Raw genomic sequence first — 144,179 nt, forward strand, 5'->3', positions numbered from 1 at the left:
AGGCAGCGTACACCCTGGACAGGTTGCCAGTCCATCACAGGGCCCAAATGACTTCAATAGGACAAAAAGGAAATGCCTTACCTAGTACACAACATGATATTATATACAAAATTATAAAAGCTTAATGGTCACTGACAGGTTTTGCAAGCCGCAACTAATCAGCACATGGCAGTCACTAAGTGTGACATTTTTAGACACAGCCCTTGGAGAACTGCCAACACATCCACGATGTTTCACAGAACCCAACCTCATTTTCCCCATGCTGGAAATTTGACCAGAGTCTGCAATAACTCCAATCAGAACCCAGTACAGAACAGAAACACAACAGCAGCATCAAAGAGAACGTAAGTTATTTTAAAGACATATTTCTTATCTCATCTGCAGGGCCTTTTATAGATAAATGTTTCCAAACATGCACTGTCATATGTCCTCTGCAGTAAATGAAAACTATGCATCACTTCAATCCTTGTCACACAAGGACCAGCTCATCAAAACATGATTTACAGCACCAGTAGTCAAAAACCTCCACATTAAAATATCAAAAATCTAAATCAAACTCTGTACTTGTGATCATTTTTGAGTTATCTTGCTGCTTTATTGCACAAAATGTGCATTATAATTTAATTGCTACATTCTGGAACTGTGTCTGGAATTTAAATGCTGAGAAATGTGGAATCTAATGTGATTAACAGTTGTGATCTCTCCGTCTGTCTGTTCTTCGCACTTCAATCTGTCTGCTAACAGTGGGGCTTAACTGCCGGGTCTACTACACTTGCTTTTCATTAGAGAAGCAACAATTAAGTTGAAGTAGTGACCTTGAAAAGCCATTAATTTTTTTTTTTTTTTTTATCAAGCGATAACAGGATAATTAAGTCACGATCTCGAGATTAGAGCAAACCAATGGAACAAAGACATGTGCACAAGGTCATACTGTAGACAGATATGAGACTCAACTTTTTGCTAGCTGTGTGTTTAATAGTCAGCCAAAAAACACTTTCAAAAACAGTCACTTGGTGAGAAAATGACTTTCTTCACACAATAATACCTCCACACTCTGGTACTGCACGGTAAAAAAATCTCCACATTTATCTGATGGTCTCATCCGCTTAAACAAATGACTGCTATATATAAGAAGCTATAGTGTAGGCATTTGTGGGGCCACACCCTGCGTAGTCCCTTTACCAGTGCTGGTAAATGCAGCTGATTCATCCTCTGACATAAAGTTTGGCATTTGCCCGCCTACAGCTCGGTCTTGCAGCTCTGCAAGACTGTCAGTTGTAATCAGTAATAAACAGACCTCCTGTTGTTGTCACAAAAGGGAGGAGGCGCAAGGTTGTTCTGTGTTGGTTTCCGAAAAGTGCCTCAAATTGTTCTGGGACCATTTCAGGATCCAGGGAGCCCTTGGTTCTGTACTAACATGCCTGCTTTGTGTCTGTCTGATGAGCTGCTCTCTGACCGGCTAAAGCGCCAGAAGCTATTTTTAGATTAATTCCCATGAAACAAGAACAAGTCCTTGAGGTGCCTGGCCTATAGGAGGAGGAGATGTCTTGTTTGTTAAAGTAAACCACATTCACTCACTTTTACTTTTCAAAGGACAGTGCCCTTGGCTATGTGCTTTTATTGTTTTAGTGCAGCATGATTGGTTTCACCGAAATCAGACACACAAACACCCACACCACTGTGTGACTGTTCTTTCTGACATGTTGGGATTTGGAGGACGACTATAAAAGCACAGAAAAGGCTCAGTGGGAAGCACCTCCCTCACCATAGCACAGAGACTGTATATGAAGGCACAGCATATATACGTACATATTTATGTTTGTTTTCAACTCTGTTAGTTCCCTCCCCATAAAGAACAAGGGCTGACTGAGCGCCTGTTACAAATTCCTAGTGAATTTACTGGGAATGGTTGGGCCACAGATGCAATTCCATAGATGGTTGTGTTATAAGGATCTCAAATTTAACAGCTTTTCATGCTGCCCCCTCTGTGGCTGAATGAATCTGCATTAAATTAAACTGGCATTCGAACAAGACAACTTTTTGCTGCGAGTCACCTTAATTGATAATGAGTATGAGAGATACAGCGTCCCATTTAATAACCTAAATACAACATTACCATTGAAAGTAAGAGGAAAATAAATGGGCCCTTTAACGTACGAAGCAAAATCAGCAAATCCTCAAACTCAATATTCCCATCACAAATGCCCTCCCTTACATTTAGAGTGAAGAACACAGGACTGTTGTTTTCCTTTTTTGGGGGGGTCTGTATGGTTTCACTTTAAGCCTTGTCCTCACTTAATCAAAGAAATCAGTCAATATATCATTAGGCAGTAACCTACAGCTGAGTCGGCTCAGCCTGAGGTCAATGTGGATATTAACTGTCTGATTTCGTTCTGTTTTCATTGCTCAGCCACTCATGAAAGCCAATAGATGCACAGAGCTGCCAACAGCGGGACTGTGTAACACCTGACCACTGTCAAATAATCATAATCGACATGTGTGTACATTCATCATGTGACTGACGAAGGAGATGATGGAGCCACATAATCTGTCCGTGAGTCGTCTGCATGCACATAAATGGTCTCACTCACAATTTCACTTTCATACCGGCACAGCCGTCAGGAGCAGTGTGGGGTTAAGTGTCTTGCCCAAGGACACATCGGCATGTAGACTAGGGGACCCGGGAATCAAATGCACAAACCACAGAGACCAGAAGAGATAAAAGTTAAATGTTAATTCAATGCTAAGCCTCCATGCTGTCGAGAGCAAAGACTTTAAAGTCTTACAATCACAATCAGCACCTTCTCCAAGCAACGACAGGCGCCAGTGCAAGCTTTTATGACGGGTCCTTTACTACTCTGTAAAGTTGAGGCTACACTGAGCACAAAGAATTTCACTACTAGTAATAATGTTGCATTGTTACAGAGTACATGACAATAAAAGAATCTTGAATCTTGTAAATGGGAGTTACTATTAGCAAACACACACACACAGTATATACTGTATTATTACATTAAACAACAATGTGGATTTTACTTTGGCTACTGTTGGAAAAATAGAGAGGAGAGGTCAAAGAGGAAGTGATCAGAACAATGGACAGCGACAGTGCTGAGCGGTGAAAACACTGAGCCACAGCAGAGGAGCTGTCCAATATCACCATAGTGCTGAAATGACCACTGATTGTGACAAAAAGCTATTAAATGCTGTAACTATACAGTGGAATATTGCACAAAAAAATGTGTACAATATTCCACCGTATAGTTGTTGCTCCATCGTTTGTCTCCAAAAGAACGCAGCTTTACGTACGTCCTTCTCCAGCTGCGCATCAATGGTGCCATGGAGTTTCCACTGTTGATGCACTACACAGGCTAACTGAGACAATTCATGGAGTTCAATTTTCATTGACAGGTGACCCCAATGTGGAAAACAAACTCTTTAGCACAGCATAAACTATAAATCCCAGGTCCACCTCTCCACACAGGCCCCCGGTGCAGCTGCACCTGCAGCACTGCCTATAGTTACGCCATCGGGCAGGGTCATCATTCACACACTTTGTGTGTTTCAGTGTGTACCTGTGCGTCAGTCCAGCATTTGAGAGCGCAAATCTTAAGATTTTGCGAATCAACACTTGACGCGGTAAAGCCGAGTGTAAACGGTCAATCCAACTGTATGTGTTCATCATTTGCTCGTTTGCTCTTGTGTAAAAAGAAATATAAGTAGAAGGCTCAGACTTAGATTGCAAATTAGAGTGGAGACATTTTGTATTTACGGAGTATGAATAAAATGAAATGAAAGGATCAAGAGACAATTTCAATGTCCATTCATAATATCCATGCTATTAAAATGATTACATGCACCAAGTTTACTCATGCAAAGAGAAAAAAAGCCATTATATTACATAATATTTACTGATCTCAATTTGATGTTGACTTTCATTTTCTAAGCTTGTACTGCTTACGTACGTACTAGTGCACACGATCTCTCAGTCAAACTTAGGAAATACAGCTGACTGTAAACACTGCAATAGCACAAGAATACACTGAAACAGGATTGAAAGAGTGTGACAGTGAATGGAATGAAATGCAATCATTGTAATGGAATGGTCGCATTGGACAGTGAACTGCAGAAAAGCTATTAAATTGGAAGGCAACAGATCATATTAACTAAAGGACAATAACGTTTTACTTCTTTCTTTTACTTTTGATGAGTGTATTTGTCTGTTCACCCCAAATGTATTCAAATCCAATAATATACTGTACATGTTTTATCTTCACATTTAGACAACTTCCAGATTTACGCAACTTCATCCTGCAGTTCTAAACCATAATGTCTCTATAGAAGCTGCAGGAAGAGATGATGGCGACATGCTTAGATGCAGCAACTTCTGGCTCTTTGTTACAGCGCCTATTGTTGGTATGTGTGTTAGTGCCCGTATTGTGTGTGTGTGTGTGTGTGTGAACGTTCAAAACAAACCTACATCATGATAGAGATGTCGCCCTGTCGCTGACACACTGCATCTCAGTGTGGTTTTCTGGCTGTGAAGCCACTGACAGCGTGATAAAAATGGCAGAGAAAACCATCGACTATGCTCTTCTTTCACGGGAGGAAGTCTCCAGCTCTCTCTGTGTCTAAACAGAGCCAGGAGAATTATCAAAGATCACTCGCTGTTCTCCCTCCTGCCCTCTGGCAGGAGACACATGAGCATAAGGTTTAGGTCAATCGGACTCTTCTATCCATGGGGCCTCAGGCTGCTAAATTTACAATCGTGTTAGAGATGTGGAAATTGATTTATTCATGTGCAACATTCATTGATTTGTCAATTTACTAATCTTTTAATTACTTTAGCTGGGTTATCTTCATCTTATGATTGTTTGTGTTGCCTGTTCTGTGGCTTGTTCTGTTGTTGTCAGTTTGTGTTGGTGTATTGCCTTGACACTCGGTTCCAGCTCCAACACACTAATTTTCATTATATATTCTGTACAAGGACAATACAGGCTTTCTAATTTCAATTCTAATTCTGTACAACCAGCACTGCTCTCAATAGACCACATGAAACCACATGTACAGTATGTGTGTGTTAGTGCCTTGACATCGCAGCTGAGAGAAAGCATAGCTCAGTGAAGCTTTTCTCTCTTTACAAATCTAAGATTTATCAGATGCAGACCTGCAGTATTTGGGTCCAGTATTGCTGGGGTGAAGGAGGCCATCACCTTCATCTGGTTCGGGATGATTTTCATCATCTATGACGGGCTGTGGATCATCATTCCAGATCCACTGCTGGCGTCTGTTCATTGAAACTTTGCAGAAGTTCACTTTACCTTCACTAACAATCCCCTATTTGTCCTGGGGAATTCAGAAACCTGGGACTTCTCTTTATGATCCCATACCTTGTAAGCATCAGATGGTGCAGCTATAACTTTCTCCAACTAAAGATAGACACAGTAAGTAAACCCAAACAACTATCCAGATATGCCCTTTTTGGACACTATAGTGAAGTATAGTGTATATGACATGAGTTAAGGAGGAGGTCCTGGTCTCCTTTGTGCAGTGCAATGATGTCAGACTGTGCACAGAGACTCACAACCAGTGGTGGGCTGTCAGGGCCAGCAGGGCCTTCTCTGCTGGCCCTGACAATATCAAAAAAGTATTTTTTATTATTGTTATTATTATTCTTTTTTAATAATCAAATGAATATGGTTATTTTTTGTGAAGCTGAGCTGGATTTTCCTGGATGTCATTAAACGCATCATAGCTCCGTGGACCTGCTCTAGTAGTATTGCTGGCCTTTTCTATTTGGTTCTAACTTTGACTGACGTGTGTCGTCAGCCAATCAAAATGTGATATCATAGTGACAGAGCGCCCCAGGCCCAGCGATGTGTCCGGCGCTAGCCCCCGCTGTTGTCATCAACGACGTTTGAACCTATGGCGGGTTTTGAAGTAAACTGTGATCACTGCATTAACACCACTGATCCATCATGTTTCTGATCTCATTTGTGTGCACTTTTCACGGCGATCGTTTGGAGAAAAGAAGGAAATTATTTCAAGAGGAAGACCTACACTGAAGAGGTACATCATTTACGGTAGTTGGAGTGTTAATGATGAATTTATAACATTTTTTGTTATTTGGTGAGGACAAAAGTGTTGATCATAAATAGTTCCCCGCGTAGCTGACGCCTATGCTTATGTGGAAGCTTGTTTTTGTGTCATATAGTGGTTTGTGAAATTGCGTTTGCTGAGTGACTTAACGGAAGATGTGGTGCTAATGATGCAGTAGCCTATAGATGCGCAGTGGTGTGCGTGCACGCTATGGTTGTTGCAGATCAACTGTCTCGTGAATATAGTCGGTGTTTGTGCGTGTTTTTTTGCTGAAGGCCCTGACTGAAACCCCACGGTTATGCTACTGCTCACAACTGTATGTGCAAGCAACCATTTGGTTTGAAGCCAATATCAGGTGCTGCTGCATGGAGATGAAGAAAAAGTATTGTTAGGCACCGAGGGCCTAAAATCCCACAAAGAGGAGAAAGGGTCTCAACAACAAGACAATTATCCTGATCATGGCCAATTTCCAACTCAAGTGGGCTACCAGTCACATGCCTCCCATCAACAGCTGGGATAATTTCTCATCTCCATGCAACCACATCTCCCAGGAAGATCCTGAGTGTCAGGTGGCATTTCCAGTCAGAGCAGCATTGTGTGTTCACAGTGACAGCAGCAAGACACTGACAATCACTGACAACCAATCCGAGAGAAATTCATAAGACCTAAACCTCAGCATCTCTGTCCAAGGTTAGCTGGCAGCATAACATTTGGGATAACACTTTAGCACAGGAGGCTCTCACATAATAGGCCCGATTTTAATTGTGCAAGTGCAGAGTGGAAGGTTTTAGGTGAATGGATGGCGTGGTTGACTCCAAATGAATCATGTGCGGACATAATATATCTGCTTCGGCCATAACTCTACTGTGTCTCATTTTGACATTGAAATATGACAACAGCAACAGGGTGTAAATAATAAAACCTTTACGTGTCATTTTTGCTAAAAAGCAAAAAAGGCAATGGCAAAACAGATTTATGAGCTCTGTTTGTCTGATATCTCCCACCGACAGAGACTGATAACCCAAGTTATAGCCCACAACTGGTTTGAGTTGAGGTTTGTGGTTATAGAAGTCTGTTGACATTTTGCATTTTATTACTGTATGTGTGTGGTGGCACTATAGTGACACTTTTTTTTAAATCAGAATGAAGGCCTGATGGCTGCAGGGAATCAACTGCATAGTCATTATTTATATTCATTACATTCAATAAGCTTTTCCTATTGTCTTAAACAGCTTTGGACATGGATACTTAAGGATTTGAATACACACAGATGATTGTAGACTGCTCTGCCACCATTACTGTTTCAACTGTGTTGTACAGAGATTGCTGATGCTGCATTTGCTTATTTTGTTCGATGGATCAGACTAATATATCTGCATTTAATTAATATTTGTCAATAGTATTTCGTTATTGCTGCACAAGTGCTTAGTTTTATGTTGACAGTAGGCGATTATACTTGCATTACTTCTTTCTTCTGAAGGTGCAAGGCTGGCAGATTATAACATGCAAAGGGAGGTAGAGCCTGAACACTTACTTTGACTTTTTCTATGCCAGATAAAACTGTGTAGAGGACACAAGGTTTCGATCTGGTGTGGATCTTCCTCTGGTCAGAATGAAGTCATTTTGCACAGTATTTAGTTTTATACAGTCCCAAAGTCTGAGATCCAACTGAGATCTCAGCTCTCAGACTGCCTCAGGGTAAAGTTTTGGAAGTAAGTGTTCACCGTCTTCATTTTTTTTTTTACTTCCCTATAGTCCATCTAGCTTGCATGATCCTGATTTATCAGTGTATGTTCCTGTTGGAGCTGCATTGTCAACCGTTGCACAGCAGCCCATTAAAGCCAGGGTTTATTCAGTGCTGTAGCATATTTGTACGACTGAGAGAAGGTGATGTGCTGGTTCCAGTGCATTTTGGAATTTAGAGGTCTTCCAGGAATGCAGAAGCGGGAGGGAATTACCATCTGTTAGTTCATCGCCAACATCCAACGCAGCACTAAGTGTCTTCCTCATGCATAATTACCCACACACACACTTCATGAGGCTGTCTCTCCTCTCTCTGAGATTGCCGTGGTCACTGCCTTGGCTCACTCCTGATTTAGCAGCAGATTACAGAGTTAGATTAACACGGCGGAGCATCAGGCATTTCATTTAAAAACAGATGCCAGGTCATTAGAAATCTGTTTCCCTGAGGGATTAGGTCTGGATTCAGAAAGGCTACACTAAACTTTGCTGTGAGATACATTACAATCCATTCATTCACCTTCACCTGCTTTGTCCTCTAGAGAGTCACAGGCCGGAGCTAATCACAGCTAACATTGTGGCATGTCACCAGACAACAGGGCCAACATACAGAGATTAACAACACCTCACATGCGTTTTCACTTATCCTAATCCTCAATCTGCATGTTTTTGGACAGTGGGAGGAGGAAACCAAAACTCCACATAGAAAGGCCATTGGTCGAAACACTTACAATGTGAGACACAGTGTAGCCCACACACATTGAAATTAAAACTTGGTCTTCAGGTTTTGAGTCCTTTCCAGAATTTGTATTTTTGCAACTGCAGGTTCAAAAAAATGCAGTCTTTTTGAGCTGCGATTGGTCATGACTGGTATATGAGATTAGAATTTATTTTATGTGACAGAGTTCAGTATGTAGAACACAGAAGGAGACTCGGTATGTGCTCTACAGCAGCAGTACAGTCTCTTTGGACAGTCCTCTCATTCCAGTCACATAATGCTGCAAGCACGGCTGCTGTCTGCAGGCCTGAGCATCCTGCCAAACAAGAAAGTCTTTTCACTGTATGTGTGTCTAGACATTTTTACTTTGGCTGGGCCAGGAAACTGTTGATCACCTTCTCTGTCACATTGATGGGGAACCTCTGCTTTTTATTTTTATGCTATTTCTACATGCATCCCAGTTTCAAGCTGAACAGAGGGCTTTGTTTAAATCATTGCCAGCGGAGAGGAAATACAGTATTCCACCCAAGACAAAGGTATACAGAGGAAGCAAAGATAAGGAAAGACTTTTCTAGCGTAGAAAAAAAGAACAAAGGACAAGATGAGGAGGGTTGTTTAGTATGCTCTCCTTGTGCTTTGTAAATGTCCCTGGTTTTTTATCTGATGGAAAAATTCTTAGTGCCAACAGTTCTCTCTATTTTTTCTTCACTCTGCTTCTTCCACCCGTCAATTTCGCAATCCCTTCCTCCTGTCCGCTCCCCTTTATTCCTCTCTATTCTAACCATTTCTGCCTCGCTCTCTTCTTTCCGTCTTGAGGCAGTGAAAGCTGAACAGACAGACAGCTCGTGGAACAAAACACTGTCAGTGAAAGTCAGCCTCAACATTTCACCCCTTGTCTTTCTCCCTTTTTCGTCTCGGGTTTATTTCTCTCCGTTTAGCTCCTTTAGGACGGGCGTTCCATTGCGGGGGCCTTTAAATTCACTCTCCTCTCCAGTGGATCCTCTGCAGTGACAAGGATGTGCATTCCCCACAGACATCCAGCGAGGCAGTTGACTGTCAATTCTGGTTCCAGGTTCCCGTGGGGGTTTTGATACATTGATAAAAGAAGAGAACCTGCTATATAACACGGTGTTCCTCTCTGTGTATGTCAGACTGCATGTGAATTCATGCTGCACACATCTCAGGCAGATTGTTAGGAATATAGGTTTACACTGTAAACATGCACACACACACACACACACACACACACTGGTACTGATCAGAGGGAAATCATTCCTACACCCTCCCGTGCCATTCTTCTCTCCCTGCTTCACACACACACACCTCTCTCTCTCTCTCCCCCTCCCTCTCTCACACTGCCTCAGCATCTCAGTGCCACTGGCAGCAGTAACAGCCGGAGAAGAGAGCGAGTATCCTCAAACAGTGCAGAGTGGAGCCAGCACTGATGAGCAAGCACACACAAAACAACGCACACACACTCAGACACACACATCCACAGGACGAAAATGGGAGGCGCGCAGAGGCTCCAGCTGTAGTAGGTTCACTGGCTGCAGTCAGACATGTAGGAGGAGGTGCTATGCTTGCCGTTCCATGTCCGCTCCAGTCTTCTAAGTACCTCCCATCCCCCCTGAACGATCGCTCCCTGACTCTGCAGTTGCTGAGGGGCAGGCTGGAATGACCCGGGAGAGCAGGAGACACAAGGAGATGTGCTTGATGGGGTAGCCTGTTGGGAGGACTCTCTGATCCTTCATCCCTCTTTTTCTCTGGGCTGACTGATAGAAGACAGACCTCTGATCTGCCCCACAGATACATGCCCATTTAGGAGGGCATAGCTGTGTAGACCGAGGGTCTTCATGAAACACAGCCACAGTGAAAAGGACCACCACAGAGACGCACAGGTAAGAGGCAACAAAGCTGTTCTGTTTTATTTTCATCCATACCAATCTGTGCAGACGTGAAAGAATCATCTGTGTAATGCCTAACATACAAATGACTTTGTACCTGTCATTCTCATCGGCGCTCATCTGTTGTCTTGATTATTTAATGAAGGTTTTGCAATATGCGTGTTGTTTATGCTTGTCCGCTGTGCTGCATGGCTATTGATTAGAAGATAGACGGGTCTGTGGATGTGCTCTGTGGCAGAATGATAATGGAACATGTCTCTTGGAAGACATGGTCCAATATCTTGGGAATGGCAGTGGGAATGAAGAGCGATGGAGCAGTAGAAGGCAAAAAAGAAAGCATTTCATATGATTTACATGAGAGCCATATTCTTGGATTCTGTTGAGGAGTGACCATTTGCCTTTGTATTTTCTTCAGTATGTTTTTTTTTTATGATTAATTTATGATTCATATATTCACTTTGGTAAGGAAGTGGTTGAAAAAAATGCCAACAAGGACTTTGTTGAAGGGGTGCTTACCTGAGCTGGAGAGCAGGATGGGTGCTGGTGGGGAGCTACGCCAAGCCAAGCCAAGCCAAGCCAGTGTCTATGTCTATCCAGCTAAAAGCCTGGGGACAGAGAGGAAAATGGCATGAGAACCTTCGCACACTGAGAACGCACACAATGCAGCATTGAAAAGTTCATACAGATGAAAGTGAAAAAACTGGCTATGATGTAATGTCATTTTGCCATTGCAGCACTGAGACTTTCCTGTGACTGTCCCTGCAATAAAGGGGAATGGTCAGTTTACATCTTGCCAATGGAAGCTTTCTCCCCATAATCCACCACAAATATTGTTAAGTCTCATCACGTGACACTGAAATGGTTGTAGTGCTTCACTTGTTCTGTGGGTATCTATGACAAGGACACAGGAAGCCCCAGAGTGCATTTCTGAGATTGGTCCAGGGTGGATGTGCTTATTCAGAGGTGCCTGTGGCTGAGAGATGAACTGTCCAGTGCTGTTGCATGGAGCATACATCACCGAATACAGGGCCATGGACCCAGGAGGAATCAACAAAAAGAAAGACATTACTTAGATGACTATGCTTCTCTGATCCCATTATGTGGCTGAGTAAGTTAAAGAGACACTGAACAGAGGCAAATGGAGAGAACGAAGCAGGACGGGCACAGAGGCAGAGCGGCAGTTAGATGATGAGAGAGCACATTCTTCAGTGCTGTAATGAATTCTTCTACAGGTGGAGCGTTCAGCATGTGCCACAGATATCAATATTTCCCATTACAAAGGGTGTTTCAGAGTGGATGGTGGCTGATTTGAACGGCATCTATAGATGCCACTCAGACTGACTGACTGACTCAGTTTGGCTGGCGTTGATTGACAGGCTGTCTGAGGCTGATTGGGTGTTCTTCAGAAGGAAATTCATACTGGTACATATACACACACATATATATATATGTATATATATATATGTATATATATATATATATATATATATATATAGATAGTATATATAAAAAAGTATGATCAAAAACACATTACAGTAATGACATTTTTTTCTATGATCATAATGTACACGGTACATCCATGAACAGCTGCTGATTTATCTTCCCTCTCACTTCTGCTTAGTCATTAGAGAGGACAGAACAGGCCCAAGGTTGTTGGATTCAACAAAATAACACAACTTGTTGTGATACACCAGTCTCTCGTAACATGGTTCATCGAGAGACACCCTGCATAACAGGACGACTATACTGACAAATCCCAGTCCTGGATGCTTTCAAAATCCAATCAGCATCAGAGCAGCAATGACTGATGCACACAAGGACAGGCAGTTGGCAGAGGCTGACAACTCTGTAGAGTCACGTACTCTAAATGCACATTATGAAATCAGACCGTGTAGGGTACAACCCCCCGATTATTCTACTTAGCTTCCTGAACATGTGAGCATTATTTGTACATGTAGCTCCACACAATGTATTGTACAGATTTCCCCTGAGATCCGCTAACATCCACCTTTGCTTTCATTTGGCTCAATGATTATTGTACAGCTTCTTAAACGTAAGCAGGATGTATGCAATCATTATGTGCACAGGCCTGTGGCTTTTTGTTTCACTTAATATGTTTACCAATGAATCTCATGAAGAGATTGTATTGTATGTTTGTATGTGCAACTATGGGATGGGATGCAGCTTATGCCTCCATGAACTCCATTGCTGTGTTTGGATGACGCATGTTATATTATATTGAGCATGGGTGATGCAGTTTATCTCTCTCTGGCCAGAGTAAAATAAGATCACATTACAGTGCACATATTAAATGATGTCAGTCCATCACCAAGCAGAGACACTGAGATAAAAAAAAAAAAGCAGCCATGTAATTATTTCAGGATAATCTACTTTGGGCATTTGTCACAGCTTGTCAGTCAAAGTAATGGTATTTTAACAGTATACAGTAAAAAGATTCATAACTAAACAAGTTCAGTTTTTGTTGACACTGTCAAAATAGAAAGACAGATTGGATCTGGACATTTGGCAGGACCTCACACACCATGAGCAAAAGCAGTAGCCACTTAGAGAACTGTAAAAGACTTTTCCCTGTCTCAAATTCGCTCACTCTCTTCTTCTCCTGACAACCAGCTGTTTTTGCTGCTGTATCCAAGGGCCCATCTGGCCAAGCTGGAGCCCACACCTTAGACACACACGAAGACGATTTAAAACAAAAAACAATAGAGCCACCACAGTAATGAAGTGACAGTGTTACTGGGGCGATAAATATCTGAGTAACAACATGCATATTAATTGGCATTTTGTGCCAGCACATTTCTGAGAGTCACGCTTGGTCTCCGCAGATGAGCAATGCAGTGTGACACTGTTACCTTACTTGGCGCGGATCCCAAACAATGAATTGGGGGAGAGAGAAAAAAAACCGAAAACACTACACTTTCGACACTGGATCGTTCAGTATGTTGTGTGTGTGGCTGCTTTCAGACACACACTGACCTCTGGAGATACCTCTGGAGATTGTTCAGAGCAGTCCTTGTCCTTTTTACGCCCCTCTACCCCTCCATTTCACACGTCCATGTGTAGAAGTATGGAGGTAAATGGGTGATGTGAAACAAATGTTACCGTCATAAAGCTAACCACAGAAAGCTGATTTGCAGTCTCTTGTACATTCCATAAAATTGGTCCATTTGTATTCCCAGGTGTTGAAGACAATGTTTGAAGTGTCTCCACTTTGATTCAGACAAGTGAGTATTGTAATCTCTAGCAAAATCCCGCTGCGTCCCCTTATGGGATTTTGGAGGGGTAAGTTCGAAACCACTACCACTTGAAACTAGATTCCAAGTGGCAAAGAACAGGAGTGAAAATGGAGGACCACGGTGTGAATGCAAATGTACACAGAGGATGATCCAGAGATTCTCATGCCAGCTCCCGTAATCTATAAACTCTGGTGAAAATCCCTGTGAGCTCGTGTGAGAAACTCCTGCTGTTGTGAACAAATCTCATCCAATGTCCTGCTGCATTCGTCATTATGTGAACAGCAAACACTGGGGACACAAAGTTGTGTGAAAATGGCGTGTGGTGATGTGTGAGTGCGCTTTTTAAACGTGTGCTTGTTGGGTAGTCAGTTACTCAGTCAGTCCAACAGCTGACAGGCAAATTGCCATGGAAACACACATCCATGCTCTCTTAGGGATGCAATATCCTGTTTGTTTGTTTTTTGTTTTTTTTTTATCAAGTATCACCTCAAGGACAGAATTTGGTTTAATAATAAGTACCTGCAAAAATGATAACGCTCCCAGAGAGGATGTTTGTTAGAACTACTGTTGGCTCTTAACGTTTAGAAACACTTCAGGGGCCTGTTGCCTCAGGAACTAGTGAGACATGAATTATCATTCAGGAAGTTTGGTCCCGCTTGATTATCACATGAGGGTAAAAGCTTTTCACATAGAAAGTTATTACGAGGCTAAGAATTGTATCTGAAAATTCACATGAGACGCCTATCAGGAATTTGTGGTCACATAAGATCAATGTCTTGATGGATGACGTATCTAACGCTGCCAAGTTCAACTTTTGTGCCAGTTTGTGCTAGAGCACCTTTTGTATTAGCATTTACATTGGGATTGCATTGTCATGCAGGAATAAAGTCACTGTGTCATTCAATCTCATTCAAATTAAACAACAGAAGTATGAAGCTTGCTTGTGCCAGAATTTATGAGCACGATTTCCAAAACGAATCATAATGAATAATGCCTTTTATCCATAGGACACCTAAGGTCAACAGTGCGCATTATACAGCTGAACAATAAAATTAGCCATAAAAGCCATAGGGTGTTTTGAGGAAGCTGCTGAAACAACGGATGCTGTCGCGCGTCTTCAGACGACAGTCTCTCTGAACACAGCCCAGGTCCGATAACAACACATCCAGTAACACTCCATTTTAACTGTTAATGCACAGAGCAGGGAATGCTTGAATGAATTAACATAAAAAATCATGGAACAAAATCCCACTCCAGCTTCAAAAGCACTCAGGCCAAAAATGGAGGCTTCACATCCACAGTACAGTCACATCCAGAGCTGAAAATGCTCAGGGTCATGAATCATTTGGAGAGATGTGTGCAATCTTTGGAGAATATTTGCATCCGCTCTCATCTACACAACTACGCTTTTGCAGGCTTTACACACAAACACACACTTGCACGCAAAATAAAAGCCCAATCTCTAATGCTTGGATCACATTGGTGACTTTTCTGTTTTTGTTTTACCGGGTACAAACATAGCTGAGGGCTGTAAAGCTTATTACATTATTAACTGCTTTTTATTATTATTTCCTCCTCTGTCACAGTTTCCAAAGGCTGTTTCCAAAGAATCTGTGCCATTTCATGGTTGGGAATGACAAAAATGCACCTTCGTCTTTCTGTAACCACGTAAACAACAGATGACTGCACCGCGTTCTGCAGGTTCAGCTCACACCCCAACACTCTTAATTCTGAGGATACTATCTCATTAGGTTTGCCTTCAAGCACTTTCCACTGTCAATGGCAAAAAAAACACACATTTTAAATGTGCTATGGAGGAAAAAAAAATCCCATTTACATTTTATATGTGAGACAGTTTTAGAAAAATAGCCAGAGGGCTAAGCTGCACACAGAAGGAGAAGTAGTGGGCAGAGATAGTGCTACTATTGGACATGACTGTAGGACACAAGAGCCATCAGTGGCCTTTCCCTCTCCCTCGCTCTGTCCACACTTGTGGAAATGAATCCAGAATGAACTGCATTTTTCAGCACAGTGGAACTTCTACTTTGCAAGTGGTGAAAAAATTTTAAAACAGACATATTTACTTAATATTTCAAAATAATTGAATGGATTTCTCCCTCTCTGTCTCTTGTACTATCCACCACGCTGATCCCCTCACTCTGTTCTGTTGCGTTACATTATTCTTTTGTGTCCTCTTCCCACGCCGTATGCATGCACCGTTGAAACAACATATGGTCTTTCGTTTTCTTTGCATCAAAATGGTTTGTACACGAACCCGCCATGACAACTATACTGATTCTATTTTTAGATCATACAGCCATCCTTGGTCTAATATATACAGATAGCTGTGCAACAGCTTACCACTCTGAAATAGACTAGACCTCCTGTGCTGAATGCAAAGAAGACAGAAGAAGGCCAAGCGTAACCTTGGGCTGCAGGTTATATACAATTGCCGCTTTCCACCATACAGTTCTAGCATGACTCAGCACGGCATAGTTTGGGTATCAGGCACATCATTTTCATTTTATATGCGACACAAACACAATCATTTCATTAGAAAAGATTAGTTCAGTACTTCCTGCATGACCGGAGCACAGTCACTGAACGGGTTGCGATTTGGCTCGCGATCATCGGCTAAATACACCAGAGTCCGCTGTTAAATGTTGAGATTTTAGACATTTCCTTGCTAAATGTTGAAAATGAACGCAAGTTTTCAGGATTGTTAAGTCTTTTTTTAACTGATCCACAGTTCGCCATTGTTCCGTTCAATTGCTGTATCGGAGGTCGCGCTCGTGACTCTTCCAGTGACGGCACTCTCTGACCAATCAGTGGCCGGCGGTCTATCGACATACTATTTTAGTATCAGCGGCTCAGCTCACTTGTGCCAGAGCAGGTACTAAAAAAAACACCAGGTACTATCGCTAATGGAAAAGCAGAGTAAACCGAGTAGAGTCGTGTTAGAACTGTCTAGTGGAAAAATGTGTCCTCTGATCAGGTCACTCCATTAAGTGCCTCAGTGTTCATACTGATAAGTCACTCATGTGGATGCATTTTGTTATGTAGATGTGGAGTCAGTGGAGTTGAGCAGAGGTTCATTTTACCACACAGTATTATTACATAATAGAACAACAGCCTGGCAGGGTAACTGGACAGAGGAAAAACAATATTCATGTTGATATATCTTCCATATGACAGACGGTGTTGTTAACTTAATAATGTGACTGTGTGCTCATCCAGCTCAGTGAGACAGAGAGGCTACACTGTCAAAAGGAAGTTGGATTTACAGCAGACACACTGCTGTCTTCAAGCGATGCAATCATTAGAAAGTCCTTTGGACGCCTTAGCAGTACACATTTTCTTCCTGGCCACTCAAATCTAGCGATGCAGCGTAATCATGAACACACTGACAACAGGGCAATAGACTGCACCAAGCCAGGGATATAAAAACTATGACTGTAAACGATGGGCTATCACATGGTGAAGGGTAAAAGAACATGACGGCAACACAATTCGGTTGATATTTGGACACATTTCAAATTGTCTTTTCGCAAGAGGAGCCCTGAGGCTACAAAACCACCGAGACCAAAACCAAAAACCTGAAGAGACACCAAAGAGGGAATTGATGTAAAATAAAAAAATCTAGGCAGTAAATCTATACTCATCTCAAAACTAAAGCACAAGGCATCACTAGCAGAGTCAGACTGAGTCAGGTTATTCATTTTGGTGAATCAAACATTTTCAGGTCATTTAAAATAAGTTTATTTGTGACATTCTGGACGTTAAATCAGTCGTTTGCTGCAAATGATCATTATAAAAAATATATTTAAATGGTAATTTATAATTTTAAAAAGGGGAGGCTCTGTAATCATATCCTGAAGGAGAATTAGAAGTAGAATATCTTTAATATAACACACGTCGTCGAACAGTCAGAGCACACTTTGACTATTCAAGATAGACCTACCTACGACAAACACACACAGGCGCACACACACGTCCTCTTTCGGAAGACTCACAAGTGTCTCACAGGTGGAAGTTCTGAGGACACACTCACTAATAATGATCATCATTGAAAGAGGGGCATTTGCTAACAGGCTGTCCCAAACTGAATTGCTTCTCTCTTAAAGCAGATACAGCTCCGTGAAGTGGAACCACCGCATTAGCTCGTACGGATTCCTCCACATCACAGCCTCCAGTGGCCCCCGCTGCTTGACTCACATGACATCACCGTTTTATTTTAGAAGACTGGGATAAAAGACGATTTTCCGTCTGGCGCAAGTCTTTGAGTCGTTCATAATAGAGGGATCTTTGTTCAGAAGATCAAACAGACTCACAAGCTGTGATATAAATTGCAACAAGAGCGGTCATGAACTGAGGAATTTCACAGCAGATTGTCTATTTTTAATCATACAAAGCATTTTCTTCTGGACACAGCTGAACCGTTCATGTTTAAAAAAGTGTTCTATTTCATTTATAATACAATCTTTCAGTCTTGGGTTGCCTTTCATTAATCTTAGGGAAATATGGTCAACTTTGCTAATAATCTCCCAACAATCAAAAGTTCAACTTTATTAAATGTATGACTGTTGTCTCAAAATGGAGGCCACAGCCACTGTGGGATGACATCAGCTGCAGCTTCATCTATCATGCACAACTAAAGAGCAAATAAAAGAGAGAAGAAAAGAGAACAAAAGAAAAGAAATGAAACCTATGAGTGACCACCAACAACACAAATGTGCTCTGATTATTTTCAGTTACATCACTGTTTCTGTGTCTCTGCTCTTAGTACAGAAATACGCTCAAATTCAATTTAATTTAATTTAAGGGTTTTGTTGGGAGAGTGTTCCACGGTCAGCCACCTCTCCTGAATACACAGCAGTGATTATAAATGCAAAGCATAGACAGTTTGTTCTGGTATTGCTGTAATTTGTGTCAAAATAAAATGATAAAACTTCATTAATTCAAGCTTGTTACCTCTGTAGTTGGCTAAACGACGGAGCAATTGTCGTCACGTTTCGATTTTTAAGAGTGACAATAAAGCAATACGAGGAGGAATTCTCTCCTGGGTGGAGAAAAATATAATAAATTGTAGATTTAATCTCTCAGTCTCCTGCTTTGTTTTGGTGGAGATTTGGGAGCAATCTGATGTGTGTGCTGCTGCTCACACATCACCTCTTATTACAGAGAACTTCACTTCAAAGGTGTGCAATCTAAACACTTTGACACACTGTCAGTGTTTACAGGTGTGTGTGTGTGTGTGTGTGTGTGTGTGTGTGTGTGTGTGTGTGTGGATGTAACCACAGTAGGTTTTCCCAATAACTGAAAGAAAGAAAATAAAAATAACGCAAATTAGATGAAAGCCTCAGGGTCTCGTACTTCAACGTTTCAAAATGAATCACTATTATAAACCTTACGGCTCTGGACACAAAGTATACAACACTTATGAGGATCCTCATTAGTGCAAGTATTATCATTATTATTATAATATGCCATTTGAGGTACAATACAATATTATAAGCGAAACAATGCACCTATGTCTCCCCAACACACGTCTTATAAAATACAGAAAATAAAAACCATTGTAGTTAACAGGGTTAGTGTGTTAGCAGTGTCATGTTATCACACACACACACACACACACACACAGGGAGACATAGACACACATACTCTTATTTTATCACACCATATCATTTAATAATAAGGACATAATTGAGTCAAATGCACTGGCATATTCCTGTGAATTTTGTTTATATCACGCTGTGTTTTGCACCAAGGAAAATATGAACTGGTTTCACTGAATATGCTTTAATATCTTTATAATGAAAGTAGCAGCGGGGTGGAGGAAGAAGAGCTACGAATAAACTGTGACAGTCCATGACAAAAATAAATTGCGATACTACACAAGGGAATTGTTTTGTTTTATTTATTTATTTTGTCCCATTTGTGTACTTTTCCTCATAAGTTGAAAGTGGGTGGTGCTTTAGCAAAACACTGACATAAAACAGGCTTTGGTTGGTTGTTGGCGATGTTATTATTCTGCCTTTGTTTGGTCTCGATGAACAGAGAATTCACCTGGAAAACCTTTTTTGATTTATGTCGTCGGTGATGCTGGAAACCTGTTCGTAGCTCAATGCTGCTACTGCCGCTGTCTGATTGTGTGACAATGGTGTGAATGTATCCGACATATGTTTGTATGTAATGCTCTGTCCACAGTTCACACGTAGACATGGATCATATTCACCCACAGACAGTTCCAGTGATTGTAGCGTTCAGCCCACAGCCCACTGTTAGCCTTCGTAGGTTCACACACACACACACACACACACCGTGATTGTGTGGGGGTACATTCATTCTCGTCTAATTTGAATTTTTAATGGATTCAGTCTCTCGGAGGAAAATAGAGAAGTGGCTTCTGTGAATGCTCATAACCCCCTCATCCACATCCCACCTTTTAAATTTCTAAAACCCCCAGGGAAGGGTGCAGCTCAATATGAACATTTAATGTAATTGGACGTACTAAAAGTGGTATTATGCAGAACATGTCCCCATATAAATAGCACTCTGTCGAGCATGAATGGCTGATATAATGAGAAACCTACCTGTTCTTTTTGGGTTTTGCCTACACTTACTTTAAAGTTCTAATGACAACTGGCCCGTGTAAAAATATTTTTTAGAATAATACATTACATTATTAATTATGTACAAGCTTGTCTAGTGTTTTAATTACAATTGTCTACATGTCATTTATTTTATTTCTGTCAGTTTCTTGTGATGATTTTGCATCATTGCCATGCTCTTTTATTGTGAACTATATGTCAAAACAAACACTTTACTTTGAAATTGTGCACACTTATATTATCGTGACTATTTTCAATTTGCAACATGTCATTTCAAATCACTGAACAGTTCATTTTTCCAAAACCGTTTTTCACGTGACCTCCTGACCAGACTAGAAGTTCATTGGCCCCAGGTCATTTTGAGAGTTTTAAACCCCTGGTCTCATAATCGATATGTCAATAAAAAAAAATACTGCCCGTCGTACTAAAATAATTGCAATTCATTTTCAAATATACAGCTTGGTAGATTAAAGAAATTCAATAAACGGGTACAGAAATAATCACACATTTGTTGTGCAATAGTGATTATTTGGGGTGGGGACACATTAAGGTCAACCTTGTCTGTTTTCTTCTCCGTGCTGACATTAGCTGGTGGTCCCTGCCTAGCTGGATGCCTTTTAGTTTGACTTACTGTATACATAAACACAGGCGTCATCGATCCTGTCCAGGAATTTTACAGCCTTTAACTCAAAGGGGCTTTCACAGCTGAGGGCCACTGCTGAGATGAAGCTCTCATCTGGTTAATTAATGGTCTGCAGGTAATGTGGGCATCTTCAACAGCAGCGGAGCACACTCTCTGGAGAAGCATCAGCCCGTAATGAAGGGCACTTAGACCACCTGCCAGGAGAGCACAGCCATGATTAAAAGTCACCGAGTTCCGTCAGAGTAAAACAGATTGTTCTCAGATGGTTTACTGAAACGCCGCGCTGCAGCGAAGCCACAGGTCGTCGCATATCCGTGCTGTTTCCAAGTAGAGCGCAAACACGAGAATTGGCAGCAAAACGAGTAAAGGGTAACGCTGCCCATAATCTCGGTGTTGATGAAGAAGCGTGCTTCAGTGAGGAGTGCAAACACAGATGAATTTGCTTTGCGCAGCACGTTTCATTCAGACATGGTCTCCGAGGTCTGCAAAGTCTGGATGCAGACAAATCCTCTGCTAATGGTCTGCCCATCCTTTTGGGGATACAGTGAACACTGGTTTTGTAAATTACATTGTCGAGTGTATATCTTCCTGACAAAAAATGCTGACAGCGCGCTGCACAACAACTGCACAGCATGAATAATGCATTTACTAATGAAGAGGAAAAGACAAAATAAGACAATCTTCATGCAAAAGCCTGCCGGGATATGTGCATATAAAGGCTCAATTTGAATGAGTTAAGTGTAATCAGTTTTTAGAATTTGCTGTAGCATCACAGAGAAGGATGTTGCATCTAATTCTGGGACAACGATTCTCTCAGCAGTGTTGTTTCTCTTTTTTTTTTCTTTTCAATCACCGCTGCTGAACTGGAGGTTTCTGGGTTTTTTTTAAGGATATGAAGCCAAAGAGACGGTGTGAGCGTTTTAACAAATGAATTACCTCTGCCAAGGAAGTTATGCTTTTGGCCATGCTTGGCTTTCTGTCTATGAGCAACATAACTCAAAATGTAAAAGACAGATTTGGATGAAATATCCCAAGGATTTTTTTTCCCCCTGATCTATCAGCAACACTGTTTGGTTGAATTCTCATTAAACCTTTAGAACCATGATCTTAATACCCTCATTCCATCAAGCTATTGCAAATGCCCGCGATTGGTGAGTTAATGATCCATGCTGATGCTGTTTTAAATACTGACTAGTCAGACGGTGATGATCAGACACACTCCAGGCTTTATGTGTTGAGGGTTTCATGATATAACATCACAAATAACTAGCAACTACATCCAGGTGATGTAACTCAAACTCAAATTCAGACGATAGGAGGTGGATGGAAAAGTCACTCTTGACCTTTTGTCAGTTGATCAGCACTGGTGCAAACAGAAGTCAAATGTTTTCTCGTGGATAGTGATGTTTTTCCCAATTCAAGATTAAGTGCATAAATAAACTGTAAAAGATGCTTTTCTATGCCAAAGAAAGGTGACTCTAATCTTCTAAAGCACAGCCGCTGCAGGGATTTGCTCTCTAACTATTACTGAATTGAAGCTTTTTATTAATAGGCCTATAAAACATCCAAATTGTTCTCCGATGTAGTTCATTAATGGCAACAATAATAAGATAGAGGAGCGGTTTGGTCTCACTGTGCCACAGGCTTAGCAACACAAATAGAATAGAATAGCGGTTGAAGAGTTGCTTTGACCAGTGGGTTTTAGACCAAGTGTTGGGGAAGATTCAAGGTTCAATTCAAAAACAAGAGAATAGGGCTGAACAATTGCTTACTGCGGTGTTCAAATCGCAAGAGGAGCGATGTTTATCCAAGATAAAATGCGTATCGTTGGTAGACTATCTATTGTCCTGACCTTACACATCATAGTCACAAGACAGACACAAGAAAACATCGTTGTTTTTTGCCTTTTTTCAAATTAAATGAGAACAAGAGAATATCGGATTATTAGATGAGTTGTCAGTGAGTTGACATCTTATTGTGCATTTGATTTATTTTTCTACGGTTTCCTTCTGGAGTGACACCAGAGGTGACCATCAATAGGGGGGCGCTTGAGGAACCCGTCTCACATGAAGAAGAATCACTGACACAGACTTTCTGTGATCGCTGAGATGTGACATATACTTCAGGTCCAAGTTCTTGGACGCTCTTTATAAAATGTACAGCGCAGTGCAAGATTTCCTGCTCCCAGACCACATTTATGTCCAAAGTCACACGAGACATGGGCGGGCGAAAGACAGTTAGAGTAGTCATGCTGTGAGAGAGGGGCAGAGAACAGCATCTAGATGGAGAGAGAAAACTCCATTAAGTCTGTAACAAAAACACCGTTTGTGGGGAGAACACTGCAGGGAAAGGTACAAGTGTCACAGCTATATTTTGTACATTGTTGTTTGAGAAGATAATAATATAATATATCATGTTTAAACACACCTTTCCATTCAGAATTTGACAGAGTAGTTTGTGATTAGATGAATCTTACCTGGCAGATGAACATGTTTCCAGTGTCTATTCTTGCGCTCGGCTAAAAGAAAATCTGTAACGTCTCTCACATATGGGTAATGTGGCCGAGGCCAGTAACTGCTCGCCTCTCAGGCTCATCAGTCTGGCAGACAGTAAATCAGCGCGGAGCTCTTTATACCTAATGCCATCCTGCAGGTCTTCGCCTCTGCCTGAGATTTTCATTGCTTTGTGAAAATACGTGTGCGGATGAAGACAGTTGGGCATATTCTCCAAAAAAAATACACAGTGCTTCGCAAAAAGCCCAAATTGGCAATTTATAATGTGGGGACAGATTAGAAGCACACCTTCCATCCGAAGGGAGCACTGCTTCACTGAAAACAGTAATTACTTTGAATGCAGCTCCTCTGTTAGTCTTTGTCAGAGCATAAGTGTTTCCGCCGGTGCTCGATTCTGATGTATATTTGTTATCAGATTGTGCCGACATACAGCGTGTGTCCATGTGTGCTTTCCGAGGCGGATGCTGGAGCCCGTCTCGACAAAAAAAACTGACAGCTCCGCACAGACAGATGTTCCTCTTCAGATAACGATCTCGGCATAGAACATGGCTGCGAGAACAAAAGCTGTCTCCTGTGATTATGCTCCCACTACAGCGTGTACCTAGGGAGTACTTTATGCACAGTGCAGTCGAGACCTAGCTGATTGGAGTCACACAGAGTTAAATGATTAATGCATTCATGACAGTTTCTATTTTTGTTTCTGTCACTGAGGCTGTTTGAAGTTTATGCAGGGGAAAAATCCGAGAAGACCAACCAAATTATTTTCTCTGTTTCTCCTGCAATTCTCAAAGCCCACTGAGATAAGAGAGAGGGGGATAAGGCTGCTGGCAGAGAGGAGGCTATTTTTTTTGAAAAGGAGAAACTTCAGAGGAACGTTTAATCTCCACCTTCCTACCTAAATCCTCCACAGCAGTTGGGCGTGGATAACTTGAGCAGGTGATTACCTAAAGCAGGGGCCAAGGTGAACCTGAATTACACAGGAGGAAACAAGGCCCAGTTGTCCCAAAATCCAACTAATGTGACACAGGTTTGAAAAGAGTACACAGAGCAGTCAGCATTCATCACATCGACTCATTCACTGTGTGACAGTTTCAGGGGTTCGGTTAGTGAGTGCTGATATCTTGAGGGGGGGAAAAGGTGAGGGCTATAACACCTTTTCAGGTTCTGGCTGATGAGATGGCTGCCACAGAGTGATGCATGGAGCAGGCAGCCTTAATGTGACTAACTGCCTACAGTCTTGGCTTTCAGAGGAGGCCACAAGGCTATACGGTGATGGGAATGCCTTGAAAACAGTACATTTTTGAGTTTATGAGTGAGTGCGTGTGTTAAACCTTTTCTGGTATAAACCCTGATCCATGTCAGGACCAGTAGTCTTTGCGGGGACTAAATTCTGGTCTTGATAAAGGAGAAACCCATCATGTCTGAGGTTAAGGATAAGGCTTTGGTTAGGCTGTCTACATGAATTAAAGTCAATGCAGTGTTCAAATAGCAAGTGCAGTAATTGTGCAGTGCAGATTGTTTTTTTTTTAAATGATGGTTTTTGTATGGAGTGATTACAGCCAGTCCTAAAATGCATCTTAGAGGAGAGCTGCATGTGCAGCCTCGTCCATCTCCACCACAGACCAATACGCCACAGTCGTTAGTCGAGTTAAGAAATGTTTATAATTCAGAAAAAGGTCACAGCACTGCAGAAGGAAATGTTGGATTTCTTAATGGTACACACCTTTTGGCAAAACAGCAAAATAAATCAGAGCATTCACTGCATTTTGTGGAGCAGAACAGAAGGAATTGTTTTGAAAATGAACTACTTCCTATACTTCCAATACTGCTTAACTGTCCTCATTACCAATCACTTTGAAAAAGAGTACTACAATTATGTAAAGCTTATAGGTTTAGGCTTTCTTTCCATTGTCTTTTCAGAGTAAATGTATTTGAATCATAAATTATGAAACTTACTTACAGTATTCCTAACTAATGTCTTGTGACCGATGATGTGATTTAAGAAAGAATGATTTCTCTCAATATCTGGTCCATTATAACTGACAACAGCTACCATCAGCTATTAAAAGACATGTTTTCATTCTTGAGTGGCTCCAAATCAAACCTTGCATGTTTTGATCTCATTCTTCCTGTTTTCCTGTTTTTGCAATAATACAAACTCTCCATTCCAAGCTGCCATTTCCTGGGGTGTCAACTGTGTCATCAGTAGTGCTGCAATATACTGTGCCTGACCCGTTAGCCAATCATCTTGTTGCATTCTTTTTAAACATGCTTTCTCTCTCTGCCTTAGTTCCCTCACGCTTCTGTCATGCGCACCCTCCACCTCCCCATTGCCACCAAGTCTTCGCAGTCTCAGCTAAACCATCATTCTCCATCCACCATCAGTCTCACAAGTTCAACAACCACCACCATCACCAACCAGTGACTGGACCCTAGTGGTGGCACAGAAGCAGATGCTCTCCGCTTGGACATCTCCCCCCATGAAGCAACAAAAGACTATCACCACATCATTCTGTTCTAAATAAAGTATTTTGTTTCATTTATTAGCGTCTACTGATTAAAATGCTGTATATACGCTCATGCAGTTTCCAATGCGCCGTCAAATACTAATCAATAGTATTTTGCCCACATGTAAGGATCATACAGATGTCTGTATATAGTATTTCATCCATTAGTGCCATACAGTATAAGGTCAAGTATTTCATCACTGAAAACATACACATACCTGACAGACGCAGATTTGCAGTCACAACTGGAACTGCGCAGAGGAAAAGGGCAACTCTGATGTATTGATGCAGAGTGGGGGCATAACCTGGTCCGCTGCCATTGATTAATGCTCATCGCAACCTTCAATATTTCCAGAGTGGTGCAGAATGTTTGTGTGCTCGTGTGTTTTGGGACCGCACTGTCTTTTGTTCAAATGAGAGGTGAGCGTTACAGATCCAATGCAGGTGCTTTTTAATGGTCTTGGTTTTTACGGTGCTACGTAGAGCGTGAGGTTTAAGATGCGTGATAAGAATGCTGAGGAGGCAAAAGGACATGGTGTGCAGCATCACAGCGCCACCACACCACCTCCCTTCCTAATCACAGCCCTCGTGAGCTTTGCCCAGCAAATGTATGGCTCCTGCAGAATAGAGGTCAAGCTATTTTGCATTTATGACCCCTTGGGACGACGGCATAGATCATGGATTTGTTCAATGGCGTGTGACTGGATGAACTACAGGTACAAACCAGAGAAGAATCATGCTTTCATTTTAATTATGGTTTCTCTATAGCTGAATGAGTGAGGAGATGAGTCTGTTTTAAACAGGATTTAATAAATCTGTGTGAACACACAGATATATATATATATATATATATATATATATATACATACATACTTTATGAAATCATAATGATCATGAATTACATTTTGGCTTCCTCAATACAAATATGGAGCAAATCATAATTGCGTTGTTTTTGTTTGTCCTTAGCATCCACCTGATCTGCTTCAGCCAGCTTTACAGCTACATATTTTCTGTAGTCAAGAGGGTGTGGCGACACTGTTTAATCATCTGATGAGGGGGAACGGCCAGTCATTAAAGTCAAACAAACCGAGCTAATTTTCCGATTAAAAAAAGAAAAATCTTAACCGACACTACATACAACGACAGCCACAAGATAGACAATGGTTACACTTCCTCCTGTACATCCTGTACATTATCTCTTACTGACTAGACTCTCTCAGCACAAAATGTTTTATTTTAAATTGAGCACAGCATTGTTTGAGTCATCGAGTCCTCACAGTGCATAAGCATATCAAGATCTCTCCAGAGTGAACAAGCGATACATCATCTCATTGAATTGGGAACAATTTCCTGAAATGGAAAGCAAGGGCTTCATATTTTTATTACAGTGTTGTAACAGTTTTGTACCTTATTTACATAAGTCTCTTTATAGATGTGCTCACTGTACTGCATTTGTAGGTAAATGTAAATTTACGATTATAGCAGGATACACTCTAGGAACAGTTCTCAGAAACCCCACACTGTTTCTTGTTTTACATGATTAAGGCACTATCCAAATGGAAAAGGAATTAAATGATTCCATTTTTTTATCGTCTTGAAAAAGCTCTCCATAAACACAGTTCTTCAATGTATACGATCACAGAAACTGAATGAACCAAGCCAGGGGAAAGGAAGGAAAGGAAAGACAATATTCAGCTATTGCACTCCGATGACAGAATAAAGAGCAGTAAATCTGTTGGACTTTTGAAGAGAGTGGATTTATGTGCTGTTAACTTAAAGAATTCAATAATTAAATAAAAGTTGCTAGGACTTTTTTTCCAAAATGCTAAAAACTAGCCACCAGCTAACCCAGAAACCACCTATTACTAACAAGCTGAAACCGGGATATATCGCCACCTAGTGTCGCAGAGGTGAACACACTTCATTTAATAAACAGATTAAATCAAGTGTTGTTAGCGGTTGTATTTTGGGACAAGGACAGTAGTCCTGTTATGTACTTACTGTGTTTCTGTGACCCGCTCTGTGTAATAGCTTTCTCGGGGACAAGCAGCAGACTGTGTGGCCTCAAGCTCTGCAAGGCCAAAGCTGTTGTAGTGCAATGCTTTTACTGCTTTCCCCTGAGATTTGACTGTTAAAGAGTTCAAGGTAGGGCCTCTGATAGTCTATGTTAGAGCTGTAATTGTCTGCTCAGGACAACAAAATACAGAATTCCAGCAGATAGTGTGCTGTGGGCCTTCTAAAGCTCTCTATATTCTACGTGCATGTACTGTATATGAGACTCCAGGCGCAGTAAACGTCTTGTCCTTCAAGGGATGAATAACGACCAGCCATTGTGGACCTTTGCCATTAGACGGACAGTGAACTTTTTATAACGGCAGCCAATTGTGGATGCAAATCAAAACATTGAACAGGCAGTGTTTCCCACAGATACATCACTTTAGAGCTGGATATATAGATGTAAAGGAAAGCATGGACATTTTTCCTATTCACTTAGTTTCATTTCTGCCGGACAGCGAAGGATAAGCTGCTGAGAGAATGTTGTTGTCACTTCCCTGTGATGCCACCGATCACATGAGGCTGATCCCTTGTTTAAATGTACATAACATCCATCACTTCATGAGGGACACCTGTGCAAATGCTGGTTCCCACACATACAGTATCTAATCAGCCATCCGCATGGCAACAACGCACTGCTTTTAGACATGATAAAGGTAACCTGAGAGCACGGCGACACACTTTCATGCACAAACCTCTCTAGTGTTGACAGAAAATGGTCCAAAAAGGGAAGTTCTCTGGACTGAAAAATGTGGCCAGACGGGTTTAAGACTGTAGAGAGGAAATCAATTAGTTAATAGTTACAACCAAGGTATGAAGACCATTCCTGAACATACAACACGTCGAACCCTGAAGCAGAAGAGCTACAGCAGCAGAAGACCACACAGGGTGCCACTATTTGCTTAAGTTTAAGCAAATAGTCAGTTGGAATAAACAAAACCCTGTACCTGTGTAACTGACTCTTTGAAATGACGTGTTTTTGTCCTGCCATTATCACGGCTCTGCCTTCTTTACTGTATCTAAGTGGTGGAAACGTAGGTGGGTGTTTTGGGTATTTTGGCCAGTGTTTGACATTGGGTTCAGTGACAAAGACAGTTAGTCATAGACACTGACGTAAACCCCTGAGCACATTCATGTAATACAGGACAGGTGTCAGTGCTGAGGTGAGTGGGCTGAAAAATATACTACTCACTGAGATCCAAATGAACAGGTGCGGGATATTATTATTAGTTATGCTTGAATTTATCATTTCACAGAGGATGCTTCTGGCCATTGTATTTAAGTTCATGTGAAAAAGAATTCATCTTTCCTTCTACATTTAACTACTGTTGTTTGCTCTGTATGAAACGGCAGATCAATGTAACAGAATTCTGGCTGCTGGGCAAAGGCTGCTTTTAAAAGCAAAACAAACTTTTAGAAATCAATAAAAGCAATAACCCTACATTTGTTTTTTTATGGGCCGATGATTGATTACGCACTATCCTAAAAGAAAAGCTATTTAATGATGTAATGGCTTTTGTAAGTGCACTAAAAAAATGACTGTGAATTATGAACAAGTAGTGACATGAAATGTTCTGATCAAGGGTTCGTCTGAAAAGCTTAGAACGAGATGTGTTTAAAGTCATAATCAGCCTGAAGGTTCCTTTTTTATCCAATATTTGCCCCCATTGAAGGTTAAAGGACCAAAAGCTTAGTCTTCTTACTCAAAATAATTTAGTTTTCACTGACGTGAAGTTTAAAGGCCAGATTTAAAAAGGGCATCTTTCATATAGTTTAGCCTTTTAGCTAAAGTTCCAAAACAACAGGAACCTTAAAAAACACATCGCTCATTAAAACGTTCCCCGCCTGTGAAACACACATTTGAAGTCAGCCCTTTTAAATCTGTGAAACTTTGCATAATTACAATATACAAACTGTGCTGAAGTGAACCGTACAATCAGTGATAATATTATGATTGGTATATTGATATAGTAATGTAGTATAATTATTTTTGTGTGAGTGCGAAAGTGTACAATATTATTTCAGATCTGGTCGTAAAATACTAATTCTCACAGTGCTTACGGTGCAGTAAATGTATTGATTTGACTTTAGGCTTAACATATTTGACATATTTTACATTACAAGATGCAAGGCACTTAAAGCTGACCGCATCTGCAGCGCTTTGTTTCAGATAAGCATGTTGTGATACATTTTAAATATACATCAAGATAGTGAAAGTGTATGTGGGAACAGATGTTTTCATTCAGATATTCAGTTTGAAACGTTATTGCTTAAACATTAGGTTGTTTTTGCGTTTGCCCTGGATCTTTTAAAATGTCTTTTTTTAATTCAAGTGTTCTTAGATATTGTCATTTTGCTCTTTTCAGTTCATTTTGGTCTCTATTCCCTGGTAATATGCCACAGCTGCTTCACTTCCATTAATCCACATTACGAATTGTGTTTGTCTGATTCACTGTGCACACGTGAAACCACTGCTGTTAAAAGATTATCTTAGTATTTTGGATAATTCCAAAAACAAGCAAGTATTCGGTGTCCTGAACATGCAACCCATTTGACCGCATCTCTGAGATGTGCAGGGAATTAAAAACCGGTGATCATCCGACAAATCCCCATAAGCACCGCCGCACACTCTCAAGACTAAATCATAATTCTGAGAAAGAAGTACATTCATCTGTTCCCCGCCCGCCTATTCACTTATCTCTTTGGGCTCATTTTGGTTCTGTGTTCAGTGGGAAATCGTATACGGTGATCCTGGGGTGTAAACATAAAACTGCAAAGTAAATCATCATTATGAGCTTATTAAGGTCTGTGCAAGTGGCTCTTTGGAGGAAAATCTCAGTATAGCTCCTGGAAAGTAAAGTCAGTGTTCCACATAAGTCCTGAGTCCTAAGTTCCAAGTCCTAAAATGTGAGTTTTGAATCCCAAACAAGTCATAATATAATAATTCACCAGAGTGAGATTTGCATGGCTTCAGCATATACTAAGGTTATGGGACTATGTGGATGTTGTTGTTTTGCACTTGCTCCTTAAGAATCCGTGGTAACCACGGTGACGGCAGTGCTGTGAGGAATTAAGAGCAGATGTTATGGTGACACGACGATGTGAGATGTCAGCTGAGCAGTGAGCGAAATTTCAATAAATGGCCAAAGGAGACTGCACACATTAGTTCAGTGCAGGCTTTGCAGCGACTTCTAAAATACTACTTTGAAACCAACTAGTAATATTTTGGAGGTCGTAAAAGTTCTTGTCATGTGACTGGATTCCACACCTGGGCATTATTCATATTATTCCTCAGTACAGGGTATATAAAGGGCAAACAGTCCATATTGTAAGAAGAGATAATGCCACAGGGGCTGTAACTGTCAATGCATCTTCTGAAAGAGACAGCTGTGGTCTTTATCTGATTTGTGATGAGAGAAAAAAGGATATTAACTTCTGTCAGGCCAACTTTGTGAGCTGAGGGAATGTTTGACATTTCACTTTCAAGCCGTAAATGGGAATTACATGTTAATGTTTTGACATTGTTTAGTTGCTTAAAGCACTGGTGAGTGCAGTAGACTAACGTCTGCACCACTGCTGCAGCAAAGGAGGAGAGGACACTGACGACATTAAGTTTATCTTGTTTATACTGTTCCGTCTCTTGGCAAGCAGGGCTTTATTTTAAGAACTACTTTATCAGATCTTGTAATAAGCATTTTGTCCATTTGTAAATTGCTTAATGTTTTGGCTCATATCTCTTGGAGCAATAGAGTCCGATCGAGTAAATCTGCATTAGTGACCTCAAATGGTGAGACTATAGGACTCCACTCGTCCCTGCCTTCTCCATGTGTCAAGGAACCATGGTGGCCATCACGTACCAGAAAGGATGTTGTTGTTCTTTGTCTGCATAGTCTCTGGGAGGTGTGTCTCTTTGCAGATAAAGGGCTCATTCTAAGGCTGTGAAATCTTAACAGGTTTTATTTTAATGCTATACAAACATATATATGGGGTAGTATATTGAATTTCTGTCAATAAACCCTTCCTGCACGTTTCACACCGGCCCCTTAAAGACAACATAACACCTGTTTCCAGTACTAATAAATACTTTTATTACACCAATGTAATCATCTCCCCCAAATGTGAATCAATTTAGTTTTCTAAAGATGTCTAACAATAAAAATCTGTGTGGCATATTAAATATAGAAATTGATATGAGTGGCTTTTTGTTCTTTTTATTACTCCTCCATTATATTTGCTTCAGCTGCTGCAAAAGTGAATGCAAATACACAACTGTACCTTGATTTCTTACTTGGTGAATATTTCTTTATCCACAGTGAAAAATGCCTTTGCAGAGGCCACAGAGGGAAAAGACCAACACGCCGCTCTCCATTACAAGCTTAGCAACCAGCATGAGCATCTAACGGTGGACTGATCGAAGGCACAGCACGCAGATCAATATGCACTTTGTACATTTACGAACGCACACACACACACACTTTTGGCACAAGCGCGTGTGCTAGTGTAGGCCGGCGGACACACGTAGTACAAACTCATAGATTTGAATCAAACAGGAACCATTTACATAAACAGCTGAGCCACTGGGATGCTACTAAGCCTGGACACTGCAGCAGCTTTGTGGGTATCCACATTCGAATAACTCCCAATGTCTTTGTTCAAATGCAGGAGCTACATTTGCTTCTTCAGTCGTCACCATGAGTTATCTTGTAGGAGAGCAAAGCAGCATGCTCTTATAATTACAGAGCTTTGGGGGGTTACATATTGACAACACACGTGCAATTAAATGCCTTATCTTCCCGAACAGACAAACAGTCTGCTTCATTATGGGCTTTTAGCTGACACCTTCGCTCAGCCGTGCCAATTGAGTCACTACTCTTAATGCAGAAAATGAAATGGCTAAGAGGTTTGTTAAATATGTCTGCATTGTTTAACCATCATTTTCCTCTTCGATAGTCCATTTAATGCTTCCATTAGTGAGCAGATCCAGTGAACTACAGTTTAAGAAAGGCCACTGGGAAACGTAGGTGAGGCGGAAGAACTCGGAGGAATGTGCTAACTTCTAAAAGAAAGCAGGATGCCAGATGGTTCGAATTTCTTTCTAAATTACAATTACAAGAAATATACTGGGTACTTTTTCCAGTCTAATTGTATCAGAAATGAAAACCAATAATGGAAATGTGTTGATTTAGTTGCCATTTAGTTTGTGCATACAAAGTACATCGAGCAGATTCCACAGGGAATGGCCTCAGCAGCAGTAGAAATCAAAACACCTCATCTTTGGTCTCGCTTCTTTTTATTGTACTACATAGTCTGCATTTGGCAGGGACAAACCTGTACTCAAAAAAAGGGGTTAAACGTAAGTTCCAAACAGTTCATCATGACGACACATTTGGCCAGAACTGAAGTGCAGCCTCATCGCTATGCTTGCACTTATGGGGGATCACGACGGTCACAAGTATACGTGCATATGTATACTGCTTTTTTTTTTTTTTTATCACAAGATGCACACTGATGAGGTAGCTCTCAGTGTTTGGCCAACTGATGTCTTTTGCTTTTTATTCTTTTGGGGAGTTTCTACTGGAGTCAGTGTTGTGCTGGGAGTCGGCTCTTTGTTGATATGAGCAGACTCCATTCCTATTCACACCACAATTCACTACTGCTTTGAGAACAGTGGGTGGAAGTCAGCCACTGATATTAACCTGAGGCATATGGGCGCATGCATAACGTCAAATCCTTCTTATTTTTGTGGAAAAACTTTGAATACGTCAGTCTACAGGTCGTTAAAACATAATACTTTTGTTAAACAGTTGCTGTCCATGGTGCTGAAATCTTTCCAGGTCCCTGTCTTCTTCACACCCCCTTCACCAAAGTGATTTTTTTATGTTCCTTTGTTTAAATGTGTCATGATGGTACAATAGTAACACAGCAAGTGCCAGTCTTGTACATGTAGTATTGTTTTAGGGATTTTACATAGAATGTGCTATACACTACAGTGCCTATATTATGCTCTTCAGTTTAGTTTTGTTAGCGTGTTTATTGCTCTTTTGTTCATGTCTGCTTTACTACAAAAACAAACAAAAAAAAGAAAAATAATAATATGTGATGTGTGTATTTGTCTCTTGGCCAGGACGATCTTGGAAAAGAGATTTGTAATCTCGGTGGGATTATCCTGGTAAAATAAAGGTTAAATTAAAAATAATAATAATAATAATGATAATACAACATGCCTACTGACTGGCTAGTTCATATCTGTATGGTAAAACAGACATCATTAGTTAGTTATTAGTTGACCATTCACAGATGTGTGGGCCAGCTGACCAATCATGGAGCACAGATTGTGCTTTTTGAGAAGTGAGGAGCGAGCTAAAGATGGTAAAATAAAAAAAATGGCTGTGTGTAAAGTATATATATGGCGTGCTTGTCCTGACCATATAGAAATATGTGAAGGATAAGGAGGCAAAGAAGAGACGGTACAGACATATGTTGTTCACCAAAAACCCATGAGAATCTTGACAATAGGTGTGTAGAGACAGGGGATGAGCTATGAGGGAGTTTTCTGCAAGAAAATAGCCTGGATGTGATTGGCAAAGGTGGTAAACAGGGTCAGGTTCTGTTTGGTGAATACAGTTGGGTGATGAATAGAGTGCAGAAGGACAGGGAGAGGAGTGAGGAGCGAGAAATACACATCATTTACTTGAATTGAAGAAACCGGTAAGAAAGGAACGAGAGGAAGGGAAAGTAAGTGAAAGGACATGATGATATAAACTCATGGCACCAAGTGGTGAAAGGTACTAACTATCTGGTGGCAAATCTACCACGGCAAGACATTCAACCATCCGTGGTTTAAACCTGCAGAGACTCAGGTTCAGTTCACTCGACGGAAACAAATCTGTTCTTAGAAGATAAATAAACAAAACAGAGATAACATCACTTATGAAAAGTATCAACCTCCTTTCTGTAAAAAGTTGATTTCCTCTTCAGTAACTTGACCAAAGTACATCACATAGTTGCACTGAATGGACGATCCACCTCACCACTCACATTTAATGTGATATTTGGCAAAACGTTGATGCAACAGGTTTTTCTGTTGTACAGTTGGTATCTTCCGTGCCTTTGTCATCTCATGAACTACGTAATTTGTTTCCATTTTTTAAGGAAACTGCTCATGAAAATGTAATTACTTACTGTTTAAAATATATTACGGGTGTTTGCAGACAAATAAAAGTCTCACTCTTAGTCTTACATTAAGCCCGGCTGGATGGGCTGCTTGTTTATAAGAGGCTCTGAGAAGTCAGTCTTGATTTAGATAGAGGAGAGTTTTGTGAAAACAAAATGGATAGCTGAGTTTGCTGAGGAACACACTCTGGTGATGCAATGAACTGATTTTTTAATAGGCCTTCTCTTCAAAGTCTTTTTGTTTTTCTTACAATCAATTTTTTATGTACCTGTGGTTTCCACCGCTCCACTACACCTCCGGAAGCAGGCATATACTGTATAAATCAGGGTTTTCATCTTTTTTGTTTGTTGTTGTTGTTTTGATTTTTTTTGTTTGTACATTTTTGAGGCATTTGAAACCCTGTGACATTTACACACACGTACACACCAGACAAAGCTTACTGGGCTTGGGCTTTTTTAAAGCCCAAGTACAAGCTTAAACCTGTTGTTGACATTTGTCACCGGATAAACAATTAACAACAACCAAACAGGAATCAATAATAATCCACTAATACCTCAGAGTTTGTATGCTGAATTTCCATATTTCTGAGAGAATGTCAAAGGTAAACTTACTGAAAACATCTACATCCCAGCATCAACTGAAGTTGTTGCCTTATTGTTAGCTTGACAGAGCTTTATAGCAAGTTTCAATACTTTGTGCAAAAACTGTTTTGGCTTTTACTCTTTACTTTTTGCCATCACATCCCACTTCTGCAATTTAAAGTGCTTATTTTATACTTATTTTACTCCTCCGCTCAAGCAAGTATAGGCTCATTCAAGATTTGTGACTTCAGCTAAAGATGTAAATTGTAAATTGTATGATGTGTTGAAATGATGTCAGATCTGGGACTGAACCATGTGTCATTTTTTAATCAAAATCTTAATCTGAAACATTATCAAATAGCAAAGGCTGCAGTTCAACCAATCTAGTTTTGACTGTATGTATGATTCTATGTACTATACCGCTTCAAAATGCAAATAACAGTGTGTATCTTCAACTTCAAGCTCTTGCATTAGGGTTAGAGTAGTTCATATTTTGATGGTGTCTCATTAGGTTCTAAGAGTTACATTGCAACACAAATCCCATTCTAAATATATGTCAAATAAATTAGAAATTGTACCCAAATTGTTCAGCCCTCACTGTGAAATAACTGTCGTCTTCACACAATTTCCATTCAGTCTTTCCACGCTTTTGTCTTCGTCGCTGTTTTGTGCGAGTGTTCATTTGAATTTTGCAGATAAAAAAAAAAGCCTCAGTGTGTGTCGACAAGCACATCAGCTTCCGAGTCCGCAGCTGTTTAGAGAGTCCACCATGGCGCCAGTGCACGAGCAGCTGGTCCCTGCTATGTGCAAGCTAACGAAACATTTATCCTTATTATTACAGAAAATACCACTGGGCTTTGTTGGTGCTAATTAATATCCTCCCACTTTTATGTCAGATCAAATTCTTATCACGAATTCTACATTCATGCTGTGAAAAATGGAGCAGTGGGAGACAGTTATGTTTGAGTTCTCAGGTTCCAGTGAATCTTCGGCTCTTATTTCCTCCTGTGATCAAAGCTGCAGGCAGCCTCTTTTTGAAACGTGTCATTAGAGCAATTATGAATGAATGTGGATGTTATTGAGCCAATTAAAACAGGAACACTACGCTCATCAGGAGCAGGGTGTTTCCGTGTGCCTGTTTGTGGAAAAGTGTGAATAAATATTAAATTACAGCACTGACTGGAGTGTGCTTGGTTTGTTCAATAGTGTGCCAAGAGATCTATACATAAAATCAGCCTGCATGACCAAATCAACACATGAGGATGGAGACACTGTGGAAGAGTCATCAAACAAGCAATATGTGCTGAGAGTGGGTAAACAACAATTAATATACAGACAAGCAGAAGTAATTAAAATGCATATTTTTACACAGTGGCACTTACTGTATAGAACCCACGCAGGGATATCACTGTCACTCAGTGTCACCTAAGGCATTAAATCAACATCATTATGTGTCAAACTCAAATGACACTATTGCTGCTCTTGTGCAGCCAAACCTGAAAGGAAGTTTGACCTACACTTGTTCATTACGCTGGTGTCAGACGACAAGATAGTTGTGCTAATTAGGGGGAGGTCCCTGCATCAGATTAGGTAAGTCAAAAATGATGTCATGCTGTGGTTTTAGCATTAGATAAATAGAATCAAGGCTATTGCTTAGTATAGTAAGCAATAGCTATTGCGTAGTATAGTAGTATAGTATAGTTTCAGGTGCATTAAATCCTTTGCCTCCCATGAATGATCGGGGGGAGTGAATTTGTATGACGGTTCAATAGTTGAGTTCAACACAAATTCAAGACATTCACGCTAACAAAAGTTGTTGGATGGATAATGACTTAATTAGAGTCATTGTGTTAGTTTTGTTATGCAACAGTTTGGTTTTAATGATGGGAAGAACCTTCAGTGTGTTTGTAATGAAACAGCTTGGGGAGGATATTTTCAGGTCACCCAGTCTCTGTTGATCTAAAGTGATACATTTAAAGGTCCAGTGTGTAAGTGTTAGACTGGCATACAGTAGTTAACACCAGTGTGACTGTCGGTAATGTCATTCGATAAATGGTCTGTATTTATACAATATTTATTGTATGTACTTATTTTTCTAGTCTTGATGACAACTCAAAGCTGCTTTATGCTACAGTTTTGCCCATTCACCCATTCACTCACACTTTCATACAGTGAATCTACTGTATGGGCAGCATGTTTTCTATCACACTCATTCACACGCTGCCCACACAGCCGTCAGCAATAATTGGTGTCTTACCCAAAGACACACTAGCATGTAGACTAGGGAGCCAGGAATCAAACCCACAACCTTCCGACTGAAAGACAACTCGCTCTACCAATGAGCTACATTACTGTGATTCCGGAAGCTTCAAAACAAGGGTTCAGATTCTCATGGAAGACGTCATTACCAGTTACCACTTGACTCCCCCGCACACCCTTCCTTTTTCCCAAGTGTGTCAGGAACCATGGTGGCCTCCATTAGGCAGCAAGGCCCTCACCTTAAGTACATATACATACACTTCTTAAAAAAATAAAATGTTTTTAAAGTGAACAGAAACATACCTATGGGTAGTACATTTTATTTCTGTCAATAAATACTCCTTTAATACCTTAGAGAAGATGCAGAGTAAATTTTCTTTCTTTCTCTTTTTTTTGCTATATAACTATTAAGTATGATTCATGAAAACAAACTCCAGCCAAAACTTGGTATAGATATAAGTATAGATATAGATATAGACATAGGTATTGATATAGGTATTGGTATTGGTATTGGTACAGGTATAGATATAGGTGTAGGTATAGAAACATAGGTTTAGGTTTAGGTTTAGGTATTGGTATCGGTATAGATACATGTGTACAGATATAGATATATATATATATATACATACATATAGGTACAGGTATAGGTATAGATATTGGTATAGGTACAGGTATAGAGATATAGATATAGGTATAGATATTGGTATAGGTACAGATATAGATATAGGTGTAAATATTGGTATAGGTACAGGTATAGATATATAGATATAGATATGGTACAGGTATAGGTATAGATATTGGTATAGGTACAGGTATAGATATATAGATATAGGTAGAGGTATAGGTATAGATATCGGTATAGGTACAGGTATAGATATAGATATAGGTGTAGATATTGGTATAGGTACAGGTATAGAGATATAGATATAGGTGTAGATATTGCTATAGGTACAGGTATAGGTGTAGATATTGCTATAGGTACAGGTATAGGTAAAGCAAAATGTCAACTGCAACAATGGCAGCAATATACAATATAAGAGGGATACAATAGCGTCTAACAAAGAGGGGTTCCAGGTGCCTGTTCACATGGGTAAATGTGAGACGGTCAGTAACAATAAAGGCATCTTGATTTAATGCATATGTTTAACGACATGTTTTTCTTTTAACTTGGGTTATTTTCCTTAGCTTACTGCCTAAGACTTGAAAGGGTGAACCGCGATACAAAGTAAAGAAAACAAAAATCAGAAAATAAATAGTCTTATAGGGTAAACAAGAAATGAAAAAATCTGCTTATACACTGATGCCCTGACACCAATCAGTGTCCAGAGTGTAAAAGCTTTGCAAACACGTCAGGTTTCAAGCACAAAGTGTGGTTGTTTTTCATGTTTGACACTAATGCAAAAGAAATGGCTTTGAAGCAGAAATCAGTAATTAGACAGGCCCATACATGAGGAAATATAAAGTGGCCGGCTAGACAGCTGAGCGTGCACACATATAATTTGCCCTTTAGTTTATTAGACTCTCATGCAAAACAGAAAATGTCACTCAGACATCACTTACACTCAAGATATCAGGGTTGTCAGTTTAAAGAACAGAGTGCAAAACCAGGTGGAAGCCGAAGCACGATGTGAATATGAATTCCGGTAAAACTGCTGTGTCATAGTCGTGAAGTTAATGAAAATAATCAAATGTTCCCTTAAACACATGATTTAGAAATATGTCTATGCCACCAGCAGTTCTCTGTGCTGCTGTATGACAGTAACAAGTTAAAGTAGATAGATACAGTAAACATGCTGAAAATGGATTTCTGTGTTGTTGCTGATTTGTGTCTTAAAGAAGAACATCACACCTGTCATTCATCGCTGTTTAATAACACAAACCACTTTACATGTTTCAACTGCTCTGTGGTCCATGACTTAGGTGACGTCATAAACAGAATTCCATTTATCCATATCAAGATTTGGACTGAGCATCAGTGAAATTGGTGACAAAAGCTCTAACTTTGCCCTTTTGTGTCTCTTTACAGGTACACACTCCACCACCCTGGCCCCTGCATGTGTGTGTGAGTGAATGTTTGTGGGAGATCCGCGCTTAGAAAAGGAAGCTCCTGTCCACCAGTCAGCATTCAAAGATCGTGAGTACATTTCCTTATTCCCTTTGCCTTTCCTCAACCTAAGCAACGCAGGAATCCTGCATAACATCCCACACTGTGAGGCTGTTTAAATAAAAGGAAACCCAGTTCAAAGCTAAATTAACAACTATACAAGACATGAATCATATGTATAATGCTTTCAAACGACTCCGCTTTCAGTTTGATCTAATAAACGCACATTAAACCTAATCTTAAAAGGACTGAATGCTAAATTCGTTATCACAGTGAGCCACTGGCAAAAGTTATAAAGACACATTTTGCTTAAATACATAACCTCTTCCTTGTAAACGGATGATTTTGCCTTAATGAGCTATTAAAAATGATTCATGTATATTTGTTCTCAGTGCCGTACCCTCTAAACATGTCTTTCTCTTTATCAAACATAACTTAATACCATCCGAGGTTATGTTCTTGTGTCGAGCCTATTAGGATATTGCAGCAAAAAAAGGTGGTCGCACACGCAGCTGCGCTTTGTAAGTATCTGTCCACTGCAGCTTTTTGCTCACATCTGCAATCCCGCATTGATTCCATGCCAGTGAGCAAAGCGCCGGTATAGAGTGGTGGGTTGTCTATTAGAGTCAGGTAAATCAGCCAGCTGCTAATGTCATAACAGGATATATGTGAGGGAGTTTTATAACGCTGCAGAGTAAATCTGCAGTCAGTACAGTAATCACATTTGCTGCAGTCATTACGGATTGTGTGGAAAAGTACTGTCTATGCTGTAATATGCTATCATGACTATTTCTGTGTGCGTACGAGAAACGATTAACACACCAAAGCATTCACTCTTCATTATGTGTTGCGTAATAGTGCAATTTTGTATTTTTATTAAAAAGAAACTACACTAATCGGACGATTTTGCTTATGAAACATATTGTCATGTAGCCCCACTTATGCTAATAAGGCCTTACCATGTGTCAAATGTTGTGTTTACATTCAACCTACAAAAATGTGTTTTATTTAAATTTTAAAGTTTATAATTTATTATGGTAAAATACTGTAAAATGTCAAGCATCTTTGTTCTGATTAAGGCATTTGAGAATATATACATACATATGTATATATATACATATATGTATTTATATAAATATATATATACACTACACACAAAGTGCAGCTGTGATAAAATATAAATAAATAAATAAAAAATATTAAATATTAAATAATATGTATCCAGATTTTAGTTTGGAAAGGGTTAGTGAAAATATTAGACTAAAATGTCTATTTTTTTACCTGCATCACATTTCATGTAGTACATACTGTACGTACTGTATAGTATTTTTTTTTGGAAGTTTCTCTTGTATCCATCGCTCAGCCTTTAATAATGTCTGAGTTCATAGCCGTGGTGATTACCTCAGACTGATACTTCAGATACTTTAGAGTGCAGAACGTACACATAAGTCAGTGTTACATAATCAGTAGCTAAAGTACCTGAGTGGACTTTATTTCCAAATGATTCATGAACTGATGCTGATTCTGGAATAAATGTGGGATTTATCAGGAAATCATAGGGACACTGAAGGCCTTCAGTGATCTGATCACACGTGAACAGACCAACATGTGCAAGTACACCTGTTCACAAGTCTGAACAGCGGTCAACAAGTCTGAATGTACAAGATATAAAATACAAGAAGCTTATTGTCATATGCACAGTTAAGAAAACCTGAAGTTTTGACTATTGCAGTGACATTTGTATTTTGCCAGTCTCACACTTACACAAAACAATTAAAGAAAAAAAAAAACGCAGAAGAAAAAAAACAGTATTTCATGCACAACACTGTGGGGACTTGTCGTCCTTATGGGGACAAACAGCAAGGCTGTGTGTGTGTGTGTGCATGTTTATGCAAGTGACAAGATTAGAGACAAAAATAAAGGAGAAATTGAGTGAATCAAAGCACTACTCGTGCTGCTCTAACATGAAATAAGATGTAAACCATTAGAAAAAGGGTAAAGTTACAGACTTTCCTTTACAAGGGATTGATTGCTGAGTCTCGGGCCCCAAATAGCAATCCCTCTGATTAAGAGATCTACATTCCCTTGCGTGCAACAGACATGCAAGCTGACCTGGTTAAGTAGTTACATTGATCAAATTGATTCAATTAAAGTCTGTTGTTTGACTTTACACTGTGGAGATCTGTCTGTCTGACCGGAGCTCTACTGCATGACCCTCAGTGCATTTCATCTTTGCACCAACTCCCGACAACCGGTTTGAAGCTGCTAGAGTCAACATCAGCCTAAACCAGGCTGAAATAAAGCATCGGTGCATGTTGTTGTGCCACGTCGGCAACAGTTCGTTTGGGGTTCTTTATCATTATCCGGAAAACCTTGAGGGAATTTCTTTGTCTTTGACTCAAAAGTGTACTTTTCATGGACTTTTTTGGATTTAGGGTGATATAGAGAACATGCTTTTGGCTCGAAATCATAAATATGACAACATTCAACAGATGTCTAATACGATAAAACAATGAAGTGATGACCTTTTATATCTACATGGTCCAAGGTCACGGTGATATTATCTTCTACAAACTCCCTAACTCAAGAACATACGGGAGATTGTGATCATTATTCTTAACTTGATTAGTTGACTGAGACAAATAGCTGTGAATCTGTGACAATTTTTTTCTATTTTTTCCTGATTCTCACACATTATTTTAGTGACCTCTTGACCCAGAACACCAGTATTACTTTCAGCAGCTGGTTCTGATGTAGTTTTTGTACGTCTTTCGACAAAAAAAATGTGTTACACAATCACTTTGTGTCTTTGTGTATTACCATGGTTACAAGTGTTTCCACATGTATTCTCTGTTGATGGCTCTGCAGTAGTACAGAGTGACTCACCTGAAGAGACCCACTGAGCATTTCCAAACTATCCCTTTGAGCAGAATCACTGTAAAAAATCTAGCAGGCTTTAGTTGTTAAGTTGCGGCAGATACCTGAGCTTTTCACTCACCTGTTCAATACAGTTTTTTTCAGTCTCTTTGTTTAGTGAACATCTAGATTCTAGAGGATGAACAAGATGTAGTACATCTATTATGGTTGTAGTGGTTGTATCTCCACTACGAAAAAAAGGACCCACTCAACGTGGGCGGAGTCATCACTGCACGGTTGCGGGAAACTGCGGTGGCTTCGTTTTACACGCGACACACAAACGCGTGACTAGTGACTTGTAAAGCAGTTGTTTTCAGTGTAACTGGATCAAATCAGGAGAATCAGTACATTCAAAATATTTGTTCAGTACTTCCTCCATGACCAGAGCACAGGCTCCGTCTGAAATATTGAGATTTTAGACATTTCACTGGTAGTTGTTGGGAGATTAACCCACGTTTTTAGGATTGTTAAGTAGTTCTAACTGATCTACAGTTTGGCACTGTTTGTTTGATTTCTGTTTCGGACGTCTCTTCCTGTGACGGCACTCAGTCTAGCGCTGCCACACATAGTAGTACCTACCCAGCGTGCTTGGTACTAAAAAAAGTACCTGGTACCAGGTAATATGCTAGTGGACTATGCAACTTAACTGTGCCGTGACACTCCTCGTGACAGCAACATTAAAGATATCCACCTGAAAGCAATATTTATGTTACCTGCACAACCACAGCACTTAGCATAGCACAGTTCTAAATGATGCTGTACTGCTTGTGTGTGTTCATAAATGTGCCTCAGCTCTTTGGTAGCCACCTCTTCTGTATTTCTCAGTGGACTGATAATTTAGTCCAAGAATATAAAAAGTAATTCATAGACACAATCAATCTGCAAGGTGTTCTCTGATTAATGGCGGTGGAAGAGGTGAAATACCTTAAATCGTATTTTAACCACGAAAAAGGCAGAGATATAGTGTGTCTACTTCCATGCCGGTTAAAAATTTACATAACTTTTAGAATAGGTTTCACAATAGAGTTCACTGTGAAAGCAAACATTGTTCACTGTTGTTTTCAGTAAGATGCGGTGGTTACTCCTGCCGCAACAATAATAATGCTGTTGTTTAGGAATCTCAGTTCAGTGGGTTGCTTTCTGTGTGGAGTTGTGGAGCACGTTCTCCCCAAGTACTCTGGATTATCTCGGTTAACTGGATGCTCCATAATGACTGTAGGTGTCTACAGTGTCTGCTGAGATTGACTCAGTTTATCTGGACCAGTGCCAACTTTAATATATCAAAACACTATAGCAAAATTCAGTGCTTCACTGGCACTCTGTCCTTTTTCACATTTACTGAATTAAGGTCAAGTCCTGTTCTGTCCTATTCTTTTTTATCATATTTGGAGGGTTAGAGGAGTATAATTGTGTGTAATTTCAGTTGTTTCGTGTCTGCGTGTGTCACAATCTTCACTCTCATAAGCAGTACTTGTCTCCTGTCACAATACTGTCTGCAATGAGTAGCTCTGCCACACTGGGTGACATGGCACTCTAATTAATGACAAAGAAGGACCACTAATGAAGTCATTATGTATTCTGAAAGTTTCACCGCCACATCCATGTTCCCACTGAAGATTGATACAGAAGTGCAGGACAAGTAAGGTTTAAGGGCGGTGTGATACGGTTAGATTAGATTAGATTAGCAAAAGTGAAATATGGCCTCTCAATCAGAGGGAAAGCAGTCAATTTTCTGGAAGTATTTATGTCATTTCCCTCCTTTTCATCTCTTAAATTCAGTCCATCCATCATCTATACCACTTCTCCTTTAAGGGTCATGGGGAGAGCTTGAGCCAATCTCAGCTGACAATGGACGAGGCAGGGGAAACTCTGGACCGTTCACCCTCACATTCACACACAGAGGAAATTTAGTCTCAAGTTAACCTAACCCCAACGTAACAGAACATGCAAACTCCACAAAGGAAGGCCAAGAACACTATATATCTACCTATATATATATCTACATATATATATATATATATATATATATATATATATATATATATATATATATATACATGTACATATATATACATATATTAGTCCACTAGAAGCACAACAGTAGAATTAATATATAGCAAATCAATTTTTAGCATGCCATATGTGACAGATACTGATAATAATTTTGTTGAGATTATTACATCACATGTTTTATTGTGATGTATGATGTAATATAATATACTGCCGGGGAGATTACAGTATACTGTCCAAGTATTTCACTGTGTGATTTAAGAGTTGGGTTCATGAAGTCACTTTTAACATTTACATTTAGGCCTAAAGCTCTATAATTGCATAATGAATTATGGCCCATCCCAAGTATAAGAGCTCTGTCTCTTTGCTTCTTGTCTGACTTTTATACGATTGAATGTTGCACATTCCTGTAAAACAACCAGTACAACGTGCAGCATTCTCAACAGAGGACCAGTAATTAAAACACAATTATATTCTAATCGCTATGAACGATCTCAGTGGTGCAGTAATAGACTGCCTGTTCATTTGCATGTAGTTCACGAGATGGAACGAGCATTTTTCAAACGGTATCTTGTGTAACTCTTGATCTAATAAATATCAGCGTTAAAAAAAGAAAACAATCAACATGTATTTATTCCTAATTCAACATCTTGTGAAAATCATAAGTCAACGTGTAGCTAAAACTAGTCATTATAAAACTCAGCTGAGCCACAGTTGCCATGACACTCTGACCTGCCATATGTGAATTTTCAGGCTTTTATTCATCTTTTCTTCAACTGCTTTGATATGTGCTTGTGCAAACAGAGTTTGGATAGTATCATAAGGTACAGTATGTGTGTGAGGAAGTTGCATATATAATCATAATCATATTTATTATACTGAATACATTTCTGAAATGTTATAAATTAAATATTATATATATTGATTAAAAGGGTCACTTAATAACACTTTTTAGACCTAACTATTTATGTTACAGCCAAATTTGACCATAATTATATATAATTTTCATTTGGTCAGAGATGTCTGCTAAATCTGCTAAATGACATGTTATGTAATGTCGCCCCGGCTTTACCTTTAAACTTAACAAAAATATTTATCTGATTTACATATACGTCAAATGATGTAAAAAGTATATTGTGATAAGATTTCTTTTCCCCATGTTGGGGTTCACCAACATAGAACAACAAATGTAAACGCCAACACGCACACAACAGCAGGCTGTGTCTCTCAAGTGATTCTAATGACCCAAATTCACACTTTGACCTTAACTTAACAACTCTCTAGAAAGGAGTCCATCCTCCAGAGGCTAAAATACCTGGACTTTTCCACCAGAAGAAGCCTCTTGAATGAGAGCTGAAACATTCTCAATCTTAAGTCAAGCAAATCCAAGTGCCTACAGCTAACGACTGAACGTAGAATTGTGTCTAAATGCAGTTTACATGTTGTTTATCATCAGTGCTTAAGTGTTTTACAGGGGGGGGAAAAAACCCAGAAGAGCAGGCGAGGGAAGAATCCGAAGCAAGACAGCAGCACAGAGGACAGGAGCGAGAGAGTGTACCAAAGGTTGCTTCACACTGTAGGCACTGCTGAATTTTAATTTTCAATCAGTGGTGTGAGTAATACTCTGCATATAGTGGCTTTTTATTTTCCAATATGAATTCCTACAGACAAATGTCAACATCTTTAAATGAATATACAAAAGGCAAACTATCATCATTTTATATCTTAAAATCATTGTCAGGCCATTTCATTTGAAACTATTTTGACTTGCATGAATATGGGCCATGCTGGGGCAGCATCCTCATGAACATGAATGAGTGAACAATGAATCATGATAGTATTTCTTAAGAGACACTAGTGATGGTAATAAGATGAGCGGAGCAATATACCAGCCTTTCTCACTTGTCATATATCACTATATGCATACCTGCGCACAAAGTATTAAGATCACAACTCGTGAATTAGATTTGTGCAAACTTGGTACAAATCCAATTACACAACAGTCATTTCCTCATTTCTAATAAACATTGATTTGAAGGCCTGCAGGCACGTTCAGCAGGATAGTAAGAGAGATAAAAGACAGGATAAGCAGGAGAGGGGCAAGAAAGAGCTTTCATTAAATATTTGCAAGAATACAAGGATGTAGATGCGGATGTAGTCTCAGGGGTTCGAACAGTGCGTCCTCTTACTCATAACCTCTCTTCATTCCTCAGCCCTCAGGCGTATAGCTGCTGAACTGTAGAGATGACTCCTCGCTTTCACGCGTTGCTATGGTGATAACTGACCTGAGGAATATGTAAATCCCAGCCCACTGAGTCCACAGGTACTTTAGAAAAAAAATTGTTTAATGGCACTCTGGATCACACAAACTCCCTGCTTTAAAAAAAAAACTGTACGTAACTTCCATTTGTCATGTTTCAAACCATTTGAAAGGGGGTTTTTTGTTTGTTTTTTTTTGTCGCTCCAGTCGTAAAGGTGAGCAGACTGTGGCACCAATTTTGTGATGGATCGCAAGAACAAAAACATAACTGTAATAGCAGGCAAATGTGAAGCCATTTGTGATTTTAGTTCTGTAACCCTGAGCGAAAGCGCTGCAACTCCTCGCATGAAGCACACGAATGCATGATGTGCTTGCTCATGTGTACAAGCTGAAAGACTGTGGGTCCATGTTCTTGTCGTACACAGACACCACACACACAGGCACACACACGTGTGCGGCGTAAAGACTTGAAGCGTGAAATAAGCTTTCTTTGGGAACGGTGAAGACGAGAGTGACTGGTGTCCCCTGCTATTTCTTAATTAAGTACACGCAGCTCTAATCTTGAAATCACAAATGTCACCTCAAAGACTCTGGCTAATGTTATAGTCCTTCCTCTTGGTTATGGCTCCAAAATGAAAAATGTAGAGGCAGAATTTGACTAATGCAACACTTGGCCATGCACTTAATAAGACATTCTGAGTGACGGGCTTCGTAGCAACAGTGGCAGGTTATTCATTATTTTCTAATCAAAAATGTAGACTCAAGATAAGAATGGAATTGTTTTTTTGTTTTTTTTTCTTATTGTCACAGTGAAAATAAATTGCTCACATGCAGAGTATGAACTGTCAAAATGCAGACCATTTCCCCAAGAGTATCTTTTCCTCACAGGTAAATAGACTCTGGATTCTCCTCCTCTTCCTCCTCCCTCCACTTCATCAACCTCTATATCACACCCAAGGGTGTGTGATGTGTGCATTTGTGTGTTTGTGCATGTCCTTGATGTGCTGTGGACTGTGATGAGCCAAGAAGAGGCAGCACAACGATAAGACACATATCAGTGCTCAGCACCTGCCTTCCCACGTCCTGACTGACTGACTCTACACAAGTCGACTGCACAAGTCCCTCTCTTAGTCAAAGTAAGAAATCCCAAAACTATAATAATAATAAAAAAAAAAGTGCAGTGTGCAGACTTAAAGGCTCAATTCATTGGCTGCGAGACCACACCAAACATAATATGAATATTCAGTTTCAACTCTATTAGAGTTCAAACTGAATTTTCTTTATCTGATAATTTAATCATTTGACTTGAATGTATGATCAGTTCTCAGGAGAGACGAGGAGTTAAAGCTTTCAGGATGATCCAGACTCTACAGCCTCAAAGACAAATTCATATTATGTGGACACTGTGAATATCTTGTGTCTTCTCTGCTGCGCCTGACCACACTACCTTGACTTGTTAATAAACACATTTCTCCTTGTAGCCAGCTAGACCATTCGTCTGTTAATAAGCTTAGCGCAAACACACGTTTGTTTGTCCCGTTTCATTCTACAGGCCCAACCTCCTCCACCACCACTCGGACAGGGTCAGGGTCTGATTTACCCATCTGATCCTTGTCACACTTACAGTTCATTCCTATTTGCACGATAGCTCAGGGGGAAAACTGATGACATTTTATTGCTGTTCTTACATTTTTAAAACAAAGGAAATAACCAAACTAATGAAGTGGAGGAAAAGAACACTGGCATGTGTGTTGGAATAACTGTAGGCGTAGTCCTCCCATCATATGTAGAACAATAGTCAAATTAAAAAGAAACCCATTTTGAAATAAATAAATAAATACAAGAAATGCAAAAAAAAAAGTAGAATAAATATTAAAACATTTTCATTTCTCAGCCCAAATAGCTGTCAATTATTTCCATATATATATTTGTCTTGGAGTGGCACACGGTTGGTGTAGTGGTTAGAGCTCTTGCCTTTGCAGCAAGAAGACTTGGGTTCAAGACCCAATTGGAACAAGGGCCTTTTCTTTGTGGGTTTTCTCCAGGTTCTCCGGGTTCCTCCCACAGTACAAAAACATGCAATATGGGGATTAGGTAAATTGGTCACTCTAAATTGACCATAGGTGTGAGAGTGAATGGTTGCTTGTCTCTATGTGGCCCTGTGATAGACTGGCGTACGGTCCAGGGTGTATCCCGCCTATCGCCCTATGTCAGCTGAGATTGGCACAGCACCTCCCGTGACCCTCCGGTGGAGGATAAAGTGGTAGATAATGGATAGATGGATATTTGTCTTTTATAACTGTGACTCAGCACACATTTCTCCTCTTCTCCTGTTTAATGCCATGACACAAATGCTCCCTTTAGTGAACGGAAGGTGCAATAAAGCGCTCTCAGCTCGGTACAGACGATGTTACTGATTGTTCCCATCAAATGCTCCCGCCAAAGGTTCAATATGACAGACCACCCAGAGCATTACCTGCAATATAATATCTTCACAGTCACATTGATTATTATCATGTGGTTCCCTCCCTCCTCATACTCAGTTATCCTTCCGTGATTGTTGATACAGAGTTACATTATTGATTACCCATCATCACGGGTAAAAGTGCATGTTTGCAGCCTGGTTACCACAGTCAGTGGCACCTACATTAGCGTTGAGAATTAGCGCCCTTTAGAGGCTTACTTTTTACACTTGGTTCCTCCAATAAAATTAATTCAGAGTTTATTATCACATAAAAAGACTCTGAGATGCTGCTTGACACTTTCCAAACAAAGCTAGGGGGGTTGGGTGCATATTGTAAACTGCTTCCACATGAGGTTCACAGGAGGCGCTGGTGCCAATCCCAGCTGACATAAGGCGAAAGGCGTGGTACACCCTGGATAGGTCACCAGTCCATCACAGGGCCTCGTAGAGACAAACAAGCACCCACTCTCACACTCACACCTACGGTCAATTTAGAGTGTCCAATTTGCCTAATTCCCAAATCTGCATGATTTTGGACTGAATAGCCTGGAGAAAACCCACGCACACATGGGAAGAACATGCAAACTCTATCTGCCAAATAGATAATAAAAAAAGTGTACATTTTGTGTCACCACTGAAGCAACAGGTAAAACCTTTGTTGATACAACAATGGGTATATCATGAAGGACATGAAAGGACAATTACATTCGGTAAAAGGTTGTGCCTTTGCTAAGACAGAAATGGACTACATACTAATATACTCTTTGTAAGATATTATGGCATTGTTTTCTCAAGTATTGAACACCCTGGCCAATGCTAACAAACAAATTAACCATTACAATGACAACCACAACAAATGCAAGCACAGGATCTGCTTCAATGCAACAGTCAAGCTCTTTTATGTGCACCGCAGCAAGCTACATATTTCTCTCTCTCCTTTGGCCAGGGAGCATTAAATGGATTAAAGCACTAAGAGCAGCCAAGCATATATTAATTTCCTCCAAACTGAGGGCGAGAGTAGCAGACGGCACACACACACATATCTTTCCAGCTCAAAGATATAAGATTAAAATCTTTGGAAAATACGCAATCTTTTTTCATAAAGCAGCTTCAGTGCCACTGTGTGTGTTTGCCATTGTCTTACCACAATCACATGGGAGGAAACACAGAAGAATGAATCAAAATATAAGTGGAAACTGCCTTGAAAGCAAATAATATTAATAGCATTCACCTAATACATTTCTCCAGTGGTTGAAAAAGCTGACAGTTTAACTAAAGAAGAAAACTGAAAGGAAGAACAAGTGAATTTGGTCAAACTCGAATTCAAATCTTGTCACTCAGAACAAACCAGATTTGTGTTATTCTACTTGTTAAAATCTCTTCTTGTGTCACTGTGGCATGAGACGGGCCTTGATTCAGTCAGTATTCACTTCCTGTCGCTCGGGCTCATTTCCAGACACGCACACAAACACACTGACAGCAGACCCATCTGTACAGTATTTTTTGTTCATGCGAACAGACACGCCGTCAAGTGTTTATTTGATTAAAGCGCAGGTAAAGCAGCCAGATGCAATCATGTGTGGTCACAGAAGACATCATGCATTTTAGGGCTGTCGCTTATATACAGCCTGAAAGCACATCACAGTATCTGAAGTGCATTCTCCAGCAGAGGTCACTGTGAGCATAGCTTGGATCCACTCTGAAATGCACACCCAAAATATGTAAATACCAGGTGTGAATGGGATCACAGATAACTTCAATGAGTGGTCCATCCATGGATGTTAATAACAGTTCTGAAATTATCAACCAAAGAATTTCTTGGTCGACTGAAGCTCTGAAGTTTCGACTAATCATAGCCCATGATTTCTGAAAATATACTATGTCAACTAGTGAGGAACTGTTGAGGAATATTTAGATGATTTGGCTCTAGCTATGTCCTCGCACAGAGCGACACTGAACATAGGAGCTCGGCTTTGTGGCTGAGACACAAATAGACCGTTCTGGTGCGCCTGCAGTTATAAAGACTAAAATACTGAAATATGCCAATTCTGATATGGTCATATACTCAAAACGGACAGAGCAACCTAACGCACACAACTGAGTTTACCGTTTTAATATGATGTGCCATGTTTGTAGTCCAGCTGTGATGCGAACTATTGCTTGCAAACTTTGCACTTTTTCCCCGCCCTCTATTTTTGTAAAATGCTGCCACACTGCTGATGTCTTTGACATGGATGTTAGAGGAGGACTGACTGTAGCCTAAAATGAAAAGCTCAAAATTAAATAAAACCACCGGACGTTCTTTAATCTATACGTCTCTAGTGGGTTGGGCTAAACCAAAATAGTGAAACAAAGGGGGTGTCCTCTGAAGACACGCTGTTACCTATGAAACAGGGTTGCTCTGAAAACACCTCCAATCAGCACATGGTACTTTCCTCCTGATGAAATTAACCATAGACTGCATAAAATTAACGCGGCAAAAAAAAAACGACCGATCAGAATTTTGGTCAAGCCAGAACGTATCGGCCGATAAATCAACCAGTCGACAACACGCCACATAATTATACACGCTGGTGAAGAAGCTGATCAGTATTCATTGCACACACACACTAAAACATACCAGCACCACTTAAGTGGAAGGCAGAAGAGAGAGAGGTAAGAGAGAAACGGAGCGAAGGAGAGCAGTCACAGCAGCTAAAAGACCCGTCCAACCCAAACAGCAGGGACACTGGCTAAAAGAACAGCCCGTGCCATGGTGTGGATCAAATCTTACATGTTAGTCTGTGATGTCATCAGAGTGTGTTGAATCCCTTCAACATGTACAGTTAATTAAAAGCCACATTCACCTGGCCAGAAAGCTGCTGGGAGAGGCAGCAACGGCAAAAATCAGAAGCGGCCCCTCGGTGAGTGATGTGAAAGTGGGGCAGAGCAGAGCACAGAGGTCAGAGAGGGTGTTGAAGTTAATGAGGTGTTTGAGGGTTGTGTCATTTCTACATGTAAATGAAAGATATGGACAGAACTGTTGAACCCGTGGCCATTACAGCCACACATATTAGTATTCTACTGTGGAACCGGAATGAAAATGGAACCAGTAATATCATTTTCTTTTGCAGTAAAGCACAATGCATGAATTCATATTATATAGAAACAGAGATTGAGGCGACGATTTGTTTAGTCTGTGAAATGCATGACTGACTTTTAGTTGGACAGGCAAATATAGAAAGTGGGCAGCATGCAGAAAATTAGCTGCCTGTTGCAGACTGCTGGAGGAAGGCCACTTTATAGTCACAAAAGGGCGGACTTGGGCGGGGCTTGTGGGCGATATCTCGAGGGTGGCACCGACAGGAAAAGGAGGGGGAGGCAGCCATGCAGTGTTTTGTAGAGAATGAGTGTCACTCTGCGTCGTTCTGCTGTCAGGCGAGCTGCTGAGCGCTACGTGGATGGACGACAGGAAAGAAACAGAGACGCTCTGCCTGTCTGTTTTCAGCTGCGGGCAACTGGCTGGTGTAACTGGCTGCAGGCTGCTAGACCTTTAAAGCTAATTACAGCATTTTTAGCATGTACTATATGTGAAAAGCTAGAAAAAGCCAACAGTTAACTAATGATCTAATTTGCAGCCCACAAAAATACATGAGGAATTGACTTTGTAAAGGTCATGCGTATTAGCTTTTGGTGGAAGCTTGGCCACACGATCAGGCCTTAAAACGTGTGCCTTATTTAGATAACTCATACACTTTGAAAGGTTCGGGATTAGTGTTGAAGCAGGTACTCTGTGTGTACAGCTATTTGCAGGAGAATAACAGAATAACAGGACTAATGCTATGTACAGTAGGCCCGACTTTTACCTTATAGCTCATGTAGAATCTCTCCAATCTGAGAAATTGACATTTTGGTACCCTTTTACATGTTACATTACATTTACATTACATTACATGGCATTTAGCAGACGCTTTTATCCAAAGCGACTTACAATGGAATTGAGTACAATGAGCCAAGGGTGGAGTCGAACATGCGACCATTGCGACCATGATGTCTTTCGCACACAGGGTACCGGTCTTAACCACTGAGCCACTCCACCCCTTCCCTTGGGGTACCGCAGAAAAATGGTAAGGGACGGTAAAAACGTAACGACCGGTGTTTCTTCAATGTGCCGCAGTCTATTCTCATACAAACTTGACGTCTTGTTGAGACAGCCACAATCCGAGCAGGAAAAAAAAAACGAGCTGCTGGATGTCCTCTATTATTGTCCGTTGCATTGCGTTTGATGTCGCTGTTGATTGTTGCTGCACCGGTATTACGCTATGTATCTCGCTCATGTAGCCATCAGGCCCAGCACACGCCACACCTACCAAGTAAAGCTACTTTTCTCAGTCGAAATGCAATACACCGTACTGTACCAAACTGGACTGTACCATGACGGAAACACGGCTTATCATACTTACAAATATTATAAATACTGTCTAATAAAGCCACACACATAACTGCTCATGTTAAGATGCAAGTATAACATAGAACTACATGAAACAGCAGACTATTTAATTAGGTATTTTTCAGTGATTCAGCTTTTTCTTGTTTTATTTCTTTACTTAATTCATAGTCTTTGGTCTAACTGAGTCAGCACATGCCACAGGGTAATTAGGTAATGGTTCCATGTGTCTGCCTCTTCCTTACTGCCATGCAACAATATACAACAACAATCACTTGTGAGTAAAGTGGACCTGAATGGAGAGTTGAGAAGATTATTTCTGTGGTATTCACCAAATACACAAGAGATGCAGTTCCTCGCTTGGCTGCGTTAGCCTGCCTCACTGAAAGGCTTTGTTCAGATTACCAGCAGATTAATTTCAGATCAGATTTGACTCTTCGCATTCCATCACGTCAGATACAAGATGTGAAGTATCTTGTAACTGAACGTGACTGTCCTCTCAAATGGCACAAATACTTTTCCCATCAACAACGACCTCATATTTGCGAGACCACTCGGTTTTGAACCGGGAGATTTTCTGGTGCAGGTCGATGATGGTGTATAGGCAAAAAGCCGCATGGATTCTGATGAGATTCTCACTCATCTTGCATGGACAGATATTGGATAGCTGATGTCGGACCACATATTTAAATAAAACGCAAAGTTGATTTGAAATGTGCAATTGATGATTGGATTTTTTGTGACCACACAGATCTGCTGAAAAATAACAGATATGGTTCACTTAAGGTTGGTCCTCAGAACGTCGCTTCAAAGCCTATGTCCTCGCTGCTGAAATGTACTTGGATTATGGCTATTTTATGTAAAACTGATGAGTGAAAGTCCTCTGAAAATGAAGAGCAACAAAGAGCAACGTTTTCTAGTTTGTGGCCTGATATAACTTCACCATGGGTTTGGTTTAAATGCTGCATTCAAGAGTTGGAAGGTGACTCGCAATATTCATGAGCGCAGTGCAGAGGAATAAAAACAAGAAGGACCATTTTGGCTTTCATTAGACAACACTGCAATGTTTGCCTTAATATTTATGACCTCAACAGGAACACCGCTGTCTCTGGGCAGCGTTTAAGTCTGGCCCCTTGCTCTCTATAAATGTTTGCTTTATGGCCACAGAAGTGAAAGAAAGTTGTAACAAGCTATTACATGGATGAGATGCATTTCTTCACCTCATCCTCCCTTTATCAAAGACCCCGCAAAGCGACCCGCGGAGACCGTCAGAGTTGAACATCTGTTTGGCTAACCTCCTCCACCCATCTCCCCGCTGTGACAGAGCAGCTCGTATAATCACAGTGCTCATCCATCACCTCTTCGCTGTCCATCTTTATCATGTCTGTTCATCTGTCTGTCCATGTGTGCACCAGGGAGAAGGTTAGGTTATTGATCTCAGCTCGGAATCGGGCTCCCAGTTTCACTGCAAAGTTTTAACTGGCAATGGCTGAGAGGGGAAGTTTTGTCACAGTGAGACAAGGTCTGTGCTCAGCTGTCAATGTTAATGGTGCCGCTGGGTGGAAGTGTATGAATGGAAAACAAAGATAGATATAGATTTAAGATATGATACTCAGTATAGGCATTGGTGTGATATTGACCAAAATCAGTGGATTGGATATATGACATTATGAGCAACCGCAGAGAACATGCTGTAAAGAGAGATGTCAACATTACGACATAAGAATGGAAGTATATAGTAATATTGATCCACCCATACTTTATAGAAGTGACCACACTGGGCTTTGTATGACTGTTCCTGTGTGACTATGTAAACAATCTGTAGTCAAATAAATAATCCTTTATTTTTGATAATTATTTACTTTATCGATAATTTGACCAATTAAATAAAGCAATATTTACATATTTGTTTGTCCAACTAACTATTCAGATATGTTAATTTAAAAAATAAAAAAGAAATACAAACCAATGGAAAAAAAGTTAGTTATTAAAAGATTTGCAGATTTATTAGCAGCTCTTTCTGTGATCAACAAATCAATTAACTGGCCAAGTGCTTTAGTTGTATTTATGACTATATATGATTAAAATAATTGCTGATTATAGATTAATGAGATTATGGCCAATTTTATGAGGGGAATTTGGGAATTTAAATATTGATTCATTATGAGCTAATTTGCCACTTATTCACTATGTTCACTTTGTGTCAGTTTTTATGTGATCTCATGAAAAACAAAGGATGCCATGGCAAATTTTCACAATACACAATTGCAAAGAAATTATTTAAAAAATAATATTACCCCGATAAGATTAAATCAGATTAGATTACACAGAAGGAAAAGTCTGACAGCCGAGTGGAGGAACCTCTGGTCCTGTCAGAGTAAACCTCTTCACTGGCGCCAGCATATATCGCTTCTCTTAAGCAAAAAGGTTGTGGGGTTAAGCAAGTCGTCAGACTGTGCACTCTGGAAGGTGGGATATTAATTTCCATGTTGTGCTGAGGGTCATGTGGTGCAATGATCGCATTAATAATGTAGGAGTGAGTCAGCTGAGCAGCAAAGCCCAAGACCAGCAGGTCAGCGATGTCTGGTCAAGTGGAACAGGGGACTGTACCCTTCAAACAGGTGGCCAAGCAGATATTTGCCTTTTCATTGTATTCCAACACCAGTATGTCTAGATTCCCCTGCAGGGGTGAGAATAATTATCTAACACCTGAAGGATGAGGTTACTTTTCTTGGTGGATGGGATGTGTGCAAATCTGAGTGAAGCTGAAAAAATTGTGGGAGTCTAAAACACAAGGCACAGTTTGATCATCATGTAGGGACAGCAGGATGCGTGTTTTTTTCATGTTTGCATTTAATGTTTGATGGAGTTTGGAAAGTGAAAGTATGAGCTGTATCATCCACAAGGGTGTGAACTCCCCTACAAAGAAGAGATTATTGCCAACCTCCATTCACTTCTTCAGATCCTAATTAACCTTTAACTATCTTAATCTCCAAGACCTGCGGCTCACGATGTAATCAGGATGTGTTGCCTCTGTTCTCAGAAGGCTGTTAAAATGGGTTTCAGGCCAGATGTCTACTGTGGTTATTTCAACAATGTGTGATGAGTGGTCTAGGGAGAGCTTCATATGCTATTACAATCAAATATATATATATTTTTTTTTAATCCTATTTATTGGTTACTTTTCTTCCCTTTTAAAAACAAGTATGTGGACATTGTAAACGCTGCTGTAGCCCAGCTGTTTCAAGGTTTGACATGTTGTGCATTCAGAGATGGACTTCTGCATTGATTTTCATAAGTTGTTACTTGAGTTACTGTTGCTTTTGTATCACTTCAAACCAGTATGGCCATTCTCCGGTGATCGCTGGCAAAAACAAAGCATTTTTGCCCAGAGAATTGCTGCCCACTGGATATTTTCTCTTTTAACCCTAGAGATGTTGAGTTTGTGTTGTGACGATCCCACTAGATTCCAGTACTTTCTGAAATACTCCGAGTCCATCTGCCACCGACAACCATGCCACATTCAAACTTACTTAAATCCCTTTTCAATCCCGTTCTGTGGTTTCAACTTCCAGCAGGTTGCCCTGACCATGTCTACATGTCTTGCTGCCATGTGATTCGCTGAGGAGATATTGATTTCATTTAAGTATCCGTGTCATTACAAATGCATTACAGTACATTGCTATGCCCAAAATACATACATGTTGTCATTTCTGAGGTCTGCAGGTACAACACCGGACATTACAAATAAGTAAAAAAAAAGTACAGAGCTCAACCTGTAAACATTTAGTGGTAATTTTCCACACAAATTACAAAGTGGGCATTCTTCACTCGCTGCATCAGTCACCCCTCAACATGCCGCATTTACCCGCAGCCACAATCTGTTTTCAAATAGGGAGCCGCAGCTTTGGCTGTGAGAGGAGACGAGCTGAATGTGTGACAGACGGATAGACAGAAAGTAACAGGGGAAAGGAAGTGCTGCACATTAACAGAGGGAAAAAAAAAACAGAGACACAGCAGAGGTGGGCAACGAGTCCAGAAAGTGAGAAAGAGAAACCGGACAGCAGCACTTGCTAAATGGATGCCATCTGTTCTTCTGGGGAGGCCATTTGTGTAAAGAGAAGAAATGATGCAGCCATTCTGGCTGGCAGGCCAGCGGGTGAACACAGCCAGAGGCAGAGAGGGGGATGAGCCCTGCACCTGCATAAAGCTTTTTGTCTGTATCTCCATTTCACAGGACAGGAATGACAATTGTGTGGGTTCTGCCAGCAGTCAGCATGTCAAGTGAGGCGTACTGAGATGGAGTTTTTATTGTTTACCTGGCAGCAGGGATGAGAGGCAAGAGCTGGAGAAACTGCCTGCAAAAGTGACACAGATCGGGGACAGCCAATTACAAGTGAAGTGAGGAAAGCCTTAAGTCATTGTCAGTGTAAATATAAAGGTTTGCATGTGTGTGTGTAAAATAAAGATGTAAAATCAAGACGAACGGCTAAAAATGAACGGCTAAAAATGTTGAGTCTGAGAAGAAAACTGCCTGAGGTTTAAATGATCCAATCTTGTTGATAAAATGGACAAAAAAACTTCTCCATAGAAAGTTTGGGTCTAACTTTCATTTATCAGCCTTCACTTTCCCTCACAGAACAAATTGGATGTGTCGTCCTGTAGGATGTCAGTGGCACTGGTCAGAAAGAATTAGGCCTGTGGCTGATGGCCTCATTTGATTGGCTCTCCGTCTCTCCCTCTCTCTCTCTCTCCCTCTCTAAGTGGAAAAGCCTATCTGTATCACCACAATTTACAAAACCCAAGCGCTTTAAACAACAACGACAATGACAACTGCATAGATATTGAAGATACAGACAGTGAAGACAGTAGAGCCTATCCTGTCAGAATGGCTTTTATATTTGCAGCTTTTAAGAGGCCAGACATATGACAAGCAGAGTATCTTTGTCATGTCATACTACATTGGGGAGATTATTGTCGCCTCTTTCTAAACCCTAACAGGATTTTTGCAGATTCAAGGATTTGCTATATTTCACACAAAACGCTGGCAGCCTGAAATCTCGGCTGATGATTGTGAGCCAGTGAATGGGACGTACATGAGTGGGCAATATAGAATTTAAATATAGATGAATGGCGCACTAATTGAAAAAAACAACATCACCTCTTTATGCTGCAGTGTATTTGCTTGCATCCGTGGGTTTAAAATGTTAAGCTCTCATGAGATGAAGTAGAGCAGTTTTTCTTCCACTACAGTTTTCTCCCACAAGTGTTTTTTGTTTTCCTCAGGAAACCTGCGCATTAATAAGCATCTTATTAAGCTTATTATGTTTAAATTGCAATTCCGTTTGAACACATTCAAAAAGTTCTTCGAGAGCAGTTTTGTAATCACAGATGGAACAAAAACACACGGCAAAACTACAGTACATAGTGCACTCTCTTCAAAGGGGAACATAATAAATATTAGATTCAATTCACAAAAAGTTGCTGCCCACAGAATATAATTTTTCCCTCTTCATCCGTCTGTTAAATCATAAATAATCCCTACGATGTTACTCATGGATTGTTTGGCTTCTTGGGGCAATGACTTAATAATGTTCAGTCACCTATAAATGTCCTCAATTTAAAATTAGTGCAGCACAACTCCCTAGTTCTGCATTTGATTCAATCTCTTATTATAATTCAGCCACATTTGAAAGATTAACAATTATGCGCAACAGTAAAATCACTAGAAATTCCCAAAGCATTAACAGGTTCAGGCACCAGATAATTCATGGTAATATGCGAAAGTGTCGTCATAATTGTCAGTGGACAGGACTATTTCATTCCAGTTAGAAAGAAATTGGGAGTCTACATTTGAGAAGCATCATTCAAAGGGCTAAGACACATCTCCTGCATTTGAGAATAACCTTAAATAATGACGTCAGGGTAATGTTGGCTCAGCAGAACCAATGTTGCATTCATTTGGCCTTGACGCATAAATCACTGTTTCCAATGCGGTGTTCTTTGCCTGATAAAAGGATAGCTATTAAACAAGACACATACACACACCACTTCTTCTACTTCATTCTTTTTAACAGTAGACTATTCTCCACTTATAAATCAGATTAGGCAATTAAAGAATTCAACCTTTTTTTTTTAGTTTTTTTGCCTTTGATTTTAAAGAGTGAAGTAAATTACAAAAAAACAACTAATAAATGTTTTTGTTCTCGATGTGACTTGATCTGTACAATAAATTAGACACGGATGATGATAATTGTAACAACAAGGGTAGACAGAGTCAAATGCAATGTAGGAGCAAAGCAACAGTGACTATAACTGTATGTTGTTGAGCACTGAACATTTTGGATAGTGTCTTCTTTACTTTGTTTGTATTTACAGTAGCTGAGATGTCTTTATTTGCTCTCACATTAACACCTAATTAAAAGAGCACGTCCAGTTTCCACAGAAGCCACTATGGGCTGTCGTTCTCCTAACAGTAATGCAGTTAAGTCCCACTGAAAAACCATTTAACCATTTTGTCTGGGTTTTGCCTTGGTCTTCTTTCTATTAAGGCTGACAATGGCCTTGTTTCAGATTTGTCAGCTTATCCAGATTGTATCCGGCTTGATTTGTTTAGGCAGTCTGGACAGCTAAAAAAAACACATGAAATCCAATTTTTTCCAAAGTTGATTTAAACCACATATGGGAGTGGTTTCGAATGTGATTCTAACAATGGCATTGATCCAGAGGGACAAAAGTTAATTGGAGGCACGTTAATTGACAATAGTTAAAAAATAATAATAATCTAAGAAATAAGAAAGGACATACCAAAACAAATCCATATATCAGGACATCAGAAAATACATTTTCAGTTTCAGTTTGTTTATACCACCACTGTTTTTGCGGGGTATGGTCTGTAACCATAGTAATACATGTGGAAAACTATGATCTGATCACTTGCAATATATAATGTAAACAGATTCTTATCAGATATGCTTACAAATCCGACTTGGGCTGCAGTCTAAACGAGGCCAATATGATCAAGCACAACAAATATGTAAATGAGAACATACAGCTTTGAAGAACATGGAGACATAAGTTTGCATTCATATACTGTAGTCTTTTTTTTTCTTTTTTTTTTGGCGTTCTGACCGCACATGCTCAACACTTTCACAGTCCAGTTTTTGGTGTGCTGTTGTTTAGGTCAAAAGAGACAGCTGAGAACACAGTAACCATGGAAACTTACTTGAGGTTATGTGAGGAGATCTGCCAGTATCCACACATGAACACCTCAATGCTTGAAGAATACAAGGAATATAAATGGGGAAAACTCCTGTCAAGAAACTGCCACCACTGGAATGAAATGTCAGGTCTAGACTGACGCAGACCACAGTGAAATGCTATCTGTGGAGACACGGAATGCTGAAAGTATGGCCCAAGCCTAAAGCTCAGTAACTGGAGGTTGCATATTTGGCATTTGTGTGAATTGACACTTTGGGAAAGAACGTCTTTGGCAGAAGTTTTGTTCCTTATTCTATTTTATTTCTAATTTAAGTTTAATGGCTTGGCTTTCTCAAATTGGTTTAACTTCTTCTTTTGACAACAGTGTTAAATATTGCCTCTGTATAAATTGAAAACAACACTTGGGTGTCAGTCTGTTTTGGAAAGCACCTCGATTTTATGTCTACTAAAATGACTTTGTCACTTTACACGTCTTTTAAATAGTTCATTTTACTTTTGATTCAATCCTTATGAATTCTCCTTTTCTTGATCTCGTTCCGTTTCCATAAATGTCAAAGAGAAGTGGTTAGAATGTTGTTTTTCCGCTGCAGGCTCAGTCTCTCAGATTTCAACATGGTGCAGTCTAATCAGATGTAAACATTACCTAATGCAGTTCTTTTATCTGGTTTAACAGCTCATTGCATTACACTCAGCAGAAAAACATTGCCCAAAGAGGAAAAGATTTGATTTAGGTGGTGATCTGGAAACAGAAACTGAGTGGCCTTGGTGGACATATGCAGTCTGAATGCTTTCACTGGTTGCTCAGTCAGTATGATAAATGACAAAACGAAGGACTGCGTTACTCTGAGTGAAACTTTTAAAACACACGTAAACATGTTAGTGTTGTTGTACTAAACATAGCCAGATAAAGCTAAGACAACTGCATTCTCTGCATCCTCTGGTTTCCCCTCACAGTCCAAAAACATGCAGATTTGGGGATTACGTAGGTAAATTGGACACTCTAAATAATGAATGGTTGTTTGGTTCTATGTGGCCCTGTGATGGACTGGCGACCTGTCCAGGGTGTACGCCGCCTTTCACCCTATGTCTGCTGGCATTGGCACCAGCACCGCCCCCCCGTGACCCTCATGTGGAGGATAAATCAGTAGAAGATGAGTGAGTTTGGGAGTGAGTGAGTCAACTGCATGTATAAGTTCAGTCGGACTTCAGCCGACCTGAGTGCGCTGAGCATGCTCCACAATTACAGAAGACGCTGGTACACAGAGGAAGAGGAAGACAACAGAGAAAAGAATGATGCTCCCTCAGCTGGTCAATACATTGAAGGTAGAAATCATGCCTATGACTAGTCCAGCTAAAGTTGTTAACAAACAGACAAACAGAAAACAATTTGACAATGGACATCAACAAACCACTATATCCACCCCAAACAAACCTTAGATCATACAGTATATCGAACATACCTTTTTTTTTAGGATCGTATGTGGCTGGCTGGCTGGCTATCTGGTTGGTTGGTAATACAAAGTGTGACTTTTACGACTAAATACTATAATTCACAGTCTCCCCAAGCTAATAATAACCTAGTGAATGCAAAATGCAGGCCTGGGAGAATAAGAGGCAAAGGTTATTCTTCCCAGACCCAGAGGCCTGGTGAGCTGCTGCAAACTGAGGCACTGGAGAAGAGCAGGTATTTGCTGCTCTGACCCACAGCACCTGAGGAAATACTGGCACCTAGCCACTGTGGCTGCAGGCTGATCAGAGAGCATCTGGATAGTCCTCCTCTACTCGTAGTGGCCACATCACTATTCTCATACACCCACTATCCCGCCGTCCCTTCGATGAGCTACCGAGCGCTGTAGTCATAGCAACGGTCAGGTCTGCTGATGCCCTTGGGTGTCATTTCTTTACAGAATTCCTCAGTGTCCTCTCTGAGTGAAAGGCCAGCCTCTCTGCTGAACGGCTGTTTATCTTTGCAGACATGTAAGCCTTAGTGTCCCCCAGCTACCTCCATCGCTCTCCCTTCTGTTCAGTTCGTCCTCGCCACTCACTGTGAATGCCAAAACTCATCTCGAAATTAAGCGAAGGATAACACTAAAGCTTTAAAAACAGAAAGAGGACGATGCATTTCTCTGACTGATTCACTATCAGTAGTGTGTTCTTGTAAAAGGATTGCTGCACAATTCCAGTATTTCAGTTTGGTGTCGTCGTCTAATCCTATATGTAACAAAGCCCCCGAGAATAGTCAACAAAGGGATTTAAGAGCAGGCTGCGCACAAAAAGAATATTTATACTGTCTTTGTGCTGAGGTCAGACATCTTGGCTCCCCTGCACTTCAGAAGAGGTGCCGGGGAGTTGCTGACATTCACAGTGACACACAGCAATCAAACAAACCTGAGGAATGACCAGACACTGGCAATTCCTTGAAGATCGAACAGAGTGGGTGTCCTTCCAGGAACTGGAAAGGACAGCAGATGGTGGAAAGAGGCAGATATTAGAGGGACGGAAAGAAGGAGTAAATGCTGTCAAAATCTATTTGGAGTATCTGAGGGGAAAATAAACTTAATCATTTCTAATAAAGACAAAATCTTTTAGACAAAACCAGCTGGTGTGGCATCATTTGTCACATCTCTGATCCTTTGTAAGTCATCTAAATATTGAATGTATCATTTCTTACTTAAATCTGAACTTTATACATGAATAGTGTATTTCAAATGAATAAAGGAAGAGGATGTGCTCTAATCCAATCTATGATACACTACATCAGCCCTCGTCTGATGTAGGTGATGAACTGGAAATGAACCATACTCCACCATAAGCCACTTTTATCAGAAATAACAAGTGACAAGAATGTGAATCTGAACTATTGATTAGTCGTTCTCACCCTCCAGTGTTTGGTACTCTGGAAAGGCATTAGCGCTCAACAGCGTGTCCTTGTGTGTACTAATCCTAAGGAGTACTCGTGCTTTTTAGCCATCTCTTCATGTTCTTAGACCATTAAAATCATAATCAGTGCCTCATCTGTTGTCAGCAATCATCAGAGTCCTTGATCACAGATATGAGCATAGATATCGGACTCCCTTTCCTTCACACAATTATTTCCAATCTGTCCACATTTGTCAGTCATTTTCTTCTGCCGCACAAAAACCAACATGCCACACACACACACTGGCACATATAGTTTTTGGTAGTCTTGCTTTCACTTCCTCCCACACAAGCATCTGTAAAAGAGCATGTGTGTTTCACAGGAGTAGTGGTTCACACTGACAGAGACTGGCAGATTCAGAGATCTTAATATGTTAAATACCCTGTGTGCATTATGTTACAAACTAGGTCCTTGACAGCTGCAGTTTGTCTAAAGGCAGGCTTAAAATGTCAGATGCTCTTAGCAATTATTATTCTAATTAAAATCCCTCCATTTTGGCTTCCAATTTGTGCAGTGGAAAATGCCAACTTCCCATTTAGAACTGTAATTTTCGGTGTAGCTGTGTTCAAATGTGTGCTCAGAGGGGTTGGGTAAAATGATGAATGTCAAGCAGATTTTAAAAAGAAATGTGTTCTTTACTGTGGGGTAATCAGGTTATTTTGTTTCATCACTGGTGCAGGTGAATGATTGCAAAACAGGGCGAGGCCTTTGCAGTGCAACACTGTCCCATGCTGCTCCCTCCTCTCAGGGGATGGCCAAGGTCCAGGATGGACATACGAATGCATGTGAAAGGTACCCAGGGCTACACGACTGACACGCTTGATTTTTGTCCCCTTCTCACATCACACATTAAACATTGTGTTAGACTTAGCTACTGTAACTATGTGTTTGTGCTTCTGTGTTGTACTCCGCAGCTTTGCAATGTTAGAGGAGAGCCAAGATGGTATGGACAGTGGTACCCTAGGTCCTGCCTTAGCTCGACAGGTCACCATCCAGCGACACCCAACTCAAGGCTTCGGCTTCGTTGCAGGCAGCCAGAGGCCTGTCATTGTACGCTCCGTCTCCGCTGGTTAGTGTGCATGTTTACGCTCGTGAAAGCTCCAGTGTGTAACTTCTCTTGCTCCCCAAGGAATTCTCTACATGACGTATGCCTCTCCACCCACTTGCCAAAAGTGTGTATCCTGTCCAACTTCAGCAGTAGAAACCACTTCTGAAACTATTTGTGAACCTGACGTGCTTAATCCACACTGAATCAACCTATTGGGCAATGGCTTAAATATAACAGACATTCACTTAAATTGAAAAGTTACACACCACAGCTTTACGTTGATTCTGTGATAACTCAACTGAAACCTCTTTAGCGCGTGAGCACACGTCTTGTAATGCTGGCTGTGTGTCCCGTCCCGTGCGCAGACGGCCCTTCCTTTGGCAAGCTTCTTCCTGGAGACCAGATCTTGGCCATTAACGAGGAGACGGTGAGCGACGCCCCCCGAGAGAGAGTCATAGACCTTGTAAGGTAACATCCTTTACTGTCCCGGGGGGAGGGAGGGAGGGGGTGGGTACAAGCCAGGGGACCAGCAGAGCAAGAAAGGTGGACATGGGTGCAGGGGGTGTATCAAAATGGAACAAACAGTTTCTTCATACTGGTGATGAGATACAGCGACACACACATATCAGTGGATAAGCCAGTCCTTTTTACAGCTGAACGACCGCAAAGAAATCGCAGATATAAACTGGAGAAGCTCTCTCTAAATACCCTGCTGTCCGTGGCATTATCTAACCCACTCCACTCTCTGTTGTCTCTCCACAGACGCTGCAAAGACACTATAGTTCTCACTGTGCTGCAGCCCCATCAGGTAGTATAATGGGCCACCCCTCTCTCTTTCATGTTCCTCTCCCACAGGATTAACATGCTCTTCATTAGGCCTCACATTATTCCTTACATGCTGAATCACACAGAAACACTGTACAGTTTCTTTTTCACCGGTGCACACACTAACACATATATAGACATGCATGCTGTATATTAGTATTGATGGCTGTGCTATATACCTCAGTGTCAGTTCTTTTACTAATAACCTCTTTCAGAAAAGCTCCATGAAGGCATATGAACACCTCAATGAGATGAGATTAAATAAAGACAGCCTGTGCTGCCAGAGGAAATATTATTACAATCTGCGTTCAGCATAATAACTGGACTAGATATCTAAATCTTTTGCAGATTTGTAAGATTGTTTTTTTTTTTTTGAATTTCATTGTTTACATTTCTGTAGCTATTCTGAGGACGCTTGCCTATCTGATCAAGTCACTGACATCTTTGTTGCCATCAGACAGGAAGAGACAAGAATTAAGAAATAGTTTAAAAAGTAGCTTTGCAGTTGTCGCACTGCACCAACACTTCAGTGCTGGCAGACACTAGAGCTTTTCTCTCATTTATGTCTTGTCTTTCAAGCCGATTCAAGAATTTCTCTCTCTCTCCTCTTGTCCTCAGTCACCAAAGTCTGCCTTCATAAGTGCAGCCAAAAAAGCCCGCCTGCGAACTAACCCGCCTAAAGTGCGCTTTTCAGAGCAAGTGTCAATCAGCGACCCAGACTCGGTAAGTTCAGCTTTTCAATTCGCTCTCTGACACTTTCTGTTGTGTCGTCCCTCCCTCTCCCACTGTGCATTTCTTTTGTTTGATCAGCAAACGTAAAAGCTTCAAGTATCCTCTCTTCACCCTCTTATTTGAGCCTGAGCTTCTCTTGTGTGTGTGTGAGTGTGTGTGATGGTGTTTCCTGACAGTTTTGTGTCCTTTTATGTTATTTTGCTCATGTTGTCACCCTAACATTGTGTTATTGTTTTGGTATGTGTATGTACATGTGTCTTTGTGAGTGACGGGCTGGGGTTGAGGTGATTTAATTGTGTAAAGCACTTCTGGCAACAATTTTTACTTTTTAGGTTAGGGTAAGGGGCTAGGGAATGCATTATGTCAATGAGTGTCTACACAGTGTGTGTGTGTGTGTGTGTGTGTGTGTGTGTTCCAGGGACCTAAATCTGTTAACACAGTCACATTATGGGGACATGTCTCCTTATAGGGACAATAAGCAAGTCCCCATTAGGTCAATGAATACATTTTAAGGTGAAGACATGTTGCATAGTTTGGATGTGGTTAGGGTAAGGTTAAGGTTAGGGTTAAGCAAGTAGTAGTTGAGGTCAAAGTAAATGAATTAAAATGAATCAGTGTCATGTCTAAAGTCATGGAAGTTGTGTGTGTGTGTGTGCTTTCACTTCTTGTCCAGCAGTTTGGCTGTCAAACCATCTGAATGGTGCTGACCTGAATTCTTATAGACCAAAATCAACCAAAATATCTTTCCTAAGACATTCAAACACTGTGCAAACAGCCATAACATCACTTGGAAATGTTTATGGGTGTTGATTTCCAGCACGTCAGAGATCTCATTCCCACTTTTCATACCTGAATAATCAACGCCGAGAGGCAACAAATACATCTAGTGAGGCTTGGGTTACATTCAGTATGCATGAGGTGAGGAACTGTTCATGAGTTAATTTATGTGCGATCAGAGGTCAGAAAAAAGGAGACGGAATGCCATATTGTATTTTTTAAGAGATGGGGTGAGTTAATACTCTTCAAGGAAGCGTACAGTACAATATTGCATATTCATATTCTCTTATATTTTTCGGTTTAATCTGGCACCTTTAATAAAAGATTTAGCAGCCACCTCCCCCCGCCCCCAACAAATGTTCTTTCGCTACTAAGACAATCAAGCATCTGTCACGGTAAATAATGAGAGAATGAAGATGACAAGCAGCAGACAATCAATAAAGAATCAGGGACTGGGAATGGGCATTTCATCATGTTGTTTTCCATTTACTTGAACTTAATGGAAGAAGATAGAGAACAGGATTATTCACCAGGTCGCTGATAACCTATAACGCAGTGTAAAGCAACCAGCTCACGCTCACTTCTCATTGCTGCTGATTTCACCATCTACTCTAGCTCCACAGTACCAGCAGTCAAGATCAAGTGAACAACATTTCCCCAAATTAAGCCAGCAATATCTACCAGTTTCATTACACGCTTGCAAGAGGAGGTCCAAAACAATTTTCTTCATGAATCTTCCTTCTCGTTTCTCTCCAACAATTATGAATCTCATTTATGTCGATGCATAGATGCGTAGGGGATGCTGTGGTTGCTAATGATCAGCCATTTCAGCCACCAACCCCCCCCCGCTATGGTCTGTCCTATTTTCTTATAGGTTTATCAGTGTTGACCCTCTAGTCTGAGAATGGGAAAGAGATGAGGCTGTGGCTTTGAGCTGTGACTGTCCCACAACATCTGCTAACAAGGATAAACGTATTGGCTTGTAATAGGGAGCAAAAAGATGTGTTTGACACTGGTGCACGCTGACTCTGATGCTGATGTATGGAGAAATATCTGTTGATTCATAATGCAGGCCTTAGCCATTTTAAGTCTGCAAAGAAGAACAGCTTGTTGAGCCTTCTGAATGCTGAAGTTCTCCAAAAACAGCCTGCCAGGCGTCTGCGAACACAATTCTCTGTTGCTACAAAACAGATTTTTGAGATGTACTGTGAGATATTATCTTTACTATCATGAGTAATTTATGTTTCATTTTGTGCTCCTGTTGTTGTCAAATAAAAGAATAGTACAGGGAAATGATAAGGATCATTCTGGATTGCATCAAAATGAACGGGAAATTTAATTTGGGGTGCAAGGTTGTTTTCTGTGGCTTGTCACATAAAACCCCTAAGGTCTGTCTGACTGCATTAAGACAACACTTTCCCTCTTTTCTTTAAAATAATAAGATGAAAACATTTTCTTAAAAAGCTCTAAGCAAGATTTAAAGACAAGGAAAAAACAGTGACAGCAACTCAAAGTAAAAATGATTTGCAAGAACACAGTTACCTTGAATCAGGCCTATCTCTCTCAACTTAATCCCGCCATCCCATTTCATTTGCACGACAAAGTTACTGAATGAATGGAATGGAAACATTGAATGAAACCATCTTTGATCCTGATGCGGTGCATGAGGTAGGAATCCTGAGGCTACGCTTTGCTCTTCTCCAATTGTCCAGAGTTCAGTTAGTATCTCTCCATTGTTGAAAAGAAAATGGGTTTCTTAACTCTCCTTCTTGTCCCTATTTTGTACAGCTACTCCCTCAACAGCAAATTCTGTTTGTATTGTACAAAGAATTCTTGATGACCACTCTTACACATACCATCAGTTTCATTTCATTAAACTGAACATTCTTTCTCCCTCAATCTCTTTCAGACAATGCTCAAGGACGACTCCTTGCTACTTATACCAAACGTGTTAAAGGTGTTCTTGGAGAATGGACAGATTAAGTCCTTTACGTTTGATAGCCGTACCACTGTTAGGGTATGTATCCATTTCACTTGTGCACAACGGAACTAAATTTAGAGTCACAAATGGGTCAACAAGGGCTGATTTATGTCAACATTATTGTAACTTTGACTCGAAATGGTTGTAACAAGATTAAATGACTGTAGATATTTGCAAATGGTCACTCACAGTGATGAACCCAAAGGAAATTGTTACATTACAACCCAAGTCTTTTTTTTCCTCTCCCACAAATTTACTGTTCAGGTTTTTACTCACGCAAATCTCATGGGGGATGTTTGTGTTTGCTGAAAAACAGCTTATAAACCGACTGTACACAGACGCGGTTTAGCAGCAGGCTGGTGAATATATGGACCTGACAGTAACCACAGAGCCAGACATTTCTCTCAGCAGTGAGGGTAAACAACAACAGAGCTAACCGCAAAGTGAATTTTGGACTGATAAATATTAGGCTGCCAGCAACAATAACCCAGTCGTGCTTTACACCTGCATTATGTGTTAATAGCATATTTAGGAGTTCACCATATCACCTTAAAGTTGATAATATGTCAACATTGTGCTTGCAGCTGATGTTCCACTGCTCCAAGCAGCCCACTAGTTCAGTTAGGAGTTCCAACTTTTTCGGAGCTTTAAAGAGTGCCAATATAATCCAGTCACCAAGATCAACAAGACCTATTTTGATGAATTGCTTGTGTTTTATTTATTTTTTGGGAAAGTATACATGTAAAGGTTGTTTATCAGAACACCTCTAGATTTAAAATCCTATTCATGTGATTACAGTCATGAAGCGCTGCATTAATTCAGTCAGCCTACGTCAGTCTCTAAGATGAGTCTGAAATCTCAGAGCAGAGTCATTAAACAGACTCTATTAGATTTCCCAAATCTCTCCTCTATTCATGCAGAGAGGGTGAGGGGGAAAGAGAAACGGAGCAGCACTTAAAATGAGAGATGGAAGAACCTATCTCCCATCAGCCTAATTAAATGGAACTTCAGCATAATAAGACGACTCAGATCAATAAAAATATACGACAGATTAAATCAATGACACAATCGGATGCCCAGTAGTATGCCCATTAGACTGTCTGTCAACAAAAGAAGCTTTCCTACAGTACTTGAGGCTGGAATTTACAGCACTCCGTGAATCCCTCAGTTGACTGTATCTTGCACGGGCCACAGTTAATGCAAACCACAGAGATCAATAATGTCAAAAGTGTATTTTCCTATTTCGTAAGGGCAACTGGAACTTTGCTTACATTAGCAACCATCAAATAAATGTTGGTGTACATATTTGACAGCTCCAAATAGGCCTTACAGCCATACTAGAGCAACATAACATAAAAAAAGAGAATCCTAGTGAATGTCCTTTATCCTAATATATAAAAAGGCTGAATAAATTATGAAACAGTATCCTCACAGATAGCCAAGGGTAATATGGATAGCCCCCTGAAGGTTCTCTTTGAACCGTAGAAGAAAATGTATATGAAAAGCTTTGCATCATTCATAGACTGTGATCTGCAGTGCAATGGAGCAAATGTTTGCCCTGCACACCCCACCATACAGATGTTATTTTCATAAAATAAGATGCACTCCCTGTGTAGTATAAAGAATATACAGTAAAAAGCCTTAATAGAAAATGTCTATCACAAGGATATCATTTTTGATAAACTACTATCTATAAACATGTAGGGAATTCAAGGTGGAAAAAATAGCCTCATTACATCAAATACTTGTAGGAGAATTCTTGGTATTTGAGGCTCTAATCTGTTCCCATCTCTTTCCTTCCAGGATGTGATTTCCTCACTGCAGGACCGCCTCTCACTGCGCTATATAGAGCATTTTGCCTTAGTCCTTGAGGCAGGTGGTCTGGAGCAGAGGTTGCATCTGCTCCAAGAGAACCAGCCTTTGACACATGTAAGAAAATATAGTAAAAGGAAATTAGTTTCAGGCTTATCGAAAAACTGTTGGTGATGAGGGACAAAATGAAATCCCAAACTTCTTCGTTTTCTTTTAGAATTTGATCTTATGTTCTATATTTCTTTGCATCTGGAAAAAGTATAGCACAAATGGTGTTGCAGGGCCTCACAGAACATTCAAACACCTTATATAAGAAGCAATTTCAGCAGTCAATTGTAAACAGAGGTCCCAGGTGGGTGATGGATTATGGATGGCTGGATGATTTATTTTCTACACAAATGAAGGGAAATGATAAAAGTGTCTCTGAATAATCAAACCAAGTAATAGACTTGCAACATCAATTAACTTACTAAACACATTTTTACGGCTTGAATTTGGGTATCAATTATGGAACAATATTAACATTCAAATAATGTATTTCAAATAAACATCATAAACATGAAACAAAAAAACTTATAACCTCACAGGAGTAATGCCCCTCTGTGTTCTGCAGATTGTTTGGGAGAAATTAGTAACTAATATGGTTAGGAGTAACAATCTGATGATGCAGGAAGTGGGTGGAGTCTTCTGATTTCATAAATTGTACCCTATTTACATCTGAAGATGTGATACAGCTTGCAGTCTAAAACTTTTAATAGGGCAATGAATAGTAAGGTGCTCTCAGACCTTTGGATCCTATTGTATGTGTGATAACTGCCAAATATGATGGCGTTATCTAGTTGATATTATCGCTTTCCCCCAGGTGGTGCATAGAACCTATTTCCAAGGGATGAAGTGTCTGTTCCGCATCTGCTTCTTCCCCAAGGACCCTGCAGACCTGCTGAGAAGGGACCCGGCTGCATTTGAGTACCTCTATATACAGGTGAGGCACTAGATTAAAAGGTGATTTAAAAAGACGTCATTCAATCGCATGACACTGTGGAGAGCTGTCCTCAAGCAGAGAGTGTCAGAGAGAGTTCCAGATGATTTTAAGTTTTTGATGATTATAGTGTTAAAATGAAGGCATATGCCAGATGCCAGAGCTGCAGATATTAAAAAGCTACATTTGAAAGCTGTTCCTATATGTATTTAAGAAATGATATGACCCTCAGTGATTCCAGCCTTTAAAAGTGTTGTTCATAATTAACTGTTTACAAAACATTTCATTTTATCTTCATAGAGTCGCAATGATGTTATTAAAGAGCGTTTTGGCATGGACTGGAAATCAGACATCACGTTACGTTTGGCTGCACTCCACATCTTCATCACTGTGTCCTCAGCAAGGCCAAATCAGAAGATCTCACTCAAGCAAGTTGAGTAAGTCCAAAAAGAACTGAATTATCCTTGAAATTATTATTAAGACAGAAAATTATGCACTGCATTTTTTTTTTACTTCATTAACATTTCTGAGTAACATATTAGTGAGTCCCACAATAACATTTGTTCATTCAGTAGAATTAAAACTAGAAATAGAATTTGATTTATTTGTACACATACCAACTAGTGATGACCTCTCCATACCCATTCTTTACACAAAAGTAGTTCTTACCCACTGGGCCATGGGCTGCCAGATAATATAATAATGTATAAGATAATATATAATTGATTAAAAACTCAAGGATCATTTTCCCCATGTAAAAATCATTGCTGTAACATTGCTTTGTGAAATCCATCTCTCCCTCAATTTGCTCATTTATTCTACAAAACCACAACCTTGCATGTCAATCGCTTCTGCCGTCACAACCACAGAAATGTAAAAGATCGACTGCGTGTAGCTTGTAACTTGTAGAAGTCATATCAACTTTAGAGGTCACACAGGACAGAGTCTTCTCATGTTATAAGGACAGAGTCTTCTCATGCGATGATTAAACGTCTTTGTTTCCTCTAATTAGTAAATGCACTGTTGTTTTTGTTTTGTTCTGCCACTCACTTTCCCTTTGCTCTCTATCCCAGAAAAGAATGGGGGCTAGAGCCTTTCCTACCCCTTACTCTGCTTCCAACTGTCAAGGAGAAGAATGTGTGTAAGACCCTGTCTCAGTTGCTGAAGACCTACCAGCATCCACCACCATCAGGCAACAAGGTTTCTCCAAATAATCATTTTGACATTGACTGAAAATTCCAGATGATTTCACTGCCTTTGTTCATGCTGCTTTTGCTTTACTACCAGCGCCTGTGATGCAAAATCTTGCAAATATAATGATATTTAAATCTCAACAGACAGATTTTGTAGAGGACATGAAACTTTGATGTATTTTATGGTTATGTCTGCTACATAACTTGTGTCCAATCTTAAGACAAGTTTGTTCTTTCCACGCAACGTAATTGTTGCATAAGACTCTATTAGCAACATTTGTGGCTCAACAGTGCCCCCAAGAGGACATAGTGCTGAACTGTGACTGGAGCTATTATTCAAAGATGATTAGTTCTTGTTTATCATTGTGTTGATAGGTTCCTCCTCTCCAAGGAAAGCTGCAGTACATGCGAGTACTCAATGACCTCCCACCTTTTGGAGGAATGCTGTTCCATACTGTTGGACTGGTAACACTCATTGTCTTTAAATTGTCCTTTACTGTGATTTCCCTGCTCCATTCAGAAGTATTTCCTTTTAGCCTGTGCATTCAGGTGCAAGTTGTAAACCTCCTCTTTTTTTTTCTTCTTTTTTTAAGGACGAGAAACAATCAGCCACAACATTACTTGTGGGTCCTCGACATGGCATTAGTCATGTGATTGACTTGAAAAACAACCTTACCACTGTTCTGGCTGAGTTCAGTAGGGTAGCTAAGGTTCAACTCTACAGAGAGAGCCAAGGAGTGGCACGTGTGGAGGTCACAATCCATGAAGCCAAGGTATTACAGCTGAGCTGATGCATGCTATGATGTCATCTATTAAAAAACGAATCACTGGAAACGCCTGGAGAATGCCTGGAAAATGTCTATTTTACATGATGTCCTTAGAGACAGAATTTTCATTTTAACAGGCCATTACAAAACAAGCTGGTGATACTCATTGCCTGTCTCCTATACACCCCACCCCCCCAACCCTCCACTTCCTGCAGCCCCTGGTCCTACTCATGGAATGGCCTGATGCCAGTAATTTTGCATGCCTTATCTCTGGCTACTACAAGCTGTTTGTAGACCCTAAACGGACAATTTACTTCCGAACATCTGGTCAGTCTCATCTGACCAAAGCAGGTATGTTACCAGTCTCCTATACTTGTCTGGGTTAATATTGATTAAGCAATATGAATAAAAGCAATGAATTTACATACAACATTTTATATCTGATATTTGATATTGTCATAAATGAAACTATTTTATTTAACATCATATTAAACACAACATGTCAGACAATACTTGAATATGTTAATGTTTTTCATTTCTAATTATATGTTAATTCTATGTGGACATTAATCTGCTTCTTCATTGACTGAATCCATTGTCTATAGTAACCAGGTTATCCTGGATTTCCCATCCCATGGCACCCTCTGCTCTCATCTCCATCTATACTCACTGGAATGGGATATACTGTATTGTATGTTGTACAGTATTGAATTTTACAATACATTGTGCTTTCAGCTATAATCATAAGCATTTTACTTTCAAACATGAACAGATTTTCTGCCATCTGCTGTCTCCTGTAACCTGTAGTCTACATGAAAGAAGGATGATCATACCATCACATTCCACCAGACTCTAACCCTAAAACGTCAAACAAACTTCAGCTTTCAACATCCATCTCTGAAAATAAATAACCTCCATGTGACCACCAGTCGCCTCTGCTTTCCTATCTGGATCTTCTCTATCCCCAGTAGTTCTTAACACCTCAAACTCTCCACTGCTCTGACAATTCTATCCTCAGATTACAGAAGCTCTCACCACGCCCACCCCCGTTCCGTGGCAACCAGTGTGCCAAGTGGCGGTCGTCGAGGAGATGAGAGGGAAAGCTCGCACAGGGAGTCGGGGTCTTCAAGGGCCCTAGTTCCAGCAGAGCCTCAACATCTAGGCCTATGTCATGTCCACCTTCAAGAACAACAGCAATATCAGGAGATCCAGACGCATGTTGAACTCGACGTTAATGAGAATTTTATTTCTCAGGATCCCCCTGGCCGGCCTCGCACCAAGTCAGACCCCACCCAACAGAGTACAGAGGAAATAGCTGGAGTTCTAGAGAGCCCAGCAGTGGAGAATGCAAAATTCAGAATCCGAGCCCAAACAATGGGACAATCTCAGAAAAATTCACGATACTTTTGCGACTCCTGCAAAGCCAGACTAAGAGCCGAGGGTCTGTCAGGAGCAGTGAACAGTAGTGGGAGTTCTGGGAAACACTGCTCCAGTGCGTGTGCCTCCCGAGATGGAGGTGCTGTTGATCTCATGGCCCTTCCACCCCCAGGTAATGAAGAGGAGGAGGAGGAAGAGGAGGGAGACAGTGGTGGAGAGAAACTCCAACCACCTGCACCTGCTATTGCTGCCCCACCACCTGGATTTAGGGACAACAGTTCAGATGAGGATGACCCTAAGAGAGGGAGGAAGGCTCAGTCCAATACCAGCCAAGCAGTTACTCCTGGGAAGCTGGCTCAAGCCAAGGAAGATGTGCCTGTGACTCTTATTGATAATGTGACCACAAGAACTGTCCGAGATCATGCCCAGGAGCTTGATGATGCCTTGGTGTCCACTTTACAGGCACTAGAGGCTCTGGCAGCTTCTGAGGACTACCCCCATCACCCTCAGCAGCCAACACAGACTGCAGGTCAACAACCTCAGTCATACTACAGCCCACATCTCAGTCAAATAATTAAAATTAGCACCAATACAATAAAATGTTTTTCTAATCAATTATTATTTCATACCACATTTGTAGAACAAAATCTTTGTTATTACTTAAGTGAACATTCTACTGAATGGCAATAAAAACCAGCAATTTTCAATTTTCAATGTTCAAGTTTCAAAATTACTATAAACCTAAAGCATACTTAGAATTACCACTAACAATATTAGAGGATTATTAAAGCCATGCTTAATTAATGAATATAATATCAAGTGAAAATAAAAGGAATTATACTCTATAAACACTATTACATTACTAAAAAAAAGAAAAAAGAAATGTACATATAAAACAACAACCATGCTATCAAAGGTAAAAAATCTAGGCAGCTAATTTATATAATTTCACAAACAATCACAGTAAGTTTAAGCACACATCTGTTAAGTTTATTCAAGGTGGGCAAGGGTCTTCTGGTCCATATATTAATTTGGAAAAAGGTTATAAATCTGACCCTTATATTTGTTGTTTTGTGATGAAGATGAATTCACTCTAAGGCAAATGTCTGGTTCACAAACTACAGGAACACATGTTATACTTACATTTGAATATGTGTTATCAATATTAGCTAATTCCTGATTATCCTAACAGTATGTTGTGTTTCTTTCCTCTTTAGGGCTGATTGTCTTGGCTGCCATTACACCTGAATCTTCACTGGACTCGGGCCATGAGACAAACTCGTCTGAATTGACAGATGTTTCTGAGATGGTGTCGGCTATGAAGCAGAACCAGAGCCAGGCCTACCTGCTGGCTCACCATATCAACAAAGAACGTATTCTTTGCCGCCGTGATTTCCCCCTGGCTATCCCTGGCTGCACCGCAAAAACTATAGGAACAGGGGCCTTCTCTGTGGGTCAGATTCGTGCCGGGTGTCCACCCAAGCAAGTAATCCTCAGCAAGACCGTTCCCTTTAAAGTGAGTCCCAGTCAAGACTCAGCAATACTCAGTGTTCTGAAAGATCAAGGGGGCAATCAAGACACTCCTCAGACTGAAAGGGAAGCTGAAAAAACAACAAACCCTGAATCCACCACAGCAAACATCCCTGACACCCCATCAAAGACACCTGAGGAACTTAAAGCGTCTGATACGTCAATGACAGCTCAAGACCAGAGGATATCAAATTCACCTGGGGAGACACTGTGCCAAAATCTTACTGATGGTAGAAAGGGAGAGGAAACCTCACCTCTTAATACAGACTCAAGCAACAAAGCCTTACCATCCTTCTTACCTGCCAAAATTTCCCCCACAAAAATGTGCCAAGATGCCAAAACCGCCTCTAGTGAGACCATTAAGCCTTCAGAACCTTCTACAGAACTTCTGCCAGTTGATGACCTTTTCTGCACATGCCCAGTACAACAGGAGCCAGGGCCAAAACTACGACTTAAAGACCCACAGGTTCAGAAGCTAGTCATGTTTCAATCCTCTTCACCTACAGATGACGAGCGTCTACGAGCCAAAAGCCTCCAGCTGGCTACCAGCAAAGAAAATGCAGTTAGAGTAGGAACAGACCCTAGTTTGGCCAAACCCAGTCCTCAGATACAAACAAAGTACTCCCCTCATTTGCCTAGAAAACCAGACCGAAAAGAAGCTGCTGAAAGCAAGACTGAGGGTTCCCAAGGCAAATCCCAACCTGATTTACAGAAAGTCCCTGTCAAAACCTTCCCTATTTTAGATGATCCATCAACACCTACTGTATCCATAGAAACAGTCTCCACTCTCCCAACAAGAGACTCAAAGAAGCAAAGCAGTGGTAAGGGGAAATCCCAGCGTAGTGCCCCTTTCTTGAGCTTTAGAAACCTTCTTTCAGCTACGTTCCCAGCAAGAATGCGAAGAGAAACAGATGAGCGAAGAGCTCAGTTACAGAAAGTCCGACAATATGAGCTAGAATTTTTAGAAGAGCTGCTAAAGCCAAAGTCATCACAAGGAGAATTTTTGCCCCAGGGATCCTCACCTGTGCCATCAGGCACTCCTTGTGCCTGCCAGCTTCGCACCAGCCCTGTCTTAAAGGCACCAGGTATCTCCAGGGAGCAGAGACGCAGCTGTGACTGTAAGCGAATGTGTAGGGGCATGCGACTACCTGACACACCAGTTGGCTCAACAACGGAGACACAACACAGAGGCAGAGAGAGGACTATCTCAAAGACACCTCCACCAGTCTCCAAAGCTCCTCACACTCAAGGTCCTACGAGAAGACCTCAGACATTGGAGATTAAGACAACACGAATACGCTCTACCAGCCTTGAGTCAAGAGAGCCAAGGGGCGAGCAGAGCTCCTGCCTGCCCACTTCTACTTCTCAAACAGATTGCGTGGGAGCCCCACAATATAAGAAGCTCCAGAGGCGATACAGCATTGGAGAACTGGATAATAACACTAGTACACCTGTGTATGCTGAGGTGAAGCCCAAAGCTAAGAGTCTAGAGAAGGAGATGGAGAGGGTGAGGGCCACAGGGCTGAGGCTACCCACTCCAGTGGAGCCAGTCCACACACAGTCTCACCAGGCAGAGACAAAGGGGAAAAAGGGTGTGTTTTTTATTCAGGGAGAAGAGCTACTATGTGAAAGCAAAGAGGGAACTGGTGAGGTGCTGTTGACCCTGCCGAGTGAAGACAGTGATGATAAGGATAAATGCTGTTCATTTTGTTTCTGCTACAGAAAGTGTGAGGCAGGAGATGAAAGCAGTGAGAAGGATGAGCTCTCATATTCCATACCACTTCAAATGCTACCAGGCATGGAGACAGACTCACGTACCTTTCCTGTAGTAAGCAAAACACTGCAGGTTCTCAATGCAGAAGACTGCAGTGGAGAGGAAGAGGAGGAGGAGGAGGAAGAAGAAGAGGAGCCACAGACACAGGAGATTGACCTTAGAGCTTGTGGTACATTAGAGGGGAGCCTGGCACGGGTGCAGGCTTTACAAGGCAAAACATTCAGTTTACCTGATGGTTTTCTAAATGCCCAGTTGGATGCTAATGAGTTGCTAGCGATCCTGCGTCAGTGTGCTAACAGCCCACAAGCTGAGGGTGAGGCTCGTCTTCAGCCCTCACGGATTGCAGAGTACAAACAGGAGCTGGCTGTGCGCTTCAAGGAATTCAGAGCATCTTGTCGACGAGTGGCAAGTGTTGAAAAAAGCCCAACACGTATGCTTGCTGTTGTGTCCGCTAGCTTTCAAGTGTTGTGTGAACTAACTCAAACCTTTATCAAATTAGTCAGAGGGGTTCGTTCAGAAGCCCAGAGGCTGCAGCTGTTGAGAAAAGTTGAGGAAGTAGCTATCAATTACACTTTGCTTCTGCGCGCAGCTGAAGAATCAATGGGACACTCAAGCAGTCTGCCAACTAAGACAGTGAGTGCTCAAGTTTCCTCCAACACCAATAACATGAGCTCCCTCACTCGACCTATCAAAACTCTGCCTGCCCAGTCAAAATAAATCTGGCAGAGATTTAATCACATCAGTCCAGAATGTGGCTGGCTTCTATATCCAAACACATTATTTATTTATTGTTTACATTTTTTACAAGATGTGCAATGATTCATCCTCAGTAAAAATTACAATGCAGCTGTTCCATCCCATGTTTACAGGCCCTGAGGTTGCCTTGTGGATCTTGTTTTGAAATACAAGGACACACCAAACTAATGCACAATGGAATAAGAACCCTATGACAGAATGGGTGATGCAGGGCTAATCACCTCATAATACAATTCACAATATACATGAGTCATGAAAGTATAATATTTTATATGTAATATATATTTGAGTTGTGTCTACTTAGCAAATAATATAAAGTTTTGTGAAGAAAATTAAGAATATATTTGAAATGTATTGAATTAAGAGAACTATAACAAATCATCAGAAATAAATGTATGCACTGGATAAAGAAAATATATCAGAGATCTCGTCAAGTAGCTACTTTTGTAAATTGCATAGTCCAAAGCATTGGTTGGGTAGATGTGTTTGTTTGTTAAAATTATCTAACTGTTGTAATACACAATTGGAGACCTAGATTGGCTTTGTTGATGGTGTGTAGTAAACTGATAGTGGAGTCAAAACGTAAATGATGGTGCTGGAAAATGAAAACCACTGAAAGACAAGAATATACTGAACTGTACTGAATAACAGAAGCCTAGTCTCTCATCATAACAGAGCAGGTGCAAAAACACACCTGCTCAGGCCAGACAATGTAGCAGAGACACAAGTCACACTCTTATCCACTGTACAGTAATGAGTGCTGTTACCTCACTCAGCTGTAGAGAAAGAATATCCACACTGTACTTAATAATGCACAGGGCGTATTTTACACCATCACTGATCAATAGCTCATTTGCATTTCACATGTTGTGAATCATAGTTTTAAATATAGCCATCCACTTGCAAGTAAGTGTATCGCTAGACTTTTGCACAACCTCTGATATTAGCTCTGATGTTGAAATGTATGTACTTTAATGTTTGATTCAGCATTTTGTTTTATTTCACTCTGCTGCTGAAAAACTCACTTGAATCCACACCAATGGTTTTACAAAATCCATCTCCTTGAGGCTAAAGCGCATCTGTTTCAAATAATTTTTAAATTCAGGTTTTCAAATACAATATAAACGATTTGCTTTCTATGTGCTGTTACATTGTGCAATCTAGCAAATATATAACAAACACAAAGTAGTTTTCTATGTATTTTAATAAAACTAACACATCTGTTAACTGTCTGAAATCTCATTTGTGTCTCATCCTCTTGTTATTTCTGAAAATTACTCCGGGAAGCTTTATGGTTGTGGCGGCCATGTGTGTAGTCAGCATACTGTTAAAGGAAAGTGCTGTGAAACCAAACTAATACTGTCAACTGGGCTTCCATAATCATGAGACAAGAAATGCAATATTGCTGTTTTTAAAAAAAAAAAATGCAATCAAATGGTCGGCCTTTGGAATTGAGTCAAATCTTTTTAAAATGTATATGATGTAAACATTTGCCCTCAACAATGGTATTGTATCCTTTAATCAAGACCATTAACTGTTTGCTGACACTAGTTACCACATAGTTTTTTAATTGACAAATATTAGAAATCATCAATCAATTAATGTATTTAATCCAGAATATGTTTTAGCACTTAGCCTTTTTTTTGTTATTTCTTTAAACTGAGGATCATTACTTACAAATATACATTTGTGTGAGTCTATATCACATTGAGAAAGTGATTACTCACCAGGGAATCACATCTTTCGCCCTGTCAGCTGGGATTAGCTCCAGCTCCCTCAGGTGGAGGATAAAGCAGTAGAAAATGGATGGACGGAGAGCAAATGCAGTTCACTAATAGTTTTCATTTTATATTGGCACTGTTCTGTAAGCTTCAATATAAAAGAAAACTGGGATATCAGCTTTGTTGCACTTCTTTTCTTGGTTCTATGTGTGTGGTGTTGAAAAGTACTCTCTTTTAACAGTTTTTCTTTGCTATTGTTGAGGCATTTTCAATAATCATATGCAGTGTTTTTCTCTTTCACTGTACTGCATGTTTTCCCTTACATATTTGACTTTCAGGGGCAGATAATTTGACCATTTGAAGCTGATGATGCCATTTGTTCAGATCATTTTCTTATTTTAAAGTGGTGAAACAGCCAAATGTGAAAGGTGTGGTGGCAAAATTAAGGTGTGGTGGCAAAAAGTTAATGTTTTGCCAAGGACATCCCGTATGGAAATGTGTTACTCTACACTGGTAGTGTAAATAATGAGGTAAAATATTTGAGGGATGAAAAAAAATACTACTTGTAACAGTAAGATGTATACAAACAGAAAGAAAGAAAGAAAGAAAGAAAGAAAGAAAGAAAGAAAGAAAGAAACAAAGAAAGAAAGAAAGAAACAAAGAAAATAATAAAGGTGGGGGGTAACCTATGTCACCCTATGGCTTTATGGTAATTATAGTAGTAATGTAACATAGAGACTAATAGCAAAACATATATTTTACAGAGCATATTATGATTATAAGGCATGAGACTTATTTTTATAAAACAAACTATCAGATATTCTCTCATCAGCACTTCAACATTCTAACATTACAACTCTGTGGTTGTCATTGTTCAGTTGCTTTGCTATACTGTGTGGATTTGTCTGTGTTTCATTCACACGGTGAGACCACCATGGCTTAATCCATTGTTTCTTTATGTGCACCTATTCATTCTTGTTTTTGTTTACTGTCAATGATCTTGTCGTCACTGTGGTCTTCTGTCTGTGTACAAAGTTAACTCATGTTTTAAGAGCAATAAAGTATATTATATAAACTCTTTCAAAGAATTTGGAAATGACATTGCATGTGAGAAACTGCCTGTAGTGTCTTTGCATAAGCAGGTGCTTACTGTTATTGGTCATTCCAAATACCAAAGGCTCAAACTTAACACATTATTGATGGTTGGTGAGATAAATTGTATGTTGTTTACATTTAAAATGTGTTCCCCCCCCCGTGTTATAAGTGCTAAGTGTTTAGAAAGAAATGGATTTGAGCCCCACCACACAAGCTCGAGTAACTTGTTTTTGTGCAATTACAAAACGAACAACAAAAAAGACAATCCAGTGAAAATACAACTGCCAGCATATTTTAAAGGTTCTGCATTAAAACACACACCATGTTACACAGTCAAAACCAACAGTACAACCTACAGCCAAAACATACATCAACGTGCCACTGTCATTATGCAATATCACACGAGGAAGTGCTGCTATACTGAACATCAGCACATTACATTACATGTCATTTAGCAGACACTTTTATCCAAAGCGACTTACAATGAAATTGAGTACAACCAGCCAGGGGTGGAGTCGAACTTGCAACCATGATGTCTTTCACACACAGGGTTCCGGTCTTAACCACTGAGCCACTCCACCCCCAGCACTAATGAACTTTCAGATCTACAAGACAGACCATGTCTCTTGTTTAGGCTATATTATTGTTGTGTTCAACAACAGTTTTACAAATATAATATTTATGTTTTTTCTCATATTCAGATTCAGTCTAGACACTAAAACTGCTGTGACAAGTGTCGGTTTTCTGGCACTCACTGAAAATATGAGCGGTGTGGCACACAAGAACCAGGCGCAACAGTGTAGGTCAATGGCGCCCAAAAGTCAGTTATTGATTGTTATGATGAACACCCGTGAAGAGGAGTAATACTACAGTCAGGAGTCCCAATGCTCTTATACGTCAGCACTCATAGAATGCCTCTCGTCTAATCAAATTACTTATTCGCAACAACTGGTCGGAACTGTTGTATGATAGTAATTCATTTATGCACTGTAAACATGTCACAGTAGGAAAAGTGCAGGTGTAAATCATAAATTTGATCATTACAGTTAAATTTAAAGTAGCAGCTTCAGGTTCACGGTCATATAATGTTGTGCATGCTAGCTCATTGTCATCACCCTGCCATGGCTTCCGGTGTCACTTAAATGACACAATGCAATCATGATTATTATTAGCAAATAAATACCTGTGTTTTCCCAAACATGTCAAATGTCTCTGAAAAAGGCTTATACTGCTACATTAGCTGTGCTGTTGTTGAAATGTATATTCCACTCTTACCTGTTTTAGTCTCTACAGTTAGTCCGTTCGGCATGTTTTTTTCTGGGGTCCATATCTCTGCAGAAAAAAACAAAAAAGAGAAGGTTCAGGCAATGACAACACAGACCTGTGGCTATGTGTTTCCTCTGCACCTGGAGTAATGTTACAATCCCACTACATAGTCCCACAGACTTAAACATAGAACCTTCATTAAAGACTTCAAAACTTTCAGCACAATTTGTAGTTTCTTATTGGAATATTTCATAATTTCCAAAACATTCAAAGTTTACTGCACATTTTCCCTATTAAAATGAATTGAAAATTTCTTCAAAAACACACATTTTTAGATTTTTACTTTGTTCCACATACTTAAACGCGGAAACATAATTCAAACTTGTGTTCAGCTCAAATAGGACATTATTTGGTGCATTCAGAATTTTGGAATATTTCATACTTCAAATGAATTGAAAGGAACTTTCATGACCTGCACAGATATTTCACAGGTTCAACTGGCTCTCCAGTTCACAAATATCACTCTTTATACAAATGTGTCTAGTTCCATACAATTTGAGGGAGGGAAACAATGTACAACTGATCAGTATGGGGATTGTGAAGAACCTGAAGAAACCTTTCAACACGCCTGTCAAGGCCAGTGAGACTGCTGCAGGCTGGGACAATGTTCAGAGAGTGCAAGGTCCTGCTGAGGGATTATAGATTTAGGCACTGGTCTTTTCTGAGACGTGCCCTTCATAAAACGCACCACTAGGGGATGACAGTCAGAGACAGCTGACAGATACACATTTATTGTTGAGAAGAACACCTGAAGAAAAGTCAAAATCTCCCCCACCGAGCTCTGACAGGGAGAGATGTGACCCTTCTGCATGAGTAAGAAAGAAAGAAAGAAAGGGTCACTCCAAATAATTCTAAGATCTCCAGAATAAACACTTATTTCTTTCTTAATTTTACAGATTTGGAAATCAAAGCCAGCTCTCACTTGAAAACCACAACAGAGATTATGTTTTGATACACCTGCATTTGTGTATGAAGGATTTGCCCAGTAAAGACAGGTTGGCACCGCTCTGTGGACAGGTTAGGAATAAGTGACTTCTCTATGTCCTCCACACATGGGGTTAGGGTCAGGGTGGATGAATGTTGAATACTTTGTTGAAGAAATCTCCAGAGGGATAACTGTTATTGAATACTTTGAAATGAAGCGTCTGCTAAATGACATGTAATGTAATGTAATGTAATGTAAATGAAGTTCTTTGCATTACGAAGGTAAAGGTAGTTTGAGAAAGTTAGCACATCATTTATTTATTTATTTATTTATTTATTTATTTAACTTTGATTGACAGAGGTTGTGGGAAGCTGAATTGCGGTAGAGATAGAGAGGATACAGTATGATTCTCCGACAGGAGAAATTTAGTTGGGATACTTTGGGAAGTTTAGGACACCATCAGTGACATCTATCAAATGAGAGACAGACGGTATAATACGTGTCCATCCATTTACTGCGAAACAGAGATCTGTTTCTAAAACGGTTTTAACTGCTTTTTGGATATGGGCAAAGAGTAATTCCACTCAGCCACCTGTCTAATCTTTGCATGTATCTATGTTTTTACAAATGTTCCACTCATTTATATTTGATAATGTGTACACCCAAATATATTACTGTGAACTTGTAAGGAGTACCATATGTTGCCACCAGATGGCAGCCATGTATAGCCATAAGCATTTTTTTTTTTTATTATTTGTTTTATGTTAAAGCCTAAACCAGATGTTCTTGAGAAGAGATCTATGGTCTCCAAGAAACTCTCTCTCTCTCTCTCTCTCTCCAAAGCCACAGAGCTCTAAAGCTTTGAAGATAAAAGGATATACGACCATGTCGCCAGATAGAAATCCAGAAATTAATTATATGCTTAATATAACATTCCATTAGATTGTGCATGAGTCACATGTATGAGTCGTATTGATCTGCCTTTCAAAAATCCTGGTAGTCAGAGATAGTACTTCCTTAAGTTGGTTTGAAAATATCTGCGATAATTGCTGTTGAAGTGTGTCATTGGTCCAGTTATGCAAAATTTTGGGGTCTTTGTCTGCTTTCGGGATAAGAATGGTCATGTCTTGTCTCATAGTTTGTGGCAATCATAGTTTTTCTTGGGGGTTTCAAATACAATTTCCTCTATGTGTTACCACAAGTGTTTATAGCCAGCTGTAGGCCCAGCTGGGCCTGGAAAGCTGTCAGGCCTGAGGCACTCTATTGCTTTTTAGTGCTATTTTTATGCGACATCTCCTCCCTTAAGAGATTAATTCTTGGATTTTGTCGAACAAGATTTCTGTGTCATCTGGTGAGAAGCAGGAACAATGCAGTTTCTCAAAGGTTCTCAATCGTTAAACTGTGAGTAAATGGATTTGCTCTAGTTCAGTTGAAGACTTTCTCCATTTCTGGAAGAATACAGATTGTTATACAAAGGAGGTTTCGTTAGCTGTTACCTGAACATCCTCGCCATCAGTCACTAGTGTCCCTATATTATGTTTCACTTGACATCTTTTATCTCGCCTACAGAGGCAGGTAGTGCGACACATTAGCCACATTCGCATTGCAGCCTCGCGGCTGGCGCGCACAGGCGCTTCTGCGTTTGGCTCCTCTAACCGGAACTACGTCATCACGGCAAAACGTAAGTGAAGGCGTGCGCGCTCTGCTCCGTCCGTGGAGGGAAGCTGCACGCGTGATGCTTGTGACATAATGGTGGAAAAGACAAGTAGAGAACACATTTCATCTCTGTCCTGGTAGCTCATCAACTGTCGAACCCGTTCTAGCTGTTGTTGTGGACTCTTGCGCCCCGCGGACTCGACAGCTGCTCGTCATAGCTGCCGGCTCGGACTGAACGACGCCCTGGACCGCAACAAAATGCCGAATATCAAAATATTCAGCGGCAGCTCACATCCGGACCTGTCTCAGAAAATAGCAGACCGCCTGGGTCTCGAGCTCGGGAAGGTGGTCACAAAAAAATTCAGCAACCAAGAGACTTGGTGAGTTGTTATTGGGTTTTGTTTTGTTGTTTACCGCTTCACACAGTCAGTGGTGTATCGTGTGCTTTAATGTTGCTGCCTAGCGACGCATATTTAGTTAAAAAAAACCGTGGTGTCATGGTGATTGTCGTGTCGGGAACTTGGAGTCACCTTAACGTGAAACTAACCAATGTGCTAATCCTGAACCTGATCAACTGACAATTTTAATGTCGTTTCGAATATGATATTGAGGTTGACATTTTGTGACGTGCCTCTTTTTGGCCAGCTTAATATGGAGTGAGACGAGTCTCAAAGTGAAGTAACCAACTCCGGATTCTCAAATGAATGATGGCTCGATATCACTTGTTCTTACCGATATTACCACCTTGAGTAGCTACCGATACCAATATGTGTCTGATACAGTCTCTTACTCCTTTAAATAAGTTAATGTGTCCTGATAAGTTTACCTCCACCTTACAACCAACCGCTTCAACAACATAGTACTCTGACTGCATGTCTGACATTTGTAGCCCAAATGCACTAAACACATCATTAACCAATATTGATGGTTCAAATATAATTTGTCCTTGTTAACACCAGTGATGGCCAGTATCTGATATAATTGTGGTGGCTCAACACTAAGTTTTTGTGTTCATACACCAATATCACAACCTTGAATGTCCACTGCGTTTGAGTTAGTCTTACATTATAACAAGTGTTATATATATTGTTTTACAAAATGTTGTGTTCAGTGAAGTCATATTTAGGGTTTACTGATCACCCCTTTTTTTTAGGTTCACTAATGTGTCTCAGATGCTCTTGCCTATATGTTTTGCGTTAACCCTTCACTGACAGTACACACAAGCCACTGTTTACTCTGTCTCATCAATCTCTTGCCTGCCACTGTGTGTAAGCTCCATGGCACTAAGTGCTGTTTGTGTCGGCTCCTTGGTCCTCTTGCAGTGTCGAAATAGGCGAGAGTGTGCGGGGAGAAGATGTCTACATTGTCCAGAGTGGCTGTGGGGAAATTAATGACAATTTAATGGAGCTGTTGATAATGATCAACGCCTGCAAGATTGCCTCGGCCTCCAGAGTCACAGCTGTCATCCCCTGCTTCCCGTACGCCCGGCAAGACAAGAAGGACAAGGTGGGGGTGAGGGATATCTGTCTAATACTTCTGTCATGCCATTTGCCATTCAGCATCATGACAAGAAGCCTGCAGCCCTGTTGATCGACTAGGCATATTTGCTTAGTTACTCTTTTTTTGTTTGTTTTCCTTTCTCTCATCTTATATGCTTTGCTGATTTGCCTGTAGTTCCCTATGTGTTCTTCCCTGTCGCACTATTATTTGTGTATATAAATATATTAACTCTCATTCCAGCTTTTCAGTCGTATTGCATGAAATGAACTTTCTCTGCATGCTCAACTACAGAGAGCACAGACCTCTGCCAAGGTAGTTTCCCACAGTGTCGGTACACTCCCTGATCTCACAGGGTCAACAATTGTTTAAAATAAAATCAGGAATCCAGATCCATGTCTGAATCGCCACCTTAATCTTGCCATTTCTCTTCTTTTGGACACACATTACTTCCCTAGAACGTTTCATCCAAATCTGTACTTCACTTTGAGTTTTGCTGTCCACAGCCAAAACATAACCTCCTTGGCAGAGGTAATTAATGAATAGAACTGTGACATCTTTTGACATTGTGATCTTTATCTTTTAAGCAGTAAGAACTGTAATGTTAGTGCATTTTATGAGCATTTGAAAATCAGACCTCAAACATTAATTATTGACATATTTTAATTCTTTATAGTAAATCTGAACTGAGCGTCTCCATGTGCTTAACATTAACAGTAAATCATACTAAGTAAAGGTATCCAAGGTCTCAAACAAGTCTTATAGTTTTACTTTATTAAGCTATCAGTGAAGTATTATTTTTAGAGATGGACCATGTTTGCCAGTTCACTTATCCCATGTGACTGAAGGGATCTGTTTTCACTGCAGAGTCGTGCCCCTATCTCAGCCAAGCTGGTGGCCAACATGTTGTCAGTGTCAGGCGCCGACCATATCATTACAATGGACTTGCATGCCTCACAGATACAGGTGAGCAACACACAAGCAAAACCTAAACAGAAGTCCATCTGATTCAGTCTGTCTTTTGCTGCATATTTTTCTTCCATATAAATTGTTCCTGATTTTAAAGAACTTGACTCGCCTAGCTTTACTTTTATATTCAACCTTCAATTCCTTCCAGCAGGTCTGTATACCTGTTGTTGTTTTTCTTCTTCCTCTAGGGGTTCTTTGATATTCCAGTTGATAACTTGTATGCAGAGCCAGCTGTGTTGAAATGGATCAAAGAGAACATCGCTGAGTGGAAAAATTGTACCATTGTCTCACCTGACGCAGGAGGAGCTAAGAGGTATCTATGCCAGGACATAGTGCTATAAAAACGGAACGTGGGACCCTTTTCACTGCTACACCACACACCGCTTAGCTTAGCTGAAGTGGTAAATGTGGTAGTAATTACAGGGATGATCAATTAACTCCATCACCTAAGCAGAGAACACGTCTGAGAGTAGCAAGAATTTATGTCTGGGTTCCCACAGGTCCTTGAAATCCTTTAAAGTTTGTGTATTAGACAAAAAAAAAAATACAAGGCCTGTGAAAGTAGTGATGGCAAGATGATGCATTGAAGATTTCCATCCAGTTGGTTCACTCCTGGGCCGAAGCTTCATGGTGCTTCATTTGCTCTACTGTGCCATCAAGTGGACAATAAATGTAAAACAGGCGGTGTGATGTATAACGTAATATGAAGATGTAACTAAAGAACCTAATAATCAAAAGGGAAAGTAGAAACAAATTGGGGATTTTTACTTAAATTACTTTTCCACAGTGCTGGGCCTCAGGCGATGATTTCTCAAAATGTTTTCACCTCATATTTTAAATCGCACGCCAAAGCCACAAACCATTTCCTAAATCAGTCGCGTGGTAACAGCCGGCTTGCTAGGCTTCGCACGTCACCCCCATACGTCATCAACGCCAGCATCAATACGCACTTCACAAAAATCTTCCTGGATTACTCAACACATGCTCCGAGCACATCACTACTTTTTTTTTTAATTTTAGAAAAGTAGACATGGGTCATTGAAAGTGCTTGAATTTTGTGATGAATTTGAATTTTGATAGCAAGCTAAATGTATCCCACCATCGATTTGCAGAACAAACGTCGAGTTAAAATTACTAGCAGTGTTGTGTCCACTGTCTCGCTCCACCATTGACGAGATTCCATGCAGAACAATGGAGTGAGTAACGTTAAGCAAGAGAGAGCGAATGACGTGATGCCTGGGAAACGTGTATTTTAACATCAATGGCTCAGCTAAGAAAATGACAAAGATTGGCTTGACAAAGAGCCCAAGGACAATCACTTGGCCATAGGCAGAGCGTGCTGCAAATCAATAAAAGCGGATCTTACAAGTTGCCCTCCAATTTTAAGCTGTGTCAAGACATTCAGTCTGGAATTTGTCATGGAAAGTCCTTGAAAGGTCATTTGATGTCAACCAAGGTGTGGGAACCCTGGTATGTGGTTACATTAACAGTCATACACTCTGCTGTGCCACTCCCTGTCCCTCACTCCTCAACTCGAGCAATGCGAGCACACTCCCTCGTGAAACTGAAATTTTGAGGTATACGTTTTTGGTCATAACGCCCAGCACTACCAGGACGTCGTACCATAAGTGTTCTACCCTCGTGCATAGCTTACCGCATCTCCATCATACTAAAAACCCTCAGTGCGTTTACTTTAGATTGCACTCGTGTTGACTTAACTTATCTCTGTCAGGGCTCTTAATTCGACATGCGCTACTACACTCTGATACACTGTGACTTGCAGACCAGCACTAACTCATTGACACTTTCCACCTTGCAGGGTCACCTCAATAGCAGACAGGCTGAATGTGGACTTTGCTCTTATTCACAAAGAGAGGAAAAAAGCAAATGAGGTCGACCGCATGGTTCTTGTTGGAGATGTGAAGGATCGGGTTGCCATTCTCGTGGATGACATGGCTGACACATGTGGCACAATCTGCCATGCTGCTGACAAGTGAGACCCTTTCATTTTTATTTTTATTTATTATTATTATTATTATTATTATTATTGGAACTTTTTAACAGGCAGACGATTGGGGTTACAATGGGCAACACATATGTCCAGTAACGTGGGAATCTGTAATGAGTTCTACCGTGTCCTCCTCTCAGACTAATCTCCGCTGGTGCCACAAAGGTGTATGCCATCCTCACACATGGCATCTTCTCTGGCCCAGCTATCTCACGCATCAACAACGCCTGCTTTGAAGCTGTGGTGGTCACCAATACAATCCCTCAGGAGGAGAAGATGAGACACTGTCCCAAAATACAGGTCAGGGTGTGGACTTTTTAATTTGAATGTCCTTATAGACTGACTGACAGACAGACAAAGGAATTAAACAATGATGAATCTGTACTTAGTGCTGCAGGGATTTCTATGTTCTGTGATGTATACTGTACATGTATATAAAATATGAGCTGTTCTTTTTTTTATTTACGTGGTAAACTGTATCAGATTTGCACATACTGTATTCTTTATTCTGTCTTATCTTCACATGTTCCTATGTTCTTTGCCTTCAGGTTATTGACATCTCCATGATCCTCGCTGAAGCCATCCGTAGAACTCACAACGGAGAGTCCGTGTCGTACCTGTTCAGCCACGTCCCCTTGTAACAAATGACGTTTTATCCCGTCAACCTGTGTGCTGTTACACCAAAGAGGGAAGACGGAGCTCCCCCTTAACCTCAACGCAACCATTAGCTAAAATGTTTAGCTAACTAACCGTTTAAAAAAAAAAAAGAAAGAAAAGGAACTGTCGTGTCTGTTACTAATGCTCATTTGAGTTTCCTTCACCCTTGAGCAAAATAATGGCAAGCTACTATATTTATTGTACGTGGGTTTAAAAAAAGAAATCTCAAAGAACTTTGCGCGCCTTTCATAACATTAACATACAGAGATTCTCCTGGCCATTTCACCTCTGTGAGAGACTTTTCAGTCAGAGCTTGTATGAATATTATAGGGAAGTGGTCAGGAGAAGGATCTGTTGAATTGAGCTGTTACAGTGCTTTTTGTGTTTTGTTACTATATGATCAAGTATACTTTTTCATGTCGCTCTTGTATCCTCTACTTTTTTTTTGAAAGACAATGAAGTGAATGTGTATTGAACTAGTTTAGTGCCACTGAAGCTCCCCTCAGCCAAGAGCGCTTCAACAGTCTGAGATGAAACAACCTTTTTTCACTCTTTTTTCAGGGGCTTTCTCGTGTTTTGACTGTAGAAGACGTCTTGGGGTGTTTCTCTCAGCTGTTGAGGTGCCTTCATTGAGTGGGGATTCCCCCGTGTCCAGGGTTTTACTCTGTTCAGGTTCTTTCTCTTGAGAAGCGAACAGATTTTTAGCTTGGGGTCTCTGCAGGCTGGAGCTTCCTTCAGAAATATTCACCTGCCTTTTCCGCCCCTTCTTTCTTTTTATGTTTGCAGGAAGGATTTGTCTTTACTGTGCATATTTGTGTTTACTTTTTCGGTAGGATGAATGCGCCAGTTATCTAATGGTGTGTTCTTAATAAAAAAAAGAGATATGCCTAAAATCTTTAAAAAAAAAAAAAAAGAGTGTGTTGTTTTATTAATATAAAACTTGATTTTGAAATGTATTCATAAAAGCACATGATCAGCTGACAACCATTGCAATGAACAATCTCAATATGTATGTTTAAAATACATTTAAAATGTGATATATATCACATCTGTATAAATATTTAGTATTTTGGCCAGTGAATAATTATTTATATATAGTTAAGTATTGCAGCACATAATTACATTTTTGGCTCCATGATTGAGGACTTAAAACTGCATTTGAACCAATTATGTTGGTAATTATTTTAGACCGCGAGAGTGAACGATGATAAAGAGATACGGAACTGTCTTTATCTTCATTTTCCGTTTTGAAAACAAGCGTTTTCGCATCAGTCACGCCCTTCTTCTCAAGGGTGGGAATGATTGACGGGTGAGACGGCCAATCACAGGACACTTTCAGCACATGACGTCGTCGGCCTTTGACCAATGGCTATTGTAGTAAAGGCGGGCCATCAACAGCCTGACAGACAGACAGTCAGCCGGCGGATTTAAGCAGCGATAGATTTTAGTTTTATTTTCTCATTCGAACAGAGACCGATTTTCAACGAGTCCATAGCAGCCGATCTTCTTTTTTTTTAAATCATATTGTCGTGCATTGTTCTGGGGAAACAACGAGTCTCTGAGTCTGCTGCCTTCAATTCCCGCCAGTGATCCGAGGAAAATCATAAGACGCTGTACATTTTTCGTTATTCTTACTTGATGTCAAACAATACTGGGTGAGTCTTTGTTTTGCATGTTACAATACAATATTATTTAGTTGTGCTCGTACACTATATGGAAATATTTAGGCCTATTTCTTAAGATTTATGTATTTCAATTGCATATAAAATGTCCATCCATTTGAATGACTTCAATTTAACATAAACAGACCAATGAACTTTATTTGCTGCGTATTTGTCAGTCAAATGTAAATGAAACAATTAATAATGCGATGTATGTAATAATGCAAATAAACCCAATGTGTTTTGAATGAACATGAATGAGAGATTTATGTATTTATCATTGATAAATCCAATTTGTTTCAAATATTGAAGAACGAGTGTAGGCTATTCAATATGAATTACTCCAGTGTATTTGAAATGCTTAGAAAAAGATGTATGCACTCAACCCAATTTAAATAAAATGCATAAAGTTTATGTACTTGAAATAATAAACCTTCAGCCTGTATCTACAGTAATATCTACAGTAGCAATCATATAACCAGTCAGACCAGCTTGTTTAACATGTCATTCATTGGCTTCTCAAAGTTAGGTCCATAAGAAGCACCAGTAACTAAAAATAAAAACACCAAAACGGAAATGCTCTCATTTCAGTGTGTAAAAAAGAAACTATAATCATCAAACTAAAACGCACTCATTTGTAGACAGTAATAGCAAACATGTTTGCTGCACTGTCTTTATTTTCAGCTTCTTTTTTTTCTTGAATTATTATTTAAAAAAATCAAATAGTAATACCAAGTTAAATAACAACAATGGTTATAGAAATAGATCATCTCGACTAAGTCACCCACAGTCATGACAAATGAATGCGTCCAATTCATGGGAGCATTCCTAAACCAAAAGACAAGGGATGCAGGAGAGAAACGTGTAAGAATACTAATGAATTGTGTCATAATAAGTCCCATCTGTTTACATGGGTTTTTTTTTAGTTTTCATTAGTTCTAGTGGAAAGGTTTCTTAAACCGTGGCATGGCGAGGCGAGGCAAGTAGAGCCGATGACGTGTATGTGTGGATGTCATTTTTAGTTTCACAGTGACACTGCTGAATCAGTGCAAGCCTATAATGACTTGTGATGTGTTCATTTCTACCTAGCTCTACTATGACAGGAGGTCCTGACCATAAACAAGATGAAGAGGGCCTCAGGCACTCAGTGGTTCGCTTCCAGAGCTACTTGCATGGCGGGACATCCAGCCTGCTCTCCACCATCCCCACCCTCATAGTATTCCCTGTATACAAGACAGTTTTCCGTCAACAAATCCACAACAACCCAGTGCATCAGGCAGTGGGGCAGCTCTTCAAAGAGGGACCTGTTAAGCTCTACCGTGGTGTTGCACCACCTTTATTGATGAGGACTCTGAATGGCACCCTGCTCTTTGGTCTACAGGACACAATCCTATGCCAACTCTCGTCATCACCCCAAAACAACATCTCCGCTTCTGCCCTGCCTGCTCTGGCTGGGTGTTGTGCAGGTATTGTAGAAGGTGTGGTGTTCACCCCCTTTGAGCGTGTGCAAAATGTGTTGCAGAATAGCCAGAATGACCGTCATCTACCTTCACTGAAGAGTGTTCTTCTCAGGCTGAAGGCACAGAGTCTGGCCTTAGGGTACTACAGAGCGTTCCTGCCCATCGCAGCCCGCAATGCCCTCGGCAGCTCACTCTACTTTGGCCTGAAGGGGCCGGTATGTGCCGCTGTGGCAGCAGAGGGACTCTCTCCAATGGCCTCCTCCTTTGTGTCAGGGGCACTGACCTCCATGATTATCAGCCTGACTTTGTACCCACTCTCTGTGCTGGTGGCAAATATGCAGGCCCAGGTAGGAGGAGAGGTGCCAGGGGTCATGACTTGTTGGAGGAAGCTGTGGAGGTCCCGAGACAGGAGCGTGGCTATGCTTTACAGGGGGGGTTCCCTCGTCATTTTGAGATCGTGCATCACGTGGGGAATCGCGACTGCCATATATGACAGACAGAAGAAGGAGTCAGGCTGAAGAAAGGCAGAGAAACTCTTTAAGCTTTCAAATTGCCTGGATGAAAATAGTGTCTTTTGCTCTGAAATTATCCCTAGAGTACCCTAAGTACCCAACCCCATTTCCTGCAGCTGTTTGAACCAGTTAAAGACCTCGGCCAAGATAATGATCCATCATCTGCAGAATGAACTGTATATACAAGGTCAAAGTATCACTGCCGTGACGAGTAGTTATTCTGAGCCAAAGTTTTTAGTGTACTCGAAATATATTTTCAGTGCTGGTGAATCATATTTATCCCTTGGAAATGCAGATTATGTTGGATGTCAACATGGTGACTTACAAAGCACAGAGGGTATTACGATTTAGGTAAAGTATGGGAAAAGTAAGAGCCATCATTTCTGGGCCTGGAGCCATACTCAGGCTTATCTGTTCTGGTGCTCAGTTTTGCCCATCAGTCTCTTAAGAGAAATTCAGGAAAGTAAAGTACTTCATTACTGTTTCCATTTAAAATATTTTATATCAATGAATGTCTTCAAAGTGTACAAAGTCATGCTTTACTTTAGTTAATTTATTGTTATTATTATTATTATTACCATTATTGTTATTGTTGTTATTATTATTGTTATTTTATTCAAATAAAATAGGACTCAGGGATCAGCACTGTTATCTGTCATCATGTTGGGGCCTTTCTCTGTGATGTTCTACCCATGTTGTCAACTGTATGTTAGATTAACTATGGCACTGTCATCAACCCAGAGAGGTTGAAGCAGCGTACAATCCCCCTGGATATATATTTGTTCTTGTTCATCTGTTTGTCATCTCACTGTATACCTGAACATCAACACAGAACAACACTCCAGTACCGACTGTGCATTAATAAACTCATGTTATTATCATTCACTGAAGCCAATTTCTGTTGTGCATTTGCTGTTCAATCCATTTTTTTCTCAACTACTGTCATATGATAACCAGTCCACTAGATGGTACTGCTTAGCAAATAAAAACGTCTACAGTGGAAGCTCTGAACACTTGGGCAAGAGTGGACAATGATGCCCACGGAGCAGCCTCCCGCAGACGGCGCACATCAAACATGTCCAATTGAAATCCTATCTGAGGCCTCTGAGAACCAATGAGAGAAAGGACCAGTGTTTGTGTTGGTGAGCAGAAGGGTGTGTTGACTTTACTTAAGCTGTTGGTTTTGAGCAGATTATAACAGACGTTCCTTACCTGCAGAGGACATTCTCACACACAGAGCACTCCTGCACCAGGTAAACAAATTCTACAATGAAAAATGCAACGCAATTTTTATTTTATTTGTATTTATCATGCAGTCAAAGAATGCACAGATCCAGTGCAACAAAATAATGAATTTAAAGAGTTATCTCTGCTTTTTTCAACACTTTTGATAGAGGTAGACTTGCTCTGTTGTATTGTGCAGTGGATATTATACCTGATAGTGCTGCCTTCCCTCAAAAGGGACACAAAAATGTGCGCATGGCCTCTTTTAAACAAATTGGAGATGACTCTTTACATCTGTCACATCAATTCTCTGATGTGCAGTCACATATTTACGCCACCAGTATAGGTGTGGACAGTGTGATAATGTTTACTATGCGCCGCCAAAAAAAACAGTCTACATATTATTAATAGTATTATGTGCAGGATGCACTGTACAGAGAACGTGGACGTTAAGCTGTTCAGTCTAATTTTGTGATAAAATGCTTTGTCCTCTATTTGCCTTTTCATGATCACGCATAAATGTAAATACATGTGCATACACAGCATATGACCATTTTAATCAGGTCTCTCTTGCAAGTAACCGTACTGTGTAACATGACACCATTAAAGGTGATTGTTCATTGTTCAGGCAGCTAGGTTACGCAGTGCTTGTTGTTTCTTGTGACCGAGTTACATAATTCCACCTTGTTTTGTGTTTTTTAACTGAGGTGCGGCTAAGCTGGTGTGCCTGTATGGGCATGAACACTGCTGACAACATTGTCAGTGATTAAATGACGGTGTGCTCCTGCTCTGTCTTGCCTTCTTTCAACACTGACTAACGCACTCCAAGTCAAAATCTGGATTTTGATTTGAATCGTAATTTTCACTCTCCCTCTTTTCCCAGTAGAACTCTTCCACGATGGATCCACCTGTGAATTCCGAACTGAAAAAAGACATTATCAATTTTAAAAGGAAAAGTCTGACGCCGTCTGAAACAATAACAAAAAATATACAGCCAACCAAAGAAGGTAGGTATTCATGTGGTCAAAGGTTTATTGTTAACAAAAATCTGTCTCCACCCTTCTACCCAGGTTTCATTTTTTTCTTGTTCTACATGGTCAGTTTCTCCTTGTCTGTCATTAACAATAACTGCAAACGTGTGAGGTGCACACCTTTCTACTGGAAGCTCGACCTTGCTCCCTAATGAAACTGTTCACAAGAAAGACACAAGCCCTCCTCCGTTTAGTTATCACAATATTTCATGTGGCTATTTCACAAAAACATAAAAATGATGTCACTTGACAGAGCAACGACAGTTTCCCAAATATGCAGGAGTGATATCATTTTGATATTTCCTCCAGGAAACCTTATCTACAGTTGACTTTTAAGGATTAATATTTTCTTCTCTGGACTCATTTGTGTCTCTGTCTTGTGATCACACAGATATTGAGCAGGAGAAGAAGGAAATACAAGAATGCAAGAAGTAACCAAGCAACGTCCGCCATGATTTCACCATGATGAATCCTGCTCTGTCACCTGCTCACACTCCAGCTTAAAATCATGTCCATCATCTTCACCCTTCTTCCTGTTTTCCATGCTGCCATGTTTGACTAAATGGTGTTTGGGTTGATGCAATGGGAAAATATGTCTGTCCTAAGTCACTTGGGTGTTGGATCAATAGATGTATTTTATTGTGCTTTTTTTCCTATGTGGTATATTAAGGATTGAAAATGAAAATATAAATATTTGATTAAAAAAAACAGTGTATAAATGGAAAATTGTCACAAAAAAAAAATCCTTCATCCCTCATTGTTAAAAATACCATATGCCTGGTATGCCTGGGAGTGGTGCCAAAAAACCTTTTTAATAAAATGAATTGCTTGAGCTGCATTTGTGTGTATTTTGTTTCAACCACCTTGTTTTGTTGAGGCATATTTTAATAGATTTTATTCATACTGAGCTCAGTTATTGCGAGAATAAAACATATAATTCTCCTCATACTGCACCCCTTATATTAGGTTGTTAATTACATTCTTTCAGTGCTCCCAAGTGCATATAAATAAATAAACCTTCTAAAATCTGTCTGAGCATGCATAGTTTGCACAACTACACAAGAGCTACATATAAACTTAAATAACTGAATGAATAATGTTGCATATAAAGACTCCTGTATTTGGAGTTAAAGCATGTGCAAGACTGCTACAGAAATGGAGGGGTTCAGTAGGAAGTGTTGCACATTCCAGACTTTGAATATGAAAATTAGTTGATGTTGTGAAATGGAGTTTTACGCTACTGTTATATTGCAAGTGATTATGTACAGATAAATTCTGTATACCACACCCATTAAAAAAAAAAAGCATCACATTCATGGTCAGGACGAGCTCTACATGTTGTTTGCTCAAGGAAGTGAAGATTGTTTTTTTCCACTGCAGGCCTGCCGTTACATGCTCAACTGATACATGCTAATCGAGCAGCTTTCAGGAACTAGAGAGACATATTTCTTTTATTGCAGCAACTGGCTTTGGTTGAAATGCACTTGAAAGAATTGTGGAGAGTTCTGCTGTTCCCCTCAGTTATAAGTTTTTACTTGACGATATCTTTGATCCATCTGCAAAGAGTATGTAGTTGCCCTTTCTGCCGATCGTTCAGGATCAGACATGTCTGCGTGCTGTGATATCAGAGATTGCAGAACAAGTAGTGAAGGATCAGATGAGGACACGTAGGAGGTAGACATAGTGCGTCAATGACTTTAAAAGCAATGCGTATTAATATAGTGAAAATATGTTCACATGAGATTAATGCTTTATAGCTGCATGGTTACTCTTAAGCGACTCTCCCTTTATCTTATGTTAAAATACATCTTGTGTTTTATTCCTGCATCGACATTTTGTCCACGAACATGTGATTATTGTCATAAATCAAACAGGTTGAACAGGTACTTTTTGCTGCATCACATCTTTGTCTGACAAAAACAGAGTAAAACATGTTCCCTGTAATTATGTCTGTATGTGTCTAGCTACAAAACAGAATCTGGCAAATGAAGACATTAAAAATTTAAATTCTGATAACTGTTTATTTTACCTTAGTTTATGCATCAGGGACAGTGTGCTGTTAAGACGTAAATGTACTGTTAAGACACAAGGGGTCAGAACGACACAAACAGTCCACACACTTAGAACACACTGTATAGTACACAACAAATTAAGCACTTCGCAGATGTATACCTGGAGAGAAAATTAAATTATAGATCAAAAGTGGTCAAAATCAGTGAATGTACAAGTGAGCACTTTTGGATTTGCTTTTTTAAAGAAACAAAATAAGTGCTGCAACTCTTTGACATTCATGCTGTGACATCTATGTGGAATTATTTCACTATTCTTGTCTTTTACATTAGGGCCAATGTGTTCATATGTGTTTATATAAAATGTGTTTTATATGTGAGAAATGTAAAAAAAATTGGAATAATTTTGGAATAACATGGCATGTAAAACAAACTTGGAAAAAGAAGGATTGTTTTTTACAGGCCTGCTGTTACATGCTCATCTGATACATGCTCGGCGAGCAGCATGCAGGAACTAGAGAGACATATTTGTTTTATTGCATCAACTTTGGGCGAAATGCACTTGCCAGAACAGTTATGCTGCTGATATATAATCCCCCCTCAGTTATAAGTAAGACTGTCTGAGATAAAATAATATTAATAATAATAGCAATAATTACTTAGTGTTATATTTGATCATCTGCAAAAAGTGATGGTGTATGCATGCAGTTATCCTTGTAGTCTGCCAATCTTTCAGGATCAGACATGTCTGCATGCTGTGATATCAGAGATTGCAGCACAAGTAGTGAAGGACCAGAGGACACGTAGGAGGTAGACATAGTGTGTTAATGACTTTAAAATCAACGCAGATAACATTATGACAATGACATATGTTCACGTGAGATGTATGCTTTATAGCTGCAGTACCACGTGGTAACTACCTCTCCCTGTATCTTCTGTATTACAATGACTGTTTTATTTCTGCGCGGACATTTTGTCCACGTTATTATTGTCATAAACCATACAGGTTGAACAGGTACTTTTTAGCTGCAGCTGAGTAGAACAGGTTATTATTACCTGTAATGTATGTGTCTAGCTACAGTATGTGCTAAAGTACTGTATCAGGCAAGTGAAGACACATTAAAAAAGTCAAAATTAAACTTCTGAATGTACCATGTGTCAACTGTTTATTTTACCTTAGTTTAAGCATCTGAACGACACAAATAGTCCACACACGTACAACATACTGTATAGTACACAATAACTAAAGTGCTTTGCAGCTCTTTTACATTCATGCTGTTACATTTATGTTGAATTCTTTCACTATTCTACTCTTGGACATTAGGGTTGAACGTGTTAAATGTGAGAAATTAAATAAAAACATTATAATTTTTAGAAAGACGTGTAAATCAAACAAAAAGTGAATGGGACACTGTAAAGACAATTTCCTTTCTCCACTTTCATAAGTCTATAGTCTACAACGACACCCCATGGCGACATTAGGCATTACACTGAAATGTCACTTCAATACCACATCTCATCCACTGGCGGCGCTAAATAGCTGTGAAACCACGTAGGGGGAGGTGCGAGCGCTGCTGCAGGTCTGTTCTCTGTTCACTGAGTCAACTCAACTGAGCTCTTATCAACAAGCTAGTAACTTAGCAGTGAGCGATGTGACGATCAACGCTATCGGCGGAGCTGCAGCAACAAGAAAGCTAACATGGACTAGCTGTCTTCCTGAAAATTATTTCCATGCCGTGGATCCTGTGAGCCGGTGCTGGTTAGCTGCTTCATTCATGCGGCCGTTGGTTCCCGGGGGAGTTTGAGCGGTGAGTGGCGGGCAAGCGCTGGAACAACACGGCTCACTCACCGGTAAACCCCTGTTCAGCTGGTAGCTTAAATGCTAGCTGTGCTAACTTTAAGGAGGGTGTCTAAATGCACACGCGGGGCATGTTTACCCTACGATCGCTGTCCAGTCTTTGCACTACAGAGGCACAGGTGATTATGAAGACCAGCGTCGTGTTTTCAGCTGCTTAAACGACGAGGAAAAAGTGTTCTACGATATTATCACGCATCGCGGTTAAAAGGGGCTCTTATTGGCGATTTTCCATAATCGGAATGAAAGGGGATAAGGGTTAAATCTCGTGTGATTTCAAAATACTGCCTTGTTTCTCAACATGCAGTTCTTGGTATTTATTTTTGAACTGCCACCAGGGGGAGTCTGTATGTTTCCAGTCATTACATTAACTATTGATTTTCAAAGATCTCGTTCAAATTTTTTGTTTTTTACTCGTTAATTCCACCTTTCACCTCCATATCTGTGAAGTTTAAGCATTCACAAGTAAATCTTCTGAGAACTTAGAGCTGTAAACCTGAGGAAGGTAAACACTGAACATACGAGTCTTCTGGTTTCTGTATACAAACTTTAATTAAATGAGTATTGTTAATATTATTGTGATTATATCAGGAATTGTAGTTAATTTGTTCAGTATACTCATGATGTGAAATTCGTCATATCAGTAAGTGAAATATAATATAAGAACTACTTATGTTTAGAAGTACTTACAAAAATGTACATGGTTGGATCACATTGGTTTTTTTGTTCAGGGTGATTTTGCTGCTCAATCGAAAGCCAAATGGTGATTTGCGTACAACAAAATCCAAGCATGTGTTAAATTAAGTGTATTTATTGTGTTGTACAGTATCCAGCTGTTCTTCAGTTGTTCTTCAGTGCTGTTTTACTCAGTCATGTTTTGCCATATAGTTTTTTAAGACAAGCTTCAGTTTAATATTAAATCTGTAAGAGATTGAAATAGTGATGGAGCATTCCTGCACAATCAAAATATTAACAATAACTATTTTCAATATTAGCTATGCACTTTTATTGTAATGCAGGGAAAAATAACTAAATATGAATCTTTACCTAGCAGATATATCATATAAATTATAGGTTTTGCTGTTGCTAATTGTGTTGTTTCAAATTATGACTTTGATTTTTTTATCCAACTGTCTCTCCTGACATACAGATGAGGAGCATGGTGGTCCCGCAGCCTGGCAATGGCAGTCATCCCGGCCTTGCAGAGAGCTCCAAGTCAGGGTGCAAGGAGGAAGAAGACGAGGGGCAGGACCTGGCAGGGGTGGAGCTTGAGGAGGTCCAAAAGTTGCAGGAGCTTGTCCGAAGGTTGGAAGTCCAGAATGAAACCCTGCGTAACAGGGGGAGCAAGACGATCATCCACAGAAGTGCCAGCAACAACATCACAGCCGCTGCCAATATCAACCAGAGACTAACTTGTGAAGGGGTAAACAACTCTTGTCTCAGGTTGGAGCACAGCGGCGAGCTGGGCAGCACAGACTTTGAGCTGTCACCCCCACAGGACAGCAGCAGCAGCAGTGAGGAGATGTCCCCTCTGCCTGTGGCCAGCAGGCTAGAAGAAGAGTCTAGCCTGGGTCCTTGTAGGGACTTTCTCACCTTGACCTGCAGCAACGTAGCGGGAGAGAGCCAGGGGCAAAGTCAGACGCCCGAGAGCCCCTCTCAGGAAAGTTACGAGTCCGAGACACTTGCAGAGAATGACTCAGGAGTGGACCAAACTGCCCTGGATGAGGTGGATGTCCTAGATTTGGAGGACGAGTGTGCAGAAGTAGAGGATGAGGACAGCTGGTATGTTGTACCATCTATACTTGTGTTACCTAATGTATAATTAAAGTGACATTTAATTAGACACATTTGTAGATGCCAGACCTCAAATGACCAATGCTGCCAGCTTTATTGGCAGTATCTCTGATGCAAGTCACATGGATGCAACATTTAATGACTGGTTTCCTGCATCTAAGAAAGCAGCCCCTTAATTCAGATGAGCCACTTGTGCTTTTAATTCCAACCCCTCACACTAAAGTGCATAACTCCCCCTCAGGGTAGTGATTGTGTACTGTTGTGTTTTAAAATTAGCCTTCATTTTGGTCTTTTCTCAACGGTGGCTAATGCCATGGACTACAGAGGGTATGTTGAGGGTGTAAGTGAAGGGCAGCAAAGAGAAGAAAACCAACCTGTGTGGTGTAGATGAAAACAGAGGAAGGTTTTTCCAATAGCACCAAAATGATTACTATTATTTATATTATTGCCTTGACCTGGCACACAGGTCTTCTACTAGTCAGAACTGAAGAAGCCTCTTGGCTGAGAGGTGAAACGTCTTCTACTCAACTCAAGCAAGTCCAGTCGCCCACAGCTAACTACTGAAGAAGATTATGACCTGGATGAACCTTCACAGACATCCAGTTAATGTGGTTGAATATTGTTTTAATGTTTATAGTACTTTAAGGAACATAAACTGTATGTAATATTATTATCATTAATAATCTGTGCTCATTTTATGGCGGAACATGCATGTTTAAGCCATGCACATTCCATCACCTAAAATAGGGGGACCACATTGTGTGAGGCTATTTTAGTGTCTCAGTCGTGACGCTTACAGCCAGACCATTCAGGATTTATTTATCTGTTTTACATCATTAGCCCTACCATATGTGCTTTGTGGGGTTATCATTGCTAAAACATCCGGTAATCCTTCCAACAACATAATCTGATTTGGGCAGGATGCTACCGCTTGGCTAAACTGCTTTGGGTGGGATTGCACAGCATGTGATCCGAGGGCCTCGCTGTGTGACCACACTGTGATAGGCACAGAAACGCTCTCAGCAACTGCAGGATTTCTCGTTAGAGGTGTTTGATTTGTAGAATCTAGCTTTTATGTGAGATTTATTACTAGCCATTCTAGCTGGATTACAACTTTACTGGGCTCGAATGTTTAAACCATATTAAGTCAAATTAAAATTGCCCTTCAAGTTGCTATTTTTACTCCACATGGACACAGTTGACTAAAAGCTATCCAACCTGACTCCATTGTGCAGGTTCTGGCTGTGGTTGTTAAAAAATTCAATAAGTATAGAACAACATTTAAATCTTAGTGTTGTTACAACCCCTTGTGTGACACATGTGTTTGCTATGTCTGATTTAATTTAAAAGTGTAGCAAGGATCCACGTCATTTGTAGAAATACTCTTCTGTGACCAAAATGACAACATTAAACACAGGCAGAACATTGTCAGTATTTTGCATCCAACTCAGGGTTTGTGTATGAAAGAGGCAGCTCCACCCCCCCCCACTCCCACATAACACAGAGAAGTTGTGGTTGTGTGACCTGAATATTGCTCTCTATATTGTTGCTCATTCCTTTGGGAAATAGGTCATTTTGTGTTTGGCCAATGGGAAGATGGTTTGTTGTTGATTGGTCTGAAACCGGTAAGTCCAGGTCCTTTGGTGTATCTAACTCAAAAGGATCAGCACCTGTGACTGACACTCAAAAGCCTGTGGTGAACTTATTGCCGTTTGTGCTCACATTATTATACACATTGCATCCCAAGTGTTGCATTCAAATAGTGACTTGGTTTGATGGCATGCTGGTCCCTCACATTTTGCCACTAAATGTAGAATATTTGATATTATTGGCAGGAGTAGATGAGGCAATTATAGATTGAAGATTGGACTACGTTGGGACCGATAAGGATGTTTGAACACGTGTTATTTACTTTACGTATTTGCTCTGATTGTTTAGTTTGATCATGTCATGTGCTTCGAGCTGAACAACCTGGTCATATATTTGGTGTGGGATCTTCACAGTGTTCCATAAGCCAATGAAACATTCAGAGTTTGGATGTTAGTTCCTGTCTGTACACTATAGCACATATTAGAATAACTTTCCACTTGTGCACGGAATGTTCCGTGTTATTAAGTGCATACCTTGCCCTCCAGTGGTTCGTGCTAATCTTTAACGGTGTTCTTATTGCGATGTTCTCAAACACCTATGGCAAGTATGTTTGATTCAAAGTAAAGTAGTACTTCAGTTCCTTATTTAACTCTGGTTATTAAATCTCTATATTCACTAAGTAATTTCCTTGAGTAACAATATATTTTCTCTTGTCCCCTAAGGTTATATGTGTCTCCTAAAAAACAACTAGCAGATGCAGGTCCGGAGTCGCCATTGAAATGGTGTCGGCAGGCTCTTGACCAGCGCACCCCAGAGACAGAGTTGGCTTGTCGGACACTGATCAGTCGTTTGGACCAGTGTATGCATGAAACAAACACCTGTACATTTTTAAACATTTTTCTCATTCCAACCTTTGGATAAGAACTCTGTCATACTTGTTATGTATACATATATATATATCTGAGGTTCTTTAAATTACACATTGCTGCTTTACAGATGTTTAGTATAAATCATGAGTGAGGGCCTAACTCTGCAGGGAAGCCGTCCAAGTGTTTTCTGTGACTGTGCTGCGTTCTTATTTACTGTTCACCTCCACTGTGCATGCATGTGGTTTAGTCACCTGACAATGCTTGAGTACTCCCTCTAAATGTGTGCGTAGTGTGACAATTAATGTCCCTATGTGAGTGATCCAACAAACCCCATTCATTATTTATCCTGCTCACAGCTCCTACCTCCTGCACCCTGCAGGACCTGAACAACAAAGTTATTCACACCAGGTCTAAATGACAACATGAAGTCATGGGATGGGTTGGATTACCTCCCTCAGGTCATTTTCTTTAACACTATCACTGAGCCATGAAACAGTCAGGTGATAACAGAACAGGTTTTGTCCAAACTGCAGAAACAGGAAGAGAATGACTCAAGAATGAAAAGAATACATTATTGAACCCTAATAATTATGCATTTACAACTGTAAACATATTATACAAGACTATAGTGTAAAGCAGACTTCTTTATTGACATTAAATACCATTAACACACATTTTTCTTTTTTTGTTATCTTTTATCCAAGTGTGCATATCCTTAACATCTCCTCTCTCGTCCCCCTGTATAGCGTCTCGATGGAGAAACATGTACAGCAGCCCAGCAGCAGAGGCAGGCTCACCAGGCTCGGGCCCGATCTCTCCCGGGTACCACAAATCAACTAACAAATCCCTACTAACCTGTGGCAGCTCAGGTATGGCATGATATTAACACACAGTGCTCCTTGTTTTCTGCTCAGCACAATGGGATTAACATCAATTGTTGTCAGGATGTAGGTCATTTGCTCTTGAGTGTGTTTGAACTGTTGCATCTATGGGGGTTCTAGCAGGGATCTCGTTGGGAGTGTTGAAAGCATTTTTTTTTGCATGTTTTAATTTACATGGGTTGTACGTTATTGCTGACCATTTTCCAATAACATGCCTTGTGTTTTTCACTTCTAAAGGGCAGCCATAGTTTAATTCTAAAGTTGTGGTCTGTTGACCAGCAGTTCATTTAGCCAACAGATCAACACCATAAATACAGAGTTTCTGAAAAGGTGTATTCGGCTGCTTTGTTTGTCTGTCAGCTCTTGAGTGGCAGATTTTACAATTTCTTCCCAATACATTTAGTCTTTCAACTACATTACTGCAAAAAAACAACAAATGTTATTTTAAAACATGAATGAATTGTTTACATCAACCATTTTGACTCTTAAAAATAAATAATTTGGAAGATGGTCAGTAATAATGTTGATCACAGTATATGTGGTTTCTATCTATGGGATTCTAAAGGTCTTAAGCAATGCTAACATATATGTATTAGAGGTCGACCAATTTTAAAGGCTGATAGAATAACGACAGTTTGAAGCATTTCAAAGCTAGTAACTGAATTGGATGATTGCTCTCTACTCTCCAGAAATGTGTAAATAAAAATAATTGTCAGTCAATGTCATAATATTTCAAGTGTAATGTAATGTAATATTGTAAATATTGTGTATAGTATAGTGTAAATGTAATATTTATTACAATAACAAAAAGCTCAACAACAAAAAATAAAACTGAAAACCAAAATTATTCTGAAAAATTTGAAAACTTCTTTTACTAATTTAAAGAAAATGATTAATTATAGTAATGATTTAAAAAAATAAATCAAGTATATTTCCATACTTCCAATACCTGATGACTACCTAATTAGTTGTGCGTCAAGTTGACAGCAGGCATTTGTTTAGTGGACTGCATGTGTTTTTGCAGAAGTAATGAAATTTCATTGAATGCACCACTTTGCTCGACATACTGTGGACTCACTGCAGTCTGCATTGTTTAAACAGATGTTTTTGTTGCAAATTATCAAGACAAAATCCACAGCAAATGTGGCCTTGAAATGATCAAATATAGCCATTGACCCATTACTTGTGCTAGGCCTGCTACTAGCCTGTAGCATTCTTACCTGTAGAGCCTTTGCTTCTCAGTGATGTGATGGGCGGAGGCAGCGCAGCTATTCTAGGTCCACCAATGCTGACAGGTTGTTGACGCCGATCGGTCGACCTCAAATATTTATATTATGTTGTTGGTCTTGATTTTATGGTGGATGGATTACTTTGCACACACCTCGAAGCACCTGACACTTCACTGTGCAACGATCAACGATGCTGATGTTGTTGTGAAAACCATGCAAATAGCAAATCCTTGCATGAACTTGTAAATGCTTGGCTTGTGGGCAGTGACCCTGTCTAATCCCATACTTTTTACATAACCAAATGCCCCTGGATGATGCTGTCATTGCCTTTATGTCTGTGTGGGCCAAGTGTCAGACAGACATGTCGCGCACTGTTTTGGGCACAGTCATCAGCAGACAGTCCTTTCCAGAACAAGGCTGCTGGACACAGTGAGAGATTTATAGTGTTGATTTATACCAAATCTATTGTCAAATGCAGCAGTCATCTTACTTTTTCATATCTCTCTGTCTGCTGAGGTAAGGCAAGTTATCCCTCACATACTGTATTTCTGATAGGGAACAACTAAGCAGCTTTTCTTAATACTTTCTCAAAATCATCAGTAGAATTATCTTGAGGCAATCATAAGCCTGATTACCTTCAACTGTCATCTGTTGAGCAGATTGTGACCGATCCTGTTGACACCTAATCTCTCATGGTTAGTTAACCACATAGCTGATGGCCTTACACCGACATGTTTGAGTGCAATCAAAACTGTACTTTAATGAAGCCTCCTGTCCAGTTTAAGATTCAGAAGTTTTTAATAATCATGAAGATGCAGTGCCATTGCTCTCTGAGATGTGGAAATCTCTGAGATGCATCTTGTTGTAACGGGTATCCCCCTCTGATTACAGGTGTCGCAACCATTCACTCAGCCCTGAGCTCTCAGTCCTCTATAGACAGTGAGCTCAGCACCTCGGATGACTCCATCTCTATGGGCTACAAGCTACAGGATCTCACTGACGTCCAGATCATGGCTCGACTGCAAGAAGAGAGTGAGTAGAGGTGTCACATGTTCTGCCAGACGTCACCAGCGATTGTGTTTCCAAATTCTACTGTAAAAGCACTTTTGTACATAATAATGTGTAATATGATAAAATAAAATATTTGAATTCACCTCAGTAGATCAGATCGATTACAGCTATGACTGAATAGTTTGCTTATTAGATACAGAAATAAAATAATTAGATTAATAGTTTCTGAAGTTCTCAGTTAACATGCCGTTAAAACGGTGTACCTAATAAAGTGCATGGTGGGTGTAGATGTTTACATTTGATTTGGTAAGTTTTCCTATTACAAAACACAATTTTGTTTGCTTATAACACAATACCATTTCTTTTTTTCTTTTTTAAATAATTTTGAGTGTGCGTGCATTTGTGGAAGTATGCCATTTATCACAGCTGTAGTGCTAGGAAAGCTTGAAAACGGACCTTGAAATTTACCTTACAAAGGGTGAACAAACTCTGATTATTTGACTATTATTTTGAGCTGTGGCATCTGCGTGTGTTTCCTTTTTTAACTTGATATGTTCGCCCTCAGGTCTTAGGCAGGATTATGCTTCCAGCTCAGCGTCTGCATCACGTCGCAGCTCCACAGCATCTCTGCAGTCCCTGCGCAGGGGTGGCACCTACAGTGATCAAGAATTTGACACCTACAGCCTGGAGGATGAGGAGGATGATTTCTGCTGCATGCCACAACGAAGACACCGTTTCACCCCCTCACCCTCAGGCTCACCGCGGTGCCTGTCTCCCTCCACATCCAACCATGGTCAGGAATACAGCGGTCGACTTGGGGCACCACGCGCAAGAACACCAAGGCGATCTCTCCAGGGCCCCAGTGCAGAGCTGCTTAAATTTGCCAAGAGTGAAGGTAGTATAATAAACAGGAATGATTCAGCATTTCTACACTAGGACAATAAAAGCAGGGTGATAGTCTCAGAGATTGCTGTTGTTCCAAAGCTGTGGATATGTGTTCTGGTGTTGGTAAATGTGTTGTATGTGTGGTTCCAGAGGAGTTGAGACACAGCATGCCTAATCTGGCCCCCCGCACCAGCCTACGTTCCCTGGAGGCAGTCAGAAACAGCCGCAGCATGGAGGCTAACCTCCAGAGCTCTGGCAACCGCATGTCCCACCTGACTCTCTCCCCTTCCACAGGTAACCCTACCCTCCTCACCTGGTCCACACCTCTCTGCCATTATATTGGCACCAGCATTTGCCTTGGACATACCCTCTGTCACTTGTACCTAATAATTCACCTCCTCATAACTTTCTGCATGGCCACAGCTAGGGTTTGACTGACTTATATACAAGAATATTATTCTGTACAGGTACTGTTTGTAAAGTCTATGACTGATGCAGTAACACTGAATAGTTCAAACAAAAACGTGTTTACATTTACTTACAAGAAAACTCTACAAAGCCAGTGATTCCTATTAATTACTCAGACTGTGGCAATTCATGTTGACAGTTCATTAAAATGTCTGTTAAGTTTTTACCATTCTTGGCAAGCAGGCAGGACTCATCATAACATCTGCCCTGTGAGCAATGTCTTTTTGAAAATGCATTCAAAAAGCCCGGAAAGCTAGTCATAAAAAAAAAGCAATAACACAAACACAGACTTGTTGTGTCTAATATCTATGTATTAACCTAACCATAAGTGCACATGTCATCTATAATTATCTCATTCAACTCTATATGTTAGGAGTCATTAAATGGTGGGCCCTGTCTTGATCCAGACACCATCCTATTGGTATTTGATGGAGTGTTTGTATTGTAACTGCCGCAGATGTTCCAACCTTTACAGCACTCGAGGTCTAGGAAATGCAGACCAATTGCATGTGCTTTAAATTACCACGTGATGAAAATCGTGTTTGTTAATTGGGGCCACACTGTATGCATGAGTAGAGCATCTGCATTGCGTAACATCTTACCTAATTTAGTTATTGGGACACGTGATTTCAGCAGCCACACCAAGTGACCTGTGCTGTTGTTTTTTTTTTTTTTTTTTACAACAATCTGAAAATGATCTTTCACCACAGTTTCAACATTGTATATTGCAACATCACAATGTGTTGTGTATGCCACAAACGTACTAAGCGCACACATTTCTACCATTCACTTTTGTGAAACATTATCTTCATCACAATAGAAATGTAAATCAGAGCAGCAGCTCATTGTGCGAACAACAGAATGAGTGAAATGTCGACAGCACCGTTTTAGTTCTTACAAAAGTAGTCCCTAAGATTATAGGCATCTAAAGTGCTTTATTCTTTATTTTTTGCCAAGTATATCTGCTTTATTTTTCACCTGACTTCAGGAAAAAACAATTTTATAACCCATCCATTTCAAATTGACAAAAACATTTCAAAATATAATTTGATTATACTGAGATTTTAATTTCTTGTTGACTACACACAGATGCTGTACATCTATGTACATAATTAAATCTACAGTATATTGGACTAAACCACCTACACTTGTTGGACATTATAATGTTCTAGAAATGTTCTCTATCTGGACGACGACTTCTTCCACAGTATCACAGCTTTTTCTTTGCAACTTCCCTGATCACCTGTCTTCCCTGACATGCCCTCCCTCCCCACCAAAAAGCCTCTTTCTCATCTGCTACATGTTTATTTCACTTCTTTGCTCCGAACTCAATTAAACAGCATTGAGTCTCCGAGGCCTGCCAGCATCGCTGTACATGTCACCAAGATGGTTTTGACTGAAACTATAGTATTTATGATTTTCCAACCTGTCTTGAAGAAAAGAAGATCTGTTTTCATTTGCTATCATATACCACTGTGCCTTTCTTCCACAACAGGTATGGCTAGTAGCCGACTGCGTAGCAACGGTCAGTCTCCACTCTCCTTGCGGACTCCAGTTAAAGCTGTCGGTCCAGTGGGCTCCATGGCAGCTGGCCGTCAACATTCAAGAGGTCTGCCTGTCATCCAAGGACCACCTGCAGTAGGGGGCCGCAGGGGCCAGTCCCCAGGTTCTGCTAAAGACGGAGCCCACATACCTGGGCGAGCCTCAGCTGGGTCAGGGCGGCCTCCTGTGGGCCAAGGACAGGCCATCTCATTGGCATCCACCAGAAGTAAACTTTCACAGCCCGCCAGAAGGTGAATCATGTCTAGTACAGACGACACTGATTAATATGCCATTTAAATAATGGCAAATTTAATTAGTGTCAGTCAAATGATACTACAAGTCGATACTTGACCTTTGAATTAACACCTTTCATATTGAATAGGTCTTTGGGTGTGACAAGAGTCTCGGATGAATCCTGGAAAGATGGCTGCTACTGAGTCTGACTGGTGATAAAGGATGTTCACTGCTGTAGTCGTCACTGAACCCCTCAGCACAGAAAACACAGCCACTGTGTCCACACGTGTCGGACAGCCCTCCCCATTTTGAACTGGAATACTGGGCTGCACTGGATTCATATTTGAAACTCATTAAGTTCCTCTCGCATGAAACATTGTCAACCCACACACAGACTGTGTAGGCAGAAGAAAACAAAAGGCACACATGCACACCCCTCATGTTATATGGACCAACTCAGAGCTTCCAGAAGATTTGTTTGTGTCAATTATCCTTTTTTTCTATGGTAACCATGAGAAACTGTTGGAATTTAAAGGGTTGTTATTATTGTTCTGTAGATGTAATTGATATGAAGGCAATTTAAGTGAAGATGTTACTGGTTTGTCCTTTTTTGTGTGTGTGTGTGAATTTCTACCATATGAAGGTGCTGAGTGTTGCATGCTTGGTTTAGTTTTATTATTTCTATCTTCGGCCTTTTTTCAAACATTATGTGACTGCAATATGACAAATCTTCCATGTGTCCCACAAAGAGCTGTGTTAAGTTTTTAAATGTTTGGTGGTTGATAGTGAAATGATCTTCAGTGTGCTCTAACGCAATACAAGGTCTTTAAACTACATTGACCTTATAACTTTTTTTAAGTTTGTGTGCCAAGGTGCATTTCAGCAACAACACTTTCTAATTCCATGTGTAATCTTGATTCATCAAAGGTACTGTTAATGTACTGAGTTTTTTTTTTTTTTTTACTGCATATCTAGAGGTGCATTTGCTTTTGGATACCACTGTAATGAAGAACATATTTATGCACGAAGGCCATGTGCCTTACACAGCTATGCACCCTCATGCAGAGTGCCTCTGAAAATTAGGAGCTGTTATGAAAAATGATAATAAAATCTGCCCTGATCCTTCTACCTTGTATCACTGATTTAAATCCATGTATGCAAAGCTGAAGTTTGTCTGCATCGGGTTATATGTTCACACTGTACACATCATCCGCAACACAGGCGGCAGCAGCAGCAGCAGTGTTGTTCTATGCCGTTTGTTTCCTGTTGGGTGCGTGAACATTCAAACGGTTCAAAAACGAGTGCTCTACGCTATGTACCCACCCCTTGTAACAAAATGGCCTACAGGCCTCATCTGCGCATACCAAGTCTGGCCATACAGTCTGCAGTCACAATATATAAATATTTTTTTAATTGTTGTGTTTGATGTTTCAGCATTGTGTCCATAATTAAAGCATAAACATGTCCCCATCAGGAGAATGACTGCGTTAATGTAACTCTGCTCTGTTATGCATGACGCAAATGGTAAGGGATCAGCGGTAAACGAGGCCACGCATTGTCTGCCCCCCGCCCTCCCTCTGCTTGTCAGGAAGCAAGCTGATTGGCCGAGGCCTAGCAAAGAGTGACCGGGGATCCAAAACTGCAGGCCGCACTTAGCTTACCGTCAAAAATAAACCAAAACAATAACACACAAATTTGAGAACGGGGAGAAACGCCGATAGAGTCAGAAGACGACGTTATCAGGTAAAATTATTTTGAATAAATCAGAAGGTCATGTGAAATAAGACGCGAGGGCCCAGTCGGCCGTAGTGGGCCCCTTTCAGCCCTTTCTAAAACAACATGGAAGATAATGCGGCACAAGCTCCGCCACTTAGCTTAGCAAGCTAGCTAGCCGAACGGAGCGTCGATGTCGTGCATACTAGATGGAATTCAAATATTTATCACGTTTAGGAGTTTTAGTGTGTATGTTACGTTAATGGCCGTATTTGTTTAGTGGCGTGTTTTGTATTGATGCTTTAATTATCAAATCTCATCGGTTGTCGCCTCTCTTGAGTTAGCCTTAAATGCTAAAACAAAATGGCGCTCAGAGGAACAGCCCTAGCTCGCTTGCTAGTTAGCCACGGTGGGTGGAGAGCGATAGAACGCATTGCATAACGTCTACGGTACTTGCATTGACGGTTACGAACAAGGAGCGCCTAATTTGTTCGTCCAGAGTAAATACTTTTTGCGATTAGTGTGATATAACACATTATAAGCTATTTATCCTTGACATCCGTGGAAATTAGACACCCATAACGGTACTAAAGACCGCTGCAGAACTGTCATACTTGGCTTATTTTGAACCGTCATGTGACGACAGTGCGTTTCCTCCCTTAAAAACAACCAGGGCTTATCACCTCAGAGCCTGTACCCATGAGCTCGTCCCCTAGTGCACTGAACGGGACAGCTCTTTATCCCAGCTGGGCTCCTGTTATCAAGACCAACCAGCTCCAGGTGTCTGGCTACATGTTTGTAGGTTGAAACTGCATGTAGTACTCTTGATAGGCTATGGATGGAGCCAGTGGTTAACAACGCAGTTATCCCTCCTCACTGACAGTGTATTGTTTTTCTGCTATTGTGGTCCGTTATAATATTACCCTATTATATTATTAATAGTCCTGAACCCATGTAAAAAATGTTTTTGCAGAGTAAAATATTGTCACTCATCACCCATGTAATTTTTCATCTATTACTTATGGATACTAATTGCTTGTTTTGTTTCTTTGTCAGAGGGATTGATTACCCAGATGGAAGAGACCACAATAAATATCTTGTTCACTTTATTCTAAGGATTTTGTCATCAAATGTGAAGGTATGTATTGAATGGGTGGGGGCATTGTGTCATTGACCTTCGTTCCATTTAAATGTATTACAAATTTTAACTTGGTTTTGGAAAAAAAGATCAGTTCAAAGAATATTCACATTTGTACATTTCCATCCACTGCTGTTAAGCAAATACTAAAAGTTAGTTCACAGAGAAGCATTAAGTGGCAAATAATTTAAGTAAGGTCATCATTGAAGAAAAATTGAAAAGTGCAACTTAGAGCTAAAAATAAAGCAAAGATTTGCTTAGCATTCTTACTAATTATTTTGTAAAGTTATGTGAAGTTAAAGGAATGTTTAGCATTCATTCCACACATGCCTCCTCATGTCATAATTTCTGCCATTTTTTCAGTGCAGAGCTTTCTTAACATCATCTGCTGACTCTGTTTCCACTCCATTTAGTTGCATTTACTATTTATCGATACACCAACCTTTCCACCTCAAGCATAAAAGCTTATTTGTCATGTCCAAGTTTTCACGTTTTCATTCACCTTTATTGTGCGTATAAATAGGCAGATGGAAACCCAGCAATTATCAGTTGTTGTACTCACTGTCATCAAATTTGGCAACATATACTAACGGAGTTAAAGCAACCATCTAACAAATTGTACACTGTTACTTCCAGTCTTTTTTTCTAAGTAAAGACATGGATCAAGGAGGAGGGGTGTTGGAGCTACACACTCAGGAGCTAAAGATGCCCCACGCTATGATCATGCAAGACTTTGGTATGTGGTCAATTAGGACAATGTGATGAAAATGAATGTATTAACGGACCCCAATTTCAACGCATAACATACAATTCATGATGTGTGTCTCTACATGAAACAAGAAATGTGAATGTTACTGTTTACCAATAATAGAGACTGCCTACAAACACTGGCTTATTTGCTTTATGGGATCACACCTATCAAGATTACAGTGCAGATGAGATTTAGTTTCATGAACTAGTTAAATTATGTCGTCACAGCTACAAACATTCAATATGACATTTTTACTACATATCTACGAGGAGACTTGGTAAGATGTGCTGACATTTTCACTGGGGGTGTAATTAATGTACATATATATGTATATAATATACGTACGTATTGTGTTATTTAATAAAAGACATTTGGCTGTTGACTGTTTGAATTTATTTATTTATTTTCATCTAACCTCTTTTTTTGTGTTTACAGTTGCAGGCATGGGAGGTCTGGCTCATATTGATGGGGAACACATTGTTGTGTCTGTGCCTGAGGGTATGCTTCTTTCTGATGTGATGACGGATGAGGGCATCCTTCTGGAACATGGGCTTGAGGTGGAAGGCCTGGAGACTCAAGTGGTTCAAGGACTGGAGACAGAGGTGGTTGAAGGATTGGAGACCGAAGTGGTAGAAAGCTTGCATGCAGATGTAGAAGGCTTTGAAGCAGAAGTGGTGGATGGCCTACAGACACATGTTGTAGAACTGGAGGCTCAGGTTGTAGAGGGTCTGGACGGTGAGGTCGAAGTGGAAGGTCTTGAGGCACACGTGGTGGAGGGGCTTGAAACTGAGGTAGATGTCGAAGATCTTGAAGCTCATGTTGTTGGGGGCCTTGAGGAAGAGGTGGAAGTGGAAGGTTTAGAAGCTGAGGTTGTTGAAGGTCTCGAGGTAGATGTGGAAAGCCTGCAGTCTCAAGGAGTTGAGGCCCATGAAATGACCAGTGAAGACATGGTGCCTACAGGACACAGTGTGATCTTGCCTGAGAATATCCTCGGGACAGAGGTTGCAATAGAGGAAGCATTGGACCATCACCACCATCACCACCACCACCACCACCATGTCCTTTCCTCAGACCTCATCCAGGACTCAAATCACCACCACGATGACATGCCAGACCAGGTTTTTGTGGCAGAGCTACTTTCTGAGCACCCGGACAACACCCTAGATCACCAGCTTGTGTCAGAAGGCTTGATGGTGACTGAGGAAGGCTCAGAGACCATAATCCACCAACAGCTGCCAACTGAGGTTGTTCCTCTGCAGACAGATGAGGATGATGATGCAAGGAGCAGTTCTGAGGATTATCTCATGATCTCTTGTAAGACAGCTTGTCATGTGATAACATAACTTGTATTAATAAACACTGTTCTTGTGCAACAACGTATTAATTACAATTTTCCATCACCAAATGTTGGTTATTTTTATTACTGTAGTGGATGAAGTGGGCGAAAAGTTGGATATAGGAGACACTCCCCTTGAGATCAGCACAGAAGTAATGGAAGATAAGGAAATCAAAGAGGAGGATGGGTCTGAGGTCATCAAAGTCTACATTTTTAAAGCTGAAGCGGACGACGATTTAGGCAAGTGATTTTTAAATTGTAACAGAAATCCTTGAGTTCTGTTTCTGTTCAAGTGAGTTTAAAAACATGGCTTTTATAAAATTCTTTTTCCATTTACAGGTGGAACTGAGGTAATAACAGAGGATGATTACCAGAATGGTCATCCTGACCTGGAGGCTGCCTCATCGGGCAGACTGGGAGTTGGCCGGGACAAGATGGTCTACATGGCGGTCAAGCAGCATGTTAAAGACGAGGACGAGGATGATGAAGACGACAGTGATGAGGATGATGATGACATCAGTATGTTCCTTTTGCATAATAGTTAATTGTCAAGTTCGTCGTCTTTGTAAAGACATGATGAGATAAGCCATGTCTTTCTCACATCATGAAAGGGAAAATAAAATATTTTTGCCCTTCAGTTTAATGCAAGTGAAACTGTCATGTATGCACAGGTAATACCATTGAACAGGTGAAGAATGGCACAGCCACACCATTTCTGCAGATCCGAGAGGGACCAGGTCCCAACCGTACCCTTAAACCTAAAGCTAAGAAAAAGAAGAAAGGAGATACACGACCGTGTCAGACTGGTATGATAATTCTGTTAGCTTATGATAATGATGGATGATAAGATAATGAGATGTACTAATTCATGCAACAAGCTGTTTACAATATTCTAAGCTGCACACATGTTTTCAATCTTCTCCTCTAGCTGTTATCATTGGACCAGATGGTATGCCTTTGACAGTCTACCCTTGCCACCTTTGTGGAAAGAAATTTCGCTCACGAGGCTTCCTAAAATGTCACATGAAGAACCATCCGGACCATCTGTTAAAGAAGAAGTACCAGTGTACAGACTGTGACTTTACCACCAACAAGAAGGTCAGTTTTCACAACCATTTGGAGAGCCACAAACTGCTGAGTCACAACAGTGAGCGCTCTCCAGAGTACTCTGAATACACACGGCGCTACCACGAGTCGAGCCCACTGGGCTCTGACAAGCTCATTGTCAAGGACCGGGAGCCCAAATTGCATCACTGCAAGTACTGCGATTATGAGACCGCTGAACAGGGCCTACTTAACCGTCACCTGCTTGCAGTGCACAGTAAGAACTTTGCACATGTGTGTGTCGAGTGCGCCAAAGGCTTCCGCCATCCGTCAGAGCTGAAGAAACACATGCGGACCCACACAGGCGAGAAGCCGTACCACTGCCCGCACTGTGAGTTCCGCTGTGCAGATCAGTCCAATCTAAAGACTCACATCAAGAGTAAGCATGGTGCAGATCTGCCTTTCAAGTGCAGCCATTGTCCCCAAGCCTATGCTGATGCTCGGGAACTCCAGCGTCACATGGAGATGGTGCAAGGCCACAAGACCCACCAGTGTCCACACTGTGAGCACAAGAGCACCAACTCCAGTGACCTGAAACGACACATTATATCTGTTCACACCAAGGACTTTCCTCATCAGTGCGACGTTTGTGAGAAAGGCTTTCACAGGCCGTCTGAGTTAAAGAAACACGCAGAGACACACAAGGGCAACAAGGTGCACCAGTGCCGGCATTGTAACTTCAATGCCCCCGACACCTTCACCCTGAGCCGCCATATTTTGTCCTTGCATACAAAGGACCTCCCTTTTAAGTGCAAGCGGTGCCGGAGAGGCTTCCGGCAGCCAGCTGAGCTGAAGAAGCACATGAAGACACACAGTGGTAGAAAGGTTTATCAGTGCCAGTATTGTGAGTATAACAGTACGGACGCTTCTGGTTTCAAACGCCATGTCATCTCCATTCACACCAAGGACTACCCCCACCGCTGCGACTACTGCACCAAGGGCTTTAGGAGGCCTTCAGAGAAGAGCCAGCACATAGCCAGGCACCACAAAGACATGTTGATGTAACGTCATCACGCACACAAACACACTCCTCTTTCCCAATTCAATCTGTGTCACACACCCAGAGGTAATTTTAGTGTATTAACAGAGCAATGATGGATATAGGCTGTTGATAAAGACATTATAATTGCCGTTTTATGTTGTGCTGGGTGTAGATCTCTTCCCCAAGAGGTAATGAAAGAAGACGTTTTAGATGGGGTGAAGTCTAAAAAAAACAGTGTATACTGAGTGGGACAACTGTAAATTGTGTTTTGTTTTGTTGCAGAAAATCACATATGAACATATATTCAGGGTTTCAAATGTCTATATTTTTATACCCACTCAGCTGAAATGCTGCAAGATGATGACTTTGTCCCGTATAACAGAAAGCAAGGCGTTGTGAACATTATGCCAGTTCATCAGCTGATGTGGATTGAGTACCTGGGAAATTTGCATCCACAGTACCAACTAGTATCTGTTTTCCTTAATTTCACAGATTCAACTATGACACATTGTGTTCAGTGCCACCTGGTCTTAAATGGGCGGAGCCATTCATGCGTTCATGAATGGTTTTCAGCGATGTTGAATCACATTATGCACCTTAAAATGTAATTTCATTAACTAGCAGTTGAACTCTGATCATTTTGGACTTTCCCCCCAAGACTCATCACTTGGCGTTCCATTGAATTAATCATGTATACTATAGAATCTGCTCCGTTAAGTATGCCTCACAAGATGAATCAGAAATGTTCTAATCTGATCAAGGAGAAGGGCTCAGTTGGTATTTCAGTGGTCTTTCCGTTAAGTGTACACAGCACATCTCTGACACAAATGTTATTGTATCTGCTATAATGGTGCCGATAATTTTAGGTGTATAATTATATGAACTTCACAAATGGTCGGCTGTATTATTTTAGCAGATATAAACCCCTAAAATAGATATATAACCACCACTCAAAGTTTCATATATGTTACTTATGACACAAATGTGCTCTCTCAGCTAACCATTTGATTGCAATCATGCCTTGCATCTGTTGGTCTTTATCCCGTAAGCACTGATGAACACAGCTAATCAAAACTAGAAGTGATTTATTTTTTACTCAAACATGCTGTACCAATACCATTCTCTAAGCAGAGATTGTGTGTTTTGAGTCAGTAGAAAGCACTTTAATAATGTTTTTTGAATTTTAATTACATGTAAGGGGACATCATATATACATACATATATAGATGATATATATATATATGTGTGTATGTATATATAATTGGACCCCTGTTTATAAAAACGACTTCAATAAAGTACAGAGCTTTTGTGAATGGGTAAAGTTAAAGACGGTTTTGAGGATTATATCTAACAAGTGGGCACGATCCATTACAGCATCAAAACTGGTTTGTGGGTGAAACCATTTATTGTTTTGTTCTATGGATAAGTGATTGGGTTTTGTGTTTTGTTTGTGCTCACTAACAAGTTTCCCATACCCTAGTCCTCCAGTCCCAAATAACCCAACCCAGTCCCAAGCATTGGATTATTCCCTCTAAGTCAGTGGTCATCATATTGGAATTAGTCGTAAAAGTATGCACATATGCTGTCTCCATAAAATTGATTGTGGTATATATATTAAAAAAAGAATCCCTGCATTTCGTGTATGTTAGTCTATAATTTCTTTGAGTCTGATTGTGGATAAACTACTGGTGGGGAAGAACCAAAATAAACAATTATCTTTTTACACTGCTTGTCCTCTTCTGTGTAAAACAATCAACTTTACGTGGCATCTTTAAGGCTTTGTCAGCAATTAAGATGTGTTTTTTGCACAGCTGTATTGCTGAGGTGGCATCAAGTGTTGCTTTGTACTGATTGACCATTCCTTTATTCTTGTAGCTGATGATATACTATAGATAAAAGTGTTTCATGGACTGTGTCTGTTTCATCGAGCAGGTTCACTAGCAAACCAATGAGGACATTGCACAGGACTGTGTGTGGAAACTTTCGAAACAGACTCTTGTCTTGCCCAATGTCTGTTGTTAGCCAGCCATCTAAACCTCAGTAACTGCTCCCAGTAGTGGCCATGTGTGTGGCCATGACGTCTATTCACTTAGTAATGATTCCAGTCCAAGCCTTTTCAGGCCATTTTCAGCAAGAACATTAACTATAGTTCTGTCAGTTCAAGTTGTCAGGACAGTGAGCCAGCATGCGCCCTGAAGCTGAGGAAGCTAAATGGGACTCATCCATCATTCATTTGATCTTTACCCTTGTGATTTTCCTACCTGTCAAAATGATTGCTGTGAAAAAGGCTCTCAAAGAGAGTCAGTGCACGCACTACACACTGTGGTCTTCAAAATATCTTTGGAACGGTGATTGTCTGAAGGGACGTGGGATAGTATTTGCAATCTACTGCCATTGTTTTTTGAAAGATAGTAGTCGACAACAGCGGTGTTCTTATAAAGTATCCCAGTGAACCATTACAGAGTGACAGCACTAGGTAGGCACTACTTTGTATTATTTTCTCAAAGGGGGAAAACCCCTTACTGGAGGCAGATCACATATACAGTACACCACACTGATGAAACATGACCTGCTTAAGTTTAATTGTTAAGTTTATAATTAAGTTTAAGTCAATTCAAAGTTGTTTATTTCAGTCACATCTTGTCTTTGTATGCAAATGTGTGATTTGAAGTCATTTTCCAAGTGTATTAAGTGATGAGATGACTTGTAAAGTAAGCGTGTTTCTTTAAGCATTTACTTGTAAGCAACAGCCATCGGTTACTTCAGTCAAAATCTAAAGGTGAGAAGGCAAAAATGAATAGGAGTGTTGAATAAGGAGCCACATTTATGAAAGCTGTATCCATTATTTATATTTTATAGAGCGGTTGTGATTGACTTGCCTGAGTCAGGAAGAAAGTAGAGTCAACAGACACAATAGAAGAAGTTTGTCACATTAATCTTGCTGTAAAGGTGACGTGGCCTTTTCTGGTTTAATTTCCACCTTAATTGGAATAATGTGTTGAACAGCTGTGCCGTCAACTCTCGCGGAATCTCATCAAACATCAACACAATGTAGTAGTAAAGAAATATGTAACATGTATATATGTATCCTCACTTCGGATGTCTTGTTCCACTTTCATGACAGGTGTTATGGAAGATGTATGTCATCTCATGCTGGGGGAAATGAGGCTGTTGCCGATGGTTTCACATGAACACCACGCAGAGAAAAATGATGCAAAAGTCTGTTCTTTCTTCTGTTGAACCAACACAGCGTCTCATAAATCACTTATTGGTGCAGCTGTCAGCACAAACCGCTGAGGACGCAGAGATCAATATGCAGACGCATCCATAAAATCCACACTAAGTCACCTCTCTATTTTATCCCTGTATAATCCAAGGTTTCACTACACGCTTGTAAACTCATTGTTTTCACCTCAACTCACACAAATTGAGCTGCAGCAGTAGTCACTGGAAGTACACCCCCCGCCTTCCTCGAGGAACATCAAATGCTCTCTTCTCTTTCTTTCTTTCTTTATCTCGACACAAACACACACAGACAGAGACTCACCTAACAACCTCTAAAGGACATCACGGTGATGGGAATTGACAGATAATCCAGCCACTGCAGAAGGTCAAACTAATTTATTAGATGTAGTCATTTTGCCCACACCTCTGAGGATCAATGGTCTCTGGTGTGGATGTGATTAGAGTGATTAAACTGCTGCTGAGCAGGGATTTAAGAGTCAGTGAGTGAAAGGGGGCGATCGGTCATTTGGGATTATCATAGCAATTTAATCAATTTTTAAATCAGTGGCACTTGGTTAGAAGTTATATTTATATAATGCTTCAGTATCTGAGCGTATTATTTTGGATATTGAACGTTGGACTGTGCATGATTCTGCTGTGACAAGCACATTTATGTCAAAGTAATAGAGCTGGGGACTGAACCATCATGTTTCCTCTCCATCTACAACCCAAATAAACCAAACCTGGTTGTCTGCAAGCCGTCTGGAGACTGCAGGCCTTCAGGGAAATCAGCACCATGACAAGATTGTTCATGACTCATATGTGTTCACACAAGTGTGCTCTTTTAGATCTGATGTAGCTCATTCTGCAACTTCTTTTCAGTGAGCAGAGTCTGACCACGTGTCAGTCACAAACAAACTTCCACTCCCAGGTCCCATTATTTTTAATAGATTCATTCATGACAGCTATTAATGTCTCATATTGAGAAATGTATCTCCACGGCAACTGAGCCAGCCCTTTGCATCAGGAAGAACCATGCGATGATGTCACTACATCATCAACTACATGGCGAGCACACAGAGAGACGTCCTCCTTCAGCAGATTCACGTGGAGGCAGTGTGAAAGTGTGAAACATCACCGTGGCAGTGATGAGATGTTAGTGTCATGATATGTGTGATCACAATCAGAAGTCATGAACGACAGGACATTCCCCCGAGTCCTCACTAGGTGTCACTGTTATCCCATCCTCAGACTGCAGTGTAATTGATCCCAAAAAATACAAGCAATAAAATTAAATGTAGAGCCATTTGCGAGTCAGTGGCTGGGTTTTCAATAAGACTCCAGCACATAAAGAACTGGGCAGTGGCGTCTGTTTGTTTTTTATTGCACTGTTTATTTCATCAAGACAGCACATTGACAGATAATGAATGGACGTCTGATGGGACCACGTTTAATTTACTGTTATCTTCAATTGCTGTCTATTTATAAAATACAACGTGGGATTTCAAAAGATATTAAATATAGATATTATTTATTTTATATTATATATGTATATATTATTATTTTATTTATTGAATTGAATGACTGTTGGCTTATCTATTCAGTCAAACTGGGAGCACATCCGTTTTAAATAACACTTATTTCCCCCCTTATTACTCTGGCTTCTTTAAGAAGATTCAATAAATGATCAGCTAATTTATAGATCCCCCTGAGGGCAGCAGGCTTTTTTAACCTGGATCACAACAGAGACGAGTGACGGGGAGTGGGCGTGGCCAACTGGGGATGAATAATGCCTCATCCTCGGTTACGTCGCAGCAGTTAGAGTGTGACTGGAGAGGAGAGCGCACAGACCGAGCACCTTAAACGTAAACCCTACAGCCGATGGAAAGGTTGGACATCTGGTTATTCGCCCTGCTCGTGTCTCACTACATCTGGAAGATTCTCTTCATCGCGTGGCTCTTCGTCAGTGGGGCGCCCACGGAGCGCACCAACTATGGATTGCTTAATTGAAGTTGGACCACCTGATCCTGTTTGCGTCGGGACAGACGAGCGACAGTAAAGCGAGAGAAGTTGTTCAAGACACTCGTGCAAATCGCTCCGTTTCCTGCTCAGAGACCTGGCGTGAGAAGCAGACCCTTCATCCTCAGGATACAGCGCACCACATACCGCGCGTGGACATTCCGTTCAAATGAAATACTCTGTGCTGTGTTTTTAATAATTATGAGGCAAATCTGTTAGAATAGAGAGTGCGCGTGTTTGGTTGACTGGTTCCTCTTTTATTGCGCGCATTACCCGTTGTGGTAAAGATTAGCCCAAGTCATCCACCACGAGAGGACCTGCGGTCACAGGCCTGATCAGCCACCGTGACAGGGTTTGTTTAAAACTTTGACTGCAGCCAAGAGTTTTTAAAGCTGCAGCAAGTTCACTGGTGTGGTAGGCGTGAGCTATGGCTTTACCAGACAGTGGCATATCCGGGGAGGAAGTACCCTTCCCAGAGATTATAGAGCTTAATGTCGGAGGCCAGGTGTACATAACCCGCTACTCTACCCTCACAAGTGTGCCAGAGTCTCTGCTGTGGGAGATGTTCAGTCGAAAGTCAGCCAAGGGACTGGCCAGGGACACCAAGGGGCGCTTCTTTGTGGACCGTGATGGTTTCCTGTTCCGCTACATCTTGGACTACATGCGGGACCAGCAGCTGGTTCTTCCAGACCACTTCCCTGAGCGCGGGCGTCTGCAGAGGGAGGCCGAGTTCTTCAATCTGCCAGAGCTTGTCAAGCAGCTGGCGCCCAAAATCAGCAAGCAGAACTCACTGGGTGACGAGGGATGCCAGAGCGACCCAGAGGACTCCTCACCTGGGATTGACTCGGCCCGTAACCTTAGCTCACTTGGTGCTGCCGCTGCCGCCTGTGCCAGCCTGGTCCCCGGTGCCATGGATGGAAAGCGGTCCGGGTTCATCACTATCGGGTACCGAGGCTCGTACACGTTAGGCCGCGACAGTCACACCGATGCCAAATTCCGCCGGGTGGCAAGAATCATGGTGTGTGGGAAGACCTCCTTGGCCAAAGAGGTATTTGGAGAGACGCTTAATGAGAGCCGTGACCCTGACCGCCCTCCTGAGCGCTACACATCACGCTACTATCTTAAGTTCACCTTTCTGGAGCAGGCTTTTGACAAGCTGGCTGATGCAGGTTTCCACATGGTGGCCTGTAACTCCACAGGAACCTGCGCCTTTGCCCATGAGCAAACTGATGACAAGATCTGGACCAGCTACACTGAATATGTGTTCTACCGTGAGTGAGGCTTTGTTCTCCCGGTCCTCCACCTTGTCTCCAAGTGCCCCCTCCCCTCCAGCCTCCAGCCGCCCTGTCTCTCTCTCTCTCTCTCTGTGATGGCTCCTGCACCAGTAGATGTACCATAGATGTTGTTGCCCTCCCATCACTCTCTGCAGCATCCAGCTTTTTCTCCCGTGAACAGTCCATAGCAGCTGCTGTGACCCTTCATAGCTTCTCTGCGGCTCCAGACTGCACCCCTTCACCCTCAAACCCAAATCCACCTCCGCCCTCTCATCCTCAGGTCCAGCTTTTGCCTTACTATGTGGTTCCACCTAGTCTGTAGATCCTCCAGTTTCCCCACAGCCTCTTCCTGCAGAGACAGATACCTTCAATGTACTGTTCCCCTTTTGTACTCTATATATTGCATCTGCCTTGGTGAAGCACAATATTCTATCCAAGAGCTAGTTGTGTCCAAAAAAAAAGTGCCCCAGTGTGTCTGTATGACTATTGTACTAGTCCTAAAGTCATAAGGAAAAGGGCTTCAAAGAGTGGCCATGATGTTCAGTGCTATACTTTCCCTGCTTACTTGAGCAGATTGGACTCTCTACTGCTCCTCTGAACTAAATTACCACATAATTGGACTTCTTATCAGCCTTGGGGGGATGTGAGCAGCCCCAATACAAGAAAGAAGTGTAACACAAAATCTAATTTCCTTCACTTTTTATTAAATGTGTCCAGTACCATGTGTATAGGGAATGTGCCATACAGTCATTTTTATTTTGAGTGAATGTGGGTTGATACAATGCAGCCACAAGGACAGTGGAGGAATGCGTTGGACCTTTTATTTTAAGATGTGGGTTTGTGTGTGCGCACGTGTGTGTTTTCCTTTTCAAGAAAAACACACTGGCTTGTTGGCAAACGGTAAAGCAACAGGCTTTCATAAAAAATATATATAAAAAAAATCAAATTTCAAAAGGCCTCATATCGACAGGCAGAAAAAGGGTTGCAACTTGAATTGTGTGTATTGATTGTACAAAGGAGCTCTCAGTATTTTAATCACCAGTGCTGGGGGTGTAAAGAGATTGAAGGTGATGAATCACTCGCAGCACACTGCTCTGTTTTGTCATCATTGTGCTGTTTTGACATTTCTTTGCTCAATTATTCAATAGCATTTTTTTGTTCCTCACAGTGAAGCACCTCTTGGAACCGTTCCACAATGTTGTTTCCATAAAAAGAAAAATGTGGTAGTCATTTTAGCAGACCATGCCTTCAGTGTTCTGTAAACGGTAATATTATTCTTAATACTCGGTTCAGTATTTGTTGAAGCTGTTGCTTATTTGATGATAACTCTCAGTGACTGTGAGTTATTGCCCATGGGAGATGGTAGGATTAAGCTGTAGCCAGCCAAAGCCCATTGTTTTCACAGCACTGTAGCAAAGGGGCATTGTGGAGCGGCCGTTTATAATGTGCAGGTGTGACTTCAATTATTAAAGAGCAATTTTTTGTGTCCATAGTTACAGCCTCAGGTCTGGTCTGTACATTCTATACCTCAGACTCAAACTGAAGGAACTTTAATCCAACTCAAGATCCAGCTGGTGAAAGGAAAAAATGCAGATACAGTTAGAAAACAGACGATTTTTTTTTTTTTTTAAACCTGAGCGATCAAGTGTCTACTTGTAGTTTTGGCAGAGCTTTCTGACAGTGACGGTAAATGTATCCTGAAATGTCCAGAAACCGCAATGTTGTTTTCAGTGTGATGTGTGCTGTTGACATCCAAGTCAATATGTTAGTCCTGCAGCAGTGTGTCACTGCAGGCGTAGATGACACTGAAATAAAAAAAAATAAAAAAGAAGAAGTGTTCAGCAAAAAAAGCAAATCGATTTGTCAAATAAAGGATGTTTTCTTCCTATTTGGGTTGTATTTTCCATTTCTAATGGCATCCCGCTCAAACTGTGAGGAAAATGGTGCATTAAAGCAGATTGCAATTTTAATTTTCACTCACAATATGACCCCATCTCAATATTTCCCATTAAAATAAATGTCCTTGAACTCTACTTCTTATTAAATGTTCATCATTCTGCCCTCAGGCACCATGCCTTTTGTCGAGCAGTTGACCAGAATATAGAGCCAGAATAGAAACGAGGGCATGCAGAGATAACAGGCTCTTTAAAAGCAGATTACAATTTATTTTGTTGGCAATAATTGACCTAATTATTTTGTCTATTAAGAATCTTGAAGCAGAGTGGACATACAACTCAGGACTGCAGCTGTTAAGGCCTCATGAAGAGTGGTTATGTACGCACTTCAATTTATTTCAACAATTTGAATTGATTTTTGTCTGTTTTCAATAAAACACCCACAGATAAACTGAAGAGACAAAATTAAGGGCATAATTGGCTCTTGAGCAACGACCGCAATTATGGTTTATGGTTATGGTAGTTGACCCAGTCACGGTACCTGACGACAATCACTGGGTAATTGCCTTAGTATAAGACCTCTATACCCGATCTCAGTCTGACCTAGATACACGCATAGTTAATGACTTTCAAAATGTTAAAACATGTATGTGGCTGTTTTCCTGGAAAACATGGGATGCTTTTTTTTTTTAAAGCTTGGAGTTCATGACAAATCATGGGAGATGGAGACAGTACAGTGTCTGCAGTATCTCTCCAGCTCTGGCAAACACAGTTCCTCTGTCACTGTCCTCCACCGCCCTTCTGCAACATGAGAAGTGCCGATGTCAGTTATTAGCACGGGCACGGAGAGCTGCGCCTCATGTGTGAAATTTCAGGCATCGGTGTCCCAAACTGTTCTTACCATCTTTGCATTTGTGAGTTGCCTCAAGACTCAACATTCAACAGTGGATGTGTGAGAAGTGTAGACACTGAGCAGCAGCAGCAGCAGCAGCAGCAGCAGCAGCAGCAGCAGCAGCAGCACCCTTTTTGAAACTCCAAGTACCAAAATGCATTAGACAGACCTGCCCACAATCTATTCAATGATACATATTTCATGTTCCGACCAGAATATTTGAGGTATGCAAATCATAATTGATCTCCTGCCAATAAAGTCGAGGGCAATCAGAATTTACCCCGAGAGTACAAGCCTGTTCTCACTGAGCACATTACCTCAAGGCCATGATTTGACCAATAATCCTTATTGTCACTGTAGGCGACTCTGCGTGGCAGCTTGCCTTGGCCTGTTCTGCTTTCCTCTCTTAGAATGATCCCCTTGTCTCGCAGCCAGCTGGGTCATCACTTCCCCTATTTGGAAGAAGAGTAGGACAAGAGGAGAGGAGAATAAGAGCAGATACACAGTGCGTCAAAGGAAAAGGGGATTGTGCAATGGGACAAGGAAGCAAGATAGGAAGTAACCTTTGGAGATAAGACTTTGAGAGCAGCACGACAGGTCCTGTTATAATAAGAGGTTCTGGCTCGTTCTGACAGACACGGCACGTGACATGTTCCTTAGTGGCCTGTCACACAGAGATTGAGTTACAACAGAGCCACAGGACTATACTCAGCATGGCTGGGGTTTAATATTGATTCATAGTTAGATTACAATCAACAAAGACGGGGGAAATCTGCAAGAAACAGTGTTCTCTGTCTCGTATTTGTGAAACATACGCTGTGCATTTACACTCTGTGCAACCAGCGCAGGTTCCCGACTGCTTCCTCTTTCACGAATACACCGACCATATGCTTCATGACGAGACACAGGGCTGCAATGACTCATTTCTTTCTCCACCTTAGACTGTGTATACTGTCAGAATTTGGTCTTGCTGCTGCCGTTAATCTTCATTGTGCACATTCGGCTGAAGCCTTCTGCAGTTCTTTATGTTTATGTCTCCTATACCTTTTCCATTTTGGGAGTGTTTCTCCTGTGTGTGTGTGTGTGTGTGCGCTTGCTTTATGTTTGCAGACCAGGTGGGATGAGACTCTCTGTGTTGGGTGGGTAGTTGATATAGGGGAGGGCAGGGCACTCCCTGTCTGACAAAAAATGCTGAGCTGGCAGTTGGCATCACTGAATGTGCACCGACACAAACGCAGCGGGACTCGTGCACAGAGGGAGGGAAGTTGCTAGGAGAAGATGTGCAACAGCCCTCCTGTGTGAGTCTAATGAGTTGGAGCGGGCGAGGTTTCAGACCTGCCTGCCTGCCCTTCTTTTCACTCTTCTTTGTGATCAGTTAAAATACATTAGCAGGCAAACAAGCCATTTACCCCCCTCCGCTTCTCTTGACAGCAATAAACCAATGTCCGTGCTAATGTAGAGAAGCACCATCGCTGCTAATTACCTGGGAGAAGTGTCAGCCATTAAGTGTGTGTGTGTGTGATGCAGTGGAGAAAGCGTACAGGAGCCCAATTTCCTCTTTGACATGTGACATAACTTGTCACTTTATTAGGTACGCAGGATGTAATAAACACATAATACAGCTCTGCAAGATTTGATTGTATCAAATGTGTATGTGTGTCGGGGGAAACCTGATATTTGCCCCGGGGGGAAAAGCTCTTGCCAAATATTGGAATATTGAATATTTTATGATTTTATTGTACTTCATTAATTGGTTTATTTTCTTAATGTGATACACTATTATACTCCAATACTACTGCTAATGCACACCGGTCCTCAGTGAACGTGTGACCTACTGCAAGAAAAGAAAAGACATAGCCATTTAATCGCTTTTGGTGATCACTTTATTAGGTATCCAGTGTGGTCTTCTGCAGCTGTAGCCCATCTGTTTATTTGTGCTGTGAGTTCAGAGATTGTTTGCTTCATACCTTGGTGGTAACAAGTGGTTCCTGTTGCCATTCTATCATCTCCAAACAATCTAACCATTCCCGCGTGACCTCTGAGTAAGGCATTTTCACTCAGAGAACTGCCGCTCGCTGGATATTTCCTATTTTTAGATCATTCTCTGTAAACCCTGTCGATGGCTGTGTGTTAAAATCCCACCAGATCAGCAGTTTCTGAGTTACGTTCAAGGTCACTGAAATCACCTGTCTTCATCGTTCTTGAGTTCTTGGTTTGAACTTCAGCAGGTTCATCTCATCTACATGCCTGAATGCACTGACTTAGAATTAGAATTTGTGTTCAAACCATAGACTCTCTATAAAATTTGCACCCGTCACCTGCAACCATGCTCTTATTAGACGATACCTGATGTCAATCACACAGGTGTCCGCTCATATGAGCCATGCTGTTTTCCTCTAAATGCGACATTAATTTACAACATTTCAAATATGTGCTATTTAAGAAGACCTGAAACCAGTGATTTAGACATTGTGTCCTGAGTCAATGTTCACTGATGTTATTAATAAAGAGGGAAGTAACCTCAAATGGTGGCTGGTGGCAGAGTGCTAATTCCATCCTACTTCCTGTGCTTCATTTTCCAAACCAGAAGGATGTTTTTAGTGTATTGTGTGACTGTACATGAGCTTGTTTTACTTGTTTTGTTTATTTTCACATGTACGTGTGTGTGTGTGTGTGTGTGTGTGTGAGCTAAGCCCCCGCTGTGCTGAGGCTTGTACTCAATGACGGTGCACCCACGCTGCCAATGTAAGCCCGCGTGCACGTAGTACAGTAGCTCTGGCTCGGGGCATCTTTATCTTATTGTGTGTTGGGTTATTTATAGCGAGCCAGGCATTGAGCCAGATGTGTAACTTCAGTCCACCGCTCTATCCTGCAGCATGGGCACACATGCTTTGCTGCATCTGCTCCTCCTGCTCACACATGTCTCCTACAGAGAACAGCTGTCTCAAAACACACCGAGTCCCTGATCTCCACGGGGAATTTGTCATGCAAGGTCATTGTCGGAAGCTGCTTTATCATAGTCCAAGATCCGAAAAAGTTTGAGCAGGTTAGGTCACTCTTTATCCGCAGTACTGTTTCTTTTCCCCTCATTAATGTCACTCCTCATCGTCTCTTCAGTATTCATCTTTATTCCACACTGTCTTTTCTCTTTTAATCCCCACAGACACAGAAAGAATAACCGACTCTCGCAAGCAAGAGGGATGTGTGGAAACAGAGCAAGAGTAGTCTGGGAATGAGGGAGCATGAAATTATAGTTCGAGAGGGAGTCAGAGGGTCTGGAGTGAAGTTGTAGGACTGGATTGGAGGGCAGTGAGAATAATTAGTCAAGTTCCAAAGAGTCCTCATGTACAGATATGTCGAGATCGTACGTGAGGAGACGCGAGAGGAGAGAAGCGGCAACACTTTGAAAGGGGGAGAGAAAACTTTGTTTCTTGTGTGGTACATTGGGCAAACTGAGAGGGGAAGTTGTGACATTAACAGACAGGAAGTGACTGTTATTACCATTTTGTCCTCAAAACAGCAAGTGTTCAGAGTGAAAAAAAAATCTATTAATGAGTTATGTTTGGTAGTTGATAAGGATGGGAACGATGTAGTTGTATGCCTCTGCATCAAGGTGACATTGTCTCCTATAGTCTAACTGTAACTGATGCTTCACTGTAGATATTTAAATTCTCAGCCACTGAGCGTTTCTAATGTTCCTTTGCAGACAACTTAAGTCTCAAGATGGAAACTTACTTCAGTGTGATGAGTCTTGGTTGCAGGCAATCAATCACAGACTGAGGCAATAAGTTAAAAACCAAGCAGCATGATTGAATTCTCACATAGAGTCACTGAAATTAATGTTGTGGTAAGACGTAGACTGTGCGTCGGGTCCATTAGGGAGGGAGTCGGTGAGAAACATCTTGCCTTAAGCGGGGAGTTGTAAACGTGACTGTCGGTGCTGTTGTTGGACTGGGATTCACCTCGGCCATCTGGAGACTTGGGCTCTAATCTGCCTCTCTAATTGTCAGTAATCTGAACAGTCATGCGTGTCCTTGGTTGGTGCTGCAGTCCCAGGTATGGATGGATCGAACCTGGCTGAAACTGGGCAAATGAAGGAGAAGCAGGTGGCTGCGGTGGATTGGGTTGGGGGCTCTGCAGCAGGGGTGCCAGGACGGGCTTGATGGTGCTTAGGCAGGCTGGTTAGGGATTGTCGAGCGGGCAGCAATGTAAGGTGTCTAAAGTAAGGGAAGATAAAACAAAGGGAAGCCTGTGAAGCAGGTGAATTAGCATGATATGGAGTGGAAGTAGATCTGAGCAAGTCTGCAAACTTGAAAAAGCAATATAATACTCCTCATTAAATACAATGTTCTGAAAACAATCGTTTTGTGGGTGTAATATTGGTGACTGGTTTCACTGTATTACTAAAAACACCTCCACTTTTCTTTGGTTAAACCATTTACTGCCCCTTTCTGTCCCTCTAACATGATATAGATTGACAGATTTGTAATTGCTCAGAGACTTGTGAGCATACTCCAGTGATTCTGATGCTGTACTAATTTCCCAGCATGCAATGTTGGCCAGAAAGTCACCATGTCTGAATACATCTCCATGTATATTTGCTGTGACATCTATCGGAGAGGAAACACGGCGAGAAGGAAAGTGAATGAGCAGGCGGTATAAAGCCATTAGACACAATATCATGCCACAAAGCAGATGATGAATATCTCAGCTGAATACTTGGTAATTAGATATAAAACATGCTGTAACTGCCAAATCTATGCAGCGTGAACGCCCATCAGAACAGCTGGCTAAAGCCATATACGCACAACTGTGGCGGAAACACATTTGTGCATTCGCGTCGCTGTGGCTGCTGCTCATCACTGTGGAGATGATGCCGTCCTCTTGTTTGCCAGTTCCCCATCCTCCGGTCCCAACATCTGTCAGCCAACACAGTGGATTTTAATCATATGCACTGGCTGATTGACCCATCACGTTTTACTCCACATTCATTCATTTCTCAAAGTCTCAATTAGAATAGATAACACAGTACTCGTGGAAGCACATGAACAAAAACCTAACTTGTTTGTATGTATAAAGACCAAAGCTGCGCAATCTTCGTGCCTATTTATTTTTTATTTTTTTTTATTTATCGTTTGCTTGAGATTCATTAAAAATCAGTGGCAAAAGGATTTCCACATGAAAGCCTCCCCTGAAATATTCATATTGAGTTGGTAGGATAAACCAAACCCTGTCTGTTTTGATACTTCGCGGTGGTTTTATGGAGTCTGTGTGTGTGTGTAAAGCCACTGAGAGCAAATATGATAGGTGAAAGTAACATCACCAGACACGCAGAAGACATTTTGTGACAGAGAGGTGATAAACCCTGGCAACAGTGACACATTAGAGTTGCTAATGGCAGTAATGATGGCAACAGAAAGGATGAATGTGTAACACAGAACAGATGGGAGATAGAAACACACTGAGAGAGAGAGAGGGATTGAGGGAGGGAGGAGAAAAAGAAGACGTGTGAGAAAGTGTTTTAGCTTTTGCATATATCCCTGGAGAAGTGGCCCAGGGAAAAGGGTTGAGTGCTCTCTTCTGCGGTTCTCCTCCACAAGGCTTAGTGGTGGAGGAGAACACGGAGCCCATCCCCCAGTGGATTATTCCTCTGACAGTGCTAAGCCCCCGTATACTCCCATGTCCATGAGGCCTTCATACAAATGTACTCTATGCAGTGAACACACAAACACACGTTGTGGAGAATCATCTTAATTCTCTGTCCTCCTTTCAAGTGTCATAAATGATCTGGACAGAATGTCACAAGATGATACTTGGACCCTGTCACACACACACATGCATGCATGCACGCTGGCTCTATTTGACACAATCTGCTTTTCCTGTTATATAAGACATGTTACCGCGATAATGAGTTCTATTGAGGGAAGGAAGGAGTGGAGGTACACGTTTATTAGACCACCACCCAAAGCCACACAGAATTGTTAATTATCAAAATCCTTTTTTATGTTTGTGTAAGGGTTTACACGCGCTCTCTAACTAGAATTATGTTTTTAATGCTAAATTATAATTGTTATCCGTGAATTGACAAAAAGAAGAATTAGTACAGCACAGAATTAATTCTTGATTCAGATGTCAAAATATAGTTTTAGTGGTTGAATGTTAATTTCTGACTAGTTATAAACAAGTTTTTGAAAGATTTCTTTAGTCTAAATTTTATGACTTGTGGTCTGATAAATTTGCTAAGCTCTGTATGGCAGTACACATGTGTGTGTTTTTGGGTTGTGTGTCTGCCATGTTGTATCTGTGTATGAGGATATGCATTTTCATTTTCACTGTAAGAGAAAGAGAAAGCATGTGATTTCATATGGTCTGACTGTAACTGTGACTATGACATCATTGTGTTTTTCTCTCCCCATGGAGCATGTTCTCCTGGTTCTTCAAAAGTCCCGGGTTTCCACTGTCACGATACAATGATCTTCTCAGATTTTCCTTTTTTTCCCCCCAAATACAGTTTGTTATTTGCAGAACTGGCAGGAGGGATTGAACAAATCACAGTTTTTACCTATAATGGATCACACAAGAAGACAGCCTGATCTTTAATTAAAGTAGGATTACAATACATAAAAACTATCACTCAGTGTGGCGTGTCTGTGATTAAAATCCCATGCAGGGATTTGTGTGAATTGGAAGTGGGAATAAGGCAAATGTGAGGCTGTTTGCCACAACGTAGATAGTGAAAAATCAAAGACAGAATGTCCACATGTTTCTAAAAGCAGTCTCCTTATAAAGAGAGGAGGAGGAGCAGCTAAACGTGGCTGATGATGGGCTTTCAAATACCTCAAGGTTAAACAATGTATATGTGCCACTCCAACTATTCTGAGAAGTCGCACGGCAGCAACCCTCTCTGTCCTCACACGGAGCTGAGATGAAAAATCAACACACCGTGAAAAGATGGTTTGTCAGGCTCCAGTCAGGAGGTTTCACGTTCTCTCTGTCCTCCTCCCAGAAATAAAACATGTGAACAAAAGTAGAAGGGAAAAAGTGTGAAACTGTCCTTCATTCTCCTTATCTCGTGTTCCGTTTCCTCTGCTGCCAAGCTCCTTTCTCTGCTTATTTCTCTTCCCATAATGCTCTGACAAGAGTCTGTGCCAGCATGTGTTTACTCTTGTGTTCTTGGAGACAAAAACTGACTGTAAAGCTCAAAGCCAAGGTGTCTGCGTCTGTGCCAGCCTCATGCTACTGACACACTCTGGTAAGACGCTGATGTGTGTGCTCTATGCGAGAACTTCCTTCAAACATTCACTGTAAAATATCTGATTGTACATTTACTGTTAATAATGACTCTAAATGGATAGCCGTGTATGTCTGCAATTTCACAGATGCATCATATGACATTATGGCATTTTACTGTGGCTTTACAGTTATGCCATGTTGCTGTGATTCAGCAATGTTTACCTTTTTTATAAATACTGTGTTTATCTGCAAAAATCACAGTTATTTCACAGTAAAGGCCAGTGAAATGATAAATACAGTATGTCATTTATTGCTTAAATTTGCATTACAAGCCTGTGAAATCCTGAAAATAATATAGTGGGCCGTGCACATGACAGGAAATATCCTCACTTATGAATATTCATAATATTAAATTCTGTTCCCATTTTCATGTTTTGCTCATCAAACTCAAAAGGACAAAGCAGTGGTTGAAAAAAAATGACACTAAAATGATTTCTCGTTGTTGCAGGTCGTTCAGTAAATTCCGAGGCAACAAATTTTGACTCCCCAGCTTTGACTGAAGTGGAAACCTCGTCGTCCGCTGCTGCTCGTGCTGCAGTGGAGTCTGGCAGCGCAGGCCGAACCCAAAGCCTTCCAGAATCCTGCCACACCACCACGCTGGGTGTAAGAAACCCACTGCCCCTGGATTCTCCTCTGCTGCCTCCTCCCGCTGCAGACAGCCATGACCTCCTTCATCTGTCGCTTCCTGACCTGCCTCCACCTCCGCCAGCATGCAAACCATTATCTAATTCCAGCCATCCTCCTCCTCTTCCTCCTTCTCCTCCTCCTCCTCCTCCTCCCCCCCCAATGCTGCATCTTGGGGAGAGTCTCCAACGTCCTACCACCCTCACCTTAAAGACACTGCCGCGACCTGCCACGAGGGAGAATGGTGTCCCACCACTCGGGGTGGATGAGGACGAAGAGGAGAGGAAGATGCTGGAGGAGGATCTGAAAAAATGCATCGACGACTTCAAAAGGATCCGCTTGCCCAGGGAGTTTCCGGATCGCAAGAGGCACTGGCAAAGTGACTTGCTCAAAAAGTACAATGCGTAGCGTATACTTTACAAACAATCTGAGAGAAGCAGACTTTTTATCCATAGTTAGGGAACGCTTATTGTAGCAGCCTTTGCATGTCAACAGAACTGATCAAGTGTAGTGTGTAGTGTTAAGGCTGAGCTAGTAAATAGCATCAACTGGCAAATATTAATGACATCACCCATAACAATCTGAACTCCCGTGTTCAAACTTCGAGATATCTGTTTTGGAGGTTGAGGTTTTTGCCACTGAAGGTAACCAGGCTCCTCTTGGATGATACCAGCTGTCAATCATACTGCTGTCCATTCATGTGGCCCGTGATAAAGAAGAGCTGAAACTAGTAAATGAGAGCATGTGCTCCTCAGGACAACGTCCACTGACATTATAAATCCAGTGAGAACAAGGATCATTTTCCAATAGACTTTTAGTTGCTCCTTGGTGGTGATTCAACATATTCTTAGGTTTTCCTTAGCCACCAGAGGAATATGTCCACTTTTTATATAAATGCTAAATATTCATTATATATTATAAATATTTATTTTAGTGCTTTTCTAGTCTCGATGACCACACAAAGCTACTTTACACTACAGTTTTCACCCATTAACTCACACATTCATGCTATGTTCAGTGCATTTTTCTATCACACATCTTTCATTTCCATTCACGCGCTGCCGGCACTAACTTGAGGTTAAGTGTCTTGCCCAAGGACACATAGGCATGTACACAAGTGGAGCCGGGAATGGAACCCACAACCCTCCAGTTGAGGTCTACCACTGAGCTACCGTCGTCTCACATAATTATGGTCAGTGCACACGCTCTGTCTCTTCTCATTATAGAAAACAACTCCCCTTTACAAACTGTGAATGGGTTTTGTTTTTATTCCACATGAATTTTGGTGGAAACAAAAACATATTGTTTTCCGTCATTTAAAGAACAATATGTGTAACGTATCATTGAACAAATGGAAAATGTAGAATAAGTGTGAATCTTTAGGCATTTGACATTCTTGATTCAAAAAATAAATAAATAAATCAATATATATGGGCCATTCTACCGAATTTGTGCAAAGTCCAGAGTTGGAAACACATTTTCAAAAGTTGTTTTTTTCCAAAAACCTTGTCCATACATATATTGTACCATATTTCTATGGTACATATCTAGTAAAGGCGCAGTCAAATTTCATATATTAATGTCTGCCTGTTCTTGAAATGTTTTTCAACTCCTGAAATGTGTCACTACCGTAACACAGCAACACACTGCAATAAAAAACATTATATTAATCTGTTAATATTGTGTGTCCATACACCCTCTAAAGAATAATTTTAGTAATTTATTATGAAGGGTTTTACAACTAAATCAATTAAAATTATTTTTTAAACAAATTTCAAAGTTTATTTTCTAAGACTCATCAAAATTTAAATGCAATCTTTTTTGTAAAATGAATTACACTGATCATAGAGATCTCAGAGTTCATTAGTTATTACATTGAATGTATATTTAACCAATAGTTATCATAAAATGTTATTTAATGACTCAATTCTTATTTTATTTTACAAAACATTCAGTGTTACGGTAGTGACCGCACTGTTACGGTAGTGACTGCACTGTTTTGGTTGTGGCCACAGTATTTTGTTTGCAAGGTTGTATTATATCCCCTCAACCTTATTGCTTAATATTAACTCATAACCTGCCTTTTAATGTGAATTTTACAAACACAAATGTTATGTCTCTGATATGTGAACTTTAGATGTGGGTTGTCTGCAGTCGTGTTGAGAGCTGCCTGTCGGAGCTGCCTAGTGTTTCTCTGAGCATAGAAACAAGATTGTATTTTCTGAGCAACCTGCTTGTCAGTGCGCTTCTTAATCCATGTTTCTCTTTATAATTGGCAGACTTGTATTTTTTTCTGCAAATTGTGCATGAGTGTGTTATGAAAAAGAAGGGTCTTTCTGATATGCACAGGAACTCTGTGCTTCCATACTTCCTTTTGAGTTTTTGTTCTTGCGGAACATTTTGACTTCTCTGGCCTCACGCACAATCTATGGCACGGTTTTCTATATTTTTCTTTCATCCATTCAAGTTTATTTTTCTGTGGTCACGCATTCCAACGTCTCTTATTAGTCTCACTAGAAGTGCGTGGAGTAACAGTCTCACTAGAAGTGCGTGGAAGGTGAGGCGGCATGGGAGAAGGCGTGGCAGAGGGTGTGGGAGGTGGCGTGGAAGTTGTGCACAATCTCTCCATCTCTCTTTGACTTTTCACCAATAGCCTGTGATGTTGCTGTCTTTTTCGCCATGATCTTCTGACCTTCCTTTGCTCCCTGTCAGATAAATCACTGATAGATTTGATCTTTCCTCCTTTCTTTCGTTTCTAGTTTCCTTCTTTCCTTATCATATCAAACATTATTTAGCACTCTGAGATTCTTAAGAATGAAATGTGCTTTACAAATCAAATATAATAACAATATTATTATTATTATTGTTATTATTATTATTATTATGTTTTAAGAGTATAATGTAATAATAATGATGAAAAATGTCTTTAAATATGTGGAACATTACATGTTGTCACTACCATAATGATTATGTCACAACCGTAACGTTTGAACCGTTCGTTACGGTTGTGACTGTTACGGTTGTGACATTTTTAGCTAATTCCTAGCATAACTCAAACATGCTAACAAGTAAATGGCTAGGAACAGATGTTTGAACAGTTGTACACACAACAAAACATAATATTTTGTTTTGAGCCCCCAAAAGTGTATTTACTTGCAGATAATACGTGTACGGTTGTGACAATTATTAATGCAACATGCTGATTTTCAGACTTTGGAGCCCATTTACTTAAAAATTATGAGAGGTAATATCTCACCATGCAGCCATGAGGGACAGGGATGCAGTGTCATTTCTTGGTCAGAAATTCTGGGGTGTGACTAAAACCAGGCTCCACCCATGTGGTAAAACAACTCGTGTTACGGTTGTGACATAAAACTGTGGGACAGCATTTTTTAAAGCATGTTTTGTAATTTAAAAAAAAACTTCAAAATGAATCTAAATGTTTTACATTCTGTTTAAAAGAAACCAAACATATATTTTAAAATACACCATTGGAAAAAATTACAAAATTCTTTTAAGTATTATTTTCATGGATTGAAATTTAGGGCTTAGAGATTGGGACAACTACTTCCCAATAGAAAGTACCTAGGAAGGTAGCATAAATGATGATTTTGTATATATTTAGCTTAATTACTAAATAGTTACAGTCTTGTGTTTAACCAGATCATAACATAATCTTAGTAAATATTGAAGGTCTGAATTCTTAATTGTTTTGTTAAATAGTTTTTTTATTGTGGGACAGCAATTTGCACGAATTCGGTAGAATGGCCCATATAGGCTATGTATGTAAATATATATATATACATATGTGCATGCGGCAGTAAATTGCAGTGTGAAAAGTACACCACTCCTTATATGGACATCCTGTGAGGTGTGTTTATAGGTCACATATTCAGGCTTCTTATTTTCTTATGTGTTGTTGAGTCAAAGTTATGATTAATTTTACATCACATTTTCAGTAGTGATATCAAGTAGCGATAACTGTGCAGAAGTCACAAAATAGATGATAAAACATTTCTTTTTGTTCATAAAAACGAGCCAAGTGAACTTTGAGCTGTGACATATTTCCAAATTTCATAAATTCAATCCGATTTTAAACGTTTTGGATACGTTTTGCTCAGGTGTGTTTATATTTAGTGAAAATTATTATTTTTTTCATTAAATTGCTTTAAGGTTGTACTGAAAAAAAGGATATAAGACACTCTACATTGCACATTCTGATACCCTCTGTATGCTCTGTGTTATAAGGATTAAATATTAACAAATGTCTGTTACATTTGTAATACTAAATATCAGTGGTATTTATTTCATTATTTTCATGGGAATAAATTAAGGATAAAATGCCGTGTTTATGGTGAAGTTAAAATTTACATAAATAACTATTTGATATAAATAAGGTATTAAAATGTATAAATAATTTATGTTTAAAATGAACGCTTTTAAAAAGTTAAAAGTATTTCTGTTACGTTATATTACATCCTGAAGTTCATGACCTGTTGGTTTTCACACTTCCGGGGAAAGAGTCTCGAGAGAGGAAGAAGAAGAAGGAGTAACAGGTGAATGGCGTAGAGCAAAAACTCCGGGACTGTGAGTTTTGTCAGTGACGGACTGAGAACTGTGGTCGAGTGGCGTGTTCAGAGTGTGTGGGTCGCACTCTCCACCACCGTTTGTGTTTTTGGTGAAAGCAAGGCAAGTTCGGTTGCGTTGGTTAGCAGGAGCTAGGCTAACGCCACGGTCTTCGCTGAAGGGAGAAACCGCCTGCACGGACGGGAGGAGCTTCGGAGAGTCGTTGACGGAGGACGCTTCGCTGCTGCCGAGGGAAACGGTCGCTGCGAGGTGCTGCGGGCGGAGACGAACGAGCGATTCATCAGCTGCGGCCTGGTCTCGCTGACTTCACCGACATACCAAGGTATCGAAGGTTTCCATCACGAGCTCCAACTAAAGCGCGCCAACGAAACTAGAAAAAGAGTGCACACAATATTTTTTTATTTTCCATATTCTCTCTTTTCCATAGAGACTGGTTTGAATGTGTGTTTTCCTGAATTTTTAATACAGTTCCTAAAACTGAGATCTTGTGTTGGGTTTATTGAATTGTGTTTATTATTGAAGTTGTACATGACAGTTTACAGGTCAAGTGTATTCCCCACAGTCACCAACTGGTTAATCAAGAGTGAGAATCATACAGTACCCTAGACTGATATTTACTTTTTGAAATGTGTCTTTTACCATAGAATATATAGGTTGTTATACACAAGCCGGTGGTATAAGGGTTACACATTCAAATGATTGTCAAATGAGTTCACACAGTGTTGATTTAGTTTATCAACTCCACAAGACTCTCTCTGTTCCTCAGTAAAATGTCACCTGGCGGCGTCTCCACTCTGCACACGGGAATTGACTTGTTTTATGTCAAGACATACCGCAGTTTGAAACGCTTCTTGTCTCCGCCCCCTGCACTGCATACACACACAAATGCTCCCTCAGTCAGCATCTGAATAATGTTACATCACATTCTGTTCACAAAGTGGAAACACAGGTAGAACAATGACCTCGACAACTACAGCAACAAATCACTGCAGCATTCATTGTGTGATTTGAAAGATTTTCTTCTCTCTCCCTGCTCGTCAGACAAAGATCTGCAGCACATTGGTTTATTGCATTACAGCAATGCAAAGGATTCAGAAAATGTGCTGCACTGGGAAGCCAACTGGGTAATTACAGGCAGCCACAATGTGGAATAATAATGACAGTAATGACTACATGAACCAGTGCATCGTGCCATTTGTTCATCTGTCTGCTTTGCATAAAATGTTCACACATCCTCACTAATGAATTACCATACAGGTGTGTGTGTGTGTGTGTGTGCCTGCGTGCGTGTGCTGTACTTGTCATTGTCGTGGGATATATGAGATAAGTCATCATGAATGATTATTTGCAATTGATCTTTTTAGTCACTCTGTCACCTAAGTTTTTGGCAACACAGTATTGGCTTTTAGAAAGCAGTTGCTTTTCGGTTAAAAAAACAATTATGAAAGAAAGAACTTGAGCAGGTGTCAGTTCATTTATCTGGCAGTCTGACTGACTGTAGCAGCACCTATTTAAATAAAAAAAAAGAAAACTGAATATGTAATGAGCTGTAGGGGGGCTTATATGGTTATTCTTAATTATTTATTTAATTAATGAATTCCAGAGACTACCTGCTAGTCTTTATTCTTATGCCAGGCTTTAGTAACTAAGGCTGTTGGCATGTCCCATTAGCCTTTTGAAATTTTGAAATTATATCCTCAGCATTAATGCCTATCAGTAGGATCAGACTGGTTTACCCATCAAAACCTTAATTGTTGCCAATTTGTAGGACCTTGTCAAAGAACCACAACAACCTTATTACTAACACATAACAAAACTTCCTGTTGAGTTAAGGCCATGGTTACAATCAACTTTTTTGTTCGTCTTGAGCTCTGGCATCTTCCCACCAAGTTTCGGGGAATTCGGTCGAATTCAATTTTGCCTCTGTTTTCACCTTGGGGGGTTGCTATAGTGCCCTTGAGCCAAGTATGGGTCCGGGCACTATGCCAATATCGCATTATCTTCCGACCTGACCTGTTTTTTTATGCATGTTAACCCCCTCAAAAATGATATTAATAATATTAATGTGAAGGATAACAATAGGTTCCTTGCAAGACTTCATGCCTGGAGCCATTTCGGCCCCTGCCATTCGTGCACGGACCCCAATTACATCAGCGGTGGGGAGTGTATGCAGCTAACTATACAGCTGTACAGAAGAGCTGATCTTACCACTGGATAATGAGATGGTTAAGTTGAGTCGTATTTCTCCTCAGTAAAAGAGCCTTTTAAACTGGAATTTGTAACTGCAAAGTAAACAAAGCATGTCTAATTGTCCTCCCTTAGACTTGTTGTTACTGAGAAAGGAATTACATAACTGTAACATACTGCCCATCACTGTATTACCACAGGCATATATCTCTGAAAACAGTGTAGGTGTATGATGACTCTGTCCTTATTACCTGTCTTCAGTTTGAACTTTAAAAGCATGTAAAAACGAGAGAGAGAGAGAGAGAGAGAGAGTGTCCTCACCTACTAACATCATGGTTCCACTATAGAGGAAATAACTGATGCAAGAGACCATCATAATTTACAAAATCTAGAGGAAGAAGTATTACACAGAGCCTCCAACACATTTGCAACGAGCAGCCTGGAAGATTTTTAGCTTGTCTCATTTGAACAGAGAGAGAACCAGAGTCCAAACAGCAACGTTTTCCCATGAGTCCATAATGATTTAAGAGTCTCTATATAGCTCTGTTTCCACCAGGCGGTATAGTTCAACTTGTCACGGTGCAGTTTGGAATGGTACACCGTGATCTGGCTTGTGTTTCCAAGCTGGATGGTGATAGCTGCTTCACCTAAACAACATAACACCAGCATGACATAGTGTAGCTTGTTAACAAATTCCACAAAGAAGTAGAACACGACACAGTAACTAAAGGGCAACAATGGACCACACTCACTCAGCATTCCATGGTCCGTTCGTCTTGTCCTGTGATTGCTTATCTCAAGAGGAGGACATGCTTTGTTTGAGAGAAGGCTACGTGGAAAAACAGAGCCGTATTTCCCCACCAATTGATGATTCTCTTGTCAACCAGTTAACAGAGTGCATTGTGTTTAGCTCCGCCCTCTAGGAGCCAAACCACTGTGCTTGGTAGCCCCAATGGATGGGGCGCCAAAAACTGGTAGTGAAAGTACACTTATTCACTTATTTTGGATTGTGTATCTCAGGTGTTTTGTTGCCTAATCCCCATTTCTATTTGGCTCTTTCAGCCTGATACAGTGCAGCTCTGCTAATATGGAGGCTAAGTCATTAATCCTGAAGTGTTGG

General features: G+C 40.6%; 7 protein-coding genes and 3 long non-coding RNA genes across 25 annotated transcripts in view; 9 read left to right on the forward strand and 1 right to left on the reverse strand.

Annotated features, from left to right (window-relative positions):
* Positions 1-9,958: 9,958 nt before the first annotated feature.
* frmpd3 (FERM and PDZ domain containing 3) lies at positions 9,959-81,172 on the forward strand. Of its 4 annotated transcripts, none has more exons than XM_044040635.1 (17): positions 9,959-10,452; positions 40,085-40,192; positions 65,059-65,171; positions 65,294-65,448; positions 65,793-65,895; positions 66,190-66,235; positions 66,871-66,975; positions 69,671-69,778; positions 71,546-71,671; positions 72,417-72,536; positions 72,834-72,970; positions 73,607-73,733; positions 74,102-74,191; positions 74,320-74,499; positions 74,709-74,844; positions 75,512-76,399; positions 77,088-81,172. In XM_044040635.1, the coding sequence occupies exons 3-17, from the start codon at positions 65,131-65,133 to the stop codon at positions 79,889-79,891; spliced, it is 5,166 nt and encodes a 1,721-aa protein (XP_043896570.1). In that variant the 5' UTR covers positions 9,959-10,452; positions 40,085-40,192; positions 65,059-65,130; the 3' UTR covers positions 79,892-81,172. The 4 variants fall into 4 exon arrangements, with proteins under 4 accessions (XP_043896570.1, XP_043896572.1, XP_043896573.1 ...); XM_044040637.1 differs by having other exon boundaries at positions 72,480-72,536; XM_044040638.1 differs by lacking the exon at positions 75,512-76,399.
* LOC122778593 lies at positions 10,981-86,623 on the reverse strand. The gene is made up of 3 exons (XR_006361450.1): positions 86,494-86,623; positions 84,022-84,078; positions 10,981-11,063 (listed from the first exon to the last, which is right to left on the reverse strand). It is a non-coding gene; the product is annotated as an uncharacterized LOC122778593 (long non-coding RNA).
* Positions 86,624-86,681: 58 nt separating this feature from the next.
* Positions 86,682-92,205, forward strand: prps1b (phosphoribosyl pyrophosphate synthetase 1B). 2 transcript variants are annotated; one of them, XM_044040828.1, is made up of 7 exons: positions 86,682-87,033; positions 87,976-88,165; positions 89,018-89,116; positions 89,308-89,432; positions 90,939-91,112; positions 91,268-91,427; positions 91,676-92,205. In XM_044040828.1, the coding sequence occupies exons 1-7, from the start codon at positions 86,912-86,914 to the stop codon at positions 91,766-91,768; spliced, it is 963 nt and encodes a 320-aa protein (XP_043896763.1). In that variant the 5' UTR covers positions 86,682-86,911; the 3' UTR covers positions 91,769-92,205. The 2 variants fall into 2 exon arrangements, with proteins under 2 accessions (XP_043896763.1, XP_043896764.1); XM_044040829.1 differs by having other exon boundaries at positions 87,976-88,159.
* A 487-nt stretch (positions 92,206-92,692) lies between these two features.
* LOC122778735 (solute carrier family 25 member 53-like) lies at positions 92,693-96,302 on the forward strand. The gene is made up of 2 exons (XM_044040830.1): positions 92,693-93,439; positions 94,535-96,302. The coding sequence occupies exons 1-2, from the start codon at positions 93,423-93,425 to the stop codon at positions 95,421-95,423; spliced, it is 906 nt and encodes a 301-aa protein (XP_043896765.1). The 5' UTR covers positions 92,693-93,422; the 3' UTR covers positions 95,424-96,302.
* Positions 96,303-96,586: 284 nt separating this feature from the next.
* Positions 96,587-98,510, forward strand: LOC122778180. 2 transcript variants are annotated; one of them, XR_006361401.1, is made up of 3 exons: positions 96,587-96,670; positions 97,525-97,648; positions 98,064-98,510. It is a non-coding gene; the product is annotated as an uncharacterized LOC122778180 (long non-coding RNA). The 2 variants fall into 2 exon arrangements; XR_006361402.1 differs by having other exon boundaries at positions 96,589-96,670; positions 97,528-97,648.
* A 2,742-nt stretch (positions 98,511-101,252) lies between these two features.
* On the forward strand, positions 101,253-113,167 carry zgc:66447 (SLAIN motif-containing protein-like). 4 transcript variants are annotated; one of them, XM_044040393.1, is made up of 9 exons: positions 101,253-101,532; positions 102,687-103,318; positions 105,643-105,800; positions 106,536-106,658; positions 108,791-108,931; positions 109,476-109,805; positions 109,946-110,089; positions 111,759-112,056; positions 112,188-113,167. In XM_044040393.1, the coding sequence occupies exons 2-9, from the start codon at positions 102,687-102,689 to the stop codon at positions 112,240-112,242; spliced, it is 1,881 nt and encodes a 626-aa protein (XP_043896328.1). In that variant the 5' UTR covers positions 101,253-101,532; the 3' UTR covers positions 112,243-113,167. The 4 variants fall into 4 exon arrangements, with proteins under 4 accessions (XP_043896328.1, XP_043896329.1, XP_043896327.1 ...); XM_044040394.1 differs by having other exon boundaries at positions 101,253-101,489; XM_044040392.1 differs by lacking the exon at positions 101,253-101,532 and adding an exon at positions 101,539-101,658 and having other exon boundaries at positions 105,643-105,779.
* A 449-nt stretch (positions 113,168-113,616) lies between these two features.
* On the forward strand, positions 113,617-120,248 carry znf711 (zinc finger protein 711). Its single transcript, XM_044040027.1, has 8 exons — positions 113,617-113,782; positions 114,809-114,890; positions 115,527-115,626; positions 116,077-116,955; positions 117,071-117,217; positions 117,317-117,496; positions 117,649-117,783; positions 117,906-120,248. The coding sequence occupies exons 3-8, from the start codon at positions 115,548-115,550 to the stop codon at positions 119,084-119,086; spliced, it is 2,601 nt and encodes an 866-aa protein (XP_043895962.1). The 5' UTR covers positions 113,617-113,782; positions 114,809-114,890; positions 115,527-115,547; the 3' UTR covers positions 119,087-120,248.
* Positions 120,249-124,091: 3,843 nt separating this feature from the next.
* Positions 124,092-127,469, forward strand: LOC122778297 (BTB/POZ domain-containing protein KCTD12-like). Its single transcript, XM_044040029.1, has one exon. The coding sequence runs from the start codon at positions 124,735-124,737 to the stop codon at positions 125,584-125,586; it is 852 nt and encodes a 283-aa protein (XP_043895964.1). The 5' UTR covers positions 124,092-124,734; the 3' UTR covers positions 125,587-127,469.
* A 3,590-nt stretch (positions 127,470-131,059) lies between these two features.
* Positions 131,060-137,205, forward strand: LOC122778298 (histone-lysine N-methyltransferase SETD1B-like). Its single transcript, XM_044040030.1, has 2 exons — positions 131,060-135,620; positions 136,110-137,205. Exons 1-2 carry the CDS (start codon positions 135,602-135,604, stop codon positions 136,691-136,693), a joined length of 603 nt encoding a protein of 200 aa, XP_043895965.1. The 5' UTR covers positions 131,060-135,601; the 3' UTR covers positions 136,694-137,205.
* Positions 137,206-140,438: 3,233 nt separating this feature from the next.
* Positions 140,439-144,179, forward strand: part of LOC122778880 — an 18,396-nt gene continuing 14,655 nt past the window's right edge. For all 8 annotated transcript variants that reach the window (XR_006361464.1, XR_006361470.1, XR_006361468.1 and 5 more), the window contains exon 1: positions 140,439-141,194. This is a non-coding gene — a long non-coding RNA (uncharacterized LOC122778880). The remainder of the gene's footprint in view (positions 141,195-144,179) is intronic.

Source organism: Solea senegalensis, linkage group LG12 (assembly GCF_019176455.1).
Source record: "Solea senegalensis isolate Sse05_10M linkage group LG12, IFAPA_SoseM_1, whole genome shotgun sequence".
Taxonomy (NCBI): domain Eukaryota; kingdom Metazoa; phylum Chordata; class Actinopteri; order Pleuronectiformes; family Soleidae; genus Solea; species Solea senegalensis.

Coding starts and splice junctions, on each gene's coding strand:
- znf711 (XM_044040027.1), top strand. CDS start 115,548: ATGGATCAAGGAGGAGGGGTGTTGGAGCTACACACTCAGGAGCTAAAG. Junction 117,218..117,316: donor TGAAGCGGACGACGATTTAG/GCAAGTGATTTT, acceptor TTCCATTTACAG/GTGGAACTGAGGTAATAACA. Junction 117,497..117,648: donor TGAGGATGATGATGACATCA/GTATGTTCCTTT, acceptor ATGTATGCACAG/GTAATACCATTGAACAGGTG.
- prps1b (XM_044040828.1), top strand. CDS start 86,912: ATGCCGAATATCAAAATATTCAGCGGCAGCTCACATCCGGACCTGTCT. Junction 89,433..90,938: donor GACGCAGGAGGAGCTAAGAG/GTATCTATGCCA, acceptor TCCACCTTGCAG/GGTCACCTCAATAGCAGACA. Junction 91,113..91,267: donor ATCTGCCATGCTGCTGACAA/GTGAGACCCTTT, acceptor TCCTCCTCTCAG/ACTAATCTCCGCTGGTGCCA.
- LOC122778297 (XM_044040029.1), top strand. CDS start 124,735: ATGGCTTTACCAGACAGTGGCATATCCGGGGAGGAAGTACCCTTCCCA.
- frmpd3 (XM_044040635.1), top strand. CDS start 65,131: ATGGCCAAGGTCCAGGATGGACATACGAATGCATGTGAAAG. Junction 69,779..71,545: donor ATAGCCGTACCACTGTTAGG/GTATGTATCCAT, acceptor CTTTCCTTCCAG/GATGTGATTTCCTCACTGCA. Junction 74,500..74,708: donor TCACAATCCATGAAGCCAAG/GTATTACAGCTG, acceptor CACTTCCTGCAG/CCCCTGGTCCTACTCATGGA.
- zgc:66447 (XM_044040391.1), top strand. CDS start 101,596: ATGCACACGCGGGGCATGTTTACCCTACGATCGCTGTCCAGTCTTTGC. Junction 103,319..105,642: donor GTAGAGGATGAGGACAGCTG/GTATGTTGTACC, acceptor TTGTCCCCTAAG/GTTATATGTGTCTCCTAAAA. Junction 109,806..109,945: donor TAAATTTGCCAAGAGTGAAG/GTAGTATAATAA, acceptor GTGTGGTTCCAG/AGGAGTTGAGACACAGCATG.